Source organism: Salvelinus fontinalis, chromosome 4 (genome assembly GCF_029448725.1).
Source record: "Salvelinus fontinalis isolate EN_2023a chromosome 4, ASM2944872v1, whole genome shotgun sequence".
Lineage (NCBI taxonomy): Eukaryota > Metazoa > Chordata > Actinopteri > Salmoniformes > Salmonidae > Salvelinus > Salvelinus fontinalis.
In genome coordinates, this window is record NC_074668.1 from 56029337 (window position 1) to 56173515 (window position 144179).

Here is a 144179-nt window from a genome sequence, read left to right on the forward strand (position 1 = left end):
GGCAGCAATTATAGCCTCGAGTCTTCTTGGGTATGACACTACAAGCTTGGCAGATCCTCTTAAACTCTGTCAAGTTGGATGGGGAATGTTGCTGCACAGCTATTTTCAGGTCTCTCCAGGGATGTTCGATCGAGTTCAAGTCCGGGCTCTGGCTGGACATTCAGAGACTTGCGTTGTCTTGGTTGTGTGCTTAGGGTCATTGTCCTGTTAGAAGGTGAACCTTCACCCCAGTCTGAAGTCTTGAGCACTCTGGAGCAGGTTTTCAGCAAGGATCTCTCTGTACTTTGTTCAATTCATATTTGACTCGATCCTGACTAGTGTCCCAGTCCCTGCCGCTAAAAAACATCCCCACAGACATGATTATGCCACCACAATGCTTCACCGTACGGATGGTGTCAGGTTTCCTCCAAACATGATGCTTGGCATTCAGGCCAAAGAGTTCAATCTTTGTTTCATCAGACCAGAGAATCTTGTTTCTCATGGTCTGAGAATATGTAGGTGCCTTTTGGCAAACTCCAAGCAGGCTGTTTACTGAGGTGTGGCTTCTGTCTGGCCACTCTACCATAAAGGCCTGATTGGTGGAGTGCTGCAGAGATGGTTGTTCTTCTGGAAGGTTCTCCCATCTCCACAGGTGAACTCTAGAGCTCTGTCAGAGTGACAATCGGGTTCTTGGTCACCTCCCTGACCAAGGCCCTTCTCCACCGATTGCTCAGATTGGCAGGGTGACCAGCTGTAGGAAGAGTCTTCGTGGTTCCAAACTTCTTCTATTTAAGAATTATGGACTACACTGTGTTCTTGGGGACCTTCAATGCTGCAGAAATGTTTTGGTACCCTTCCCCAGATCTGTGCCTTGACACAATCCTTTCTCAGAGCTCTAGGGACAATTCCTTTGACTTCATGCGTAGGTTTTTGCTCTGACATCCACTGTCAACTGTAGGACCTGAAATAGACAGGTGTGTATCTTTCCAAATCATGTCCAATCAATTGAATTTACCTCAGGTGGTCTCCAATCAAGTTGTAGAAACAACAAGGATGCTCATTGGAGACAGGATGCACCTGAGGTCAATTTCGAGTCTCATAGCAAAGGATCTGAATACTTACGTAAATGAGGTAGTTCTGTTTACATTTTTAATACATTTGCAAACATTTCTACCAACCTGTTTTCGCTTTGTCATTATGGGGAATAAGGCTGTAACGTAACAAAATGTTTAAAAAATCAAGGGGTCTGAATACTTTCCGGAAGCACTATATATATATACACTGCTCAAAAAAATAAAGGGAACACTTAAACAACACAATGTAACTCCAAGTCAATCACACTTCTGTGAAATCAAACTGTCCACTTAGGAAGCAACACTGATTGACAATAAATTTCACATGCTGTTGTGCAAATGGAATAGACAAAAGGTGGAAATTATAGGCAATTAGCAAGACACCCCCCAAAACAGGAGTGATTCTGCAGGTGGTGACCACAGACCACTTCTCAGTTCCTATGCTTCCTGGCTGATGTTTTGGTCACTTTTGAATGCTGGCGGTGCTCTCACTCTAGTGGTAGCATGAGACGGAGTCTACAACCCACACAAGTGGCTCAGGTAGTGCAGGTCATCCAGGATGGCACATCAATGCGAACTGTGGCAAAAAGGTTTGCTGTGTCTGTCAGCGTAGTGTCCAGAGCATGCAGGCGCTACCAGGAGACAGGCCAGTACATCAGGAGACGTGGAGGAGGCCGTAGGAGGGCAACAACCCAGCAGCAGGACCGGTACCTCCGCCTTAGTGCAAGGAGGTGCACTGCCAGAGCCCTGCAAAATGACCTGGCAAATTAGTTCGCAATGAGCCAGGCGGCCCAAACGTTTGCATATACTCTGACTCTGCGTGCAATGAACGCAAGAGAAGTGACACAATTTCACCTGGTTAATATTGCCTGCTAACCTGGATTTCTTTTAGCTGAATATGCAGGTTTAAAAATATATACTTCTGTGTATTGATTTTAAGAAAGGCATTGATGTTTATGGTTAGGTACATGTTGGAGCAACGACAGTCCTTTTTCGCGAATGCGCACTGCATCGATTATATGCAACGCAGGACACGCTAGATAAACTAGTACTATCATTAACCATATGTAGTTATAACTAGTGATTATGATTGATTGATAGTTTTTTATGAGATAAGTTTAATGCTAGCTAGCAACTTACCCTGGCTTCTTACTGCATTTGCGTAACAGGCGGGCTCCTCGTGAGGCAGGTGGTTAGAGCGTTGGACTAGTTAACCGTAAGGTTGCAAGATTGAATCCCTGAGCTGACAAGGTAAAAATTCTGCCCCTGAACAAGGCAGTTAACCCACCTTTCCTAGGCCGTCATTGAAAATAAGAATGTGTTCTTAACTGACTTGCCCAGTTAAAATAAAGGTGTAAAAAAACATATACCGATTTCCGATTGTTATGATAACTTGAAATCGGCCCTAATTAAATCGGCCATTCCGATGAATCGGTCGACCTCTAAAATATATATATATATACACACACACACAAACATGTTACATAGGCTACATGTAACATAGGCTATATAACACAATAATAATACAGGGAATTATTATAACAACTACTAACAATATTAGACAAATAAAAACAATAACCACTAGCTACTCACTTTTCACCACACACTCCATGAACACACTGCGGTAAATCCACCTCTGATCTGCACTGGGAGGCAATGGCAGTCGAGACTTGGTCCTATTTATAGGGATGTAAGGGGTACCCATTAGACCGGTCAGACCAGTGCAGGACCAGCCTGCATAATCAGCTTATGATCAGAGTGTGGCGTGTGAGACCAGCTGATTGGCTGATATCACCTCACATGACAGCCAGGCTCAGCAGCACCAGCCGAATATTAACAAAATGCATACATAACAGCACATTGAACAACAGTGAAATAGTGCCCTCTGCAGGGGAATTCTCTACACTGTTTTTAATAGAGATGCTTTTGTTCTTAAAACAATGGCCGAAGGAGTTGCAGAATGCTTGACTTACAAGTGGTTTGATGGCACTATTGTAATGTATTTTTGTGAGATCCATGGTGACATTTACAAATGCTTACTGTAGCCTAAATCTGTAAATCATATGTTCATTTCAGATGCAATCTCAACTGACTGAGAAGACACAGAGATTCACTATAAACCCAAAGCAGGGATCCAAGTAGATCTCGGACCATATGTAAGTCTGTATACCTTTTGGCCAATAGTCACAGAACCAGGTCATGAACTGATTCGCCTCTCTAACCACGAGGCTACATGCACACCACACAGCTTGCACCCGATGTATCTTATAAAGTGTGTTTGCGCACAGAATTAACCAAACAAAATGAAATGTAATATACTGAATCAACCTTGGTCAGATGTTTTTTTACAAACCAAAAATAAGCCAACATTTTGGTTTATCGCTCAGCACTTTTAAAGGGAATCAAGGAGTTGCATTTGGCTACATTACTTATTAATATATACCCATTCTTCTTCAATCTTCAAGGTCATCATCAAAGATGACTAACAACAACTACCGAATGGATTTAAATGAATGGAAAGCACACGTGTCCATGCCTCACTATCAAAAAGCTTGTTGATGGGTTCTATGAACCCATAGATCTGTACAGAAAGACAGCATTTGAGCTTGTAAAGGAGCCAGATATGGATGCCATAAGATGTAAGTACCAATATTGTGAAATTGTCCTCAAATATTAAAATGACAGAATGCCCATTGTAAAACTGTCCTTGATACAAAGCAATGTGCCGACGCTGATACTACTGCTGAAGCATTTACTCCCAACAAATTGACCAGAATCATGGTTTTCCACATATGTTACCGACTGGCTCAAATCGGTCTTATGTAGCAGTTTGAAATGTTGTTTTTTACATTGGATAAAAGTAGAGAATATTTGTATATTATACAGTACAGTTGAGGAACAATGGGAAAGTAATTCTCCTTTGAAAGTTGATCAACTTGTAACCTCACTTTTGAGAAAATGGCCTTGAATGTTTTGGTACTACTACTTGAGAGCCCTTCCTTGTCTCCACCCATTCAGCATTGTTCACACCCTCTTAAGCTTTAGCCCCACCCATCTCTTTAAGGGTTGACCTGAGCGTTCTGCCCCTAAAAACAGCAGTCAAGCACCCAAGCTACCTGGTAACGTTGGCTAGCTTGCTAGCTACTTCCAGACACAAATGAGAGAACAGCTCACTGACCATTTTACTCGCCCTAGCAGAGCTGGTTAGGCTGTTTTTATGTTATCCAGAGGGTTGGTGACGGCAACTGTGCTACGGGCAACAATTTATGCTTTTTTGCCAAAGTTATCTGACACAGGCCATATTCAACCGGTGTTGAATGTTCGTAAATTCGTCAGTTATTCTGCGCTGTGGCACACTCAGACAAGAGTGCTCTGAAATCGGAGGAGATACTGTCTATCAACAGTTTTTGCAGGGACATCATTAACATTCTTTTGAAATGGTTACTTGTATAGTGGAGTCTTTTGTTAACTAATAACCTAAATTCAATTTCTGGTTGTGTATTAACTGCGTTAACTTGTCCTGATTTGGACATTTCTGCGACAGAGTGACAGAAAAGGATGCTGTTAACATGAGAAGCAGGAGGTTTCTAAAGCACAAAAGAGAGAAAGGTTATGGCCCAATCCAAAGGCAGCTGCCTGCTGCCTACCTTAGTAAGTTGCACTTTTCCAGTAGGTAAGTGCCATTTGGGACGGGATTTGAAAGCAGCATCACGTGACAACACATTCGACCGAGTGTGAGACATTTTTGAAATAATTATAGCCACTGTAGCAGCGTGAGCAACTAGTGCTAGCAGTTTAGTGAACAACTATCCCAAAATGGAAATATCTGACATGAATAACAAGTATCAGGATTAATCTCCTCAGTGCATGTTCATGAATTAAGTTGATTTTCCGACCAGATTAATTATCCTACGGTATAGGGTCCTTCTATCGATCGATCGAATTCTAACTGGGGTTTCAACCAGGCATGTTTTGGGCCAAAAAAATTAATTGCGTAGTAGAACTGCATAAGTGTTGCTCTCCACTTTCTGGAGGACCAAGTTTTGAAATCAGTGGAATTCGAGTATGATAGCTTAGGAGATGGAGAAACACCTGTCGCTGGATTACATCTTCAAACTATGGGCAACCATGGCATCCGTGACAGCGAGTGAAAAGAGTCCGTCCATATATACAGGTAAAATAGTCTAGCTAGCTACATTTTCAGACATTACACGTTTCTAATTTTGTCAGAAAGTAGTTTTCATTTCAAGTTAAAGTGTACTGTTAGCTAACATTAGCTGGCTGGCCCGCTAGCTAACATTACGTGTATGATCTGTGCAGTAATATTAGTCTCATCTCAGAGCCATTTGCTTTTCTAGTTAAAGCCTAATGTTAGCAAGCTAACATTGAACATGGTTGGTTAGCTACCTGCAGATTCATGCAGGGCATTAATGTCATGAGTTCGGATTATGGTTCATTGTTTAGTTAGCTACCTACATGTCTTAACCTGTCTAGGACTAGGGTGCCACTAGCGGCACACCCCCCCCACCCCCACTGAAAAGGCAGAGCCGCGAAATTCAAAAAAAATATTCTTTTTAAATATTTAACTTTCACACATTAAAGTCCAATACAGCTAATGAAAGACACAGATCTTGTGAATCCAGCCAACATGTCCGATTTTTAAAATGTTTTACAGGGAAGACACAATATGTAAAGATGTAAATCTATTACCTAAAAACACATTAGCATAATCCACCATCTTTACTTTGTCCACCAACACCAGTAGCTATCACCAATTCGGCTAAACTAAGATATTTATAGCCCCTAACCAAGAAAAAAACTCATCAGATGACAGTCTGATAACATATTTATGGTATGGGATAGGTTTTGTTAGAAAAATGTGCATATTTCAGGTAGATGGCATAGTTTACAATTGCACCCACCGTCACAAATGGACTAGAATAATTACAATGAGCAACGTGTTTACCTAACTACTAATCATCAAACATTTCGTAAAAATACACAGCATACACTAATCGAAAGACACAGATCCTGGGAATACAGACAATATTTCAGATTTTCTAAGTGTCTTACAGCGAAAACACAACAAATCGTTATATTAGCATAGCACATGTGCAAACATTACCCCAGCATTGATTCTAGCCAAAGAGAGCGATAACGTAAACATCGCCAAAATATATTATTTTTTCACTAACCTTCTCAGAATTCTTCAGATGACACCCCTGTAACATCACATTACAACATACATATACAGTTTGTTCGAAAATGTGCATATTTAGCCACCAAAATCATGGTTAGACAATGGGAAATGTAGCCCAGCTGGTGAGAAAATGTCTGTGCGCCATATTAGACAGTGATCTACTCGTATACATAAATACTCATAAACGTGACTAAAAAATATAGGGTGGACAGCGATTGATAGACAATTTAATTCTTAATACAATCGCGGAATTATATTTTTTAAATTATCCTTACTTTTCAATACAGTTTGCGCCAAGCGAAGCTACGTCAAAAAAGATGGCGTCCTAAGCCACTAACATTTTTCAACAGAAACACGATTTATCATAATAAAAATGTCCTACTTTGAGCTGTTCTTCCATCAGTATCTTGGGCAAAGGATCCTTTCTTGGGTCTAATCGTCTTTTGGTGGAAAGCTGTCCTCTTGCCATGTGGAAATGCCAACTGCGTTCGGGATGAACTGGAAGCGTGCCCAGAGATTCACAGCGTCTCAGAAATAAATGTCCCAAAATCGCACTAAACGGATATAAATTGCTATAAAACGCTTTAAATTAACTACCTTATGATGTTTTTAACTCCTATAACGAGCAGAAACATGACCTGAGAAAGATTACTCACTAAACTAATGCTTGGAACAAGTGCAGGTCGATGTCCTCCACGCGCATGACGCACCAAGAAAAAAGTTCCTAGCTACAGGGTTTTTTAATTTATAGTGCCTGTGATTGCGCAATCGACCCCATTCAAATCGTCATCACGTAAAGGCATCCAGGGGAAGACGTAAGCAGTGTCCGTATACTCATAGGAATAACATTGGCCTTAAAACTGACTCCAGAACAGTGGCCAAAATTTCTGAAATCTGACTCCATGTCAGGGAAATTGCTGTAGAATGGGTTCTGTTCCACTTAGAGACAAAATTTCAACTCCTATAGAAACTATAGACTGTTTTCTATCCAATAATAATAATAATATGCATATTGTACGATCAAGAATTTTGTAGGAAGCCGTTTCAAAAATTACACGATTACCATAAATAGTGACAACAGCGCCCCCAGCCATAACAGGTTAACATGACCGGAGAAAGATTACTCCCTACACTAATGCTTGGAACAAGTGCAGGTCGATGTCCTCCACGCGCATGACGCAGCTGGAAAAGAGTTCCTACCTACAGGGTTTTTTCATGTATAGTGCCTGTGATTACGCAATCGACACCATTCAAATCGTCATCACGTAAAGGCATCCAGGGGAAGACGTTAGCAGTGTCCGTATACTCATAGGAATAACACTGGCCTTAAAACTGACTCCAGAACAGAGGCCAAAATTTCAGAAATCTGACTCCATGTCAGGGAAATTGCTGTAGAATGACTTCTGTTCCACTTAGAGACAAAATTTCAACTCCTATAGAAACTATAGACTGTTTTCTATCCAATAATAATAATAATATGCATTTGTACGATCAAGAATTTTGTAGGAAGCCGTTTCAAAAATTACACGATTACCATAAATAGTGACAACAGCGCCCCCAGCCTTAACAGGTTAAAAAAAAATATCTTTTGAATTTCGCGCCCTGCACTTTGAGCTGGATGTTGTCATAAGTGTACCGGTGTCGGGCTGCCCCCCTAACAGGTTAAGACTCGTTATAGGAGTTAAAAACATCATAAGGTAGTTAATTTAAAGCGTTTTATAGCAATTTATATCCGTTTAGTGCGATTTTGGGACATTTATTTCTGAGACGCTGTGAATCTCTGGGCACGCTTCCAATTCATGCCGAACGCAGTTGGCATTTCCACATGGCAAGAGGACAGCTTTCCACCAAAAGACGATTAGACCCAAGAAAGGATCCTTTGCCCAAGATACTGATGGAAGAACAGCTCAAAGTAGGAACAATTTATTATGATAAATCGTGTTTCTGTCGAAAAATGTTAGTGGCTTAGGACGCCATCTTTTTTGACGTAGCTTCGCTTGGCGCAAACTGTATTGAAAAGTAAGGATAATTTAAAAAATGTAAATCATCGATTGTATTAAGAATTAAATTGTCTATCAATCGCTGTCCACCCTATATTTTTTAGTCACGTTTATGAGTATTTATGTATACGACTAGATCACTGTCTAATGTGGCGCAGGACATTTTCTGACCAGCTGAGCTACTTTTCCCATTGTCTAACCATGATTTTGGTGGCTAAATATGCACATTTTCGAACAAACTGTATATGTATGTTGTAATGTGATGTTACAGGACTGTCATCTGAAGAATTCTGAGAAGGTTAGTGAAAAAATTAATACATTTTGGCGATGTTTACGTTATCGCTCTCTTTGGCTAGAATCAATGCTGGGGTAATGTTTGCACATGTGCTATGCTAATATAACGATTTATTGTGTTTTCGCTGTAAGACACTTAGAAAATCTGAAATATTGTCTGTATTCACAGGATCTGTGTCTTTCGATTAGTGTATGCTGTGTATTTTTACGAAATGTTTGATGATTAGTAGTTAGGTAAACACGTTGCTCATTGTAATTATTCTAGTCCATTTGTGACGGTGGGTGCAATTGTAAACTATGCCATCTACCTGAAATATGCAAATTTTTCTAACAAAACCTATCCCATACCATAAATATGTTATCAGACTGTCATCTGATGAGTTTTTTTCTTGGTTAGGGGCTATCAATATCTTAGTTTAGCCGAATTGGTGATAGCTACTGTTGTTGGTGGACAAAGTAAAGATGGTGGATTATGCTAATGTGTTTTTAGCTAATAGATTTACATCTTTACATATTGTGTCTTCCCTGTAAAACATTTTAAAAATCGGACATGTTGGCTGGATTCACAAGATCTGTGTCTTTCATTAGCTGTATTGGACTTTAATGTGTGAAAGTTAAATATTTAAAAAATATTTTTTTTTTGAATTTCGCGGCTCTGCCTTTTCAGTGGAATGTGGGGGGGGTGTGCCGCTAGCGGCACCCTAGTCCTAGACAGGTTAATATTTAACTTTCACACATTAACAAGTCCAAGACACCAGATGAAAGGTGCACATCTTGTGAATCAAGCCAACATGTCCGATTTTTAAAATGTTTTACAGGGAAGACAAAATATGTAAATCTATTAGCTAACCACATTAGCAAAAGACACAACTTTTCTAACTCCATCAGTTTCTTACTCCATCAGGTGCTATCACAAATTCGACCAAATAAAGATATAAATAGCCACTAACCAAGAAACAAATTCATCAGATGACAGTCTGATAACCTATTTATTGTATAGCATATGTTTTGTTCGAAATATTTGCATATTTCATGTAAAAACCATAGTTTACATTTCAGCTACAATCCGAAATTGCACCGAAAGCAGCCATAATATTTACAGACACCAACGTCAAATAGCTAATTACTCATCATAAAACATTTCTGAAAAATACATAGTCTGCAGCAATTGAAAGACAGGCATCTTGTGATTCCAAACAATATTTCCGATTTATTAAATGTTTTACAGCGAAAACAAAATGTATCGCTATATTAGCGTAGCTACAATAGACAGACACAATTGGGCGCCCACGGCCAGTTCACATGCACGACAGATATATGAAATAACATCATAAAATGGGTCTTACTTTTGCTGATCTTTCATCAGAATGTTGAAGAAGGTGTCCTCTGTCCAGATGAGTCGTTGTTTCGATTCAGAATGGCAAATTTCCCTCTTCAATTAGCATTGGCACTAGCCGAGTGGCACAAATTTCTCCAACGTAAACACAGTCAGAGGATGGAACACGGCAAAACTCCCGAATAAAGTTTCAATAATCTGATTAAACTATATTGAAAAAACATACATTACGATGATATGGTCACATGTATCAAAAAAAATTCGAGCCGGAGACGTTAGTCCTTCGTTACCGCAGCAAAACAGAAGTCAATCCCACTTCCTTCAGAGTACCGGAAGTGGACGGTCACGTCAAAGAAATAGGTTTTTTTCCACCACAGAACAAGATGAGCACAAAAATTTCTTCTCTGACATCCTCTTTACACCAATAGGAAGGCGCATAGAGTGTCAGCAGACTCCTAACTGTCAAGGCCATGTATAGGCATCAAGTTGAAAAGAGCATCGATTTCTGACATTTCACTTCCTGATCAGGAAAAGTGCTGCAGAAGGACTTCTGTTTCACTCAGAGAAATAATTCCAACTCTTTTAGAAACTAGAACGTGTTTTCTATCCAAAAAGAATAATAATATTCATATTGTACGAGCAAGATTTGAGTAGGAGGCCGTTTGAAATGGGCACGATTTCACTGGCTACTCAACACTTTGCCTTGCAGCCATAAGAAGTTGTACAGGCCATTATAAAATAATGGAATCAACAACTCTTTCTCTCTTTTTTCTGAGCTCTCTATCCCCTTCTTACTTTCACCCGCTGTCTTGCATTCAGATGACCCTATCTAAACGTGGCAAAAAAAGAAACGTCCTTTTTGCAGGACCCTGTCTTTCAAAGGTAATTTGTAAAAATCCAAAGAACTTCACAGATCTTCATTCTAAAGGGTTTAAACACTGTTTCCCATGCTTGTTCAATGAACCATAAACAATCAATGAACACCTGTGGAACTGTCATTATTAAGACACTAACAGCTTACAGATGGTAGGCAATTAAGGTCACAGTTATGAAAACTTAGGACACTAAAGAGTGTCTACTGACTCTGAAAAACACCAAAAGAAAGCTGCCCAGGGTCCCTGCTCATCTGCGTGAGCGTGCCTTAGGCATGCTCCAAGGAGGCATGAGGACTACAGATGTGGCCAGGGCAATAAATTGCAATGTCCGTACTGTGAGACGACTAAGACAGCACTACAGGGATACAGGACGGACAGCTGATCGTCCTCGCAGTGGCAGACGTCCTCCTCCCTCATGTGGTACCCTCCCTGCAGGTTCATCCTGACATGGAGTCCCTGCTCATCTGCGTGAACGTGCCTTAGGCATGCTGCAAGGAGGCATGAGGACTGCAGATGTGGCCAGGGCAATTTAATGACATGACGAACAGCTGATTGTCCTCGCAGTGGCAGACCACGTGTAACAACACCTGCACAGGATCAGTACATCCGAACAACACACCTGCGGGACAGGTACAGAATGGCAACAACAACTGCCCGAGTTACACCAGGAACGCACAATCCCTCCATCAGTGCTCAGACCGTCCACAATAGGGTGAGAGAGGCTGGACTGAGGGCTTGTTGTAAGGCAGGCCAGTAGACATCACCGGCAACAACGTCGCCTATGAGCACAAACCCACCGTCGCTGGACCAGACAGGACTGGCAAAAAGTGCTCTTCACTGACGAGTCGCGATTTATTCTCACCAGGGGTGATGGTCGGATTCGTGTTTATCGTCGAAGGAATGAGCATTACACCGAGGCCTGTACTCTGGAGCGGGATCGATTTGGAGGTGGAAGGTCCGTCATGGTCTGGGGCGGTGTGTCACAGCATCATCGGACTGAGCTTGTTGTCATTGCAGGCAATCTCACCGCTGTGCGTTACAGGGAAGACATCTTCCTCCCTGGGTCATGTCCTCGCATTTCAAGGCTATGCTGTGACATTGATTTATTATCACTCCAAATCCCACTCAAATTACTAGTGTTGTCATCATACTGTAGGTAACCCTCATTGACTCTTGTTTTGAACAATCCCCTAGAGTTGATGTCTGAGACACCTGCATAATAAAATAATCTGCATAGAAATCTGTCAATTTTAGCAAGAGATATCAGCATCTGCAGTTAAAGGTAACAGAGCTAGAGCAGTGTTTGTCAGACCATGAGCAGTTTGGGAATTGCATTCACGAAAGAGTTGCTGCCTACATTTTGTGAGCTCGGGGATCTCATTCTTGGGAGGACTGCAGCTCTTGCAGATGAGTTTGTGTTGACACATAGAACTGCCCTCGGACAGAGCGCTCAGTGGTTAACCTTGAGCAGGGTGTGGTCCAGAGAGGTCGCCTCTTATTGCGAGGTTTTGGTCCATTTCTGCAGTGCCCAAAGATAAAGATAGGCAGATGTATCTCCTAAACAAGATGTTGGAACAGATGTGTATGACGGGTTCGTTTCTCTGCAGAGTGGCGATCCTGTTAAGCAGCCAGTGAAGGTACCGCGAGACACTGGCGCAGCCCAGTCCTTCATTTTGGAGGGTGTTTTGCACTTGTCTAACACATCGACAACTGGTTACAGGGTGTGTAAATAAGTTGCATGGAAGTCTGATCTTATTTCTGGTTCCATTATCGTTGGAGTGAGGCCTAGCCTACCGGTCAAGTGGGTCTTATTAATTTTGGGAGGCAATTTGGCTGGAAGGGAAGGTCGTGCCAGGTCCTGTAGTTTGAGCGGAACTTAGAAATAACATGTGTTATTTCTAAGAAAGACGACAGTAGCATGTCTAGTGTTGAGGAGGATTTCAGAATTCCCACCATGGTCGATCTGTCTGAGACGTTTATGGGTGATCCTGATTTCACAAAACCTCCTGAGTTGACCTCTCCTTTGAAAACCCCAAAGGTGAGCGAGGTTGTAGGACCGTTGATGGAATAGAGGGTCCCTACAGTTGACACTTTGATGTCTAGGAAGCAGCAGTATAAAGATGTAAAGATGCTAACCTCTGCCCTCTTTATGCTGAGTTACATCCAGAGGAGGAGTTTGATGAAGTTTGTGTGGGTTGGTTTGACAGAGATTGTGTTCTAATGAGGAAATGGCATTCACACAGCACTTCTGGGCAAGACTATTGGCCCAGTGTATCTCAGATTGTTGGTCCAGCTATGCTTCAACAAGAGATACTGAAGTTGGCTCACGATGGTAGTATGGAAGGCCATCTTGGGCTCAACAAAATGTATGAACATATCTTGCGTTAGCTTCTTCTGGCCTGGCCTAAAACAGGATGTTGTGGCTTACTGTAAACCCTGTCACGTTTGGCAGGGAAGGGTAAACTGAACCAAGCTGTACCTTTGCAGCCTATTCCATGGGTGAGCAGAGGAACGGGAACAGTGATGTACGCTGTACTCCACACACAGAGACGCATACAAAGCTCTCACTCACCCTCCATTTGGTAAATCTGACCACAATTCTATCCTCCTGATTCCTGCTTACAAGCAAAAATTAGCCTCTCTTGGGTAGGGGGCAGTATTTTCACATCCGGATGAAAAGCGTGACCAAAGTAAACTGCCTGTTACTCAGACACAGAAGCTAGGATATGCATATAATATTTGGTAGATTTTGATAGAAAACACTCTAAAGTTTCTAAAACTGTTACAATAATGTCTGTGAGTATAACAGAACTAATATGGCAGGCAAAACCCCGAGGACAAACCAACCCTCCCTAAAAAAATTCAGCCTACCACTATTTTCAATGGCTGTCACTTTTATTATATGGCAAAGTCCTCCCAGATTGCAGTTCCTAGGGCTTCCACTAGATGCCAGTCTTTAGAAAGAGTTTCAGGCTGTTTTTTTTTAAATGAGCCAGAAATGGTAGTTTTTCTAGGTGGCTCCCATTTTGGCTGTAGTGTTTCCTAGTACGTGAATGAGAGTGCGTTCTTTGGTATTTTTCTCTGGTAAAGACAATAATGATTCTCCGTTTTAATTTGTATTATTTATTTATGCATTAGGGTACCTAAGGTTTGATTATAAACGTTGTTTGACTTGTTTGGAAAAGTTTATTAGTAACGTTTGGGCTTTTTGTATGCATTTTGATGGAGGGAAACTGGGTGGATTATTGACTGAAGCGCGCCAGCTAAACAGTTTTTATGGATATAAAGAAGGACATTATTGAACAAAAGGACCATTTGTGATGTAAATGGAACCTTTTAGAGTGCCAACAGAAGAAGATCATCAAAGGTAAGGAATTTTTAAATCGCTATTTCTGACTTTCGTGTCGCACCTGCCTGGTTGAAATATGTTTTTCATGGTTTTGTATGCGGGGCGCTGTCCTCAGATAATCGCATGGTGTGCTCCTTTTTTTTTTTGACCATAAGAAGTTAAAGCAGGAACCAGATGAAGCAGATGCTAAACTACAAGACTGTCTTTCTAGCACAGACAGGAACATGTTCCTGTCCCTCTGCAACTGGATTCTGGACTTCCTGATGGGCCGCCCCCGGGTGGTTAGGGTAGGTAGCAACACATCCACCATGCAGATCCTCAACACTGGAGCCCTTCAGGGGTGAGTGCTCAGTCCCCTCCTGTACTCCATGTTCACCCACGACTGCACGGCCAGGCATGACTCCAACACCATCATTAAGTTTGCAGATGACAAACCAGTGGTAGGCCTGATCACCGACAATGACAAGACAGCCTATAGGGAGGAGGTCAGAGACTTGGCCGGGTGGTGCCAGAATAACAACCTATCCCTCAACATAATTAAGACAAAAGACATGATTGTGGACTAAAGGAAAAGGAGGACCGAGCACACCCCCATTCTCATCGACGGGGCTGTAGTGGAGCAGGTTGAGAGCTTCAAGTTCCTTGGTGTCCACATCACGAACAAACTAGAATGGTCCAAACACACCAAGACAGTCGTGAAGAGGGCACGACAAAGCCTATTCCCCCTCAGGAAACTAAAAAGATTTGGCATGGGTCCTCAGATCCTCAAAAGGTTCTACAGCTGCAAACATCGAGAGCATCCTGACTGGTTGCATCACTGCCTGGTACGGCAACTGCTCGGCCTCCGACTGCAAGGCACTACAGAGGGTAGTGCGTGTGGCCCAGTACATCACTGGGGCTAAGCTGCCTGCCATCCAGGATCTCTACACCAGGCGATGTCAAAGATCCCAGCCACCCCAGTCATAGAATGTTCTCTCTACTACCGCATGGCAAGCGGTACCGGAGCCAAGTTTAGGATCAAAAGGCTTCTCAACAGTTTTTACCTCCAAGACGAAAGACTTCTGAACAAGTAATCAAATGGCTACCCAGACTATTTGCATTGTCCCGCTCCCCAACCCCTCTTTTACGCTGCTGCTACTCTCTGTTTATCATATATGCATAGTCACTTTAACTATACATTCATGTACATACTACCTCAATTAGCCCGACTAAGCGGTACCTATACATAACCTTGCTACTGTTATTTTTCACTGTCATTTTACTGTTGTTTTTATTTCTTTACTTATCTATTGTTCACCTAATACCTATTTTTTACTTTAAAATCACACTGTTGTTTGGGCCTGTAAGTATGCATTTCACTCTAAGGTGTTGTATTCGGCGCACGTGACAAATAAACTTTCATTTGATTTGAGGGACAGGTGTATTCTGCGGACCGGCTCAGATGGAACGGAGACAGGTAATGGTAGTGTGGGGAGGGCTGGTGCCCGGAACCGGTACTGGAGACTGGAGGGAATGCACATTTCCCTCCAAACGCAGAATGGTTTCCAGTACACTGTCCATGGCGATGCTGAGTCTGGAGAAACAGTCCTCGTGATGCTGGACTGTCCCTACGACGTTCACCAGCTCAGCCTTTCCAGCTGTCTCCATTAGATAGGTTGATTATTCTGTCACATTGCATAATGATAGGAGGCAGGCTCAGGAATACGAATAGGGGGTTTCTCTACCCAAAATAGAGTACGTCATGAACATGATGGGGACGAAGCCCAAAACAAACACGTGTATATATATATATATATATATATATAACACAAGGCTGTAACCCAAACAAAGAGCGAGGTGTAAACCTCGAATAAATACACGGGACGAGACCCGTAAAAACAAGTGCACACTAACACGGTAACACAAAAGCTGATACAACAGAGCACAGGACATGGAACAATAATCAACAAGGACAATGGGGAACAGGGGGCACATACAGTTGAAGTCGGAAGTTTACATACACTTAGGTTGAAGTCATTAAAACTCGTTTTCAACCACTCCACAAATTTCTTGTTTACAAACTATAGTTTTGGCAAGTCGGTTAGGACATCTACTTTGTGCATGACACATGTAATTTTTTCAACAAATGTTTACAGGCAGATTATATCGGTGGCAGCTAGTAGACCGGTAACGACGACCGCCGAGCGCCACCCGAACAGGAAGGGGAGCCACCTTCGGTGATATTCGTGACAATTTTTGTGAATATTCCTTATAACCACAAACAAGCGAGGTAACGTTACTCATTTCATAACCTTTATGGTATTATATTCAATCGTGCTTATGTAGCTAGTTACATTATTCTTTGAGCTCTGTTAAACAACGCTAATTGCATCAGAGAAGTATTAGACTGTGTTTTTGAAGCTACCCTGGCCTTATGACTCCCAAGTGGCGCAGCGGTCTAAGTCACAGCATCTCAGTGCTAGAGGTATCACTACAGACACCCTGGTTCAAATCCAGGCTGTGTTTCTATCAAAGTAAGTGCCTTAATGCGTTATAATGAACTTGGCAAAAAAAGAAACGTCAACTGCGTTTATTTTCAGCAAACTTAACATGTGTAAATATTTGTATGAACATAACAAGATTGAACAACTGAGACATAAACTGAACAAGTTCCACAGACATGGGACTAATAGAAATGGAATAATGTGTCCCTGAACAAAGGGGAGGTCAAAATCTAAAGTAACAGTCATTATCTGGTGTGGCCACCAGCTGCATTAAATACTGCAGTGCATCTCTTCCTCATGGACTGCACCAGATTTGCCAGTTCTTGCTGTGAGATATTACCCCACTATTCCACCAAGGCACATGCAAGTTCCCAGACATTTCTGGGGGGAATGGCCCTAGCCCTCACCCTCCGATCCAACAGGTCCCAGAAGTGCTCAATGGGAATGAGATCCGGGCTCTTCGCTGGCCATGGCAGAACACTGACATTCCTGTCTAACAGAAAGTCACGCACATAACGAGCAGTATGGCTGGTGGCATTGTCATGCTGGAGGGTCATGTCAGGATGAACCTGCAGGGAGGGTACCACATGAGGGAGGAGGACGTCTGCCACTGCGAGGACGATCAGCTGTCCGTCCTGTATCCCTGTAGTGCTGTCTTAGTCGTCTCACAGTACGGACATTGCAATTTATTGCCCTGGCCACATCTGTAGTCCTCATGCCTCCTTGGAGCATGCCTAAGGCACGCTCACGCAGATGAGCAGGTACCCTGGGCAGCTTTCTTTTGGTGTTTTTCAGAGTCAGTAGACACTCTTTAGTGTCCTAAGTTTTCATAACTGTGACCTTAATTGCCTACCATCTGTAAGCTGTTAGTGTCTTAATGACAGTTCCACAGGTGTTCATTGATTGTTTATGGTTCATTGAACAAGCATGGGAAACAGTGTTTAAACCCTTTACAATGAAGATCTGTGAAGTTATTTGGATTTTTACGATTTATCTTTGAAGACACGGTCCTGAAAAAGGGATGCTTCTTTTTTTGCTGAATTTAGTTTCTGTATGTGATTTGTATGTGAACTGTACGTCCAATTACAATAAAGACCTTGTTCAGTAATCATCTCACCTGTTAGTTGGAGGTGAATTATGTGGCCATTGAGGACAGCAGTGTCGATCAGACGGAAAAATATCTTCTTATATCACTTGTTTTCCGAGTGCATTCCACAAACCTGTTTATCATGTCCGCCTTATCCACTGCCCCCATTTTGAGGTTATAGTCAAGCACACAATCTGGTTTGATTTTTCTCTCTCCCGTCAGGTGGTCCACCTTCCCTATGGCCGACATGGTTGCTGTATGGACAGTGGAGAGGACATGACATCTTGTTTGTCATGTCATTTTACTGCCAGCTGTTGATCATTCTCCTTGAACTCCACCTCCCCTCTCTGCATCTTCCTGCATCCGAATGCCGGAATCCCCTTCCTGTTCGACCTGACTGTGCCACAGGCCCCTGTGCTGTTGGAGAGCAGATGTTGGAAGAGTGTGGGGCTGCTGTAACAACTGTCTACATACAAGTGTGTCCCTTGCTGAGATGAGGAGCCAGAATAGCCATCACCAAAGACTCGGACACCCCAAGCCCCTCATAATGTTGGATGTCAGTGGTGGACCCTGTGTAAACTATAATATCCTGGTCAAATCCTGTCTTCACATTGCACATGACAAAGAACTTGACCCCAAACCTGTGCCTTTTGGAGGGAATATATTGACGGAACACCAGCCTACCTTTCCAGAACATCAGGGACTCATCAATGCACAGATCCTTGTTTGGCACAAAGACCTGTGCAAATGCTGATATCAGCCTGGTAAGAATATTTCTTACTTCGTGTAACGGGTCATTTAGGATGGCAGTAGCATTGATGACGAATTGCAGGCATCGCAGCAGAACTAGGAAGCATTATTGGGACAAGAGGGTGGCAAAGAAGGGAGTTGCAAACATAGGATCTGTGCTCAAGTACTCTCTTAGGGAGTTCTTCTTTACTATCCCCATGAGAAGGACTGTCACCAGGAAGGTATACAATTCACCTATTGTGGTTGTCACCCATTTTGCGAGTTTCCCCCTCATTACTGGCTCTCTCTTCTACTGTAGCTCCGAGGCATAGCGATTGGTCTCCTCTACTATGTCTCCCACCAGCTCCTCTGTCAGAAACAACTTGAGGGCACTCTGCCTCAGATGGCACTCTGCCTCAGATGGAAATAACAAGGGGAGTTGCACTCCAGACTGGGACTCAAAGCAAACAGCAGTGCCAGGAGGGGTGAAATGGCTGACGGACTTCCAGCTACCACAGAACTCCTGTACTTCCTCCACTGTCGGTCTGCCTTCATCACCACCAGCATCTTCAAAGGGACCTGGGACTTTATCAGTGGACAAGCAGTCCTCGGATTCTGGGTTCTCAATGGCTACAAGGTTGGGGGCCAGCTCCTCACTGTCAGAATCTGATTACTGACTTTCATACTCAAATCAAATCAAATGTATTTATAAAGCCCTTCTTACATCAGCTGATACCTCAAAGTGCTGTACAGAAACCCAGCCTAAAACCCCAATCAGCAAGCAATGCAGGTGTAGAAACACAGTGGTTAGGAAAATCTCCCTAAAAAGGCCAGAACCTAGCAAGAAACCTAGAGAGGAACCAGGCTATGAGGGGTGAGCAGTCCTCTTCTGGCTGTGCCGGGTGGAGATTATAACAGAACATGCCCAAGATGTTCAAATGTTCATAGGTGACCAGCATGGTCAAGTAATAATAATCACAGTGGATGTCGAGGGTGCACCAGGTCAGCACCTCAGGAGTAAATGTCAGTTGGCTTTCATAGCTGATCATCTCTACCGCTCCTGCTGTCTCTAGAGAGTTGAAAACAGCAGGTACAGGTAGCACGTCCGGTGATCAGGTGAGGATTCCATAGCCGCAGGCAGAACAGTTGAAACTGGAGCAGCAGCATGGCCAGGTGGACTGGGGACAGCAAGGGTTCATCCGACCAGATAGTCCTGAGGCATGGTCCTAGGGCTCAGGTCCTGAGAGAGAGAGGAGAGAGAGAGAACTTAAATTCACACAGGACACCGGATAATATATTTCTCCAGATATAACAGACTGGCCCTAGCCCCCCCCCCCCGCCCCCCCCCCCCCCCCCCCATAAACTACTGCAGCATAAATACTGGACGCTGAGACGGGAGTGGTCGGCAGACACTGTGGCCCCATCCGACGATACCCCCGGACAGGGCCAAACAGGCAGGATATAACCCCACCCACTTTTCCAAAGCACAGCCCCCACACCACTAGAGGGATATCTTCAACCACCAACTTACCATCCTGAGACAAGGCCGAGTATAGCCCACAAAGATCTCCGCCACAGCACAACCCAAGGGGGGGCGCCAACTCAGACAGGAAGATCACGTCAATGACTCAACCCACTCAAGTGACGCACCCCTCCCAGGGACGGCATTGTCAGAATTTTTTACATCTCCAGAATTGCGCATTTTTAGGTTGTCTACTTTTGAAAAACATTGCTAATGCTACATCTTATCTCACTAGCTACATACATAAACATACATAAACAACAACACTGAATGGTTCAGAGTGGGAGTGAGAGGTTACGTGATTGACTGCCGGAACACTCCACTTGTATCAGTAAATCACTGTCAGAAAATGTTTTCTGTGGTAATTTATATATCTACTGTTTTATTCACATGTTTTCAAGTACTATTGACAAAGCATGCATTCCGATTCTTGCATAGATTGTAATGAGATTGTACTTTTTTGAAGGTTGTACTGATTATGATGAGCTAAGCTAATTCCAGCTATGTGTGGAGCCATGTTTGTTGACATACATGTTTGTTGACATACAATGCATTCTGGGTGTCACGTAATCGTCTGTCGGACCAAAGATGTTATAACAAAATGAGGTGAGTAACGGTTCACAAATTTTCTGAGAACTTCCGGAAGTGAATGGTGGGATGTGAACGATGGTAGACGACACACCGCCTTCAACATCCATACTATAAACAGACCAAACTAATCTTGTCTTCTCTTATTATCTTTGGTTTCTGTGAGAGAAAAAAAAACATGGCGGATGATTGTGTTATGCTGTAGATATTTCTGTGAAAGTCTGAACATTGCTTCCAAAAATAAGCTGCTCACATTCTGGATATAACTTTGTAAGGACTGTGTTTGTGCAAAATGTTTCTGAATAAACAGTGTGGCCAGCTCAAATGCTGATTGTTGCGTCATTCGAAACTAGCCGTTCTAAATAAGCATTCTAAATCACACCTGTTTGATCTTATGCTTCAGGGACCACTGTGGCATGATCACACCTGTGTGTTGGCACGGGTGAAAAGGTTAATTGACTCTTAGAATCAAATTCCACCACTCCTGTTTGCCTGTTCCATTTACCATTATATATAATATTGCATCATAATTTCATCAAGCAAAATAGTATGAAATGTAGCAGTCCACAGGCATTTCTATAACTCTTTCTTTCATAATGTTAATATTGCGAAATAGAGTTTGCAGGTACAGTAAGAGTTATAGAAATGACTGTGGTCTGGTACATTTCATACTCTTTTGCTTGGGGTTGCAGTCACTTTACATGTGTTTTTCCTCTGTCTTCCCATGCAAGATAAAAGATTGAATTTCAATGTTGACAGACACAGTCCCTACTCTTATTCCTGCACCATGTTTTCTCCTCTCCTACATCTCCACTGTGATATCTGTTTACATTGGTTTGGACAGGAGAGAGCAATATGGTGGGAAACTTCATCTAAGGTTGTGAGTGAGTTACACCATACTGCTTGCACTCATTACAGATAAGGCAGAGAGGAAGCCACAGTAAAATTCCAGGAGAGGATATTGTCATTTATATAGGATGTGCGAGGGACTACTTGGCGTATAAACTTACAATAAATCATTGTAAAACCTCTGATTTAACCATCTCTGTGGTCAGAGTGGAACATAGACACACAAATAGTTTCTGTCACTATCTACTGGATGCAGGCAGGTTCAACTGTTGATTCTTCGAACACATTATTTCCCAAATGGGGGGTCAGTTGCCAGTGGTACTTCACACGCCTAAAAGCATTTTATTTTGTATTCTATTTAACCAGGCAAGTCAGTTAAGAACAAATAGATATTTACAATGACAACCTACCCTGGCCAAACCCTAACCCGGACGACGCTGAGCCAATTGTGCGCCGCACTATGGGACTCCCAGCCGGTTGTGATACAGCTTGGAATCGAACCAGGGTCTGTAGTGGCGCCTCTAGCACTGAGATGCATTGCCTTAGACCGCTGCGCAACTCGGGAGCCTAAAAGTAAAAGTGTAATTCTCAGTAAAAAAACGCTTAACAATCAAGCGTTTAAAAGAAGTGCCACATTTCTTAAAACACCAAAACAAATATACGAGAAAATATAGACCGTCACTGCCTGGCGGTCGAACACCTTAGCCTTAAGACACCCCGCTTATCCTTTGCTCCCTCCGCCAGATCTTTCCATCTATGTGGGGGAGCTTGTGCAGGCGATGCAATTCCATTTCCACAGCCAATTGTCCTCCATCAGATGCCACAGGACGTTATCAGCCTGGCCCAGGCTCATTCTCCCACAATGCTTCATTACTTTTACGCCCTCTCTTTGTCTCCCATGGTGTTCCCTAACACCTCTACCTGACTCATTACCCAGTCAGAGCTGCTGTATCTGACAGGGCCATATTTACTGAAAAGACATGCATTCCCATGGAAACACACACAAACAGACACACAACTCTGCTTCATAGCTCCACTATCATGTCTGTTCTAAGCTATCTTTCTAAGCTGTATTTCCATGTCTGTATGGGATGATTTGAATTATTTTGCCACTGAAAAGTTAGTTTACCTGACACCTCACCATGGTGGAAATGTGCAGACAGAGCTTTGTGTGGCACCAAGCACAATTGCAAGTTTTGATGATCTTCTAACATTGCAAGACAGTTGGGTGAGATATAGGCTTTCACATGACCAAAGAACATAGTCAAGTACAGTATCTGTTGGATTTGTATCAACGATAATAAAACATTACACATTCCAACATTTATGCCCGGGTTATATCCGACCGCGCATTTGGACAACATACAACACAACGTTTACTGTGAATATGGTCTCCGTGAACAGGGTAACATTGCCTTTAAAGCGTGCATTGAGGATAAAATCAATCAGATTAAATCCCAGCCTTAGAAAAAAACTATGACTTAATTGTTCTGCTATGGCACAACCTAGCTTTTCAATCACCTAAACTGTAATTGAAATTGCTTACAATGCAGTATGCTGCTAAGAATTTTGTCTGAAAAGGATTCAGTTGAAAAGGGTTGATTGATTGATGTCAGTTAGGACTAAATCTGTCTTTGTCTGACATGTTGTGATTGCTGTTAAGATCTGAGATGCCGTGGATAGTAGAGAGAAGGGGCACAGAGAGTGTATTCAAAGTCGGGGTTGGGGAGGAATTGGAGTGGGGTCGCCACATAAAACATTTTAAACATGTTTTTGATTCAGATTATTGTATGGCACAATATAGAATTTTTGGTGAAATTGATTTTTAGATTAAAAAATGTTGAGTAAAAATGTGTATTGGTTCTCCTAATTTTGATGAAGATTAATTGAAGGTTATTTATTGATGTAAAAATGACTGTTGTGTCATTCAATTTTGGGCGGGATGGGGTGAAAAATGATTGCAAAAAAAATGTGGCCCCTGCTGAAAAAGTTTGAACACCACTGACCAAATGATTAGTGGTTTATATTCAGATGGGGACAGCTTCAATCTTTGAGGTGTCTGTAGCCACTTCATACTGGGATATGATATGTCCAACATAGTTGACAGATGTGCGGCAAAACTGACACTTGTCAAGGGACAGTTTTAAGCCTTCACTTTTCAAGCGGTCTAACACCTTGAGTAACCTCTGCTCGTGTTCCTCCAGTGTCCTTCCAAACACAATTAAGTCACCGAGGTAAACAAGAACTTTGAGTAGGTTCATGTCTCCAACTGTCTTTTCCATGACACGTTGAAATGTTGCAGGTGCTCCGGACACACCCTGTGGCATCCTCTCAAATTGGTAAAATCCAACTGCACAGATAAATGCAGTCTTCTCTTTATCTGTATCGCCCATCGGAATTTGATAGTATCCGCTTCTGAGATCTAACACATTTACATTTACATTTTAGTAATTTAGCAGACGCTCTTATCCAGAGCGACTTACAGTAGAGTGCATACATTTTATTAAATTTTTTACATACTGAGAAAAGGATATCCCTACCGGACAAACCCTCCCTAACCCGGACGACGCTATGCCAATTGTGCGTCGCCCCACGGACCTCCCGGTTGCGGCCGGCTGCGACAGAGCCTGGGCGCGAACCCAGCCCAGCCTGGGCGCGAACCCAGAGACTCTGGTGGCGCAGCTAGCACTGCGATGCAGTGCCCTAGACCACTGCGCCACCCGGGAGGGTGGATTAATTGTCGGAGTAGAGGACCTTGTGCATTTCAGGTAAAATAACAACTCAATGTTTATATCCCAGCACAAATTAGCTAGCAACAGCAAGCTAGCTAAATAGGACAAATTAGCTAACAACTGCAAGCTACCTAGCTAAATTGCCATAAATGTTTAATGCTTTTTGACCTGTCCCCAAATTAATATAATTGGTTCAGAGTTTGTTTTGATATTTTAACCTGCGTGTCGTGATCGCGTTTGGTATGAGGGGAGAAAATCAATTTGTGCACGATGGCGCACGGGCGCGCGCCCAGTTTGGGCATGGTGTAATAGTTAATCGAATTCCATTGTGACGTAGAAGGGGACACTATTTGGCCGGGAGACATTATTTGGCATGACAGGCCCTAAGGCTATAAAGTGTTTGTTTACATATACTTTGTTAACAAACATTGGAGTAAAACAAGCTTATATTTTCGGTTCTGATGGGGTAAGACAGTTGAACTAAGTTCAAGTCATATTCTTCAAGACTCAATGGGTACATATTATTCATTTATAAATCCAGAGATGGATGTAGCAACTGATGATAAGCTGTTTAATGCGAATGAACAGAATGATGAACTGAAATATAACCCACCTCAAATTCCATTTGGGCTTTATAAGAAATATGATTAATATTTAAAGGTACTCAATGTCAAATGTGTTTCATTTTATTCCTGTCAGGTGTCAAATGTAGGGAGAGAATTCACAATGTGCTAGATTCATCAATATTGCTTTTAGGCTGGCCATAGAAGTTTTGTGTGCAAAGTTTGATGTTCTTCAAGGTCAGTTGACTTCATAAACTGATAAGATTAAGAACGAATGATTTCCTTGTCAGAAGTGTAGGCGTAATGGCAGCGATGTGCACAGCGTGGCCCACGTGTCTTCGCTCACTAACGTTCCAGAGAACTTAACTGATGAAAGACGAACAGGTAGACAGGCAGGGCAAGAGAGCGGGGCAGATCGCTGCGGTAAGAATGCTAAAGCTAGAATGACACTGAAAGCATAGAGGATACAAGCCCTGTTCAGAAACATCAAAAGAGCCGATCCTTATTGCCCGCTCTCGCTGATCCGACATGAGTTCGGTGAAAGCAAATGGGTGGAAATTGGGCTTCCATCCATTTGGGCTTGTGAGACAGGTGAGTTCTTCAAGGAAGTAAGGATGCATGCTGAAGTGGTTATAGTACAATATGCAATATTCACAGGTGATCATTTTCAAATAATTATAGGCCTCTTACCGTTGATTCTTGAAGAATATAACGTATAAATGCTTCATGAGTTTAGTACAGTCACATCATACCCCATTGTCGCACCCGGAGAAGTTGAGCCTTGTGCTTCAACACTGCCACCTCAATGGTGCCACCTGTCAACGATTCTAGAAGGTGGGATAATTATGTCTACACTTAAAGTATCCTGAATTACTCTTGCAGCCCATCCACTTGGTTTGCCCATGAAGACAGTACTACATTTAAAGGAATATTTTTATAGGGTAGATAACACTACCCAGCTACATTACCTCTTTTGCCAATTGGCCTGGTCCCTTTGTCTACAAGCCCCACTGATCCACCACGTCTGCCGACGTAAGACGCTTTCTGCTAGCCCCGGCCTGCTAACTTCATGAACACCGTGTCTCCCGCTTGCCTGTGTGGTAACGACTTCCCTGTTTCATCTATTGCTGTTCACTGGACCCTATGATCCCCTGGCTACATAGCTGTTGCCTGCTGGACTGTTCATTAGTCACGTTACTCCATTTTGTTTGTTCTGTTAATCTGTCGGCCCCAGCCTAGGCCCTGTGTGTAGTTAACCAACCCTCTCCCCATTCATCGCCATTTTACCTGTTGTTGTTGTCTTAGCTTATTTGCTGTTGCTGTCTTACCCGTTGTCTTAGTTAGCTCTCCCAATCAACACCACACGTATGCCTTGCTTTATGTCTCCCTCGATGTCAATATACCTTGTATACTGTTGTTTATTGTAGTTATCATTGTTTTATTTTACTGCGGAGCCCCTAGCCCCTCTCAACATGCCTCAGATACCTCCTTTGTCCCACCTCCCACACATGGGGGGACCTCACCTAGCATAACTAGTACCTCCAGAAAGAAAGCCAACCTCTCTTATCGTCACTCAATGCTTAGGTTTACCTCCACTGTACCCGCACCCTACTATACCCGCCTGTACATTATGCCCTGAATCTATTCTACCACGCCCAGAAATCTGCTCTATTTATTCTCTGTCCCCAACGCACTAGACGACCAGTTTTGATAGCCTTTAGCCGTACCCTCATCCTACTCCTCCTCTGTTCCTCGGGTGATGTGAGGGTTAACTTATCTAGGGTAGGGGGAAGCATTTTGAATTTTGGATGAAATGCATGCCCAAATTAAACTGCCTGTTTCAAGGGCCCAGAAGATATGATATGCATATAACTGGCAGATCTGGATAGAAAACACTCTAAAGTTTCCAAAACTGTTAAAATAGTGTCTGTGAGTATAACAGAACTGATTTGGCAGGCAAAAACCTGAGAAAAGTCCATTCAGGAAGTTTTTTTTTTTGTTGGTTTTGTAGTTTTCTATTCAATGCCATTACAGTATCCATTGACTTAGGACTCAAATTGCTGTTTCTATGCCTTCCACTAGATGTCAACATTCTTTAGAAAGTGTTTCAGTCTTGTATTCTGAAAAATTAGGAAGTAAGAGCAGTCTGATTGAGTGGACCCTGCCGTGTCACAGAGCTTTTTCTTGCGCACAACCGAGAGAGTGCGTTTCTTGTTTACATTTTATATTGACAACGTTATTGTCCGGTTGAAATATTATCGATTATTTAGGTTAACTTCTACTGCCTCAGAAACCCGGATCCGGGAGCACCTCCCACCTCCCCCACCAGTAAAAAGCTGAATAGCATAGCTAGCATAGCGTCACAATTAAATAGTAGCATCTAAATATCATTCAATCACAAGTCCAAGACACCAAATGAAAGATACAGATCTTGTGATTCAAGCCATCATCTCTGATTTTTAAAATGTTTTACAGGGAAGACACAATATGTAAATCTATTAGCTAACCATGTTAGCAAAAATAACCATTTTTCTTTGTCCACCATTTTTTCTCAACACCAGTAGCTATCACCAATTCGGCCAAATAAAGATATTGATAGCCACTAACCAAGAAAAAACCTCATCAGATGACAGTCTGATAACATATTTATGGTATAGGATAGGTTTTGTTAGAAAAATGTGCATATTTCAGGTAGAAATCATAGTTTACAATTGCACCCACCATCACAACTCGACTAGAATAAATACAGAGAGCAACGTGTATTACCTAATTACTAATCATAAAACATTTCTTAAAAATACACAGCGTACACTAATTGAAAGACACAGATCATGTGAATCCAGACAATATTTCAGATTTTCTAAGTGTCTTACAGCGAAAACACAATAAATCGTTATATTACCATAGCACATGTGCAAACATTACCCCAGCATTGATTCACGGCAAAAAGAACGATAGCATTATCACCACCAAAATGTATTAATTTTTTCACTAACCTTCTCAGAATTCTTCAGATGACACTCCTGTAACATCATATTACAACATACATATAGAGTTTGTTCGAAAATGTGCATATTTAGCCACCAAAATCATGGTTAGACAATGAGAAAAGTAGCCAAGCTGGTCAGAAAATGTCGGGCGCCATATTGGACAGTGATCTAGTCTTATACATAAATACTCATAAACTTGACTAAAAAATACAGGGTGGACAGCGATTGATAGACAATTTAATTCTTAATGCAATCGCTGAATTACATTTTTTTTAATTATCCTTACTTTTCAATACAGGTTGCGCCAAAGCAAAGCTACACCAAACAAAATGGCGGCATAAGCGTTTAACATTTTTCGACAGAAACACGATTTATCTTCATAAATAGTTCTTACTATGAGCTGTTCTTCCATCAGAATCTTGGGCAATGAATCCTTTCTCCGGTCTAATCGTCTTTTGGTCGAAAGATGTCCTCTTGTCCCGTCGAAATGGCCACTAACGTTCACCATGCACTCGAAAAGTGCCCAGCTCCTCGAAGTGCGTCACACAGAAATGCCATAAAATCGCCCTAAACGGATATAAATTGCTATAAAACGGTTCAAATTAACTACCTTATGATGTTTTTAACACCTATAACGAGTAAAAACATGACCGGAGAAATATTACTGGGTAAACAACAGCTTGGAAGGAGGCAAGTCCGATGTCCATCATGCGTCAGGCGCAGAGACGAAAAGAAATGTACTTCCGGTCATTGGTGTTTTATACAGGCCCTGATTGCGCAATCGACTCCATTCAAAGCGTCACCACGTACTGACATCCAGAGGAAGACGTAGGCAGTGTTTGTTTCTCCATAGCATTTACAGGGACATTACAACTGACCTGGGAACAGGGGCCAAGATTTCTGAAATCTCACTCCCTGTCATGAAAAGTGCTGTAGAAGGAGTTCTGTTTCACTCAGAGACAAAATTCCAGCGGCTATAGAAACTAGAGAGTGTTTTCTATCCAATAATAATAACAATAATATGCATATTGTACGAGCAAGAATTGAGTAGGAAGCCGTTTAATCTGGAGACCGATTTATGCTAAGTCGAAACAGCACCCCCTATATTCGCAAGAAGTTAAAAACAACCTGAGGTTTGAATATAAACATCGTTTGACATGTTTCTATGAACACTACGGATACAATTTAGATTTTTTTGTCTTCCTGTTTTGACTGCGTTTGAGCCTGTGGATTACTGAAGAAAATGCGCGAACAAACGGAGGTTTTTGGGTATAAAGAGACTTTATCGAACAAAAGGAACATTTATTGAGTAAATGAATGTCTGCTGAGTGCAACCATATGAAGATCATCAAAGGTAAGGGATTAATTGTATCTCTATTTCTAAATTGTGTAACTGTTCTATCTGGCTGGCTACTGTTTGTAATGATTTGTCTAGTGGGCTATCATAATCGTAAGGTATGCTTTCGCCGTAAAGCATTTTTTAAATCTGACACAGTGGTTGGATTCACAAAATTGACCAAATACTTATTTTCCACCATAATTTGCAAATAAATTCATAAAAAATCCTACAATGTGATTTTCTGGATTTTCTTTTTCATTTTGTCTGTCATAGTTGAAGTGTACCTATGATGAAAATTACAGGCCTCTCTCATTTTTTTAAGTGGGAGAACTTGCACAATTGGTGGCTGACTAAATACTTTTTTGCCCCACTGTATATCTCCCTCACTAACTTTAAGCATCAGCTATCTGAGCAGCTACCGATTTGCTGCAGCTGTACATAGCCCATCTGTTAATAGCCCACCCAACTACCTACCTCATCCCCACATTGTTTTAATTAACTTTTTTTCTCTTTAGCACACCAGTATTTCTACTTGCACATCATCATCTGCACGTCCATCACCTCAGTGTTAATTTGCTAAATTATAAATGCTTCGCTACTATGGCCTATTTATTGCCTTACCTCCTGACTCCATTTGCACACACTGTATATAGATTTTTCTATTGTGTTATCGACTGTACTTCGTTCTGAACTTCCAACGTGAATGGGACGGGTGTGCCTTCATGACAATGATCACGAGCAGCTGCTCCCCAATTTGACAGCTTCAACGCAGTTACACCTCAGACACAGCCAACATATCAGCTATGCAGGTTGTTGCTAGGGCTGGATATTGCTTGATCTGATTGAGAGCTCTATTCAATCTGCTTTAGCGGAGACTGCATTCACGGTAAATGCTGCATATGTCAGACTCAATCTGAAATGACCTTTACATTTCCATGATGTCATCTGTAATGCTTCAGTTTAATCTAGGCCCAACTGTTTTACCCCACCAGAACCCAAAATAGAAGTTTGTTTTACGCTATTGTTTGAAACAATGTAAACAAACACTACATGGCTTCAAAACGTGGTTGAAACTGTCATTTTGATCTCACCGATGGTCAGTCTTTACATCCATAACTCCATCTATAACTTTGAGAGGTTTCTTCAGCCCGATATCTCAGCCCCAAAAAAAAGTGGCTGGTGCTGCTTTGTTGTTGTTGAATCCCAGATTGCCCCTTTTAAGAAGACATGGGGATTTCAGTGATCCATATTCTCTGCACGTCGGAGAATGTAGTATTAAAATCACTAACATTACCACAGATGTCTTCCTTGCTTTTGAATACAAAACGACTCCTTAAGCTTTTCGGATTCCTTGACAATGGCACTGAGGATAAAAATAGCTCAATAAACATCTAAAGCATTTCTGCTTCCCCCGCTTTGCAAAACAAGTCACTTCTTTGCTGCTGACTTAATTGCTGCGCTGCATGCCAATGCAATAACATTTGTAAATTGGTTTGACGTAAATATACAAGCATATGTTATACAGTGATAAATGTGAAGCAACATGCTTGGCCTCTTGTATGGCATATAGGCAAACAGAACAACAGCACCTTGAGAAGCAATCAATCACAGTGCTAAGGGCTCTGAAATGTGTCCTTCGCATTTGAGACATTACAGATTCCGCAATAGAAATGTAAAGGTAATTTCCGATTGAGCTGATGTGCAGGGTTTACCGTGAATGCAGTCTCCACTAAAGCGGAAAAATTGCCTTTCCATTTCAATCACGCTGTAAAGCTTAACTTCAGTGATGCGGATTGTATAGAGCCGCTAATCTCCTCACCTTTGATAACTGTATTTATTTTTCTCTAAATATACATGCCTTGGTACAGCTACGCTCAAATGAGATATTTAGCATTTTTAAGTGTGAAAGTTGGAGAGGGGTGGAGAGGCAGAAGGAGAGAGAAAGAGATATAAACTTGTCCACTGGTACAGCGCCTCCATGTGGCCAGCAGTACATGCAGCAGGTGAACACAGGTAGCTCGAGTTCCATTTCTGAAATCAGCATGCCAGCTTCATTGATAGTTTCACTTCAAATTAAAATTATAATTCATGGCTGTTCTTTTCTGTCGATTTTAAACAACATATGTTGGCAGGTATATAAAATAAAATTTGAGCAATTAAGCATAATGATTTTGGATACTGGTAAATTGAATCTAAAAAAAGCCACACAACACTTCAAGTTGAAAACAATGACATTTATAGATTTATAGGTTATACATTTCATGATATAATAGCTATATATTCTTATTGGCAAAGATACTATACTCCAATTGCATTTCTATACATAAATACAAAATGTGAGGTAGGGCCTCAATGATTGATGACATTCAAAATAAATAATCAATTTCACATATAATATATATTTTTTATATCTGTCACAGAATTCAAAACATATATTTCTATTATATATCTATTCTCTATTTTCAAATCAAAGGATGGCATGGGCCGTTGGAGGCACATATCTATATCCATAGGCAGCAGTACATAGAACACACAGAAATAAATTACATTACCCAAGTAATTAGACATTTAACCTATGCATTCATAGGTCGACAACAAAGTGCCAAAAAGACACAACATACATAACAATAGGGATATATCGGTACCATATGTGACAGACAATACGTCTTCAGTTACATACAATATTCTACTATTCGAGGACAACTATAAGGCCAATGGTTACCTGAAGATGTTTTGTAACATATTGGCAAACATCAAGGATCACTAGGTGGGATATGAATGGCAGTATGTCACATTTATTTTTATTTTTATTTATTTCAGAACTCTATGTTCTGATAAAAAAAGTTATTATCCTTCTTTGGTTACCTACTGCCCAAAGTTGACCCACAGGTATAGCAATGGAAATATTATTATTTTCTATTTTTCTTTGCGAAGGAAAATACCGGGGTAAACTATAACCCTGGTTTGTCAGTGCTTTGAGGAACATAACGCACGCTCAAGGAGACATGCAGGGGGGAGAGGGGGAAGCAGATGTGAGAAGGGAGAGAGCATACATGGACACAGAAGCACAGGAACACAAACAGCACATGCTAGCTTTCTAACGTTTCCTGTTCGATCAATGCTGTTGAGAACAGAAAGCTAATCCCCATTTCCTCAAAGAAAGCATCAAATTGTCTACACTAGGACAGAGTTATTCCAACCAGAGCTCACATTTACATTTTAGTCATTTAGCAGATGCTCTTATCCAGAGTAATTTACAGGAGCAATTAGGGTTAAGTGCCTTGCATAAGGGCACATTGACAGGTTTTTCACCTAGTCAGCTCGGGGATTCGAAGCAGCGACCTTTCGGTTACTGGCCCAACGCTCTTAACCGCTAGGCTATCTGCCGCCACCTCATGAATTGCCTAGCGCAAACTTTACAATCTGTCACACCGCAAAAATGATCTCTTTCTCTCTGACTCTCTATATTTCTCTCTCTGTCATTGGAAGATAATGGATAATGTGTATACAGGAGTGTACACAGTCGTGAAACACACAAAGATGCACTCTGAGACCAAAATAATAAAAGAACCTGACTTGCTCGTTCAGTCAACCGTGCATTCAAGTGAGTGACAAACACAATTTATTTTTCCTTTTTTAAACCCCCAACAGAACCATCCCTAGCCTTTTGGGGGGCCCTAAGTGGAATTTTTGTTGGGGGCCCCCCACCTCATAGGCAAAACATTTTAGTGGCGCCTCAGTTGATGACGGGGAGAACTATCATTTGTTTTAGGGTTCATTTTCTGAAATTCTACACATTTTGCAATTGGGCTTAGAGAAAATGTTGCAGTTTTAAAGCAAGTTTGTTGCAATTCTACAGATTTTGGCATGGGGCAGAGAGATTTTTTTGCAATTGTATAACTAATATCCTGCAATTCCACTAATTTCTCCATAGGGTTGAGAGATTTTTTGCCCTTCAGATTTGAAGCTAATTTCATTCAATTCTACAGATTTTTTCCATGACTCATGCCATGTTAATATGATATATGACTGAGAGTGACTAACAAAATCAATGGGGACCTCTGGAGGTCAGGGCCCCTGGGCATGTGCCCGGTCGGTAATTCCACCATGATTACTACAAGTTTAGATAGCTGACTAGACTATCTAACCAATCTAAAACATTTTTTTAGCTGACATGGGCTAATTGAGTGATTGTAAGTGACTGACATAAGAGAAAAACTGATGCACAACCAAATTTTGAAATGGTACTCAACTGTAAATTGAGACCACGACTGAGTTCTTAAAAAAAGGGGTCAGGGGGCCCCCAAGCTTAGTGTACACACACACACACACACACACACACACACACACACACACACACACACACACACACACACACACACACACACACACACACACACACACACACACACACACACACACACACACACACACACACCAAGGGAGATAAGATGCACTACAAAACAACACAAGGCTACAACAGGCAAGCTACTTCAGAAATAGGGTTTTTGTGTTGAATGTTTTTTACACCCCTTTTAGAGACCTGTACCTTTCTAGACAATTAGCAGCCCATATTACTTTTAATTTCACAGTAATTAAACAGCATGGGCCTTGCCTAGACTCACTCGTCTGACTCGAATCTCACTGGCACGCTTGTCTTATCACTTTCCATATATCCACAGCTTCCAATTAACTACACTCGGCCCCACTCGAAGAACACACGCCTGCAGTGTTAAAAGACCCGGCCATCTAAACACAGCTGTTTTAATCAAGGCCTGTTTACATTGAACAGAAATTACACATCCAACGTCCTGTGATAGCGGGAAAAGAAATCAGGTCTAATTGCTTTTTGAAGAACGCATCCCCAGTCACGTTGGTAATTGGACAGAAAGCAAGGCAGATTGGTTGCCTGACGTGTAATATGAAAAGCAATCTCAGTGGCCAGTCAAATTGCTTACTGGCCCTCTGGATAACTTGTGGCAGGCTGGCAGGTGGTCGTGAGTTGTCACTGTTAGATTGAAGTCTTGACCCTTACACTTTCTGGATGTGTCCCAAATGGCAACCTGTTCCGTATATAGTGCACTACTTGGGACTCCTACAGTATGGGCCCTGGTCAAAAGTAGTACACTATATAGAGATAAGGTTGCCATTAGGGAAGCAGACACTGTTCCAATTTTCTTAGGGTTCTAGGTAAGACATGTAACTGTTATGGACCAATTCTGTCCATAGAGAAGAGTTTCTAACAAGATTTTAAAGGGAAATGATGTGCCAACCGTATCTCATTCAACTCCAGGGCCCTAGGGGAAGATACAGTTTGGTCAGTGCAGTGTGATTTGACCAAGACATTCCTCGATGCTCTACTGAGCTAGAATTCCTCATGATTTTATAATAGTGCGCAAAAAAAATAGAGAGAACAGGCACATTTTGAAGGATTTCGTTTTTTTTTTTCTTTCTACGTCTGCCCTATTCAAGGTAGAAATTGTGGAAGTTCTACTGTCTATTTCGTCCATGTAGAATGCTGCTGTTAATTATACATCTACAAAAGTAGGCAGACCTGGAGTCAAGTATACCTGACACCCTGTTTCATGAAGACAAAGACAATGACAAAGTACACATCTAAAAATGGCAAAGTACAAATCTCAAATGACACCCCACTCAGTGCAGTACTTTTGATCGGACATAGGACTCCCTCACATATTCAAAAGTATTGCACTTCATAGGGAATAGAGTGCCATTTGAGACAAATCCAAAGTGGCCCCCAGAGCTCTACCACATATAATAGGATAAGTACAGTTCCAGGAAAAAAGGCAATATTCTATACACCACCTATACACATATCTACAAGTTGCTCCTAACATTGTGGGGATGTGACGACACAAGCACGCACTAAGTCTACACATCTCTTTTTAAAAAGTGTACAAGATACAGCTACCCAGCCGGCAAGGAAAAAACATCTGGAGCAGTACACATTCTCTCTTGTGTATATATATATATATATATATGTTACCCTACAGAAGTTGCGTATGAGGAAAGAAGGCGATTCCATAGTTGCCATGACGAGACCACAACACATGTCTACAGCAATAAATAGTTGGTTTAATTTTTATGCACACAAAGGCCATCGGACTATTCTAAACACTGAGAAGAATCACTACAATTTCCCATGGCCGTTTTGCATATCTTAAGCTACGAAAGGAAGGATCGACTACACAACTGTATTAATGTGCTAAATTGATTACAGATAATATTTTTTGGAGATAGTAGAGACTAAAGTGTTTATAGTTAAAGTAATCAGCGATAGGCATTTCCTTATCTACTGGAGAAGGCAAAAAATTGCAGGTAACTTCATTTATTCAGATAAAGCAAAGGAGACTGCACATTAAATAGGAGTGTATATATATGTATATACACACACTCCTATTTAATGTGTATATACTTTGACAGGAACAAACATCATCTATGAAAATGAACCATACTACATAATTTCTAGGCAGTTTATTTTACTTGTATTGCCTATTTCATTAAAAAAAGAACGAATATATATCATAATGTCCCATCGGTCAGAGTCTGATGAATATCAATATTTCTCAGTCAGTCAATTAGATTTTTTGTGCCTTTTTGTTTGTGGAGGATTTTCCATTATCACTATACACATAGATACAAGAATAAAACAATCACACACACACACACGCATGCACACACACATCCACACACACCTCCATAGGGAGTAGTCCACATGTAGTGGAGTGGGTCGAGAGCTTCAAGTTCCTCTGTGTGCACATCACTAAGGAATTAACATGGTCCACATACACCCACACAGTTGTGAAGAGGGCACGACAGCGCCTCTTCCCCCTCAGGAGGCTGAAAAGATTTGGCATGGGCCCTCAGATCCTCAAAATGTTCAACAGCTGCATCTTGACTGGCTGCATCGCCGCTTGGTATGGCAACTGCAATGCGTCCGACCGCAAGGCGCTACGAGGGTGGTCAGTTTGGCCCAGTACATCACTGGGGTCGAACTCACTCCCTGCCATTCAGGACCTCTACGCCAGGCGTTGTCAGTGGAAGGATCAAAAAATGGTCAAAAACTACATCCAAACCATAGACTGTTCTCTCTGCGTCCACACGGCAAGCGGTACCAGTGCACCAAGTCTGGAACCAATGAGACCCTGAACAGCTTCTACCCCCAAGCCATTAGACTGATAAACAAGACTTCTAAATACCTAAATCAAATGGCTACCCGAACTACCTGCATTGACCCTTTTTTGCACTAACTCTATGAACACACACTGGACTCTACCCACACACTCACACATACATACACTGGCACCCCAACACACACACACACACACACACACACACACACACACACACACACACACACACACACACACACACACACACACACACACACACACACACACACACACACACACACACACACACACACACACACACACACACACACACACACACAAGCTACCTCAATACCCTCGTACCCCTGCACATCGACTCGGCTATATACAGGGAGTACCAGTACCATGTTATTTTTACTCATTATTGTTATTCATTAATCCCTGTGCATTTATTCCTTCTGTCACAATTTTTTTTTAATGCATCTTTAACTCTGCATTGTTGGAAAAGGACCCGTAAGTAAGCATTTCACTGTTAGTCTACACCTGTTGTCAACGAAGCATGTGACAAATAAAATTTGATTTGATTTTTTTGTCATGTGCAGTCGAATATTGCCATTGCATTATTGTGACACGGTACACATTTTTCTCTTGGAACAGAGATCCCCTCAGTAAGAAAGGGTTCTGGCGTAATGGCTGTGCATGGGCAGGAGGCAGAGGACAGACCATTCTCAGGTCAGGGGTTAGGGAGAGAGAGGGCAGGGTATAGCATGGGTGCCTGCCAGAGAAAGCAATGTCGGAGAGGAGGGCAGCCCCACTTTGCTATGGAGTGTAGAAGGGAGCAAGGGAGGTGAACAGGAGAACCGGGGGAAAAAGTGGACGATGTGTTGGCTTGCTTTCCTCTCGCCCACATTGAAGGGAAAGAGGAAGGAAACAGGAGAGATGAAGTGGAGTGGAGAACAGGAAAAGGAGAAGGAATAGGTGGGTGGGGGAGAGGGCAGTGACAGGCTGCTGGTCTCTCTCTCCCCTGGTGCCCCTGCTGAAGTGGTGGTGGTGGTTGTAGTGGAGGCTGCTACTGGTAGGCGCCCAGCTGGAAATCTTTGGGGGGCAGTTTGAGGCCCAGGGAGTTGGATCCATGGGGGTCCATCATGTTCTTGTAGCGCTCCCCTCTGTGCTTGGCCAGGAAGGGACCCCAATCGGGCTGAGGGGAACACACCAGCTTCAGACGCTGTGGAGGGGTGGGGAGAGTCACACAGTTGTGTTAAAATAGAATAGAATAGTATTAAGCAACTTGAGTTGCGGAAGGTCAAGGGTAGAGTTGGTTACAATAGACGACAGTAGGACTGTCCTAAGAGATATGAACATGTCAGGAATGGCAGTCGTTCGTAACACTGAAATGTCTGTAACTTTGAAATTCACATCAAACCTTTATAGTAAATATTGATTGCATATACAGCATATGTGCTTAATAATAATTTAGCCAGATACTGTAACTATCTTAAGGCTTTGACTAAGGCAATCATGCCAAAACTTACTGTATGTAAGTACAGTTGCATACACACGCACGCATACAAATCTCAGGGGAAGTCCCCTACAAATGTAGGGGACTTCAACAAGCACAGCGTGGGGGACTGCTACTTGTCTGTGTTTTCTGTGCCGATCCACCGCCAGTTATCAGAGGACCAGGGCTGATATTTCACTTTACTGCCCATAGGGCTCTGGTCAAAAGCACTGCACTATATAGGGAATAGGGTGCTATTTGGGACACACCCAGAAGTGTTTGATGTCAGAGATCCGTTTTCTAACATGCAGTCAAGTGAAATATCAGCCCTGGTCCTCTGATAACTCTCTGTCATATGTTGTACTAAAGAGCTCATTGCGCTTGTATGTTTGACGTGAAAGCACTTAGTTCACAGGGGGAAAACATACAGTGCATTCGCAAGGTATTAAGACTCAATGACTTTTTCCACATTTTGTTATGTTACAGCCTTATTCTAAAATTGATTCATTTTTAGTTGTTTTCCCTCATACAATACCCCATAATGACAAAGCAAAAACAGGTTTTTAATACATTTTTGCACAATTTGTTTTTTTTAATTAAACTGAAATGTCACATTTACATAAGTATTCAGACCCTTTACTCAGTACTTTGTTGAAGCGACTTTGGCAGCGATTACAGCCTCGAATATTTTGGGGTATGACAGTACAAGCTTGGCACACCTGCATTTGGGCAGTGTCTCCCATTCTTTTCTGCAGATCCTTTCAAGCTCTGTCAGGTTGGATGGGGAGCATCGCTGCATAGCTATTTTCAGGTCTCTCCAAAGATGTTTGATCGGGTTCAAGTCCGGGCTCCGGCTTGACACTCAAGGACATTCAGAGACTTGTCCCGAAGCCACTCCTGTGTTGTCTTGGCTGTGTGCTTATGGTCGTTGTCTTGTGTGACGTGGATGTCGATTAAGGCAGCCCCCCGCACCTCTGATTCAGAGGGGTTGAATGCATTTCAGTTGAATGCATTCAGTTGTACAACTGACTAGGTATCCACCCTTCCCCATTGGAAGATGAACCTTCGCCCCAGTCGAAGGTCCTGAGCGCTCTGGAGCAGGTTTTCATCAAGGATTTCTCTGTACTTTTCTCCTTTCATCTTTCCCTCAATCCTGACTAGTCACCCAGTACCTGCCACAGAAAAACATCCCCACAGCATGATGCTGCCACCACCATGCTTCACCATAGCAATGGTGCCAGGTTTCCTCCAGATGTGACGCTTGGCATTCAGGCCAAAGAGTTCAATCTTGGTTTCATCAGACCAGAGAATCTTGTTTTTCATGGTCTGAGACTCCTTTAGGTGCCATTTGGCAAACACCAAACGGGCTGTCGTGTGCCTTTTACTGAAGAGTGTCTATATATATTATTTTGTTATTCATTTATTTAACCATTATTTAACTAGGCACACACCTTACATAGACAGGTCCGTACCTTTCCAAATCATGTCCAATCAATTGAATTTACCACAGGTGGACTCCAAATCAAGTTGAGAAACATCTCAAGGATGATCAATGGAAACAGGATGCACCTGAGCTCAATTTTCCAGTCTCATAGCAAAGGGTCTGAATAATTATGTAAATAAAGTATTTCTGTTTGTTTTGTTTTTTTAATAAATTCGCTTTGAATTTTTGCTTTGTCATTATGTGTATTGTGTGTAGATTGATGAGATTTGTTTTAATTTAAACCATTTTAAAATAAGGCTGTAACTTAACAAAATGTGGAAAAACGGAATGGGTCTGTTTATTTTCCGAATGCACTGTAACTAGGGAGCTCAGTGCTTAGCTTATGCTTCCAACAGTCATGCTCACATAGGCAGGTAGCCAAGTGGTTAGAGTGTTGGGCCAGTAAACGAAAGGTTGCTCGATCGAATCCCCGAGCTGACAAGATAAAAATCTGTTGTTCTGCCCCTGAACAAGGCAATTAACCCACTGTTCCTAGGCCGTCATTGTAAATAAGAATTTTTTCTTAACTGACTTGCCTGTTTAAATTTAAAAAATTCATGCATACTGTGTTCCAGTAACTTACGGTGACAGGAAGTTCATAGTCACAATTATGTGGATTGTTTGTTATTGTTTGGATTATTTCTATATACGACAATACTACAATAGAACCTCAAAGATATGACCCTCAGAGTTACGTACTGTCAACAGCACAGGCAATATCAAACCGGGACATGTATTAAATACCAAAAAAATAACTTCTGTATGCTACAGACAAATCTAAATGTTGCTTACATGTGCTAAAAACACATAAGATATTTACAGTCCAAAAAACATTCCTTACCCCAGGACATTTCAATGGGTGACTATCCAGAAGAATAAAGAAAAAGGAGCAGATCTGAAAAGATCTGAAATGTATTTATGGGACATACAAACATGTGTGTGTGGTATTGTGTCCCATACATACCTCCCTAAAGCTGCCTGGGGCCAAGTGCATTTTGATGACAAACATGATTGGGATCCAGATGACAGAACACACCACCATCAGCCAGCCCATCACCATGGACCAGGTGGGGTAGGTGTAGTCCTCATAGGTCATCACCTTCCACTGGTACAGACTCAGCCCCAGGATACCCTGCAGGGAGAGAGAGGAGAAAAGAGGAGGATTAGGAGAGAGAATATAATCAAGGAGGAGAGGGGAGATGAGGTGGAGGAGGAGGACAGAAGAGAGAGAATGGGTGAGATGGGGGGGAGACGAGGAAGGGAAGGAGGAGGTGGAAGAAAGAGGATGATCAAAACCCGGAAGAGGATTAAGAGATTAAAAAAAGAGAGGATCGGGAGGGTAAGATGATGAGGGTAAGCGGCGAAGGAAGGAAAGGGGAGAAGAGGAGAAAGAAGAAGGAAGAGGAGGAGCATTTTTAGGATATTATTAGGGATGTAGCGATTCCACTACCTCTTACAGTCTCCCGTCAGAATTTAACGTTCATCCATGTTTCTCAAACGACAAAATTCGAAGTTGTTGCAAACTTCAAATTTCAAAGTGTTTAAGGTTAAGTTTAGCCATAAACTCCAAAATCTTAAGGTTAGGCATTAACTCTGGGATAGGTTTAAACCTGTTGGGGATGGGGGCGCTGTTTAGACTATTTATGCTAATTTGGTAATTTTTGAAACGGCTTCCCACAAAATCCTTGATCGTACAATATGCATATTATTATTATTATTGGATAGAAAACAGTCTATAGTTTCTATAGGAGTTGACATTTTGTCTCTAAGTGGAACAGAGCCCATTCTACAGCAATTTCCCTGACATGGATTCAGATTTCAGAAATGTTGGCCACTGTTCTGAAGTCAGTTAAAACGGCACTGATATTGCTATGACTATACGGACACTTCTTACGCCTTCCCCTGGATGCCTTTACGTGATGACGATTCCAATGGGGTCGATTGCGCGTTCACAGGCCCCACAAATGAAAAAAACGTGAAGCTAGTCATTCTTTTGGAGCTGCGTCATGCGCCTAGAGGACACCGGCCCGCTCCTGTTCCAAGCATTAGTGAAGGGGGTAATATTACTCGGGTCATGTTTCTACTCGTTATGGGAGTTAAAATCATCATAAGGTAGTTAATTTAAAGCGTTCTATAGCAATTTATATCCGTTTAGTGCGATTTTGGGACATTTATTTTTGCAACGATGTGAATAGTTGGGCACGCTTTTCAGTTCATCCCGAACGCAGTAGGCATTTCCACATGGCAAGAGGACAGCTTTCCACCAAAAGACGATTGCTCTCAAGAAAGGATCCTTTGCCCAAGATACTGATGGAAGAACAGCTCAAGGTAGGACATTTTTATTATGATAAATCGTGTTTCTGGCTTAGGACGCCATGTTTTATGACGTAGCTTCGCTAGGCGCAAACTGTATTGAAAAGTAAGGATAAATTAAAAAATGTTATTCCGCAATTGTATTAAGAATTAAATTGTCTATCAATCCCTGTCCACCCTATATTTTTTAGTCACGTTTATGAGTATTTATGTATAAGAGTAGATCACTGTCTAAGTGGCGCAAGGACTTTTTCTTTACCAGCTTGTCTACATTTCACATTGTCTAACCATGATTTTGGTGGCTAAATATAAACATTTGCGATCAAACTCTATATGGAATGTGTAATATGATGTTACAGGAGTGTCATCGGAAGAATTCTGAGAAGGTTAGTGAAAAAATTAATATCTTTTGGCGATGTTGACTTTTATCGCTCACTTTGGCTAGAATCAATGCTGGGCTGCTATGTGCTATGTGCTACGCTAATATAACGATTTATTGTGTTTTCGCTGTAAGACACTTAGAAAATCTGAAATATTGTCTGTATTCACAGGATCTGTGTCTTTCGATTCGTGTATGCTGTGTATTTTTACGAAATGTTTGATGATTAGTAAGTAGGTAAACACGTTGCTCTAAGTAGTTTTTCTATTCCATTTGTGACGGTGGGTGCAATTGTAACCTATGCCATCTACCTGAAATATGCACTTTTTTCTAACAAAACCTATCCCATACCATAAATATGTTATCAGACTGTCATCTAATGAGTTTTTTTGTTGGTTAGGGGCTATAAATATCTTAGTTTAGCCGAATTGGAGATGGCTACTGGTGTTGGTGGACAAATAAAAGATGGTGGATTATGCTAATGTGTTTTTAGGTAATAGATGTACATCTTTACATATTGTGTCTTCCCTGTAAAACATTTTAAAAATCGGACATGTTGACTGGATTCACAAGATCTGTGTCTTTCATTAGCTGTATTGGACTTTAATTTGTGAAAGTTAAATATTTAAAAAAAATATTTTTTTTGAATTTCGCGGCACTGGTTTTTCAGTGGGGGGGGGGGGGGTGTGCCGCTAGCGCCACGCTGATCCTAGACAGGTTAAAACAAAAATCCCCAAAACAACTTAATTTCACTGAATTCGAACTTGCAACCTTCGGAATTCGAGGCAGATGCTTCTGCCTATCCGCAACACCCTAGCAAAACCGAAACCTCACTGTTGCCCTTAGTGACCGGTTTCCACGTCATCTCCCGACGTCCTCGGACATGGATGGACGTTGAATACGGATTTGTGTCACGGCTGACCTGGCTAAGCGATTCACCAATATGCATCGGCCCCATTTCAAATGTTTAAGATATGAGTGGTACACAGGAACCCAAACCGATCAAAATGTAGCATGCAAGGGTCAGAAAATCGATTCAAACGTTGGTTCACAAAAATAGCTTGCTCATATTATTTTCTTCCTACCTTCCCGATAAAATACCTCACATCTTTTGTGACAACTGTCCTCTCCTTCAGTGTCGAACTAAGCACGTAGACAGTAATTAATCATGCCGAACACCCTCTAGTTAAGTCAAACTGCACACTGTTCAGCATGTTAACCAACGAGAGGTAGGAGGCCTATTTCTGATCTTCAGCATAAGTTGAGTGAAAACCAATGTAATTTGACAGCGCTTGAAAATGTAGTTTTACCGGAATAAAAGTAGCTTAACTCATCTGGCTAAAGCCTACCTGCCGATCGGGGCTTACATTAGATTTTATTTTGATTGTTCGGGTTCACCATCAGAAATTTGTTTGTTAGTTTTGCTTTAAACAACAAGTTTTTCATTTTTTTATGAGGACAGGAATCACTTTTTTGGGGAGGAGGAGCACGTCCAAATGGTCTAAATAAATTGATTTTGTGACGGGGGTGAAATACAAAACTATGTCTATGGTACAGTACTGTATATGTAGTCACCTGAGCTGAGCCATAAGGGAGACTAGTGGGCATCTACCACCCCACTTTTCAGACCACTTTTGATCTGAAATCCCCATCACCTTCTTGTCATTTTACCAGATTAAAAGAGTTTTAGCTAATATCGAATCAATATTTATCTTTAAAATGTGCTATGACATAGCCAATGAATATACTGTGCATTCAACAAGTGTTCAGACCCCTAGACTTTGTCCACATTTTGTTAAATTACAGCATTATTCTAGAATAGATTAAATTCATTTTTTCCCTCAAAAATCTACACACAATACCCATAATGACAAAGCGAAAACAGGTTTTTAAAAATTTTTCCAAATGTATTAAACATAAAAAACAGAAATACCTTATTTACATACAGTGGCAAGAAAGAGTTTGTGAACCCTTTGGAAATACCTGGATTTCTGCATAAATTGGTCATAAAATTTGATCTGATCTTCATCTAGGTCACAACAATAGACAAACACAGTCTGCTTAAACTAATAACACACAAACAATTATACGTTTTTATGTCTTTATTGAACACACCGTGTAAATATTCACAGTGCAGGGTGGGAAAAGTATGTGAACCCTTGGATTCAATAACTGGTTGACCCTCCTTTGGCAGCAATCAAATGTTTTCTGTAGTTGCGGATCAGACCTGCACAACGGTCAGGAGGAATTTTGGACCATTCCTCTTCACAAAACTGTTTCAGTTCAGCAATATTATTGGGATGTCTGGTGTGAACTGCTCTCTTGAGGTCATGCCACAGCATCTCAATCGGGTTGAGGTCAGGACTCTGACAGAGCCACTCCAGAAGGTGTATTTTCTTCTGTTGAAGCCATTTGGTTGTTGATTTACTTCTGTGTTTTGGGTCACAGTTGTGTGTTGCATCACCCAACTTCTGTTGAGCTTCAATTGGCGGACAGATAGCCATACATTCTCCTGCAAAATGTCTTGATAAACTTGGGAATTTATTTTTCCGTCGATGATAGCGAGCTATCCAGGCCCTGAGGCATCAAAGTAGCCCCAAACCATGATGCTCCCTCCACCATAATTTTGATGTTGGTGTGGTGTGCCTTTTTATCTCCACACATAGTGTTGTGTGTTCCTTCCAAACAACTCAACTGTAGTTTCATTTGTCCACCGAATACTTTGCCAGCAGCGCTGTGGAACATCCAGGTGCACTTTTGCAAACTTCAGACGTACAGCAATGTTTTTTTTGGACAGCAGGTGCTTCTTCCGTGGTGTCCTCCCATGAACAACATTTTTGTTTAGTGTTTTACGTATCGTAGACTTGTCAACAGAGATGTTGCCATGTTCCAGAGATTTCTGAAATTCTTTAGCTGACATTCTTTAGCTCACACTGATTCTTCTTAATCTCATTGAGCATTCTGCGGTGTGCTCTTGTAGTCATCTTTGCAGGATGGCCACTCCTAGGGAGAGTAGCAAAAGTGCTGAACTTTCTCCATTTAATAGACAATTTGTTTTACCGTGGACTAATGAACATCAAGGCTTTTAGAGATACTTTTGTAACCCTTTCCTGCTTTATGCAAGTCAACAATTCTTAATCTTAGGTCGTCTGAGATCATTTTTGTTTGAGGCATGGTTCACGTCAAGCAATGCTTCTTGTGAATAGCAAACTCACATTTTGTGAGTGTTTTTTATAGGGCAAGGCAGCTCTAACCAACATCTCCAATCTCATCTCATTGATTGGACTCCAGGTTAGCTGACTCCAATTAGTTTTTGGAGAAGTCATTAGCCTAGGGATTCACAAACTTTTTCCAACCTACACTGTGAAGGTATAAATTATGTATTCAATATAGACAAGAAAAATACAATAATGTGTGTGTTATTTGTTTAAGCACACAATGTTTGTCTTCTTTTGTGACTTAGATGAAGATCAGATGAAATTTGATGACCAATTTATGCAGAAATCCAGGTAATTCCAAATGGTTCACATACTTTTTCTTGCCACTGTAAGTATTCAGAACCTTTGCTATGAGACTCGAAATTGAGCTCAGGTGCATCCTGTTTCCATTGACCACCAAAAAATGTCTGCAGCAATGACAGTCCCCAAGAACACAGTGGCCTCCATCAATCTTAAATGGAAGAAGTTTGGAACCACCCAGACTCTTCCTAGAGCTGGCCGACACGGCAAACGGAGCAATAGGGGGAGAAGGGCATTGGTCAGGTAGCTGACCTAGAACCCGATGGTCACTCTGACAGAGCTCCAGAGTTCCTCTGTGGAGATGAGAGAACCTTCCAGAAGGACAACCATCACTGCAGCACTCCACCAATAAGGCCTTTATGGTAGAGTGGCCAGAAAGGAAGCCACTCCTCAGTAAAAGGCACATGACAGCCCACTTGGAGTTTGCCAAAAGGCATCTAAAGGCCTCTCAGACCATGAGAAACAAGATTCTCTGGTCTGATGAAACCAAGATTCATATTATTCCAAGATGGCATTGCAGTCGGACGTGTGTTTTGTCTTGTCCCGTCCCGTGTATATATCGTTTTCTTCGTATATATTTCGTATATATTTTAATCTCACTTTCCACCTATGGACTGAATATACTCTACTGCAACCCGCTTCACCCAATGTGGTACGAATCTGTTATTTTTATAATTTAGAACTGGAACCCCCATCAGGAGCTATCCAGCTAACTAGCTACAAGCTAGTAGTCAGTTAGCCACTGCTAGCGGTCCTCACCGTTAACTCGAACATCAGCCAGCCTCAGCCTGGTCAATTCCTGCCAGTCTGCACAGCGCGATATCAACCCAGAGCATATCGGACTGCTTTTTTTCTACCACATCTCTGGATTCATACCACAAGCACTGAAACTTTACACCGGATCATCACAGCTAGCTGGCTGCTATCCGAGTGGCCACTCCAGGCTAACGTCTCTGTCAAAAAGCAAGCACCAGTTAGCCTGCAGTGGCTAGCCAAAGACGTCCACCAGACAGTTCTTGGGCTACAATAACTCTTTTGCCAATTGGCCTGGACCCTTTACTACCGACACGGAGCCCCGCCGATCCATCACGACTGGTCTGTCGACGTAACCGTCCGACTGGTTTCAACAGGCTCTTCCGTTGCGACGTCGCCTGAGGCCCATCTGCTAGCCCCGGCCCACTAGCTGTCTGAATAGCCATGTCTCCAGCTAGCGTAGTAGCGACTACTGAATTGGCTCCCTGACTCATCTAGTGCTACTCATTGGACCCTATGATCACTTGGCTATACATGCCTCTCCCTAATGTCAATATGCCTTGTCTATTACTGTTTTGGTTAGTGATTGTCTTATTTCACTGTAGAGCCCCCAGCCCGTCCCAATATGCCTTAGATAGCCCTTTTGTTCCACCCCCCACACATGCGGTGACCTCACCTGGCTTAACTGGTGCCTCTAGAGACAAAACCTCTCTCATTGTCACTCAATGCCTAGGTTTACCTCCACTGTACTCACATCCTACCAAACCATTGTCTGTACATTATGCCTTGAATATATTCTTCCGCAACCAGAAATCGGCTCCTTTTACTCTATGTTCTGAACACACTAGACAACCAGTTCTTATAGCCTTTAGGCATACCCTTATCCTACTCCTACTCTGTTCCTCTGGTGATGTAGAGGTTAACCCAGGTCCTGCAGCCCCCAGCACCACTCCTATTCCCCAGGCGCTTTCATTTGTTGACTTCTGTAACCGTAAAAGCCTTGGTTTCATGCATGTTAACATTAGAAGCCTCCTTCCTAAGTTTTTTTATTCACTGCTTTAGCACACTCCGCCAACCCTGATGTCCTAACCATGTCTGATTCATGGATTAAGAAGGCCACCAAAAATCCAGAAATTTCCATCCCTAAAACATCTTCCGACAAGATAGAACTGCCAAAGGGGGCGGAGTTGCAATCTACTGCAGAGATAGCTTGCAGAGTTCTTTTATACTATCCATGTCTGTGCCTAAACAATCAATCGCATTGATTCATTCAATCTCTTTAAACTAAAAGTTATCGTTCGTGCATTTAGACACGTATCGAATCGTCTTAAAAGGCAAGGATGCACATTCCTAGATATTATTCGATTCAAAGTAGTTTCTTCAAACTACAGGAGATGGAGGCGGTATATTATATATTGTTTCCTTGGTGTTAGATCTTTATTTTTGTGTCGCGTAAGAGTCATCTATTTAAATTTGCCTCGCTAACTTCAATGGCAAGTAGCTAGCTAGCTACCAGAGTGCAGTATTCTCTGCTGGAATTGCTAACGACATTGTAGTGAATTTTTTGTCGACACATCAGATTCAAGCTCCTGTGGAAAAGCTGCATCAATCATGTAATGGACAAAGGTCTGCATAGTCAAACTGCGCAACACAACGAGAAGGTAAGAAGAAACAGGGATGTTCTCAAGCAGCTTATCGACAGTACTGCATTTTTGGGCATGCAAGAGTTGGCTTTTGCTTAGGGGCACGATGAGAGGGAAAGTTCCGGTAAAAAGGGCAACTACAGGGAGTTTGCAGAGGTAATTGCACATTACGATGCTTTATTTTCTGAGCATATGGAAGTTTCTACTGTCTTCTCTGGGATGTCAAAATAAATTCTGAATGAGCCTCCATCGCATTATTCATTAAAAGTGAGAACTCGCGCTCAAGTGTGCTTTCCACTTTCCTCTGGTATTTATTTAGCAAATGTGACAACACATCTTAACTCCCGATAGACACGAGCAAAAGCTCTTTACATATAGCCTAAGCTACACCTAAACATTTGTGATCTGACATGCTGTATGGAATGAAAAACTAGGCCATTTTTAAGTAGGCAACAAAAAAAAGCAAGTGCATACAGCCTATACGCCTTGTCCATCTGGTCAGGGTAAACAAATTGGTAATGTTATGTTATAGTACATTTTTGTGTCAGGAGAAAATGTGAATGTGATCAATTTTGGTTTATATTCCAACGGGCTCGCTAGGGTGCCTAGACCTTTTCAAAATAACATTATTAACTAGAATTAATTAATTAACACAATAGTGATGACACAGGCTGTGAGTAAATGTTTAATTAGGCCTACAGTTGCATAGGCCTACATGATGCAAACAAGCATCAAGCAAGCTCAGCCTGGTGAGTTCTATTGTCCATCAGCTGTCTCTGTGTAGAGGAAACCCCATCGTTTATTCTAGTCTAAAAATAATTCATATGAACAAGTACAAGTTTCCTGCAGTTTGACTGGGTTTTAATCCTCCTCAGGGCCAGGAGTTTTGACAGGATATTTTAAAACTATGTGATCTGATTAGAAAAACTGGACCCATCATAACCCATATAAAACCTTAACAGTGATTCATCACTGTCTTACCCTATAGGGTCAGGAGTTTTACCTGGTTAGGTCACCGGAAAAGGAAAAACTCTGTCTCCCAGTTTTTTTGGGGCCTCATTCAATCTCTGCTGTGATCCCATCCCAACACTGTGTAAGTAGACCTCATGTTTGGATAAATACCCTAGTAGACCAGCAACTAACACAATTGCATTATTACACATATACTGTACCTCAATGATTTAACTGCTTACTTAAATGTGTTGTGTTATTGTTTATTTCTTCCCTGTCAAATCCTGTCCTGCCCTCAGTGGAAGAGTTGAGCTCTTCTCCAACATGCATACATGATCAGCCTGTTCTGTACTGAAGCCTCTGAACACACATCTCAACTCCTGCCTCATACCCTCATTCAATCACTGCTGTGATCCCTTCCCAACACTGTGTAAGTAGCCCTCATTTACATTCCCCATAATATTTTACTGTAAATGTTTTTATTCAACGTTTTAGGTTAAATTCATTTGTCTTTGACAATTTTTTAAACACACTGTCATCTCCCTTCCTCAACTTTTCAAGTCACCAGCCTCCATTGCAACTGTTATGTCACAGTTATGACAACATTATGTAGGCTATATGAGTGCTACATTTCGAATAGCACAAACAACCTGTGTTATAACGGTGAAAAGTGAGGAAAACAATTTCCGTTTCAGTCGGGGAAAACTATTTTTGCTTTCTTCCCTTTCTTGGTAAACACTCGCTGCTGCAAATCGATGTTGGCCCCTAAATTTGAAAAGGCTGCAGTGAAAGGGGAAACACATTATGTGTGTGTGTTTGTGTGTGTATGTGTGTGTGTGTGTGTGCGCATGCATCTGTGTCTCTGTATATGTGAGTGAGTGAGTGAGTGAGTGAGTGAGTGAGTGAGTGAGTGAGTGAGTGAGTGAGTGAGTGAGTGAGTGAGTGTGCGTGCGTGCGTGCTGCTAGCGCAACTGTGAATATCTAAACCCCATTCTGTATAGTTCGGACACACACGTACAGTCAGAATGGTAGGAGTCACAAAGGCCCAGCAGATTCTCCAGAAGCGGTTTGGTTGGAAGCCAATCATCATTTCAATGTCCTCGCAGAACCTCTGCAGGCCTAGGAAGAGGAGAATAAAGACAGAAAGAGGAGGAGGGAAAAGAGGGAGAGTCAGTCAAATCGACTGCTCAGGTGAGGGGAGTAGAGACACTCTGACGCACAAAACCTCCATCCAAAATGGCACCCTATTCCCTATCTGTATACGCATCTGGTCAAAAGTAATGCACTATGTAGGGAATAGGGTACCATTTGGGATGCACACAGAGAGTGAACCAGATTCACCCAGAGCTCCAGACAAGAGAGCTCCACACTGGCCCCCTACAAGGCACATCCATTCCCAGGGAGAACTCAGGACATTTATTATCCTTCAAAACAATGTGGCTTGACAATTGTCACAATTGTTGTCAGTGTATTGACCGACACATTTAGCAAGAGATGAGTCACAAGCCACACAATAATTTCACTGGAACCACCTCTGCTGATGCTGTGACGATTTGGAGTACAGTATGTTCCATATACTCACAGGTTTACTTCAGACCTGGAAGCGAAAGAAACGTTTAGGCGAGCTGCTGGCTAGCGGAGTAGAACACTTGAAAGAGAAAAGGAGAGCCGCGCACTCTAGGAGCTCAGATGCAATAATTGAATAACCTAATAACCAACGTTTCGACAGACAAGCTGTCTTCATCAGGGTATAATGACAACCACTGCGGGTCACTAGTTTATAAAGTGTCAAAGAACACACACAGGTGTCTGTAATCATGGCCGGGTGTGGCCTGTTATCAATGGTTCATTCTCAGATATGAGAAGAACATACAAAGACATGAACGGATAGCATACAATAATAGATACAATTTGGCTACGTAGGCCTACTAACAAAACCACAATAATCACAAAAATGGCTTCAGATCAAAGTCTACGTTGAGACCGAAGCGAGAAAGGGTCTTTAAATTAAAGATCCAGGCAGCCTCTCATTTTAACAATAAATTGTTGAGGTCACCCCCTCTCCTAGGGAGGGTGACATGTTCGATGCCGATATAATGTAGTGACGAAATCGAGTAGTTCGCTTCCAAAAAATGGGCCGCAACTGGGTAAGTCGTGTTTTTGCACCTAATGGTGCTACGATGCTCTGAGATTCGTACTTTTAATTCACGCTTTGCTTCACCCACATAAGTTTAACCACAGGGACAAGTTATAAGATAAATAACTGCCTTAGTGGAGCATGTGATAACACCTTTGATTGGGATCTGTTTCCCTGTTTGGGGGTGTTTGAAGGATCTACATTTGTAAGTGCCATTGCAGTGAGCACAGCCATTACACTTGTAGTTTCAATCCGGTAGAGGCGCAAATAGATGTTGTACAGGGATATTTTGGGGTGGTAAATCAGAGTTTACCAATTGACCTGATCATTGGTCGATTAGAATGGTAACACCGACATCTAGTGGTCAGAATGAGAAGTGCTCAAGCCCCCTGTCGGAGAGGGATAAAGTTGCCCCTAGACACTGATCTGAGGTCTGTTTGGTGTTTTTAATCATAACAGTTAGGACGAGGATTTAAGGATTAAGCTGAACCTAGATCTGTGCTTAAGGGCAACCTAGGTACCTGGTCTGTAGCCTCTTATAGCCCATTTACACAGACAAAACCTGTCTTTTTTTAAAGTCTTCTTTTATATGTGAAATGGATTGTTGATAAAAACACTGTACATTTTCAACACAAAAAACCCAGATCAAGACCTACTCATTATCTTGTTTTCTCATAGACCACGTAACCAAAAAAACAGCTAATAGGTCTGTGAGAATAGAGATGTGTTCATTTGCAGGTAAACACATTAAAACTTGGAATTGTTTAACACCTCCCTCATTTGATTTGAAAACTGCCACCATGGTTTAACAACCTAAGCACCACACACTAGAAGTCCTGTTTCATACTGTACTTGTGCTTTCTGTGTATATGTTGTTTAGCCAAGACAATGTTGAATGGCTATGAGGCTTTTCTGATTCTGACGTTGATAAAGTGAGATAAGAGAAGGATGAATCCCCCCCCCCCCCCCCGAGACAATGATCAGAATGCAGTTTTGCATTATTTTTCGTAATGTTTATAATAATATGAATAATTGTATATGCCATTTAGCAGATGCTTTTATCCAAAGCGACTTAGGCATGAGTGCATACATTTTTCATATGGGTGGCCCCAGCAGGAATCAAACCCACAGCACTTGGCATTGCAAGCGCCATGCTAAACCGACTGAGCCACACAGGGACCACAGTTAGGATTTATGGAGGGTAAGCTGATCCTAGATCTGAAGAGCAACTTCGGAGCTATCAGAGAGTATAGTCAGGTAAACAACAGGTCAAAAGTAACTTTTATTCTACTACTCACCATAGAAGTACGAGATTCCGATCAGCTCACAGATGGCAATGATTACCAGGGAGTAAGAGGCAGCGTATGTGTCCACCAACTGGAGCATGTACATCCCATTCTGTTAAACACACACGGACGCAAAAATCGTACACACAAACAGACACCCACAACGTAAACCAGTGATGCATAGCCAGAGTCATCACTGGCTTACATCCCAAAATGGCACCCTATTCCCTACATTTTTACCAGGTAAAAAGTAGTGCACTATATAGGGAATAGGGTGCTATTTGGGACGCATAGTCAGTAAACTCTTGTTGCGATGTGTGTTTAGTCCTATATTTTTATTTTTAATCCCAGCCCCGTCCACGTAGGAGGCCTTTTGGTAGGCCACATTGTAAATAAGAATTTGTTCTTGCTTAGTTAAATAAAGGTTAAATAAATAAAATAAAATAAAAATACATTGTGTGTGTGTGGCTACACATACAGTGCCTAATAAAAGTCTACACACCCCTTGCAGTTTTCACCTTCTACTGCCCTAAAATTAAATTAGATGTTTTTTCCAACTTATTTAGCTACACAACCTGCTCCACATTTTCTATAATTCTCACAATTATAGACAATCTTCTCAATTAATAAAGCTAAAATAAAAACATGGCTTGATTGAGTATGTCTTCACAACCACTTTGTGGTATCAGCTTTGGCAGCAATAACAACTGTGAATCATTTTGAATACGATTGTACCAACTCTTAGGGCAACATATATAAGAAATCTCTGAATTGCTCAAAGTCAATACATTTGGTTGGGAATCATTGATGGACAGCAATATTCAAACTTTGTTGCCAAAGGTGCCTCCACCAAGTATTAACTCTGGGGTGTGAAGACATACGCGATCAATACACCTTTGTTTTATGGTGCGTGTGCCCGCATACGTGCATGCTCGTTTGTGTGTGTGCTAGCATGTATGTGTGTGTGTGTGTAAATCCCGCATGTTTGTGTGTGTGTTTGTTTGTGTGCGTGGTGCTCTGTACCTCTGTGACCATAGGGAATCCCAGCAAGAAGAAACAGGCACAACAGATGAGTGTGAACAGAGGCTTGTTCTTTCTCAGGTACTGGGGGAACTCATCTGACACCGACGTCACTATGGTCTCAATGGTGGCAAACTGTGACAAAGGAGAAGAGCGAGGCAAGAGAGGAGAGAGAGAGGAAAGAGGGAACAGAGGAGAGATAAGAGAAAAGAGGGGAGACAGCAGCAAGAGGGAGGACAGGAGAGGAAAGAAAAAAGGGAGAGGGCAGAGGAGAGATAGGGGAAAGAGAAATGTGAGAGAGGGCAGGCCGATAAGAGAGGAAAGTCAAGGAAGAGAGGCGAGACAACAGTGGAAGTCAATGACAGTGAGGGAGAGAGAGTCATTACAATCACACAACAGATACAGTATCTATGGACAAAGGGAGCCGAGAGAGGAGAAAGATAGCAGAGATAGAGAAATAATACCTGTTTAAAGGAGATGCCAATGAGACAAGAGGGGAGCAGAAGAAAGTGACAAGACGGGCCAAGAGGCCAGAGGACAAGTGCAGAGAAAAGAAAGGATGAATACCCAGATCGAGCAAAGAGAGAGAGTGGAGCCCAATGGGACTGAGCTATCTGCCACTTCACCGCTTCTCTACATCCTCATGAGCACCCCCCCCATCCTAAATTCTCATCAATACAGTATCCCCAGCCACTTACCGCCAAGCGCTGACACACACGCACGTACACACACACACCATTGACGTCACTAGAGCCCCGAACTATTTTGTATCAGCCCCGAGTCTTTTGCCCTGCTGGGATGGTGTAAAACAAACTAGGCGACACTGCATTACACACCGCAATGAATACTCCAATCATGAGCCCTGGCCTGGCCTGCCCTGACTTTTTAGTACTGCTAAAACCAGCAATTATGTGGACAGTGGCACTTTAGGAGGCGGAGTAAAGTGGTTTTCCAAAGTAATTTTTGATTTGTCCAAAGAAATTATATTTCGGCACGCTTCGGCGACCGTTCATTCTCTGAGGGAGTGCAAATATGAGAAGGGGAACTGGAGGTAAACTTTGTTAACATGTTGACTCAAAAGCTGCACTGACAGATAACGTCAAGCTACATAACTAACTAATGTTTGGGACTACCCAGTCTAGCTAGCAGTGCTGCTAACATTAGCTACCTAGCACATTTTATGAGCAGGGTTTGGATTACAGTACAGTAGCTATCTGGACACTGAATCCAACAGCTGGAGCTCTGTTCACCACCTGACAAGTATCACTAACTAGCCAATTACTGTCAGAAAGAGGGCGAGAGATGCAGCTCAGCAAACACAGACGGTTGTGGTATTTGCAGGAGTAAGTTAATTTATTTTGTGTGTGTGTGTAATTACAATACAATTATTTAGCATCAACTTTAGCAACATAGATGGGTTGGCTGACAACATCACGAAAACAATTCAGATTGTTTAATAGTCACATGTATAGAGGTTGCAGGTGTGATTGCAGTGAAAATCTTAGGCTTCGAGCTCCGACATGCAGGACAAGTGAAATTAAATAACAAAAATGGTAATAAAAACAACAGAAATAGAAATAGCACTATATACAGTTGAAGTCGGAAGTTTACATACAGCTTAGCCAAATACATTTAAACTCAGTTTATCACAATTCCTGACATTTAATCCTAGTAAAAATGCCATGTCTTAGGTCAGTCAGGATCACCATTTTATTTTAAGAATGCTTTTATTTCTTTCATCACATTCCCAGTGGGTCAGAAGTATACTCAATTAATATTTGGTAGCATTGCCTTTACATTTTTTTACTTGGGTCAAACTGTCACGATCGTGTGGCGGATTGACGGACCAAAATGCAGCTGTTGGAAAATAAGCCATCTTCTTTATTTAACAACACGAAGATGAACACGACACAAAAACACTTTACAAACTAACAAAATAACAAAACGACCGTGAAGCTACAAACGTTGTGCACATACAGACAGGCTACAAACGTTCTTACATTGACAATTACCCACACCAATGAGAGCCTATGGCTACCCTAAATAAGGCTCCCAATCAGAGACAACCGAAATCAGCTGTCTCTAATTGGGAACTCATTCAGGTAACCATAGACTCTTCTAGATCACTCACCAACATAGACAACGCTAGACATCTACACTCAACACAAAACCATATATTACACCCCATAACCCCTTTACCAAATAAACACCAAAAACCAACAAAACATAAACATTACCCATGTCACACCCTGACCTAACTAAAATAATAAAGAAAACAAAGAATAATAAGGCCAGGGCGTGACACAAACGTTTCAGGTAGCCTTCCACGAGCTTTCCACAATAAGTTGGGTGAATTTTGGCCCATTCCTCTTGACAGAGCTGGTGTAACTGAATCAGGTTTGTAGGCCTCCTTGCTCTCACACGCTTTTTCAGTTCTGCCCACAAATTTTTGACAGGATTGAGGCCAGGACTTTGTGATAGCCACTCCAATACCTTGACTTTCTTGTCCTTAAGCCATTTTGCCACAACTTTGGAAGTAACAGTTCTATTTTTGTTTCATCAGACCAGAGGACATTTCTCCAAAAAGTACGATCTTTGTCCTCATGTGCAGTTGCAAAACGGTGTTCTACAGATGGTGCTCCTGTAGAACACTGTGAGGGCCCTCGGGGACAGGCTGAATTTCTTGTTGTGTCTTCTTCACAACGGTGTCTCTGAGATGTGTACGCCAAGGAATTTGACGTTATTTACCGTCTCCACGGCGTCCCCGTTGATGAGGATGGGGGCGTGTCCAGCCTGCTTCCTCCTAAGTCCACAATGCGCCCCTTTGTTTTGCTAACGTTGAGGGAGAGGTTGTTTACCTCCTCCCTGTAGGTTGTCTCGTCATTATTGGTGATCAGGCCTACTACAGTCGTGTCTTCAGTGAACTTGAAGATGGAGTTGGAACTGTGTGAGGCTACACAGTCATGGGTATACAGAGAATGCAGGAGGGGACAGAGGACGCACCCTTGTGGGGCCCCCGGGTTGAGGATCAGTGTCGAAAAGGTAATGATGCCTACCTTCGCCACCTGTGGGCGGCCTATTGTCATCGGGTCATTGTGCTTGAATCTTGAGAAAAAGGTGTTTAGCTTGGCTTGTAGGGTGGCGTCGGTGACCGTGATGTGGCTGGCTTTCTTTTTGTAATCCAAGATTGTTAGGAGCCTTTGCCACATACGCCTTGTGTCCGACCCGCTGAATTGCTCCTCCACTTTGTCTCTATACTTGTTTTTCGCCATCTTGATCGATCTGTGTAAGTCTTATTTGTACTGTTTAACCAAATGATTGTCCCCGGTCACCTTGCCCTGTTAATAAGCAGCATCTCTCTCTTTCAGTTTTCCTACAAGGCTGCTATCAATCCACGGTTTTTGATTCGGGTAAGTTTTGAAAGATACTATCGGTATCACATCATTTGTGACTCGTTTCAGGAAACTAGGTGTATGTCGCATGTCACTACTTTACAGGAAAGCCATTTGAACGTAAACTTATTTTTTTTAATCAAAATGCATTTTTGGGGAGAAATGCCTTCTGGAACATGTGAACTTTCATGTGCCTTAATAAAAAACTTGTGTGCCATCTGTAAATATGAATAAAATTGTTAAATTACGAGCCTATTTGGTTTAGCCATGGAACAATGGAGCAACCTTCCCGCTAGCCATGATTGGCTGAGATAATGAGTGGGCTGGACATGCCGAGAGATTAGTTTGGATTGGTCTGCCATGTAGTCCACTTGTTTCTATAATATAAGCAGCTTTTTTGAAAGATATCACATAGTAGAACTGCATAAGTGTTGCTCTCCACTTTCTGGAGGACCAAGTTTTGAAATCAGTGGAATTAGAGTATGATAGCTAAGGACATGGGGAAGATTCTGCCGTTTGATTGCAAATATGCAGACGGAGTCAAAGAGAACACACACAGAAGGCTCCGGATTACATCTTCAAACTAAGGGCAACCATGGCATCTGTGACAGAGAGGGAGAAGCATCCATCCATGTGTACGGGTAATAGAGTCTACATCCGAAGAGGAGGAGTAGTGATGGAACCAAGGCGCAGCGTTGTGAAATGACATGATTTAATAAAGACACGACAAAACAACGAAGACAGAAAATGAACTATACTTGAATTAACTAACAAAATAACAAAACGAATGTGTAGACAGACCTGAATATTACGAACTTACATAAAACACGAAGAACGCACGAACAGGGAAAATAGACTACACAAAAAGAACGAGGTACAAACAAACCGAACAGTCCCGTATGGTGCGACAAACACTGACACAGGAGACAACCACCCACAACGAACACTGTGAAACAACCTACCTAAATATGACTCTCAATTAGAGGAACGCCAAACCCCTGCCTCTAATTGAGAGCCATACCAGGCAACCCTTAAACCAACATAGAAACAGACAACATAGAATGCCCACCCAAACTCACGTCCTGACCAACTAACACATATAACAAACTAACAGAAATAGGTCAGGAACGTGACAACTTTTCTAATTTTGTCCGAAAGTCGTTAACATTTCTAGTTCAAGTGTACTGTTAGCTAGCTAACGTCACATGTATGAGCAGTGTAGTAATATTATTCGTATCTCAGAGACATTTTCATTGCTAGTTATAGCCGAATGTTAGCTAACTAACATTGAACATGGTTGGTTAGCCACCGCCAGATTCATGCAGGGTAGTAAAATTATGAGTTGGGATTATGGTTCACTGTTTAGCTAGATAGCTACATGTCTAAACAAAAGACTTCACAATAAAAGTAACAATTTCAAAAGAATGTTTATGATGTCACTATGACAACTTGTAAATTCGCTCTGGCTATCTACTCTGACTTCAGAGCACTCTCGTCTGAGTGTTGCAGAGCGCAGAATACCTGACGAATTTACGAACGCTCAACACCCATTGAATATGGCCGGTGTCAGTAAACGTTGGCAAAATATATATTTTTTATTAAATTGTTGCCAGGAGCACAGTTGCAACGCTCTGGATAACATAAAAACAGCCTAACCAGCTCTGCTAGGGCGAGTAAAATGGTCAGAGTGAGTTGCTCTCTCCTTTGTGTCTTGAAGTAGCTAGCAAGCTAGCCAACGTTAGCTTGGGCAACTGCTGTTGTAAGTCAGAATTCTCGGATCAACCCTACTTTTTGGCCAGATCGTCCAGTGTGCACTCTGAATGCTTCGAGAGCAAAACGCTCTGAATTTACAAACGGCCAATCTGACAACACTTCAGAACAACTGAAGATGATTTTTTAAGAATTGATCGTGTTACTACTTGAAACCAACGAACGCCCCATAATATCTTTTCCTCTGCCCTCCCTAAATCGCTGCATTGGACGGTTCAACAGACTTTTAGCCCTCCATAACTGTCTACGAGACTATTGCAGCTCTGTGAGTGTAATATTTATTGACAATTTTGATACCTTCTAGAAGCAAAGCTTGTATTACGAGGATGGGATCCACCCAAATCATTTGGGTTCCTGGATCCACTCACTTCTGTAACGGTAGTCCTCCTCCTCTTCAACCGAAAAGGAGGAGTAGTGATGGAACCAAGGCGCAGCGGGTTGTGAATACATAATTTTAATTAACAAGACGGAAAAAACACGAAACGAAATACACTTGAATGATTAACAAAATAACAAAACGGAATAGACAGACCTGGACATGGAACTTACATAAAACACGAAGAACGCACGAACAGGGAAAATAGACTACACAAAATGACGATGTACAAAAACAAACCGAACAGTCCCGTATGGTGCGACAAACACTGACACAGGAGACAACCACCCACAACGAACACAGTGAAACAACCTACCTAAATATGACTCTCAATTAGAGGAACGCTAAAACACCTGCCTCTAATTAAGAGCCATACCAGGCAACCCTTAAACCAACATAGAAACAGAAAACATAGAATGCCCACCCAAACTCACGTCCTGACCAACTAACACATACAACAAACTAACAGAAATAGGTCAGGAACGTGACATAACCCCCCCCATAAGGTGCGATCTCCGGGCGCTCCAGCACAAAGTCTAGGGGAGGGTCTGGGTGGGCATCTGACCACGGTGGTGGCTCAGGCTCAGGGCGAGGTCCCCACCCCACCATAGTCAATCCCAGTTTACATCTCCCCCTACAAATGACCACCCTCATATTACACCCACTAAAACTTTTGGGTAACATCGACACAAGGGGCAGCACCGGGATAGAGGGATAGCTCAGGACAGAGGGATAGCTCAGGACAGAGGGATAGCTCAGGATAGAGAGGTAGCTCAAGATAGAGAGGTAGCTCAGGATAGAGGGGCAACTCCGGACTGAAAGGCAGCTCCGGACAGAGAGACAGCTCTGGACTGAGGGGCAGTTCTGGATAAATAGCCGCTCTGGGCTGAGGGACAGCTCATGACTGGCTGACGACTCTGGACGCTCATGGCTGGCTGACGGCTCTGGACGCTCATGGCTGGCTGACGGCTCTGGCCGCTCATGGCTGGCTGACGGCTCTGGACGCTCATGGCTGGCTGACGGCTCTGGCCGCTCATGGCTGGCTGACGGCTCTGGACGCTCATGGCTGGCTGACGGCTCTGGACGCTCATGGCTGGCTGACGGCTCTGGACGCTCATGGCTGGCTGACGGCTCTGGAAGCTCACGGCTGGCTGACGGCTCTGGACGCTCACGGCTGGCTGACGGCTCTGGACGCTCATGGCTGGCTGACGGCTCTGGTCGCTCATGGCTGTCTGACGGCTCTGGACGCTCATGGCTCACTGACGGCTCTGGACGCTCATGGCTCACTGACGGCTCTGGCAGATCCTGTCTGGTTGGCGGCTCTGGCAGATCCTGTCTGGTTGGCGGCTCTGGCAGATCCTGTCTGGTTGGCGGCTCTGGCAGATCCTGTCTGGTTGGCGGCTCTGGCAGATCCTGACTGACGAATGGCTCTAGCGGCTCCTTACTGACTAACGGCTCTGACGGCTCGGGACAGACGGGCGGCTCTAATGGCTCGGGACAGACGGATGGCTCAGATGGCGCTGGGGAGACGGATGGCTCAGATGGCGCTGGGGAGACGGATGGCTCAGATGGAGCTGGGGAGACGGATGGCTCAGATGGCGCTGCGGAGACGGATGGCTCAGATGGCGCTGCGGAGACGGATGGCTCAGACTGATCCTGTCTGGCGGAAGGCTTTGGCTGCTCCTGTCTGGCGGAAGGCTCTGTAGGCTCATGGCAGACGGGCAGTTCATGCGGGCGCTTGGCAGACGGACAGTTCAGGCGCCGTTGGGCAGACGGCAGACTCTGGCCGGCTGATACGCACTGTAGGCCTGGTGCGTGGTGCCAGAACTGGAGGCACCGGACTGGAGACACGCACTTCAAGCCTAGTGCGGGGAGCAGGGACAGGGCACACTGGACTCTCAAAGCGTACTATATGCCTGGTGCGTGATAACGGCACTGGTGGCACCGGGCTGAGTGTACGCACATCAGGACGAGTGCGGGGAGAAGGAACAGTGTGTACAGGGCTCTGGAGACGCACAGGTGGCTTAGTGCGTGGTGCCGGAACTGGAGGCACCGGGCTGGAGACACGCACCATAGAGAGAGTGCGTGGAGGAGGAACAGGGCTCTGGAAACGCACTGGAAGCCTGGTGCGTGGTGTAGGCACTGGTGGTACTGGGCTGGGGCGGGGAGGTAGCGCCGGAAATACCGGACCGTGCAGGCGTACTGGCTCCCTTGAGCACCGAGCCTGCCCAACCTTACCTGGTTGAATGCTCACCGTCGCCCGACCAGTGCGGGGAGGTGGAATAACCCGCACCGGGCTATGTAGGCGAACCGGGGACACCATGCGTAAGGCTGGTGCCATGTAAGCCGGCCCAAGGAGACGTACTGGTGGCCAGATATGTATAGCCGGCTTCATGGCGCTTGGCTCAATGCTCCATCTAGCCCTACCAGTGCGGGGAGGTGGAATAACCCGCACTGGGCTATGCACACGTACAGGAGACACCATGCGCTCTACTGCGTAACACGGTGTCTGCCCGTACTCCCGCTCTCCACGGTTAGCCTGGTAAGTGGGCGCAGGTCTCCTACCTGCCCTTGGCCCACTACCTCTTTGGCCCACTACCTCTTAGCCTCCCCCCCCAAGAAATGTTTGGGTGGTACTCACGGGCTTTTCAGGCTTCCGTGCTAGACGCGTCCCCTCATAACGCCGGTTCCCTTCTCCGATTGCCTCTGCTCTCCTCAGTGCCTCCAGCTGTTCCCATGGGAGGCGATCCCTTCCAGCCAGGATCTCCTCCCATGTGTAGCAACCTTTCCCGTCCAAAACATCGTCCCAAGTCCATTCCTCCTTCTTGCGCTGTCCCTTCCTCTGATTACACCGCTGCTTGATTCTGGATTGGTGGGTGGTTCTGTAACGGTAGTCCTCCTCCTCTTCAACCGAAAAGGAGGAGTAGTGATGGAACCAAGGCGCAGCGGGTTGTGAATACATAATTTTAATTAACAAGATGGAAAAAACACGAAACGAAATACACTTGAATGATTAACAAAATAACAAAACGGAATAGACAGACCTGGACATGGAACTTACATAAAACACGAAGAACGCACGAACAGGGAAAATAGACTACACAAAATGACGATGTACAAAAACAAACCGAACAGTCCCGTATGGTGCGACAAACACTGACACAGGAGACAACCACCCACAACGAACACAGTGAAACAACCTACCTAAATATGACTCTCAATTAGAGGAATGCCAAACACCTGCCTCTAATTAAGAGCCATACCAGGCAACCCTTAAACCAACATAGAAACAGAAAACATAGAATGCCCACCCAAACTCACGTCCTGACCAACTAACACATACAACAAACTAACAGAAATAGGTCAGGAACGTGACAACTGCATTGTAAGGCTGCGTTGAGACAATGACATATCATTGACCCAAGCCCAGCTCCTTTAATCCCTACCATTGTGTCGCTGAGTTGTCATTATGCTTCAGCAAATGCACATTATCCCAGCGGCGTTAGAGGACAATGTAAGTAACCACATGTATATCCCTCTTACTGCCCTGAATGTCTCTGCTGACCCTACAGCTATTGTACGCAGTCATCATATGCCTATGAACCAGAGTTATACAGTTAGCATTGAGGTGGTGTGCTCTAGCAGGAAGTCCACTGTGTGCAGCTCACCCTGCACTAACATAAATAACATGAGCATGTCTACTTCTGCTAAGCTTCCCAGTAAAGCAATGAAAACAATCAAGCATTCCAGAAAAGTGTTAAAAATAGCCCACATTAACATATGTAGATTAAAAAACAAGGTTCATGAAATCAATAATTTGCTAGTGACAGATGACATTCATATTCCGACAATCTCTGAAACTCACTTAGATAATACCTTTGATACAGTGGTAGCAATACATGGTTATAAGATACAGAAAATACAGAAATAACTAAAAGGCGGAGGTGTGGCTGTTTATATTCAGAACCACATTCCAGTAAAGCTTAGAGAGGATCTCATGTTAAAAACTGCTGAAGTAATATGGCTACAGGTTCATCTGCCTCACCTAAAGCTCATTCTGGTGGGAAGCTGCTATAGACCACCAAGTGCTAACAGTCAACATGTGAAACGCTTGGTAATGTATGTGCTATCAATAGAGAGGTATATTTTCTGGGTGATTTCAATATTGATTGGCTTTCATCAGGCTGCACACTCCAGAGAAAACTTCAAACTGTAACCTGCGAACCCTGTTCAGGTTGTCAATCAACCTACCAGGGTAGTTACAAACAGCACAGGAATGAAATCATGTATTGTATGTATGTATGTATTGATCACATATTTACTAATGCTGCAGAAATTTGTTTGAAAGCAGGAAAACCATAGCTCCAAAGGGTGGGCCTAATATAGTGTATAAGAGGTCATACAAGAAGTTTTGAAGCGATTCCAATGTTGCCGTAAAGAATATTTGTTGGTCCGTGATGTGTAATGGGAAACGGAAAGGAAAGAGGGATACCTAGTCAGTTGTACAACTGAATGCATTCATTTAACCCAACACCTCTGAATCAGAGAGGCTAACATCGACAATCAGGGTCATCGGTGCCCGGGGAACAGTGGGTTAACTGCCTGGCTCAGGGACAGAACGACAGATTTGTACCTTGTCCGCTTTCGGTTACTGGCCTAACCCTCCTACCTGCTACCCCATGAGGAGCAACCAGACGCTGCAGTTGACACATTTCTGAAATTGTTTATCCCAGTTACTAATAAGCATGCACCCATTAAGAAAATGACTGTAAAAAATGTTAAATCCCTGTGGATTGATGAAGAATTAAAACAAATTATGGTTGAGAGGGCTAAGGCAAAAGAAAAGGGAAATAGATCTGGCTGTACAACTGATTGGCAAACGTACTGCAAATTGAGAAATAGTGACTAAACTGAATAAAAAGAAGAGGAAACTAGACTATAAAACAAAGATAAATGACAAAGAATGATAGTAAAAAGCTTTGGAGCACCTTAAATGAGATTTTGGACAAAAGGGCAAACTCCGCTTCATCATTCATTGAATGAGATGTCTCGTTCATCACAAAACCCACTGATATTGCCAACTACTTTAATGATTTTTTCATTGGCAAGATTAGCAAATTTAGGCATGACATGCCAGAAACAAATGCTGACACTACACATATATATATATCCAAGTATATCTGACCAAATTATGAAAGACAAGAATTGTAATTTTCATTTCCATAAAGTAAGTGTGGAAGAGGTCTATCAACAATGACAAGCCTCTGGGGTCTGACAACTTGGATGGAAAATTACTGAGGATAATAGCGGACGATATTGCCACTCCTATTTGTCATATCTTTAATTTAAGCCTACTAGAAAGTGTGTGCCCTCAGGCCTGGAGGGAAGCAAAAGATATTCCACTATCTAAGGATAGTAAAGCCACCTTTATTAGCTCAAATAGCCGACCAATCAGCATGTTACCAACCCTTTGTAAACTTTTGAAAAAATTGTGTTTGACCAGATACAATGCTATTTTACAGTAAACAAATTGACAACAGACTTATAGGGAAGGACATTCAACAAGCACAGCACTTACACAAATGACTGATGATTGGCTGAGAAAAATGTATGATAAAAAGAATAGGGCTGCTATTTTGTTCGACTTCAGTTTGGATTTGACATTATCGATCATAGTCTGCTGCTGGAAAACCATAAGTGATATGGCTTTACACCCCCTGCTATATTGTGGATAAATAGTTACCGGTCTAACGGAACACAGAGGGTGATCTTTAATGGAAGCCTCAAACAAAATCAAGGTATAATCAGGCCCTTTGGTTTTCTCAGTCTTTACTAACAACATGCCAGTCTATGTATGCGGATGACACAACACTATAAACGTCAGCTACCACAGCGTCTGAAATGACAGCAACACTTAACAAAGAGCTGCAGTTAGTTTCAGTATGGGTGGCAAGGAATAAGTTAGTCCTAAATATTTCAAAAACTAAAAGCACTGTATTTAGGACAAATCATTCACTAAACCTCGACTAAATCTTGTAATCAATAATGTGGTAATTGAGCAAGTTGAGGAGACTAAACTGCTTGGAGAAACCCTGCATTGTAAACTGTCACGGTCAAAACATATTGATACAACAGTAGCTAGGATGGGGAGAAGTCTGTCCATAATAAAGTGCTACTCTGCCTTCTTAACAGCACTATCAACAAGGCAGGTCCTACAGGCCTTAGCTTTGTCGCACCTGGACTACTGTTCAGTCGTGTGGTCAGGTACCACAAAGAGGGACTTAGGAAAATTGCAATTGGCTCAGAACAGGGCAGCACGGCTGGCCCTTGAATGTACACAGAGAGCTAACATGAATAATATGTATTTCAATCTCTCTTGGCTCAAAGTGAAGGAGAGATTGACTTCATCACTACTTGTATTTGTGAATGTACCGAACTGTCTGTTTGAACTACTGGCACACAGCTCAGACAACCATGCATACCCCACAAGACATGCCACCAGAGGTCTCTTCACAGTCCGCAAGTCCAGAACAGACTGTGGGAGGTGCACAGTACTACACAGTGCCATGACTACTGATGCAAGCAGTAAAATTAGATATAAAAAACAGATCAAAATACACCTTATGGAACAGCGGGGACACATGCATACAAACACACGATAACATACGCACTATACACACACGTACACATGGATTTTGTATTGTAGATATGTGGTAGTAGAGTAGGGGCCTGAGGGCTCAAACTTAATATGTTGTGAAATCTGTTGTGAATGCATTGTAATGTTTTTTTTAAAGGAATAACTGCCTTGGCAGCAGCTAATGGGGATCCATAATAAATACAATAAAAATAAATCACCACAATCACACACAAAGTGAAACCGCATGTGCCACAGATCCCTCTAATTAGAGCTTTAACACCCCGCAGAGGCAGTTGTTGATGAGGTCAGAAGTGGATCCCCTTCTCCCTTCTCTTCTTCTTCCCCGCCTCTTTTTTGCTTTATTCGTCTCTCCGCTCCCCCTCTTGCATCTTTCTTCTCTCTCTCCCCTTTGCCGCTCCCCTCTCTTTTTCTTCCACTCATCCTCTCTCCGTATTCCCCTCTCCACCGGTACTCTTGTTCTCTCTCTATTTCCCTCTTCCTTCTTTCTTCTCTCTCCCCTTCTCCCTTTCCCTCTCTCTCTCTCCCTCTCTCAAAACAGTCATATAGGGCTACATACAGTTGAAGTCGGAAGTTTACATGCGCCTTAGCCAGATACATTTAAACTCAGTTTTTCACAATTCCTGACAGTTAATCCTCGTAAAAATGCCCTGCCTTAGGTCAATTAGGATCTCCACTTTATTTTAAGAATGTGAAATGCCAGAATAATAGTAGAGAGAATGATTTATTTAAACTTTTATTTCTTTCATCACATTCCCAGTGGGTCATAAGTATACATACACTCAATTAGTATTTGGTAGCATTGCCTTTAAATTGTTTAACTTGGGTCAAACGTTTCGGGTAGCCTTCCACAAGCTTCCCACAATAAGTTGGGTGAATTTTGGCCCATTCCTCCTGACAGAGCTGGTGTAACTGAGTCAGGTTTGTAGGCCTCCTTGCTCGCACATGCTTTTTGAGTTCTGCCCACACATTTTCTATGGGATTGAGGTCAGGGCGTTGTGATGGCCACTCCAATACCTTGACTTTCTTGTCCTTAATCCATTTTGCCACAACTTTGGAAGTATGCTTGGGGTCATTGTCCATTTGGAAGACCCATTTGCGACCAAGCTTTAACTTCCTGACTGACGTTTTGAGATGTTGCTTCAATATATCCACATCATTTTCCATCCTCATGATTCCATCTATTTTGTGAAGTGCACCAGTCCCTCCTGCAACAAAGCACCCCCACAACATGAGGCTGCCACCCCCGTGCTTCATGGTTGGGATGGTGTTCTTCGGCTTGCAAGCGTTCCCCTTTTTCCTCCAAGCATAATGATGGTCATTATGGCCAAACAGTTATATTTTTGTTTCATCAGACCAGGGGACATTTCTCAAAAAAATATGATCTTTGTCCCAATGTGCAGTTGCAAACCGTAGTCTGTTTTTTTTAATGGCGGTTTTGGAGCAGTGGCTTCTTCCTTGCTGAGCGGCCTTTCAGGCTATGTCGATATAGGACTTGTTTTACTGTGGATATATGTAGTTTTGTACCTGTTTCCTCCAGCATCTTCACAATGTCCTTTGCTGTTGTTCTGGGATTGATTTGCACTTTTTGCACCAAAGTACGTTCATCTCTAGGAGACAGAACGCGTCTCCTTCCTGAGCGGTATGATGGTTGCGTGGTCCCATGCTGTTTATACTTGAGTACTTGTCACGTTCTGACCTTAGTTATTTTGTATTTTCTTTGTTTTAGAATGTTCAGGGCGTGAGTTGGGTGGGTTATCTATGTTTTGTGTTTCTATGTTGGGTTTTTCGTTTGGCCTGATATGGTTCTCAATCAGAGGCAGGTGTTAGTCTTTGTCTCTGATTGGGAACCATATTTAGGTAGCCTGTTTTCTGTTGTGTTTTGTGGGTGGTTGTCTTCCGTGTCAGTGTTTGTTCATGTTACGGGACTGTTTCGGTTTTCTTATCTATGCACTTTGTTATTTTTGTATTGTTGTCGTGTTCAGTATTATTAAATAATATGGACACTTACCACGCTGCGCATTGGTCTGACATGTCTTACTCCTCGTCAGATGAGGAGGACAAATTCCGTTACAGTACTATTGTTTATACAGATGAAAGTAGTACCTTCAGGCATTTGAAATTGCTCCCAAGGATGAACCAGACTTGTGGAGGTCTAAAAACAAAATCTGAGGTCTTGGCTGATTTCTTTTGATTTTCCCATGATGTCAAGCAAACAGGCACTGAGTTTGAAGGTAGGCCTTGAAATATATCCACAGGTATATTGACTCCAATTGACTCAAATTATGTCAAATTATGTCAATTAGTCTATCAGAAGCTTCTAAAGCCATGACATCATTTTCTGGAATTTTCCAAGTTGTTTAAAGGCACAGTCAACTTAGTGTATGTAAACCTCTGACCCACTGGAATTGTGATACAGTGAATTATAAGTTAAATAATCTGTCTGTAAACAATTGTTGGAAAAATGACTTGTGTCATGCAGGAAGTAGATGTCCTAACTGACTTGCCAAAACTATAGTTGTTAACAAGATATTTGTGGAGTGCTTGAGAAACGAGTTTTATTGACTCGACCTAAGTGTGTGTGTAAACTTCCGACTTCAACTGTATGTGCACCCTGTTCCCCATTGTCCTTGTTGATTATTGTTCCATTTCCTGTCCTCTGTTGTATCAGCTTTCGTGTTACCGTGTTAGTGTGCACTTGTTTTTACGGGTCTCGTCCCGTGTATTTATTCGAGGTTTACACTTCGCTCTTTGTTTGGGTTACAGCCCTGTGTTATATATATATATACACGTGTTTGTTTTGGGCTTCGTTCCCATTATGTTCATGACATACTTATTTTGGGTAGAGAAATTAAACCCCCTATTCGTATTCCTGAGCCTGCCTCCTATCATTATACAATGTGACAGAATAATCGACCTTTCTAATGGAGACAGAAATCTGTGGAGTGGTTGAGAAACGAGTTTTAATGACTCCAACCTAAGGGTATGTAAACTTCCGACTTCAACTGTATATACAAATAATAATGGATTGGATTCATGGGGCATTTAAATATAGCAAATATGTAAATTGTTTGTCACCAGTTCACAGCAAGTTTCACACTAGAGAGCAGTTACGTCACCTCCTCCACCACCCATAACCAAAATGTATGAAACATGGAATCCCCTACCTAGGCAGTCCTCTACCTTGCTCTGTTGCCCCCAACCTAAAAAAGTTTGGCTTCTATTGGTTTCGATTGACAATATTGGTGCCAGAGGGCCTGGTGTTGCTTCGTGGCCTGCGTGGGAGAAACTTGGGAGAAGACTGGTAAACACAACAACACACCCAAGGCCCTATAAAATCAACGATGCGGAGGACGAGGATGGGAATCACGTATTTCAGACGTTAAAACGGAATTCAACAATGTAAAAAAAAACAATTTGAACTTAGGAGGAAATCAACTAAATGTATTGAAGTTATTCGAGAATTATTTCATTTACCCAAGATTATCATAAGACGTGAACAAAATGCATCAGTGATTCGTATTTCCCTTAAACTTTCTGAAGAGGCAACGCTGGAATGACCCTGTCTGTGTGTGCGTTTATTTAACACTTTGTGTAGACGTTAGCGTTGATGCTAATAATGATAACAGTCTTCTGGGTAGATGGAAAGGCTTTCCCAAAAACCTTCTCAATTAAATGTGAACTACAAAGTAGCCTAGCTGGCTGAGTGATATCATGACTATTTGTATCAATCCAGTGGTGATTTGTTTAGCAAACTCTGCAATCATGTGTGCTACAGAAACACTGCTAACCAGACAAGGCTCTTGCTTTGCACACATGTAGCTACACCCAAAAATAAAAATTCCCCAGAGTTATTCCAGCCCTAAAAAGTGGTTGCCTGATGTGGTTTAAGCATTCTTGTGGATAAAAAAAATCGTATTTTGTTGTTTTTCTATGAATGAATTTGAGAGCGAAAACCTGACCAAACAGGGGAAAAAACTGAAACCTTCACAAACAAAACAGAGAAAATGTAATTTGGGGGAAAAAAATAAACAGAATTAGACAGAAAAACACAACAGATTTTAAAGGGCCCTACAAACACACACAGTGAGGCTTGGTTACCATGGTATCCAGTCCGAGGGTCAGCAGCATGAGGAAGAAGATGATGGCCCAGAACGGAGAGAGTGGGAGTCTGGTCAGAGCCTCTGGGTACACCACGAACGCTATGCCTGGACCTGAGAGTGTGAAATCAGATTGATAATCAGAGGCAAAAGTGCCAATAAATACTGAACAAAAGAAACTATCTACTCCGACTTGTGTTGTGTGCATATCGAAACAGTACTATTACACTTCAGAATTGGCCAAGCCACTCTCTATCTCTGTAGATATCTGTCTATCTGTCTATTGTCATACACGATCTGATCCTACCAGACCTAGTTTACAAATCATTTCAAATACTGTATTTCGTATTTTGATTTTTTCAAGCACTTGAACCCAGGTCTGGATGCTTCATGATCCCTACATGAATGTGTCGTTTACCTTCATCAGCCACCTTCTCAATGGGCACCTTCAGTTCGTGGGCCATGAATCCAATGACGGAGAAGATGACGAACCCAGCGAATATACTGGTGGCACTGTTAACTATGCACACTATGATGGTGTCCCTAAACAAGAGGAGAGGGACGAGAAAGGGATGTACATGTTACGGGGGCTGTAACACTTACAGTATCGGAGAACTTAGAACGTATTTGGAGCGTTATCACACTCAAGTGAGTGGCTATATGTTGGTAATTGTTATGTGTCAAAATGTCAAAACATTATAATAACATGACCTAAGGATGTTCTAAGTGTTTCGCGGGAGTTAGTAGCTGTTTTTGTTCAAATAATGTCTTCTTTTACATATCTATCGACGATCGCCAGGCGTGATATCGAATAAATGTATGAACAAATAAATGAATTTTCTTCTGTGCAGTCTTATCCAAATGCATAACATTTGTGGAGTGGTTCAACAGTTCCCTCTAGTGAGAAAACTATGGCCTCATACCAAAGGAGAGAGTATACTGTGCCAGTCTCTGCTAATAGCAGTTTTACTTCTTGTTTCTATGTGGTGATATTGTCACGGTACTCAGTATCACGACACTCAAATTATCATGGCAAGAAACAAAACATGAAGCAGATGTAACGGCTTTCTTCCTGGGGTGAAAGAGAGGACCAAAATGCAGCGTAGCCAGTGCTCAACATGTTTAATAAAATAACAAGTGAACACTACAAACAACAAACAAAATAACAAACCGTGAAAACCGAGACAGTCCTATCTGGTGCAGAACAAACACAGAGACAGGAAACAAACACCCACAAAATCCCAACACAAAACAAGCCTCCTATATATGAGTCTCAATCAGAGACAACGACTACCATCTGTCTCTGATTGAGAACCCACACTAGGCTGACATAGAAACAGACAAACTAGACACACAACATAGAATTCCCACCTAGCTCACGTCCTGACCAACTAAACACATACAAAACAACAGAAAACAGGTCAGGAACGTGACAGCAGATTTTCATGATGACAATCGTATGTTGGAAATAAACAAATGGCTAGCAGCGTGCATGCCCCGCCCACCTCAGGATTCCCCCTTTTCCAGCCATTATATCCCTGTTTTTGTGAGGTGTAAATTCACCTGTCACAGAATTGTTGCTGGATTGATTAATTTAAAAAGAAAATCAATGTACACTACCGTTCAAAAGTTTACCGGCATTTTTCATAACTTATTTTGTACATAACGTTGCTGCTACCATCTCTTATGACCCGAAAAGAGCTTCTGGACACCAGAACAGCAATTACTCACCTCGAACTGGACAAAGAATTTTTTTCTTCAATGAGTCCGATGCGAAGAATATACTGCTTCCCGGAGACTAGGCCCTCATCCCCGTCATTAGTGTGAAGAAAAGACGCAAATACAGGGGGCGGAGGTATGGGTGCCTTGTGAGAATTTGTCAGAGTGAGTAAACCACCACTACCTTCGGTATTATTGGCCAACGTGCAATCATTGGAAAACAAACTGGACTATCTGCGATTAAGAATCTCCTACCAACGGGACCTTAAAAATGGTAATATCTTATGTTTCACCACAGACTTGGCTGAACGACGACACAGATTATAAAGAGTTGGCTGGCTTCTCCATTTTTTCGGCAGGACAGAGCAGCTACGTCTGGTAAGACGTAGGCGGGGGTGTGTCTATTTGTCAATAACTGCTGGTGTGCAATGTCTAATATTAAATAAGTCTCGAGGTATTGCTCACCTGAGATAGAATACCTCATGATAGCTGTAGACCACACTATCTAAAAAGAGAGTATATCTATATTATTCGTAGCCGTCTATTTACCACCACAAACCGATGCTGGCACTAAGACCGCACTCAACAAGCTGTATAAGGCCATAAGCAAACAAGAAAATTCTCATTCAGAAGCGGCGCTCCTAGTGGTCGGAGACTTTAATGCAGGCAAACTTAAATCCATTTTACTTCTATTCTACAAGCCTGTCACATGTGCAACCATTGAAAAAAAACACAAGACCACCTTTACTCCACACACAGAGACGCATACAAAGCTCAATACACTCAGTACAGAAGTGGTCAGATGACGCAGATGCTATGCTACAGGACTGTTTTGCTAGCACAGACTAGAATATGTTCCGGGATTCATCCAATGGCTATGAGGAGTATACCACCTCAGTCACCGGCTTCATCAATAAGTGCATCAACAACGTCGTCCCCACAGTGACCGTACGTACATTTCCCAACCAGAAGCAATGGATTACAGGTGTCATGACGTTGTCCTGGGGGTAGGTTTATGACAGTCATAAATACCTCTTTCCCCCTTTTTCCCTCTCCCTACTACACTGATGTGACATAAGAAAACCCCTTGGTTAACATAGAGATTCTGGGAACATCAGAAGTTGGGGGGGAAATGAACTATATTCTGGTAATCCGACCAACTGAACATATGCGGTGGTACTTAAGGTATATTATGTCAGTTCGGTTGCCCTCTGACACATTCTCATCAATGATAGAATGACATAAACTCTACTGTGGAAAGTCTAAACATCAGAGGTATCGGATTCACATGGAATTGCTGTTTAATTCAAATGTTTGAATATGAAATTATTTGTGAAGAGATGAAATGTCATTTTAGCTTCCAAATGAGAGATTTGGGTTTTCATAAATTTGGGCCTCTGCTCAACCAGTGGCCCGCCCCTGTGAAGAGACATGGGTTACAAACTTTTCAGACACACCCCTCTCCCTCCACTATATAAAGCCATTGACAAAAATATAACCTTCTGTTCCGAGGAGATGAGGGTGACGATCCCATGTCAGAATGGTTCAGATAATAACTACAGAACTAAGCCAACATCAGCATGAACTTTGGTTGTGAATGGTATGAACTTTGAACTCGTATTCACTACAGAAGTGATACCTCCTAGCCGTTGAGTTAGCAACAGCTGCTACAAACGCAGGTTAGGAAGGACAGTCAGAGTATCCCGTCTACTACACAACGACGTTACTACAACGTATCCAGTGACCACCAGAGACATTCTTCAAAGGACAGAGGACTCGGTTTGGCAACACGGTCTTCCATCTACCACCAACCTACTGAAGCGCAGCTCAGAGTAAATATTTATTGCATTTTTCTTTTTCAAATGGGCGGTAATTTAGAATGCATAAGATACTGTATTTACGATAGCACAGCTTCGCCTCTGTTCCAGTCTCCCGCTCTTTCAATTAAAACCCAGCCCCCTTTCCTTTGTGTAACAAGCTGTCATATCTGTTCCGCCCGCTAGGGACGTTTTCCTTTATGACTGCAATTTGTAATCAAGTTATGATTTAATTGTGTATGTGTGATTCTGTGTGATTACTTAGGTATTTAGTAAATACATAATTAAACCCAATTTTGTATTGCTGATTCAACTTGTTAGCCAGGATTCTTGCAGATAACCAAGAATTTACAAAATTCTGAAATGTACAACTTTTCAACTTCCTGACTGAAGTAAGATGACGATGGATGTTGACTGCTATTGATGTAAAATATTACTAAATCATTAAGAGTTTATTCGGAAGATAACAGCTCTATAAATATTATTTTGTGGTGCCCGACTCTCTAGTTAATTACATTTACCCGATTAGCTCAATCAGGTGATATTAATTACGGAGAAAGTATTTTATAGAATAGCATGTCATAGAAATTAATCCGGCATAGCCAAAGACACGACACAGGCAACATCCGCACAGAGTTAAAGGCTAGAGCTTCCGCTTTCAAGGAGCTGGACATTAATCCGGATACTTGTAAAAAAATCCTGCTATGCCCTCAGACGAGCCATCAAACAGGCAAAGCGTCAATTCAGAACTAAGATTGAATCCTACTACACCGGCTCTCTACCAGATGAGCTAAATGCCTTTTATGCTCGCTTTGAGGCAAGAAACACTGAGGCATGCATGAGAGCACCAGCTGTTCCGGACGACTGTGTCATCGCTCTCTCCGTAGCCAATGTGAGCAAGACCTTTAAACAGGTCAACATTTACAAAGCCATGGGGCCAGACAGATTACCAGGACGTGTACTCAAAGCATGTGCGGACCAACTGGCAAGTGTCTTCACTGACATTTTCAACCTCTCGCTGGCTGAGTCTGTAATACCAACATGTTTCAAACAGACCACCATAGTCCCTGTGCCCAAGATAGCGAAGATAACCTGCCTAAATGATTACCGCCTGTAGCACTCATGTTGGTAGCCATGAAATGCTTTTCAAGGCTGGTCATGGCTCACATCAACACCATCATGCCAGAAACCCTAGACCCAACCCAATTCACAAACCACCCCAACAAATCCACAGATGACCCAATCTCAATCTCAACCACACTGCCCTTTCCCACCTGGACAAAAGGAACACATTTGTGAGAATGCTGTTTATTGACTACAGCTCAGAATTCAACACCATAGAGCCCTCAAAGCTCATCACTAAGCTAAGGACCCTGGGACTAAACACCTCCCTTTGCAACTGTATCCTGGACTTCCTGACGGGCCGCCCCCCAGGTGGTAAGGGTAGGCAACAATACAACAGAGGTAGGCCTGATCACCGACAATGATGAGACATTCTATAGGTAGGAGGTCAAAGACCTGGCAGTGTGGTGCCAGGACAACAACCTCTCTCTCAATGTGAGCAAGACCCCCATTAACAGGCCCCCATTAACATCGACGGGACTGAATTGGAGCGGGTTGAGAGTTTCAAGTTCCTTGATGTCCACATCACCAACAAACTACTATGGTCCAAACACACCAAGACAGTTGTGAAGAGGGCAGGACAACACATTTTCCACCTCAGGAGAGATTTGGCATGGGTCCCCAGATCATATTAAAAGTTCTACAGCTGCACCATCAAGAGCATCCTGATCGGTTGCATTACCACTTGGTATGGTAACTGCTCAGCATCTGACCAGAAGGTGCTACACAGGGTAGTGCGTACGGCCCAGTACATCACTGGGGCCAAGTTTACTGATATCCAGGACCTATATACTAGGCGGTGTCAGACGAAGGCCCCAAAAATTGTCAACCCAAGTCATAGACTGTTCTCTCTGCTACTGCACGGCAAGCGTTACCGGAGCGCCAAGTCTAGGACCAAAAGGCTCCTTAACAGCTTCTACCCCCAAGCCATAAGACTGCTGAACAACTAAATTAATCAAATGGCCACCCGGACTATTTACATTGAACCCCCCCATTTTGTTTGTACACTGCTGCTACTCTCTCTTTATTATCGATGCATAGTCACTTTACAAATTACCTTGATTAACCTGTACCCCCCCACATTGACTTGGTACCGGTACCCCCTGTATATAGCCTCGTTATTGTGATGTACATTTATTGTGTTACCTTGTGATTGATTAGATTTTTTTTAAACTTTAGTTTATTTAGTCAATATTTTATTAACTCTATTTCTTGAACTGCATTGTTGATTAAGGACTTGTAAGTAACCATTTCACGGTAAGGTGTACACCTGTTGTATTCAGCGCATGTGACAAATAAAATGTGATTTAGTGAAACATTCATTATTGGTTCCGGGTGTGTTAGGCCACGGCCAGAGTGACAACCCACATGATAGCAGACCCCCAGGGCCAGGACTGAACAGCCCAGCAGCTAGGGATTGCCTAAATAGATTTCTCCCCTGACATGGGTATGTTTTCAGTACAGGCTCCTTTTGTCGTACTGCATACCATATAAGGCATCCAGACCTTATGAAAGTTGCCAAGTATATACCCTTAATCTGGTTTAAAAAAATCTATGCTAGTGATACATAACTTGACATTGTGGGAGGATAACCAACCTTCCAATTAATGGCAATGCATTTCTTAACCGCTATAAATGCTTGGTTACACAGTTATTTCAGTCTCCAGTATAAATCATTACCTTGGTTTACATTTATACATTATTTCATCCAAGAATAGAATCAATGGTTCAATAATTGAAATTACCATTATTCCCAGATCCCAGACTGTAGCTTTAAACTTAATCTGCTGTCCTGTAGTTTAAGTTTATTGCGGCACGGTCTGCGGGAGCGTGCGGTCAAACAGACTTTGGGATGAAAATATTGTCTTTTTGTTGTCCCACAGATTATTTGGAAACGGTCTGTTTTGTATGTGTTAGCCAACCTATTGTATTAAAACCACATATGTTTCTAATTATTTACACAGAATTCGCTTCGTCAACCTCAGTAGCCTACCTCTCATAGTTGGGCGTGAGAGTTCAAGAGCGCCTAGCATGTGTAGCCTCATTGAAATAGAGTAGGCTGCCTACATGGGCGGAGAATCTCGTGGCAGTTAACTTAAATATGAAATTCACTTAAATATGATTCAACTGTAGTTTACTACAGTGTCTGGAAATAAATATTGAGAATGGAAAGAAGTGGAGGGCGCTCAACCAACGTGAGTCGAAGTGCAATCAAAAATGGCATCTTCATTGAAAAAGGCACAACGCGCACATAGGTCAGACTACTATGGAGAGCCAGCGTTGCGCCTTTTCATTTTCAATGAGTATTGATCACCCATGTATTTGTCTCTGCCTGCAAATCGTCCTCCTAAAAGGTAGGCTATATCCTATAAGGCTATGCAAAACGTAGCTTGTGTCGCTGTCATCATTCTTGCTGCTTCAAGTTCAGTAGCCATACCTGCGCGATCGGGTGCGTGTGTGGTGTCAATTAAATAGAGTAGGCAAAAGTCTATGCATGGACCGGACAAGCACGGGGCAGTTATCTTTCCAGGAAAATGTACTTCCTAAATAGGCCTATTATTAGGCTATAGTTCACTACATTGCCTAGAAAGGTCTAAATATTGATCACCCATATTAATCAGTCTGAAAATCTTCCCACTCCTTAAGTAGGCTATAAAAATAGCTCAAGAGAAAGTGAAAGTCTCTCCAACTCTGCTCTCTTAAAATTACATCTAGCATATTAGCTGATCTGGCCCAGTAATACAGATAGCCTAATATAAGGGCAATGTGAGAATCTCTGGTAATTTAACCTATTTCCTTAATTTATTTTGGGGCATTTGATATTGCCATTAGGACGCAAAATTGCTGGGACCATAGCTGGGACCATGGCTGGCAAGTGAGCTGTGTCACATAAGCCTAAAATAACATTGCGGGACTGCAGTTGGGTTTGGGACCAGTTCTTGCAGTAGCGGGTGGGAGTCGGGCAGAAAGCCAGCGGTGCAGTATGAAAAGCTGAGGGTGCAGGCAGGAGTGGAACGAAAAAAATCGGTCTGGCGCAGACCTCTACTGTGCACCATGACAGTGAAGCCTGTAATGTTAGAGCTGTTTATTACTGCGTCAGTGTTAAAAGTAGGGAATTAGCTGGGGAAACTGACAGATCAATATTGTGACATTACCAATCTGACGAATAAAAACTCAAGCACTGAAAAAAAGGGTTACAATATCAATCTTCAATTGTTTGACTGATTGTTTGATTGAGGCAAAAAAAGAAGAGTTAACATTTGCCAACTTTTGGCCAACTCTCTCTCTAACTTTACATCAACTGGCAAAAGCTAGCCAAGTTCATTGACTTCTGTTGAAACGTGACTAAAACAAAGGCTATAAAACATGTCCATACAAACAACACCTGTTAGATAGTAATAACAGCCTGGCTGTGGTAGCTACTAGCTAACGTAGCTAATTAATTCACCTCAGTCGAGAGGGCCTGAAACATTAGCTAACATTATACGTCAGTTACAATACTAGCTCAGCACTGCGGATAAACAGTAGTTCCAAAAAAATTCTGTTAAGTTAAACAGCAGTTACCTTGCTGTCACGTTCCTGACCTATTTCTGTTAGTTTGTTGTATGTGTTAGTTGGTCAGGACGTGAGTTTGGGTGGGCATTCTATGTTTTCTGTTTCTATGTTGGTTTAAGGGTTGCCTGGTATGGCTCTTAATTAGAGGCAGGTGTTTTGCGTTTTCCTCTAATTGAGAGTCATATTTAGGTAGGTTGTTTCACAGTGTTCGTTGTGGGTGGTTGTCTCCTGTGTCAGTGTTTGTCGCACCATACGGGACTGTTCGATATGTTTGTACATCGTCATTTTTGTGTAGTCTATTTTTCCCTGTTCATGCGTTCTTCGTGTTTTATTGTAAGTTCGTATGTCTAGGTTTGTCTACACATTCATTTTGTTAGTTAATTCAAGTCTAGTTCGTTTTCTGTCTTAATTTTGTCGTATCTTAATTAAATCATGTCATTTCACAACGCTGCGCCTTGGTTCAATCACTACTCCTCCTCTTCGGATGAAGAGGAAGAGGATTACCGTTACACTTGCCAGCTACATCAGTCAACTAAAGAGTAGTCAGTTTCTGCTCTGATTGCTTTTAAAACATGGTGAAAGAGCGCAACACATACACACTGAACTATGCTTAATTCTCCCATGCTGGTCCAGCCACCCTTCCAGAAGCTTTCACACAGCCTGTCTGTCCTAAATCCAGCCATCTGAACACTCCAAACAGCCTACCTGACACTCTGAGGCGTCCGCATGGTACTAAAGCGCACCGTTGCCGCTTTTGCATCACATCTAAATGATAAATCTGAGGGACAAAAATGCAATTTCAGAATGTAGGGGAGACATGACCCCCCCCCCCTCCCCCCAGTGAAAGTTGCACCCCTCGAAGTTTCTATGTAATGCACCTCAATAGGTAGTGCTTTTACACAATGTAGAAACCTAATATTACACAAATGACTGTAATTTCAATATCCGTTTTTGTATCAACATTTGAGCTTTTATAATAAAAAAAAATCTTTACAGAGTTAAATATTACGTTCTAGAGCACGTGTGCTTCAAAAGTAGCTAGAATTCCTATAGGCCCAATAACCTATAGCAAAATACATATACTGTAAATACACAGTACCAGTCAATAATTTGGACACACCTACCGATTCAAGGGTTTTTCTTTATTTTTACTATTTTCTACATTGTAGAATAATAGTGAAGACATCAAAACTATGAAATAACACATTTGAAATCATGTCGTAACCAAAAGAGTAAAAAAAAAAAAAAGTAAATATATTTTAGATTTTAGATTTTTCAAATTAGGCACTCTTTACCTTGAAGAGAGCTTTGCACACTCTTGGCATTCTCTCAACCAGCTTCACGAGGTAGTCTCCTGGAATGCATTTAAATTAACAGGTGTGCCTTGTTAAAAGTTAATTTGTGGAATTTTGTTCCCTCTTAATGTGTTTGAGGAAATCAGTTCTGTTGTGACAAGGTAGAAGTGGTTCTTGCCACTTCTACCTTGATAGCCCTATTTGATTGATAGCCCTATTTGAAGATAGCCCTATTTGGTAAAAGACGAAGTCCATATTATGGCAAGAACAGCTTAATAAATAAGCAAAGAGAAACGACAGTCCATCATTACTTTAAGACATGAAGGTCAGTCAATCCGTAAAATGTCAAGAACTTTGAAAGTTTCTTCAAGTGCAGTCGCAAAAACCATCAAGTGCTTTGATGAAACTGGAGGACCGCCACAGGAAAGGAAGACCCAGAGTTACCTCTGCTGCAGAGAATAAGTTCATTAGAGTTAACTGCAGCTTATATTGCAGCCCAAAATGAATGTTTCACAGAGCACAAGTAACAGACACATCTCAACATCAACTGTTTACAGAATACTGAGTGAATCAGGCCTTCATAGTCGATTTGCTGCAAAGAAACCACTACTAAAGGACACCAATAATAAGAAGAAACTTGCTTGGGTCAAGAAACACGAGCAATAGACATTAGACAGGTGGAAATCTGTCCTTTGGTCTGATGAGTCCAAATTTGAGAGTTTTGGTTCCAACCGCCATGTCTTTGTGAGACGCAGAATAGGTGAACGGATGATCTCCGTATGTGTGGTTCCCATCGTGAAGCATGGAGGAGAAGGTGTGATGGTGTGGGGGTGCTTTGCTGGTGACACTGTAGGTGATTTATTTAGAATTCAAGGCACACTTAACCTGCATGGCTACCACAGCATTCTGCAGCGATACGCCATCCAATCTGGTTTGCGCTTAGTGGGACTATGTTTTTCAACAGGACAATAACCCAAAACAAACCTCCAGTCTGTGTAAGGGCTATTTGACCAAGAAGGAGAGTGATGGAGTGCTGCATCAGATGACCTGGCCTCCACAATCACCCGACCTCAACCCAATTGAGATGGTTTGGGATGAATTGGACCGCAGAGAGAAGGAAAAGCAGTCAACAAGTGCTCAGCATATGTGGGAACTCCTTCAAGACTGTTGGAAAATAATTCCTCATGAAGCTGGTTGAGAGAATGCCAAGAGTGTGCAAAGCTGTCACCAAGGCAAAGGGTGGCTACTTTGAAGGAACTAAAACATAACATATATTTTGATTTGTTTAACACTTTTTTGATTACATATGTGTTATTTCATAGTTTTGATGTCTCCACTATTATTCTACAATGTAGAAAATAGTAAAAGAATTAAGATAAAACCTTGAATGAGTAGGTGTGTCCAAACTTTTGACTGGTACTGTATGGTATATATTTATACATTATATATATTATCATTGTGATGTAATTATATAATGGTTTATGTGCTGTCAACATTTGATAGATTTTCAAAATCCAAAATATACAGCTGTTACATTTATCAGAACTGTATTTTTGACCTTTTATACATTTTGACGACCCTTGCTAAAACAACCGTATGTTGTCATAGAGTCACGTGTTCACTTTCAAAGCTACATAACACAGTATGTTACATAAAGCAGGTTGCTGTGACGACAGCAATTTTTAGTCTGCGTCATGTTTTATTTTTGCCATGGAAGATGTACTAGTGTGAACATCGTGATACCACTTCTTATTTACCCGTATGTAACGGATTCGGATTGGTGACTTCACCCCTCCGTTTGAAATTCCTCGACCCGTACCATCGAGTTGCTAGCTTTCCGGTGGCGCAGCTGGCTAAGATGTTGTCAACGGGGCAGTCACGTGTGATTGCGAGACAGAGGATTCGGGCGGTCACATATGGAAGGAAGCAAAAGCTGTTAAACAGCACAGTGAGAAGTGCTTACCTGTAGCAGTTGTTGTGGAACTTGTTGTAAGAAGACAATGTGATGAGGCCTCCCCAGGCTGCTGACAGAGAGAAGAAGATCTGGGTGGCAGCATCCTTCCACACCTGGAGGAACACACACAAATTCACAGTCACTTTTAGAGACAGAGGGATGGGCGGAGAAATGTGTGTGTGTGAACGCATGTGTGCGTGAGTCTATCTGTTTGCCCGCGCGTCGAAGTCGGAAGTTTACACACACTTAGGTTGGAGTCATTGAAACTCGTATTTAAACCACTACACAAATGTTTTGTTAACAAACTATGGTTTTGGCAAGTCGGTTAGGACATCTGCTTTGTGCATGACACAAGTAATTTTTCCAACAATTGTTTACAGACAGATTATTTCACTTATAATTCACTGTATCACAATTCCAGTGGGTCAGAAGTTTAGATTCACTGAGTTGACTGTGCCTTTAAACAGGTAGAAAAATTTCAGAAATTATGTTATGGCTTTAGAAGCTTCTGATAGGCTAATTGACATAATTTGAGTCAATTGGAGGTGTACCTGTGAATGTATTTCAAGGCCTACCTTAAAAGTCAGTGCCTCTTTGCTTGACATCATGGGAAAATCTAAATAAATCAGCCAAGACCTCAGAAAAAAATGTAGACCTCCACAAGTCTGGGTTTCCTTGGGAGCAATTTCCAAACGCCTGAAGGTACCACGTTCATCTGTACAAACAATAGTAAGCAAGTATAAACACCATGGGACCACGCAGCCGTCAAACCGCTCAGGAAGGAGACGCGTTCTGTCCCCTAGAGATGAACGTACTTTGGTGCGAAAAGTGCAAATCAATCCCAGAACAACAGCAAAAGACCTTGTGAAGATGCTGGAGGAAACTGGTACAAAAGTATCTATATCCACAGTAAAACAAGTCCTATATCGACATAACCTGAAAGGCCGCTCAGCAAGGAAGAAGCCACTGCTCCAAAACAGCCATAAAAAAGCCAGACTACAGTTTGCAACTGCACATTGGGACAAAGAGCATACTTTTTGGAGAGATGTCCTGTGGTCTAATGAAACAAAAATAGAACTGTTTGGCCATAATGACCATTGTTATGTTTGGAGGATAAAGGGGGAGGCTTGCAAGCCGAAGAACACCATCCCAACCGTGAAGCACAGGGGTGGCAGCCTCATGTTGTGGGGGTGCTTTGCTGCAGGAGTGACTGGTGCACTTCACAAAACAGATGTGGATGATATGAAAATGATGTGGATACATTGAAGCAACATCTCAAGACATCAGTCAGGAAGTTAAAGCTTGGTCGTAAATGGGTCTTCCAATTGGACAATGATCCCAAGCAAATTTCCAAAGTTGTGGCAAAATGGATTAAGGACAAGAAAAACAAGGTATTGGAGTGCCCATCACAAGCCCTGACCTCAATCCTGTAGAAATTGTGTGGGCAGAACTGAAAAAGCATGTGCGAGCAAGGAGGCCTACAAACCTGACTCAGTTACACCAGCTCTGTCAGGAGGAAGGGGCCAAAATTCACCCACCTTATTGTGGGAAGCTTGTGGGAGGCTTCCCAAAACGTTTGACCCAAGTTAAACAATTTAAAGGCAATGCTACCAAATACTAATTGAGTGTATGTAAACTTCTGATCCACTGGGAATGTGATGAAAGAAATAAAAGCTGAAATAAATCATTCTCTCTCTACTATTATTCTGACATTTCACATTCTTAAAATAAAGTGGTGATCCTAACTGACCTAAGACAGGGAATTTTTACTAGTATTAAATGTCAGGAATTGTGAAAAACTGAGTTTAAATGTATTTGGCTAAGGTGTATGTAAACGTCCGACTTCAACTGTACGTGTGTGTTTGTATACCTTAGCATCATTGAGTTTCTCCCACTTGGGTGTGATGAAGTAGAGGATGCCATCACCAGCCCCTGGGAGGGTCACTCCTCTGAACAACAGAATGACCAGAACCACATAGGGGAACGTAGCTGTGAAATACACCACCTCGGAGAGGGGAGAGGAAGAACGATACGAAGGGAAAGTTAGCAGGTTTTGTGATAAGTGCACTGATTCAACACTTTTAGTTCAAGAACAAACCCTCTAGAGGGCAACATTACATAATAATTCACAGAACTACAAACTTTATTTGATGGTTCTGGGATTTCACAGGGGGAAATTATTCAAATCCAAAGGAGGTACCACATGAGCAGAGAGTGAGAGATTTCTCTTACTTTCCCTGATGACTTGATTCCTTTGGCCAGGGAGAGGTAGACTATCAACCAGGCCAGCAACAGGCAGCCTGCGAGGGGCCAGCGGATGTCTCCAGGGTACTCTATCCCTTTGGAAATGTGCAAGACATTGTACCTATGGGACGCACGCACACACACACACACACACACACAGAGAGAGACAAAGAGAGAGCCAGAGAGAGAGAGAGAGAGTCAGAGAGAGAGAGAGAGTCAGAGAGAGAGAGAGCCAAAGAGAGAGCCAGAGAGAGAGAGTCAGAGAGAGAGAGAGCCAGAGAGAGAGAGAGAGAGAGAGAGAGAGAGAGAGACAAATAGAGAGACAGCCAGAGAGAGAGAGAGAGAGAGAGAGAGAGAGAGAGAGAGAGAGAGAGAGAGAGACATAGAGAGAGAAAGAGCCAGATAGAGAGAGAGTGAGAGACATAGAGAGACATAGAGAGAGAAAGAGCCAGAGAGAGAGAGAGTGAGAGACATAGAGAGAGAGCCAGAGAGAGAAATATAAACAGTTATTTCAGATCTGACATGTATTATTCCTTCATATCAATCAATAGTGGGAAACAATTGTGTCTATATAGCCCACTAACTGTGGCCTAATTATGTTAGAAAGGAAACCAACATTTACAGTATAGTATGAGAAATCACAAGTATCCTCAGCCAGCAGGCCTACTTCAAACATAGAACCTCTCTGTAACTCTGATGCAAGTTATTATTTTTATTACATTTTTTGGACTATATTTTCATTTAATACTTTTTTAGCTGTTTATTGTTTGCGAGGAGAGCTTGCAAGTATGCCTTTAATTATACGGTGTACACTACACTGTATCCTGTGCATATGACAAATAAACTTTGATTTGACTTACTTGAAGTACTCCTCGCTGGGGCTGACGTACGTTTTGTTATCCGGAGAGGTCATGTTGACCAGTTTGGTCAGGTTTCCAATGGCTTGAGCCGACAGACAGAACGAGCTGTTCTTTACAGAGGTGATGTTTTTATCATGGAGGATACACGTGTCTGTCACAACCAGAAACCAACACGTGTCAACCAGGACAGACAAGACAGATTTACAATTGGGTTTAAAAAACTGTATCAACTTTCAGTTTTCTCAGGTGGGATGGTATAATGTCGAATAGATACTTGCCCAGCACACTGGTTCATACACCCAAAACAGTGATCTCTGCCATGCTTTACATATTACTGTTCTTTACATACTGTACTTGATACCCATTAAAGGAAATGTCCTCTATTCTCAGATGAAAGCCATTCATCCACTGTATGAATGAAGCATGTTTATTTATTTATCTATATATGTAATGGTTATTTGTCAATTAACAGAACTGTAAATACAAATTGTGCTTATTATGAAATAACCTTTTTCCCCAATATTTTTTTAAGGTTATATCAAATGTAGCCTAGACTTAGAATACACATAGAAACGTTCAGCATGTTTGACAGAGTAGATCTAGTTTCGCTTTGTATGATGATCATAAGTTTGTTGTATTACCAATGAAAGCTACGGGTTGACACAAGCATCAATGCTATTCAAGGATACAGAGAGAGACCAGGGAGACGACAGTTACTGTAACTCTTACTATGACCAAGAGAGGGCAGTCTGGCGCACACTGCGGCACTGCAGCAACTCCACTACTTGTAAATGTGTCAAGCAAGCAACTTTTGTGCTGAATTCACTGAAATGCAATAGACAAAAATTGCATTTTCTTAATAAAATTTCGATTCCCCCCCCCCCCCTATCCGGTCATACTGCGAGCCTTCTTTTATCAATTTATCTTATTTTTTTAATGAATTGTAACCCAATGTAACCTAAAAACAATTACTCATTAATTGCACAAATGCAAAAACGAATTTGTCTACTGAGCCTACACCTTAATCTTTAAAATACACATTTTGCATAACTGCTTTTTGCTCATGATATAGATTAGATTACAATAAAGATTACAAAAATATCACACATTTGTAGCCTACACACAGTTGAAAAAAGAACTTGAGACCCACAGAATAAATATAAAAATCAATACAATAAACTTAGTAAGCAAAAGTAGCACTTTTGGATGTATATGAAACTAAAAAACAATGCTTAAAATAACCCGCCACTCTACACATTAGGGCAGGTTACAGGCAGAGACCTTAGCTGAGGAGTGCGTTGCGCATTGCGCAATGGTGAGGGGGTGCTTAGGTGTATATGTGTGTGCGCATGCATGAGAGTGTGTGTGTGCGTTCTGGCGCATTGTGGTCTTACCTAAGAGAAGCATGTCTTTGTCCTTACAGTCCAACGTGTTCCACTCGTTCTTACAGTTAGCCCATGGCAGTGAGCCCTTCAACGAAGCGAACAGGTAGTACAGTGTCCAGCACATAATAATGTTATAGTATATGGCTATCAAGACAGATATTATCAACATGGCAATCCCGCAACCTAAAATAAATAAATGAGACGAAATATGTAAATTACTCTTAAGCAGGCAGAGGAGCTTGATCAAAAGTAATTATATCATAATAAGTAGTTGTCATTTTTTTTCTTGAAGTTAGTGTATGTTACTAGTTTTAAATACGTGACTTTATGAGTTTGGATCGCAGGCTGTATATGCGTAGTTTACCTTGTAGAGCCGGGATGGCTTTCCACACGGACACGGGGCCCTGGCTGGCAAACTGACCCAGGGAAACCTCCAATAAAAAGATAGGGATCCCGGCGAGGCACAACATTATAAGGTAGGGGATCAAAAAAGCACCTGTATACACAGGGAAACGGGGAAGCATTTCAAAGTAGCGCACAGGTACAAGTGAAAAGAGATTACTCAAACTTGGCTCACGTGATTTAAAAAGAAGGCTATAACAGACTTAATTCGACTGCCTTTCTCGTGGAATAAAGAGATGATGTATGGCAGGTAATAATGAAATAAATGTGACATATCTAAATGGGTTATACTTATTTGCTTCCCTTACATCTAGCCTAATTAGTTGTATAAGGTAGCTAGAATAGAATAATGCATAATGTAGACCAAACTAGATTGAAATGAAGATAGGCCTAGTAATAATAAAAAATGATATAAATAATATTTTGTTTACAGAAGTTATTAACAATCATAAACCCTAAATAATTTAACTAAAATCCACGAAAAAGAGTAGGCTAGACGCTGAAAAATTAGATGCTGAAAAATAACGCTAGCTAGACGCTTTCTATAACTGTTTGGAAAACGTGTCATAATAAAAAGTCGCCTATTCCTTTAGAGAAGAAAAGGCAGTCATAAAGTTAAGTGAAGGATGTGTTTTTTCCGACACTAAATTAAACTCCAATGATATAGCCTAGCAAGTGAATGAATTAAAGTGATGTATTTTCGTTTGATAATGTTAAAACACATTAAGCATACTGGTGTTAAAACAATGGCAAAACAACAATACAAATCATCCAGGATAAAAACACAATTAAGTCCACTTACACCCATTTTGTTCCTCGAATTTTAATGACATCGTCAATTTCGTTCATATCAATTATGCGTGATGTCAAACATATACATCTATCATTGTGGAGCAATGGAATATCTCATTAAAATAACATCAGTTTTGGAATCAGCGTTATTTCTTTTCCGCATTTAGGTGCTTTTGCATTTACAACTTTAGTGACATTTGCAGTGCAGGTACATTCTCAACTCAACACTCTCCTTACCTCCACCATTTTGGAAGGCAAGGTATGGAAACCTCCACACGTTTCCCAGTCCCACGGCATAGCCAACCATGGACAGGATGAAATCCAATTTATTAGTCCAGTTACCCCTGGCCTTATTCTCATCTCCACTCTCGTCATCGTCTTCCTCCTGGGAAAATCAGTGGATTTTAATGCTAGGTTTCATGTACATTAAGTAACCATATAGGACTTACATTTAGTATAGCCAATCATTAAAACGTCTCAGATCCCAAACCTCCTGCCTTACTGGGCGAAGGATTCGTTTCTTTATTCGATCTATCAAATTAGCCACAAGTATAGGCTATTTGCAACAGTCAGAACATACGAATTACAACCCGCTTCAACACACATAATAATCTCGGGAACAACACTCTTTGATTGATGTGAGCATTTTAAAACGTGACAGGACAAATTTATATGAATATTCATAAATACAGATAATTCCAATTTCCTTTTTTTCTGATTCCCCGCCAATAGGGGTAGAGGGAGAATGGACCAAGCTTATCAATGGAACACTGTCAGGCTGGCGCGCGGGGGGAAGAGGAGAGTGAGAGGAGAGAGAAGAGGAGAGTGGCGAGGAATGCCCTCGCGGGGATTGTAACAATGGGCAGAATCCGCAGCCTTATGTAACCCATTACCAAGCGCTGTCATGGGTTTACCGAGACCAATCCCGAGAGAGCATGACGCGGGGTTTCTATCCCTCTTTCTATCTATACCTGACACACCGAGCAGCGTAGTGCGGGGGATATACCATTACTGTATGCTGATACACAAACAGCCATCTTACAGTAGGCCTATTCCTTTATCTCACTGCAGTGGGAAGATTCCGTCCATTCAGCACTTTCACGACGCCGTTGTAGACCAACTTTTGTTGACAGAATTTAATCAAATAGGTAGCCTACTCTAGCCAAATGCAGAGGGTCAGAACATCGAAATAGATAGCCTACTTTTTTCCGTTCTATATTTTGATCATTTGCCACAATAACTGGGAATTCTTCTAAACTATTATATTGGTGAATTCTAACCCTTATTCATAGACAATTGTAACCTCTGGTCACTGCATCTGGCCATTGCAAATGGAAACTCACTTGAATAGGCTATATAGCTCATATTCTCTCAAATCACCCCTCAGCAGCAGTCTCCAGTGCCGGACTAATCTCAGAAGGAGTCCCATGGGACCGTAATTACAACTTCTCCTCAGCCGCAGCATGTCACCCCCACCTCGGCTTCCTTATCCGTGAACGACCCGATAACACCACAGCCAATTCCCTATCCTAATAGGCAATACAGGTTGCATGTCAGATAGATCACCACTCACTCCAAACCACGGTTCGTCTTGTAGTCCACCCCACCCCCTAAGCTCTCCTGACCCCGGTTGTTTGGACGATCCTCCCCGTATCGAAACAATTCGTTTGAGCCCACTTACCCCCGTCACGGCGCCGGGCTGAACAGACGTGTTTCCATCTGCGCCCAGAATGATGGTGGTCTGGCTCATGGTGGTCCAGTTGCCCGATGCATTGTTTTGATCCCCGGTGGCCCTAAGCGGGTCCCCGTACTGGACAGGGATATCCCGGGCAGCCGAGTTCGCAGCCACGGATCCAGGCACCGGCAGAGCGGCGTTTTTAAACGTCCCATAGACTTTGACTTCTCCCGATTCTCCTGGTTTATTTTCCGTGGGACAGAAAGTTTTGCTCTCGTTGGATTGTGATGGCTGGGGGGCCGGGTATGCTGCGGACGGTTGGTTAAAGGCATTATCCGGTTTGTTTGCTGAAACTCCCCCCGGCTGGTGCAACGGGTTAAAACCGGTAGGAGCATTGGCCGGCTGTTTGGCCATCTCTTTCTGGTCGGAGAAATCCTGCAACATGTAATTTACAGATGAAGCTCATCACACAAGACAAGGGTAAAAAAAATCATATAAAAGGCAATACAAACAGAAGCACTTAAGATACATTTGCCAGCTCAGTGTTAGCACTAATAGGCTATGAATTGAGAATTAGATTATTTTAGCGCTATAATTTTCAAAATAAAAAAATAGGGGCTAATCACCTACAATAAAAATGCAGCAGCGTTGGGTGTTTCTGCAGTATTTTAAAAGCCCTTTGTTGCATGTTTTGGCTCCGCAGCTCTGGGCTTCAGATCACAGTCTGCGGGGGTTTGCCTCTCCTGTTCGCTGTTACTGCGAGATTCTTTAATTTTACGCCCCATTTCCCCCATGTCATTCAGCTCCACACAGCCACTGATTTTTATGGGCAATAGACAAGCTGCCGGGCTCTTGACAGCTCCCCTCTCCCTGGCAGGCATGTATGATCACCGGCATCGGGCTACATCTCTGAGAGGACCCGGGCGTGCAGAAATACAAATTACTATCTCCGCATATATATCCTAACCAAGAGGAAACAAAGCAATGTAAGAGAGCGCGGGATTTCTAAACACAAACATGTTACATTTAGGTTGAAGTAAAAAAAAAAAAAAAAAAGGGGGTAAAAAAAGATCGTTTCTGCGTGTTTTGTCTACCACCTTGCAAATAGTCTATAAAAAGGACATTATCTGATTTCGTTTTTCTTAAACTGAAAACAAATCCATTCAATACAAATAGCCCTACTTGAATGGAAAAGATCGAACGAAACAAGAGTTTTTTTGTTGATTGAACTGAATGCATCTTTTGCTCAGAGATTGCCATGTGAATGCGAGTTGTGAAAAGTTTCTGTGTGTGGAGCGCAGCGCTTTGCAGCTCGATTTCAGTACCATGGACAGCGCACAACTCGGCTACTCAATACAACCCATTATCCAGCATGCAGTTTGAATAAATGCAAATATTTCCACAAAACGAAGTAAGGCTGGCTTCAACCATTTAGATAAATAAGATAACTTGTATGACAAATGTAATGTAGAATGAAGAAAACAAACAAAGTATGTAGCCTACTCACCATTTGTGGAGGCTTTTAAGACGTGCTGAAGCTGAAAGGCTGAAAAACAGCTGTAAAGAGAACTGGAAGGTGTAGTAGTGTATTTGGCCGTGCTTAGTGCAAAGCTTTCTATACCTCACTGGGAAATATTGGGTTTGCGTCAGTGCGGAGCAAGGTGCCCTTCGCTTGACATTTTCTTGATAATAAGAGTTTGATAAATCATTGGCCTTGGAATCTTATTTTTAAAGCTACACCGGGCGAAGACGCGCGGGAACGTGCGCATGGTTGTTGACGCACATGTCGCTCAGTGTGTGCGTGCTTGGACTGACTCATTCACCAGCTGATTAATAATACACTTTTCTCGAGGGGATGTGTAAGGACACACGAGCTAGGGAGGATTTGCATGTAGGCCTAGATGACATTTTGGGGGATGAGAACGCATGCAGCACGTCAATTCGTGAGAGAACATGTACCATTTGCGGGAGAGAAGATTACATTGATTGGGAAACTATTTCGTTAGATGGTTAGTATGGTTTCTATTGTGTTGTAAGTATGCCTACTTTGCGTAAATGCTGTTGAACATTTCTTAAGAAAGTAATATGTTGAAAACACTGAAAACGTAACTTAACATCTAGCATCATATATGACTTATTTCGTCTATATTTTAATATAAGGATCACATATAATTATATAGACTACGACATATGATTATCAATTTTAAAAGCAGATATTTCGTTTCCATAAAGCCTGTGTCAGTAAATGTTTTGCACAGACTATACAGTTTGGGCTATACTTTACATTTATAAAATATTATAAATATCCACCATAACAATTATTTACACCATTTTCCTTGTACAAATATTTGTGAAGTGTGTCATGACAAAAACTGCAGACTGCTGCAAAGTCTTTTTTTTTTAAGCCTCCAGGCTATATATAGACTTTACTACGCTTCAAGGAATTTAAGCACACATGCGATATACGGCTATACGTTTCTGTGTGCGTCACCGAAACAAGCACTGATCAAGTGTAGAAAAAAAGTGGGCGAGGTCTTCATGAAACGACTGAAGCTACTCATTTGTTAACCTCTTACGCAAGAAGGACACTTAAAAAAAAACACGTGGTCATTGGAGGCTTTGGAACTTTCCCAGTACCACAAATAGCCTGCCCTAAAATACTGCATTGCGCACGGCATTGTTCAGCTTTCTCAAATGTCCCTCTAATTCAAAATTGGTTCATTCTCGTGGGCAAACAATCCCATGAGCATCCTATTTTGTTGTTATTTAGGCAACCGTTATGCAACCAACCCAAACCCTTAAGAAAGATACAGAAATAATCCGAATAACACAACTCCGCAGAAACCGTCCAGCGACCTCGCAGTGTCTTTAAACGAGCTCGTCACTGTAGCCCGCGTACCTTATTAAATGTGCGATAAACACCTGCAATGCTTACTGCGCCCGTGTGACCCGCGCCCCTCGTAAATCTGGGCCTCTACAGATAAGGGCCTCGCGCTGCTAAATTAGCTGGCTGCTCCAAGGTTTAATTACTTTGTCAACAGAGAATAATTGTAATTGATTTCTGCCCCTCTTTTCCTTGTACTTCTCACACCTTCCGCAAGACACAGAATGGGAGAGGGCAGGAGACAGACTACTCTTAGAAGAAAAGGTTATTCGAGGATCCTTTTGAGTTGCCACTGTGGGGGAACCTTTTTTGAAATGCAGGGTTCCCCGAGGAACCTTTTTGAAAATGTTCTTTGAAGAACCTTTTTGAAAACGTCCTTCAAGGAACCTCTTTAGGAGGCATGTTTTTTATTTATTTTTTAACCCTTTAATTATTAACGCTATTTAGCAATACTAATAATAGCCTAATAACAATAATCTATAAGCACACAACATCCATGGGTAATTTAAGATTTGTCAAAACTATATACATATGTTATTGACATTTTAATTAGGTATATTAAACATGAAACAACAATAATACATATGAAAACAATAAATCCAAAACAAAACAACAAGCTTCTACTTTGGAGTAAACACTTTTTTAAATGAATGGACATTATCCATATATTCCATAGATATTACATTTTGAAAGCTTAAGCTATTGAAGTGGGCATGGCCTTACTTTAATGCTACACCACACACATGGAAAGATTTGATTCGTGCTCATCCATTATTTACCCTACTCCACACAAGAACACACATACATTTGCACAGGAGGTGTGACAGCAAAGTATGCTAAAGTCAAAGCTCAGATTTAAACCAATTACATAACCGTTGGTTACCAACCACCACAGACAGATGAAGGCATGGAGTTCCATAGTCTGGGTGGTGCCCTGGAGAACACCCTGTTGCCAAAATGTTGGGTTGGATTTGGGGATGGTGATATCAGAGGAGGCTGGTGGTGGGAGGAGCTATAGGAGGAGGTGCTCATTTCTGGCCTCCGCTGAAGGCCCAGCGCTCTTTCTTGCCTTATCTTTTGGCTGAAACATTTGGTGAACAATGTCTGTAAGAAAACATTGTTTGAAGTAGTGACCTTTCAGATAAACTGTAAGCAAGACAAGTCATAGAAATCAAGTGGTGTTTGCATGTATTTGCGCTATTGTTAAAGTTTTGTTGGTGACCTGGTATGCAGAAATCACTGAGCGGAGCTATAATTTTATAATGCAACATACAGTGCCTTCAGAAAGTATTCACACCCCTTAACTTTTTCCCCATTTTGTCGTGTTACAGCCTGAATTTAAAATTGATTAAATTGTGATGTTGTGTCACTGATCTACACACAATACCCCATAAGTTTTATTTGTAGAACATTTTAGAAATTAATAAAAAATGTAAAGTGTAAATGTCTAGTCATTAAGTATTCAACCTGTTTCTGCTTAACAAATTGCATAATACGTTGCATGGACTCATTCCATGTTCAACAATAGTGGTTAACATTATTTTTTAATGACTATCCCATCTCTGTACCCTACACATACAAATAAAGGTCCCTCAATCAAGTAGTGAATTCCAAGCACAGATTTCAACCACAAAGACCAGGGAGGCGTTTCAATGCCTCGCAAAGAAAGGCAACGATTTGTAAATGTGTCAACAAAAAAAAAAAAAGCTGATGCTGAATAATATCCCTTTGAGCATGGTGAAGTTATTAATTAGGCTTTGGATGGTGTATCAATACACCCAGTCACTACAAAGATACAGGTGTCCTTCCTTACTCAGTTGCCAGAGAGGAAGGAAACTGCTCAGGGATTTCACAATGAGGCCAATGGTGATTTTAAAACAGTTAGAGTTTAATCGTTGTGATATGAGAACTGAGGACGGATCAACAACACTGTAGTTACTCCACAATACTAACCTAAAAAACTTAGTGAAAAGAAGGAAGCCGGTACAGAATAAAAATAAACAAACATATTGTTTGCAACAAGGCACTTAAGTAATACTGCAAAAAATGTGGCAAAGAAATGAACTTTTTGTCCTGAATACAAAGCGTTAAGTTTGGGGCAAATCCAACACAACACATCATATTTTCAAGCATGGTGATGGCTGCATGTTATCAGTATGCTTGTCATCGGCAAGGAATAGGGAGTTTTTAGGATAAAAAGAAAGAATACAGCTATAAACACAGGCAAAATCCTAGAGGAAAACCTGGTTCAGTCTGCTTTTCAACAGACACTGTTTCAGCAGGACGACATTGAATGTTCCCGAGTGGCCTAGTTACAGTTTTGACTTAAATCATCTAGTTACAGTTTTGACTTAAATCATCTTGAAAATCTAGAAAATGGCTGTCTGGCAACTTGAAGAATTGAAAAAAAAATAATTATGGACACAATCCAAGTGTGCAAAGCTCTTAGAATGATCCAAAAAGAGTCACAGCTGTAATCGCCGCCAAAGGTGCCTCTACAATGTATCGACTCAGGGGTGTGAACACTTACGCAAATTAGATATTTATGTATTTCATTTCCAATAAATTTGCAAGCATTTCTAAAAACACTTTTTCACTTTGTCATTATGGGGTATTGTGTGTAGATGGGTGAGATAAAAAATAATCTATGCAATACATTTTGAATTCAGGCTGTAACACAACAAAATGTGGACTAAGTCAAGGGGTGTGAATACTTACTGAAGGCACTGTACAACCTGTGGAAGTTGTGCTTAGAAAGAAATCCACTCACCCATGGCTCTTCACCCTTGTGCTTTAAGCATCGATGTCTTGCAAGTATCTTTCTGCCGATGGCTCTATACTCCTTGCTGTCCTCTATCTTTGGGAATTTTGAAATGTAGACATGGACTGTCTCCTCTACTAGTTTACTCCACACAGCATCTATTTCTTCTGTTGTCTATCACTCCACACTCACTCACACGCATGCATGCATGCATGCACACACAAACATTAATTCAACAGATATCAAAATCGTCTCGGTTCTTGTAGCCCTAGTGTCATATGGTGCCATATGGTGCCATTTAGTGGTGTAGTGTGGCCGACTTTGAATGCAGCAACTAATCATTGTCAAATCCATTAGAGGCTAATTCATTGTTTGAATCTATATACTACATCTGGAGTCAATCTGACTTATGGTTCATGAGAAGATTAGCATATGTGCTAACGTGCATCTATAGGTACAGTGCGGCCATATTTAAATGCAGCAACCATTTTTTCTTAGAACCATTAAAGACGGATGTAATGAGACTAAATACAAAATCTGGAGTGAACCTGACGTATGGTTCACGAGGAGAAGATGATTGCAGGTGATTTTGAGCGTTAGCGTTACATTTGTTCTTTTATTTGTTCTTTCTTTGGGGGGGGGGGGGTATCAATACCAAATTCAGTGTGGTTCATCATAGAGATGCCCATGATTGACAAGTTTGAAGTTGATAGGCCACTGTGGAGTGGATTTACACTGGTTTAAATGGACATGTCTGAGTTTTGATTTGTCAATAACTCTTCCATCTTTAGACCAATCCCTTATCTTTCAAATTAGAACAAAAAGTCACCAATCTATGCTTGAGTTATTTAACCATGTAAAAAAAAAAAAAAAATACAATAATAATATGTCTTCACAGCTTTGCGGTGAACCCTTAATAAGACCATTTATTCATGGCACAAGTATTGAAAGACGCGGAACACTCAGAAGTGGAAAAATAGCTTTATTAAGCAAAACCAAAGCGGCGACAGTCGCCACCTGATTACAAACCAGCTAGCCTTTATTTTTCAGAACTTATGATCTAAGGAAGAGAGTGGAAAAGCATTCTGTTGTCAGCAGAGCTCAATGGAGTATGCCGAGGGGGAGTTTTTGTCAGATTTTTTTTAGAGCAGAAATAAAACTCACTATGATTGTGTCCCAAATGGCACAGTATTCCCTACATAGTGTACTACTTTTGACCAGAGCTTTATGCCATTTTGGATGCAGCCTATATGCTGCTAGTAGTAGACCTGCCAATCTGGAAAAAGTGCTTGTTTTTTCTTGTTAAAGGCTGTCATCTGTGCTAGATCAAACAGTGATAGGGTGACACAAAATTATGCAAAAAACACGCTACATTTAGTTTTATTAGGCAAATTTCAATGGGTTAAAGGTCAAACCTGGTGAAAATGGGCACAATGGAAATGAAAAATCAATGTCCTCTCACTGTAACGGGTGTCGTAATCCTCCTCCTCAAACGAGGAGAGGAGAGAAGGATCGAAAGACCAAAATGCAGCGGGTTGTGAATACATAATGAATTTTAATAAACAAGACGAAACTAAACACACGAAGAACACTTGATACTTTACAAAACAACAAAACGAAGTAAACAGACCTGGACACGAACTTACATACAACGTGAAGAATGCACGAACAGGAACAGACTACAAATACCTAACGACAATGAAACAGTCCCGTATGGTGCGCACATACACTGACACGGAAGACAATCACCCACAAACAAACAGTGAGAACACCCTACCTTAATATGACTCTCAATTAGAGGAAAACGCAAAACACCTGCCTCTAATCAAGAGCCATACCAGGCAACCCAAAACCAACATAGAAACGGAAAACACCCAAAACTCACGCCCTGACCATCACACACATAAAAAACAACAGAAAACAGGTCAGGAACGTGACACTCACTGGCAACTGCGTTTATTTTCAGCAAACTTAACATGTGTAAATATTTGTATTAATATAACAATATTCAACAACTGAGACAAACTGAACAAGTTCCACAGACATGTGACTAACAGAAATTGAATAATGTGTCCCTGAACAAAGGGTGGGGGGGGGGGGGTCAAAATCAAAAGTAACAGTCAGTATCTGGTGAGGCCACCAGTTGCATTAAGTACTGCAGTGCATCTCCTCCTCATGGACAACACCAGTTTTGCCAGTTCTTGCTGTGAGATGTTACCCCACTCTTCCACCAAGGCACTTGCAAGTTCCCGGACATTTCTGGGGGGAATGACCCTAGCACTCACCCTCCGATCCAACAGGTCCCAGACGTGCTCAATGGGATTGAGATCCGGGCTCTTCGCTGGCCATGGCAGAACACTGACATTCCTGTCTTGCAGGAAATCACGCACAGTTCGAGCAGTATGGCTGGTGGCATTGTCATGCTGGAGGGTCATGTCAGGATGAGCCTGCAGGAAGGGTACCACATGAGGGAGGAAGTCTTCCCTGTAACGTACAGCGTTGAGATTGCCTGCAATGGCAACAAGCTCAGTCCGATGATGCTGTGACACACTGCCCCAGACCATGACGGACCTTGTGGGTTTGTGCCCATAGGCAACATTGTTGCCGGTGATGTCTGGTAAGGACCTGCCTTACAACAGGCCTACAAGCCCCCAGTCCAGCCTCTCTCAGCCGATTGTGAACAGTCTGAGCACTGATGGAGGGATTGTGCGTTCCTGGTGTAACTCGGGCAGTTGTTGTTGCCATCCTGTACCTGTCCCGCAGGTGTGATGTTTGGATGTACCGATCCTGTGCTGGTGTTGTTACACGTGGTCTCCCACGGCGAGGATGATCAGCTGTCCACCTTGTCTCCCTGTAGCGCTGTCTTAGGCATCTCCCAGTATGGACATTGCATTTTATTGCCCTGGCTACATCTGCAGTCCTCATGCCTCCTTGCAGCATGCCTAAGGCACGTTCACTCAGATGAACAGGGGCATCTTTCTTTTGGTGTTTTTCAGTCAGTAGAAAGGCCTCTTTAGTGTCCTAAGTTGTCATAACTGTGACCTTAATTGCCTACCATCTGTAAGCTGTTAGTGTCTTAACGACAGTTCTACAGGTGGTATCATCACCTCAAAAATGTCAACTTCAAATGCACTTGCACTTGCCCCCTTAGTTCCAATATCTCCACCACAGAATGTCAGATCCTTATTGTTCAGAAGTGTCTTTCCGTGTAGTTTGAAGGGCTCTACACTGTCTGAGAAAGTTCTTTTTGTTCGCTAATGCCCAAGTTTGTCCAAAATGATGGAAAATGTACTTTTTCTTTGTATATGCATGACTTAAAGCATAATCATTATGACAAAAGTAACAAACATGTTAATTCCATAATCTAAGTATGTACTGTATGTACGCAAATAGTCAGTTTATATTGTCATAGTATGTTCAGCGTAGTTTGGTCAACATTTGTGACTATCCCATTTGGCTGCTTGTACATTGTATCCCTTAAAAACGACATAATAGTTTCAATATCTCTGGCCCAGAAAGTCACATCCTTACGAGGTGAAGTTCTTCTGGTTGAGTGGGGTCTCCTGCAGTTTTCGAAAAAGGGTCTACATCCGTGCTCTACAACCCTGTTCCTGGAGAACTACCATCATGTAGGTTTTCATTCCAACCCTAATCTAGCACACCGGATTGTAATATTTAGCTGGTTTACAAGAGGAATCGGGTTAGTTACAACTGCGGTTGGAGTGAAACCCTACAGGAGGAAAGTTCCCCAAGGACAGAGTTGGAGAGCCCTGGCCTACATCATTTGAGAAGGGTAATTGACGGTGCTACAGACCATAATTGTATCTGAAAACATCCGAATGTTCAACCTTTCTGTATATTTGCATGTCTTAATGCATACAACTGTATGAAAAGTAACTATTAATGTATCCATTCCATAGTCTAAGTGCTTATGTTTGATAATCCACTAAGTTTAGTTGATCATATCAGGATATTTGACCTAAATCTATTACTATTTCCATTATGCCCATATTTACCAGATTTGACCATTAACTGATTGACTGCCTTAAAAATCCAAAAATGTATGTTTTATCCAGCCTAACTTTGTGTATCAGGAAAAAATGGGAACGTCACAGGAAAGTGTTGACCCTGTGCAAAAGTGAAAAATGTTTCCACAGCCAAGTAGAAACATTTTTGAGAAATGGCGCTTGCCAAGAAATCAACTCAGATTCTGTATGAGGGAATGTGTTTATTAACAGGTATGGCATTAAAATGCAGTGAACTCCACACCTTGTTGTTCAAGCACACTTCATACTCTCCTTGTCTCACTACTCTGTCAGTCTACCTTTTAATTTTTAAAAATTAATCCCTACATTTACTGCTCCATATGAAGATAAGTTGTTTCTGATTCCATAAGTGTTAAACATTTCATAATAACAACCATAATAATACTAATTGTTCTGGAAAAGTCTGGGGAATATTTCAGTTCAGCCACACTATTGATGATGTCATCGTAGTCATGTGATCAGTGAACTCACTGCAGGCTGTAGGTCTGCTTCATGTCGTGGAGGTCAAAGGTGATGAACAGCGAGCGGGGGTCCTTTTTGTTTTTGCGTACGGTGATCCGTCCCTGAAGCTCCTCCCCTAAAGAGGAAAACCACCAATAAAAGTGAGAGGCTGAGCACCGACCTTTGACTTCTGTTCACCTGTATTGGAGTGCTGCAGGGTGAAGTTCCCCTAGGAACAGATCTAGGATCAGCTTCCCCTCCCCCAATCCTACACTCGACCATTAATGGTAATATGCTACACTGAATCTAGAGGCAGAACCTCTCCGAGGCAGTAGAGAGTAGGGCTATTTAGTTATAGTCCCGGAGTGCCACATCAACATCAGCACATTGAATATACTCTCAGGCTAATAATTCAAAATCAATACATAATAAATAAATACATTAATTGAGTAAAAAGAGTCAAATGTATTAAATGCAGGTACTCCAAAGCGCCAATGTGTATGTGTGAGAGAGAGAGAGCGAGCGAGAGTGAGTGACTGTGTGAGAGAGAGAGAGAGAGAGAGAGAAAGAGAGAGAGAGAGAGAGAGAAAGAGAGAGAGGAGGATTTGATGCATGTAGAAGAGTGGATGTGTGTGGGGACATACAGTGAGCTCCAAAAGTATTGGGACAGTGACACAATTTTGTTGTTTTTGCTCCAGCACTTCTACATTAATGTGGATGCTACCATGATTACGGATAATCCTCAGTGAATCGTGAATAATGATGAGTGAGAATACTGATCAGTGATAAAGTTAAAGATGCACAAACAGCATTACCCCCCCCCAAAAAACATCTTGGGGGTATGATATTTGTGCATCTAACTATCTCACTCATAATTATTCACGATTCATTCAGGATTATCCGTAATCATGGTAGCATCCACGTTAATGTAGAAGTGTTTAAAAAAACATATTCTTATTTACAGTAAAATTGACTCCAAATTGACACAATACATTATTTACCATTCATTTCTATTGAGCACCATAGATTATTATCTGAAACGCATTCAAAACAAATAGCAAATGCATCCAACACATGTGTAGAGTCACAAGCTTGATGTAGTCAGTGTGTGCTGTGAATATGGGACAAAATGCTTAACTTTTTACTACTTTAATACGCAAGTGAATTTGTCCCAATAGTTTTTTTGGGGGGGGGGACTATGTAATGGTTCAATCTCAAATTAAACTTTTCACTTTAACCACATAGTCAATGCATAATTTCAAATCCAAAGTGCTGAAGCAGAGAGCCAAAGCAACAACAAATGTCCCTGTACTTTTGGAACTCACTGTATATGTGCTTTGGTATGTGCCTATGAATGAGAGCGACAGAGCACTTGTGCGTGTGAGTGAGAGAAAGTGTGTGCGAGTGTGCGTCAGTGAGAGAGAGAGGGTGTGTGTGTGTGCATAGCCAGATGGTGTGGCGAACCTCACGTGTTTCAGTATGATTGCACACCACAGCGTGTTGGAAATACACGGGGGCCAGGAGGAGAAGGTGATAATTACAACATATAATCCCTTTGATTAACTTCACGTGTGTCTGCCGGGGGTACATTAATGTTTACCCAATCGGCAAACAAGTCCTCCTCTATGCCAGGCATTCCCTATTGATGGAGGTTAGAGGAGGACATGGAGAGAGGGGGGGACAAAAACGCTGACGGTGGCGTTTTCCTGAGCGAAGCTGCTGCTGCTGATGACTGTCTCATCTGAACTGTCACTGTGGCGACACTGTCAACGTAGCAAAGTCTCTGGGCGCCACGCTCCGAGGCTGTCACTCCATTACAGAGGAGTGATGTACACACTGGAGCAGAGGAAGCGGAGGAGAGAGAGTGTGTGTGGGTGGGGGGTGGGTGGGTATAAGAGTTAATAGTGTATCAGTTTGTGTATTACTACGTGTGTGTGTGTGTGTTTTTGGCATGGGGTATGAGAGTGAATATGTGTGTATCAGTTTCTCTGTGTATTAATAACAGGGTCGTTCTTGAATTGTGGTGGCATTTGGGCATGGCATTTTGGAAATTAACTCTTCCCATCCTAAATCAACTAATATGACTTTAATGACTTTAAATAATTGTTACCAGTATTATAACATTGTGCCACTGCAACCAGTTGGGGAGTAACACCAATGACAGTAACACTAATGACACATTTTAGGTAATTGAGGATTTTCTTAAAGTAATAATGTATTGAAAAGCTCACTTTTAGAAGTAAATATTCTGTTAAAGGGATACAATGCAAAAGGGTTTTCTAATGATCAATTAGCCTTGTAAAATTATAAACTTGGATTAGCTAACGTGCCATTGGAACACAGGGGTGATGGTTGCTGATAATGGGCCTCTGTACGCCTATGTAGATATTCCATTAAAAATCAGCCGTTTCCAGTTACAATAGTAATTTACAACCTTAACAATGTCTACACTGTGTTTCTGATCAATTTGATGTTATTTCAATGGACAGAAAATTTGCTTTTCTTTCAAAAACAAGGACATTTCTAAGTGACCTCAAACTTTCGAACGGAAGTACACACACACACACACACACACACACACACACACACACACACACACACACACACACACACACACACACACACACACACACACACACACACACACACAACCAGTCAAAAGATTGGACACACCTACTCATTCAAGGGTTTTTCTGTATTTTTACTACTTAATAGTGAAGACATCAAAACTATGCCAAGTGTGGAAAGCTTTCATCAAGGCAAAGGGGGGCTACTTTAAAAAATCTAAAATATATTTTGATTTGTTTAACACTTTTTTGGTTACTACATTATTCCATATGTGTTATTTTCAGTTTTGATGTCTTCACTATTATTCTACAATGTAGAACACACTACAAATAAAGACCCTTGAATGAGTAGGTATGCCCAAACTTTTGACTGGTACTGTGTGTGTGTGTGTGTGTGTGTGTGTGTGTGTGTGTGTGTGTGTGTGTGTATGTATACATACATACATACATACATACATACATACATACATACATACATACATACATACATACATACATACATACAGTCATGGCCAAAAGTTTTGAGAATGACAAGTGTTAATTTTCACAAAGTCTGGTGCCTCAGTTTGTATGATGGCAATTTGCATTGACTCCAGAATGGTAAGATTGCACCTAAATCAACCATTTATCGGATCATCAAGAACTTCAAGGAGAGTGGTTCAATTGTTGTGAAGAAGGCTTCAGGGCGCCCAAGAAAGTCCAGCAAGCGCCAGGACCGTCTCCTAAAGTTGATTCAGCTGCGGGATCGGGGCACCACCAGTACAGAGCTTTCTCAGGTGAGGCACGCACAGTGAGGCGAAGACTTTTGGAGGATGGCCTGGTGTCAAGAAGGGCAGCAAAGAAGCCAATTCTCTTCAGGAAAAACATCAGGGACAGACTGATATTCTGCAAAAGGTACAGGGATTGGAATGCTGAGGACTTGGGTAAAGTCATTTTCTCTGATGAATCCCCTTTCCGATTGTTTGGGGCATCCGGAAAAAAGCTTGTCCGGATAAGACAAGGTGAGCGCTACCATCAGTCCTGTGTCATGCCAACAGTAAAGCATCCTGAGACCATTCATGTGTGGGGTTGCTTCTCAGCCAAGTGAGTGGGCTCACTCACAATTTTGCCTAAGAACACAGCCATGAATAAAGAATGGTACCAACACATCCTCTGAGAGCAACTTCTCCCAACCATCCAGGAACAGTTTGGTGACGAACAATGCCTTTTCCAGCATGATGGAGCACCTTGCCATAAGGCAAAAGTGATAACTAAGTGGCCAGCTCCATGGCCATGGTCCATGGCCAGGAAACTGCCCAGACCTTAATCCCATTGAGAACTTGTGGTCAATTCTCAAGAGGCGGGTGGACAAACAAAAACCCACAAATTCTGACAAACTCCAAGCATTGATTATGCAAGAATGGGCTGCCATCAGTCAGGATGCGGCCCAGATGATAATTGACAGCATGCCAGGGCGGATTGCAGAGGTCTTGAAAAAGAAGGGTCAACACTGCAAATATAGACTCTGCATCAACCTCATGTAATTGTCAATAAAAGCCTTTGACAATTATGAAATGCTTGTAATTATACTTCAGTATTCCATAATAACATCTGACAAGAATATCTAAAGACACTGAAGCAGCAAACTTTGTGGAAATTAATATTTGTGTCATTCTCAAAACTTTTGGCCACGAATGTGTGTGTGTGTGTATATATATATAACAACTTAGCTAGTCCGTTTGAATGGCCATAATTTACACTAGTTTGACAGCTGGCTGAGGAAGTTGTAATTAATTAACACTTTTAATTAAAGAAAACCATGCAGATGAGGGCTGTCAGAAGACAATGCTGATTCCTCAGTCAATGGTAGTGTCCCAAATGGCACCCTATTCCCTAAATGGTGCACTACTTTTGACTAGGGCCCTATGTGTCCTGGTCAAAAGCACTATATAGGGAATAGGGTGCCTTTTGGGACACACGCAACGTGAATGTGAATCTATTCCTTGTCTACGTGAAAATCATTATATTTCTCCTCTTCTCCGTCACAAACCCAATGAGCTGGGTCCTATCCAGAGCACACAGTAGAAAAACATTTTTTGAAAAATTATTTTACTGTCTAGACTAATGCATGTTGGCTGGGCTCACCGCTTGTGCCATCAAACCCCTTCAACTTATCCAGAATGCCGCATCCCGTTGGTGTTCAACCTTTCAAAGTTCTCCTAGGTCTGCTCAAGTGTGCACCATCCCTCATTGTTGGTTCAATAAATAACGCATCATTTAACATTGCTATCAGGAAATATTACTAAAGTGTGGTGCTGCCACTACATAAGGGAGGTGACTGTTGTGATCTTGACAACTATCGTCCCATATCAAGGCTTTCTTGAATCGTTGGTGAACGGCCAACTTCGTCGTTTTTAAAAATCTGTATTTGGAATGTACATCAATCAGGGTTACGACCAGTACTATTACTGCAACCACATCAGTTGTACATTATATTGTCAACGCTTTGTATGCTAAGATGAATTGTGCTGCCCTACTTATAGATTTGTCAAATGCTTTCGATACAGTCGATCATTCTATCTTATTAAGTAAGTTGTCTGTGTTAGGTACTGATGCCTGTTTGTAGTTTCAGAAGACGGGGTTAAATCTGAATTTCTTGAAGTACTTAAAGGAGTACCCCAGGGTTCAATTTTCTGGCCATTGTTGTTCACGTTGTATATAAATGACATTGGAAATACTGTAAACACCTGTAACATTCATCGCTATTGTAACGGTCCTGACCTGTTTTATGTTGTTTTTGTATGTGTTTATGGTCAGGGCGTGTGTTTTGGGTGGGCAGTCTATGTTTTGTATTTCTAGGTTGGTTTTTGTGTTCGGCCTGGTATGATTCTCAATTAGAGACAGGTGTGTATCGTTTGTCTCTAATTGAGAGTCATACTAAGGCAGCCAGGGTTTCACTGGGGTTTTGTGGGTGTTTGTTCCTGTGTCCTCACAGGACGGTTGAAGGTTAGTCACATTTGTTGTTTTGTAGTTTTGTATTGTCTTGTTTGCTGTTGTCATTAAAAGATGGCTTATTTCCCTCAATCCGCATCTTGGTCCTATCCATGCTCCTTCTCGTCTAAGGGGGAGAACAACATTGACTGCCTTTACAGAAACACCCACCATAACAGGACCAAGCGGATTGAGGAGAGAGAAAAGGAACTAAGGCACTGGACACAGGAGGAATGGTCTTGGGAGATCATGGACGGAAAGGGACCCTGGGGAAGGGTTGGAGAGAATCGCCGCTCTCGGGAGGAGAGGAAGGCAGCCACAGCCCAGGAGCGGTGGATTGAGGAGGCAGCACGTATGAGAGGCTGGAAGCCCGAGAGGCTCACCCAAAAATTTCTTGGGGGGGGCCTAAAGGGGAGTGTGGCGAAGCCGGGTTGGATACCTGAGCCAACTCCCCGGGCTTGCCTTGGAGTAAGAGGGCGTCGTACTGGTCAGACACCGTGTTATGCGGTAAAGCGCACGGTGTCCCCAGTACGCATGTTTAGCCCAGTGCGGGCTATTCCACCTTGCCGCACTGGGAGGGCTAGGTTGGGCATCGAGCCGAGTGCCATGAAGCCGGCCCAACGTATCTGGTCTCCAGTACGTCTCCTCGGGCCGGCGTACATGGCACCAGCCTTACAGGTGGTGTCCCCGGTTCGCCTGCATAGCCCAGTGCGGGGTATTCCACCTCGCCGCACTGGCAGGGCTACGGGGACCATTCAACCTGGTAAGGTTGGGGAGGCTCGGTGCTCAAGAGCACGTGTCCTCCTTCCCGGTCCGGTATATCCGGCGCCACCTTCCCACCCCAGCTCAGTACCACCAGTGCCTACACCACGCACCAGGCTTCCAGTGCATCTCCAGAGCCCTGTTCCTCTTCCACGCACTCTCCCTATGGTGCGTGTCTCCAGCCCGGTACCTCCAGTTCCGGTACCACGCACCAGGCCTAGAGTGCGCCACGAGAGTCCAGTGTGCCCAGTTCCTGTTCCCCGCACTCGCCCTGAGGTGCGTGCCCTCAGCCCGGTACCTCCAGTTCCGGTGCCACGCACCAGGCCTATAGTGCGTCTCAGCCGGCCAGAGTCTGCCGTCTGCCTAGCGCCAGAGCCGTCCTGCCGTGACCAGCCAGAGCCGTCCTGCCGTGACCAGCCAGAGCCGTCCTGCCGTGACCAGCCAGAGCCGTCCTGCCGTGACCTGCCAGAGCCGTCCTGCCGTGACCTGCCAGAGCCGTCCTGCCGTGACCTGCCAGAGCCGTCCTGCCGTGACCTGCCAGAGCCGTCCTGCCGTGACCTGCCAGAGCCGTCCAGCCAGGACCTGCCAGAGCCGTCCAGCCAGGACCTGCCAGAGCCGTCCAGCCAGGACCTGCCAGAGCCGTCCAGCCAGGACCTGCCAGAGCCGTCCAGCCAGGACCTGCCAGAGCCGTTAAGCCAGGACCTGCCGGAGTCCCTCAGCCAGGACCTGCCGGAGTCCCTCAGCCAGGACCTGCCGGAGTCCCTCAGCCAGGACCTGCCGGAGTCCCTCAGCCAGGACCTGCCGGAGTCCCTCAGCCAGGACCTGCCGGAGTCCCTCAGCCAGGACCTGCCGGAGTCCCTCAGCCAGGACCTGCCGGAGTCCCTCAGCCAGGACCTGCCCGGAGTCCCTCAGCCAGGACCTGCCGCCCCTTGTCCCGATGCTGCCCCTTGTCCCGGTGCTGCCCCTTGTCCCGGTGCTGCCCCTTGTCCCGGTGCTGCCCCTTGTCCCGGTGCTGCCCCTTGTCCCGGTGCTGCCCCTTCTCCCGGTGCTGGCCGTTAATTTAGGGGATGTTGGTTTTAGGGTGGTCATGGGGAGGGGAAGACCGAAGCGGGGAGTGACTATGGTGGTGTGGGGACAGCGTCCAGAGCCGGAGCCACCACCGTGGTCAACTGCCCACCCAGACCCTCCCCTGGACTTTGTGCTGGTGCGCCCGGCGTTCGCACCTTGAGGGGGGGGGGTTCTGTAACGGTCCTGACCTGTTTTATGTTGTTTTTGTATGTGTTTATGGTCAGGGCGTGTGTTTTGGGTGGGCAGTCTATGTTTTGTATTTCTAGGTTGGTTTTTGTGTTCGGCCTGGTATGATTCTCAATTAGAGACAGGTGTGTATCGTTTGTCTCTAATTGAGAGTCATACTAAGGCAGCCAGGGTTTCACTGGGGTTTTGTGGGTGTTTGTTCCTGTGTCCTCACAGGACGGTTGAAGGTTAGTCACATTTGTTGTTTTGTAGTTTTGTAGTGTCTTGTTTGCTGTTGTCATTAAAAGATGGCTTATTTCCCTCAATCCGCATCTTGGTCCTATCCATGCTCCTTCTCGTCTAAGGGGGAGAACAACATTGACTGCCTTTACAGCTATACAGAAGACACAGTTATTTATTCTTGTGCCTCTTCAGTGCAGCCGGCCATTCGTGACCTTCAGCATGATTTTGACTCATCCAAAAATCACTTACTGATCGTAAACTAGTGTTGAACGCAAATAAAACCACGTTTATTCTCTTCTCTGAGTCGCGTAATGTTGAACCTGAGGACTTGCACTCCAAATGGAGAAAGTCTCTCACTATAAGTACTTGGGTATGTGGATTGATGACAAGTTGTCTTTTGAAACACACATTGAAAGCTTGATAAAGAAGCTGAGATCTGTGTTTGTTTTTTTTATATACAAATAAATCCTGCCACAGTTCTGAAAATAGAAGGAAGATAGTTTTAAAAAAAAACGCTTCTCCCTGCAATAGACATTTATATGCACGCGGCAGCCTCTGTTTTGAAACCATTGGACTCTATTCCATTCAGCAATACATTTTTATCACTGGGGACGGTTTTAGGACACGTCGTTGTATTCTTTATGTGGGATGGGCCTCTCTGTCTAAGAAGAGCTGCATTCTCTTTTAACGAGTACAAACAGGTGCAGTTAATACAGGTAATGAGTACAAACAGGTGCAGTTAATACAGGTAACGAGTGGAGAACAGGAGGGCTTCTTAAAGAAAAACTAACAGGTCTGTGAGAGCCGGAAAACTTACTGGTTGGTAGGTGATCAAATACTTATGTCATGCAAATAAAACGCTAATTAATTACTTAAAAATCATACAATGTGATTTTCTGGATTTTTGTTGTAGATTCCGTCTCTCACGGTTGAAGTGTACCTAGGATAAAAAATTACAGACCTCTACATGCTTTGTAAGTAGGAAAACCTGCAAAATCGTCAGTGTATCAAATACTGGTTCTCCCCACTGTATACATTTTTAGCAGACATCGAATAGAAGTTGTAAATGTTGCATGCACACAAAACACAGTATGTTTTTGAGGACCACACTGAAAAATGGTTGTTCAAAGTCTTCATGCGTCATCATACGCACTTTTAAACTGTACATTTTCTGTACATAAAAATAAAATCAAGCACGCATGCACACACACCTCCCTTTCCAACTTCCCCCAAGGCAGAACAACTTCCATCTATTCCCCCCAGCACTGCAGCGATGTGCACAGCAGCAGCATTTCAATCTAGTCTTCCCATCTCCCCCTTTCCACATAACTCTCTCTCTCTCTCTCTCTCACCCTCCTCTCTTTCTGTCTGAGAAAAGGGGGATAGCTAGAGGCGTAGTCAGGCAGTGTCAGGGGGTCGTATATCTTGAGCACCTGTCTGAGCAGTACATAAAGCAGGCCTGGGGAATTACACCCTGCTGTCTGCCTGATGCAGCTCAGCTCCTCAAGGACCTTCAGCACTAAAACACAGGGGGGAGAAAGAAAGTGAGTTGGAGAGAAAGTGAAAGAGAGAGAATTCCATGAGTAAGAGGCACAAGAAGAAGACAGCGGAGTTACGGCAGGACAAAGGGCACAGAGAGGACACTAGAGTTAAAAGGATGGAAGAAGGTGAATCGCCGGCCTCTCGAAACCTGCAGCAAACTCCCACCCAAGTTGCAGGTCCTCTGGTTGGTCCGAGACACAGATAACCAGGCCATGGTTTCATCTGTAAGATCACGGTACATCCTCGCACAAAGTACGACCTCGTTTCTTGAACAAACAACCAAAGTAGGCAACTGAAAAAATGTATATTGAAAAAAAATTCCCTAACCCTACCAAAATCCCACCTCATCCATTTCCTAGTCATACAGAACAGAGGAGCATGACAAATGATGCTGCGTTTAATTCATTAACCTGCCAGCTCCGAGTAGTTCTCAGAGATGTTTTGTTCCGGCCCACTGCGTGCTGTTTTTCTCTCTCTAAACACCAACATCTCTGTGTGTGTGTGTGTGTGTGTGTGTGTGTGTGTGTGTGTGTGTGTGTGTGTGTGTGTGTGTGTGTGTGTGTGTGTGTGTGTGTGTGTGTGTGTGGACTCTCAGCCTCCTGTGGTTAATTACTGCACTCATACAAACACATCTCATACGCTTCCGTCTCGCCACAGATGAATCACCGGATGCACGGAGCGAAGAGACATTGGCGTTGCTGCAGGTCAGGTTGTGTTTCTCAGCCTTTCTCACCCTTAAATCAGGTGTTTTAAATCTCTTTGACAACACTCTGTAAAATAAATAAGGATGGAAGTGTGCGAAGGAAGGAAATGTGGAAGTCTGTGTGTCTTCAGGGTGAAAGATGTTTGCCCTCATTGCACGGGACCACAGGGGAAAGGCTGGTGTGTGTGCACACGCTGAGATGCATACACGTGTGTGTGTGTGAGTGTATTAGTTATAAAGCAGGTCATAGAGGTGTCATGCAGCCAGTTAATGTTGTTAAAATCTCAAGTTTGATTTTAACATCCCGAAAGGAGGACTGGGACTGCCCGGGTGGAGCGAACGAGTTTCACCACTACACCAATAACCTCCCCCTCTCTCTTTTAAACTCTTTCTATTTCTTAATTCCCTCTCACTTCCCAAAGTCTCTATTATACTCTCTCCATCCTCACGTCTTAACTCTTCTTAAATCAGGTTCACTCTTACACTTAAACTCCTCCACCCGCTTCTCTTCCTCCACCCGCTTCTCTTCCTCCACCCGCTTCTCTTCCTCCACCCGCTTCTCTTTCTACGAGGCTGCTTCTCTTTCACTCTATCCTCACAACTTTCTCTTCACTCTTTCATATTCTTTTTAACTCTCACCTTTTTACTCTCTTTTACCCTCTTAAAAACGAAACTGTTCTTTCACCCTGGATGCATCCTAAATGGCACCCTAATTCCCTATATAATAGTGCCTTGTACAGTGTATTTGGAAAAGTATTCAGAACCGTTGACTTTTTCCACATTTTGTTACGTTACAGCCTTATTCTAAAATGTTTTAAATATTATTATTTTCCTCATCAATCCACACACAATACCCCGTAATGACAAAGCGAAAACATGTTTTCTGAATTTTTGCAAATGTATTAAAAATAAAAAACAGGGGGCCTCCCGGGTGGCACAGTGGTCTAGGGCACTGCATCGCAGTGCTAGCTGCGCCACCAGAGTCTCTGGGTTCGCGCCCAGGCTCTGTCGCAGCCGGCCGCGACCGGGAGGTCCATGGGGTGACGCACAATTGGGCTAGCGTCGTCCGGGTTAGGGAGGGTTTGGCCGGTAGGGATGTCCTTGTCTCATCGCGCTCCAGCGACTCCTGTGGCGGGCCGGGCGCAGTGCGCGCTAACCAAGGGGGCCAGGTGCACGGTGTTTCCTCCGACACATTGGTGCGGCTGGCTTCCGGGTTGGAGGCGCGCTGTGTTAAGAAGCAGTGCGGCTTATTTGGGTTGTGCTTCGGAGGACGCGTGGCTTTCGACCTTCGTCTCTCCCGAGCCCGTACGGGAGTTGTTGCGATGAGACAAGATAGTAATTACTAGCGATTGGATACCACGAAAATTGGGGAGAAAAGGGGTTAAAATTATTTTTTTTTAAATAAAAAAAAACCAGAAATCCCTTATTTAAATAAGTGCTCAGACCCTTTGCTATGAGGCTCGAAATTGAGCTCAGGTGCATCCTGTTTCCATTGATCATCCTTGAGATGTTTCTACAACTTGATTGGAGTCCAACTGTTGTAAATTCAATTGATTGGACATGATTTGGAAAGGCACACACCTGTCTATATAAGGTCCAACAGTTGACAGTGCATGTCAGAACAAAAACCAAGCCATGGGGTCGAAGGAATTGTCCGTGGAGCTCCAAGACATGATTGTGTCGAGGCACAGCTCTGGGGAAGGGTACCAAAAAATGTCTGCTGCATTGAAGGTCCCCAAGAACACAGTGGCAATTCTTAAATGGAAGCAGTTTGGAACCACCAAGACTCTTCCTAGAGCTGGCCGCCCCCGGCCAAACTGAGCAATCGGGAGAAGGGCCTTGGTCAGGCAGGTGACCAAGAACCCGATGGACACTCAACAGAGCTCCAGAGTTCCTCTGTGGAGATGGGAGAACCTTCCAGAAAGACAACCATCTCTGCAGCATTCTACCAATCAGGCCTTTATGGTAGAGTGGCCAAACGGAAGCCATGAGAAATAAGATTCTCTGGTCTGATGAAACCAAAATTGAACTCTGGCCTGAATGCCAAGCCACCCATCTGGAGGAAACCTGGCACCATCCCTACGGTGAAGCATGGTGGTGGCAGCATCATGCTGTGGGGATGTTTTTCAGCGGCGGGAACTGGGAGACTAGTCAGGATCGAGGGAAAGATGAACAGAGCAAAGCACAGAGAGATCCTTGATGAAAATCTGCTCCAGAGCACTCAGCACCTCATACTGAGGTGAAGGTTCGCCTTCCAACAAGACAACGACCCTAAGCCCACAGCCAAGACAAAGCAGGAATGGCTTCGGGACAAGTCTCTGAATGTTCTTGAGTGGCCCAGCCAGAGTCCGAACTTGAACCCGATCGAACATCTCTGGAGAGACCTGAAAATAGCAGTGCAATGACGCTCTCCATCCAACCTGACAGAGCTTGAGAGGATCTGCAGGAAAGAATGGGAGAAACTCCCCAAATACAGGTGTGCCAAGCTCATAGCGTCATAACTCGAGAGGACTCGAGGCTGTAATCACAGGTGCGTCAACAAATTATTGAGTAAAGGTTCTGAATACTTAAGTAAATGTAATATAATTTTTTTTTTAATTGCAAAAATGTATAAAAAACTGTTTTTGCTTTGTCATTAAGGGGTATTGTGTGTAGTTTGATGAGGGCAAAAAAACTATTTAAAGGTTGGAACGTGACAAAATTTGGAAAAAGTCAAGGGGTCTGAATACTTTTCGGATTGCTCTGTATAGGGGAATAGGATGCCACTTGGGACGAAAGCCATCTCTCTTTCTACGAGGGGGGGGGGGGGGGGAATAAATGTTAACGTTAAAACAATAAGAAAAATGTATAAAATTCAAAGTGAACTTACAATGTAGCTGCCCTGCTGAAAGAAATGGTTTAAGTGTCATGGTGCGTCCCTTCCAGAAGGTTAAGCATTGCTCCTGTACTACCAATACTGTACCTCAAATCCACCTAATTTCATTTCTCAAAGTATTGCCATACAGGAATTCCTTCATATTGTCGCTCGCCTTTCCCTGCCATTTTCCCAACTGTTAACAAAGATGAGTCGACCTCCTTGCACAATTTATCCCTCGACTTCTTGCACGCCAAGATTAGATTCCACTAGGAAGATTCTGTATTTTTGTAATGGAGGAGACTGATTAGTGGCCATACTTCCGAGAACACAAACACTTGCATCTTTCATATAGAGCTAGCGAGGGAGGGATAGTGGGGGGGGGCACAGTATAGGCAGGTTGGCCACCAGGCAGACAGAGTCAGAACCATGCACCAGGCCTATCTATCGGTAATCAAAAACTGTATCTCGCAATGGAATGCTGTATGTAGAGAGAGAAAGAGAGATAATCCCACCACCATTGATGTGAACCTGGCTTGTAGTCAAATGGCACTTTTTTCTAGCCATACCATTCTATTCCTTTTTCTATGCTCTGAGCTGATAGAGGAAAGGGAGGACGAACGTATTTCCTGCCGCTTCCACTCTCTGTCCGCGTGCCAAACGTCACCCTAATTCCGTACAAAAGATTTACAATCTCAGACTTTTGCTAATATGTCTCCCAAAAAAGCTTGTCAAAGCCACGAGGCCTTTTATTTGCTTTATTTCTCCAATATGCCAATATGTAGATGTTTGCTTTTTGGAGTATGCCTTCCCCAATGGGGTACTATGGACACACACCTCAAACATTTCATTTATGTTTTGTCTGTCCATTCTGTGAGATATTTAACTTGTGATTTTGTTTGTAATGTCACATCCATAACGCTGTAATTACCCACGTACACAACATATTTCCAGGTGAGTAGTTCTGTTTTGAGGGTGTTTAGTATGCAGGGCAGTGCCCATTCCACCAGTTGTGAGTAATGACAGAGGCAGGTGTGTGAGTGTGTAGCCCATTTCAGCAGTAGTGAGTGTTGTGATAATAGTGAGCTATGTGTGTGCACGTGTTAGTGTGTGAGGGGGGGGGGCATTCCAGCAGTAGTGAGTGATCACAGCCTAACTTGGGGATCTCATCACTCTGTTCACTGATGCCTAAGGAGAGCGGGTAAGTCAGCTAGCGCGAAATACAGAGAGCATTGAGCTAATTTACCTTAGGGCTGGAAGGCATTTGTGGGTGTCTGCTTGTTTGAAGAATGAAATGTGCATGCATGAGGCCAGCAGGGCGTGTGTGTGTGTGTATCCAGAGCGTTGATGGATAGAGAAGCACTACCGGAGCACTGTAGATTGTACCAAACTGGTTTACTCTTCAATAAGATTAAATTAAGAAAAAAAAAATAGAACAGTCACTACAAATCCCTTTCTCACTCACTCACCCACCCACCCACTCACACACAGTGTGCACATGGCAGCGGCTGCTGTTATGAGTCGGGCCAGACTGTCAGCAGATGCTAGTCGACCTTTCTACACACTCTGCAGCGTTTTAACCCATTTGAACACTGCAGAGTCTTAACCCATTTTAACACTGCAGAGTCTTAACCCATTTGAACACTGCAGAGTCTTAACCCATTTGAACACTGCAGAGTCTTAACCCATTTGAACACTGCAGAGTCTTAACCCATTTTAACACTGCAGAGTCTTAACCCATTTGAACACTGCAGAGTCTTAACCCATTTGAACACTGCAGAGTCTTAACCCATTTGAACACTGAGGTGTCTCAAGACTAGGGATGGGTATCATTAAGATTTTAATGGTATTGCTACTCTTACCGATACTGCTTATCGATCCGGTACTTAAACGGTATTCTTTTCGGTTCTTGTTATTTTTTACGAGAAAAAAAAACCCTAAACAAATTAAGAACAGAATTAACATTGCTTTATTTTCTGAAATGTAAAATAAATAAAATAAACATTTAATTACAGCAAAAGAAACAACAATGTTTCGAACAAATCACTATTATACTCTCATGTTGTGATGATGGAAATGTAAAACAAATTAAATTATCAATGTTTTCCTGCAAAAGAAAATGCAGTGGTATAGATCAACACGGGTGGGGCACACAGGTAGGCCGCAAAAGTTCTTAGCAGTTCCTCTGGAGAAAGATCAGGAGGAGGCTTGAGCACAAAGGTAGCTTGTTGCAATGTTTGCGAGGAGGGGCAGAGTAGCTCTCTTCTCCCACCACCACATCACAGGATTTTCAGCCATGGGGATGGGAGTCAGGCCTTTGTAGAGCTCGACGTCTAGGTCAACACGCTCGCCAAGGGTGAGGGACGAGGTGTCCCTGTCCTCCTCTGAGAACAGCTCCTCCAAGGCACGCCTTGTTTTTGGTACAATGGAGGGACTTTCTCCTCCATTTCCTCTCCTTCAGACTCCTCCTCCTGTTGCAGGTGCTCTGTGTCTGTCTGCTCCGGCTCCTCTGACAGCCCTGGTGTTGCTCCCGTCACATTGGCCTTAACAGTTGCCTTCCTCAGCCTGTCCCAGGTGGCGTCACTCACCGGCCTCCCTTTAAATCTGGGATCCATTGCTGTGGCCTCACGCAGGAAGGCTTGAATGTCCTCATCCTGATAACTCTCGGAGAGGTTCTCCCACACCTTCTCTTTGATGGTTGCCACCAACGTTGTATCTTCATGATTCACAGTGAAGTGCTCTTCCAGTTTTTGGAGGATGGGTATGATCTGTCCACAGGTGGCATTCTTTTCACATGACACCCACAGTGTGGATGTATAGAGGATTCTCAGGAGCTGGACAAACTCCTCAGCCTTATGGAAGTCCTCGTCCTTCAGACGGTCCAGGTAGTCCTTGGTCATTGCTTTTCGCAGTCATGGGTCCAAGGCTGCTGCTTGGATCACTGGATACTGCTCAATGAATCTGGTCTTGATATCAAGGATGACTGAGTGCTGCGGAAGGCCTGAAATAACAACAAAAATCAACAAACAATTAACGACCGCACACTTGAATACAGAATTAAATTGTTAAAAGTGGGAATTTCAAAAGAATTATTTAATAGATTGAACTGGCTTCTTACCAAGGAGCTGCTGCTTTTCCTTCAAGACTGTTTTGGATACCGAGGATATCTTGACCCCTGCTCTGATTCGGGCTGCCCATTTATCAATGGGAAGTCATTTTGTAGATTTTCTGCGCTGCCAGATTCAATGTGGGCAAAGCATCCTGTTTTTAGGATGTGTAGCCTCCTGATGGCAACATCCATATCGCCAGCATTATCAACAGTCACAGCTACAATCTTGCTCGGCTCCATCTCAAGCTCTTCCAGAATGTCGGAGATCTCCTCTGCCACTACTTCGCCAGTTTGCGATTTGTACACTGCCATGGTGTGGATGACCTTCTGTTTTACACTGCCCTGGCTTGTGTAGTCCACTGTAACAGTGAGATAGTGGTCCTGACAGAGGCTGGTTCACCTGTCTGACGTGATGGCCTTTTCTACACCATACCTGGTAGGAATGAATGTGTCACTGAGGTAACTCCTGGAGGGGTATATTTGGGGTAAATTTACCATCTCCCTATGGTAAAACAAGATAATCCATGTGTTGAATTATCATTATTGAATTATTGTGTTGTTGTGTATTGTATTGTGGAGTGATGGGACTAACATACAACCCTTTTATACTACTATATCCTAAAAATGAATACAACTCAACAGACTGTTACCTAAAGCCCTTGGACTCCACTGTTGCAAAGGGGTGTAGGCCTTTTCACTAGGTGGCACTCATTCACCCTCTCCTTAGTCACCCTCCCACTAGCTGCCAGCGTGAAGGTGCTTTGGGCTTGTCTTTGGCTTGGACCAGCAGTATTAGAGGGAGGAGTGGGTTGGTCCATTGTAGCTGCAACTTTAACAAAAAAGTTGCAAAATCTTTAAATGGTTGATTGAATTTATGAACGCACCCATAGCTAAACAATCAGCTGGCTAATGGTTCCTTTTGATCATGAACCCATGTTCTCATAATTTCGTTAACTCCGTGTGTGGGCTCTAGGCTGCTAGCATACATACCTAACGTAGATCGGGCAACGAGAGATGAACTACGAGCCTGGCAGTCGAAAACTGTGCATTTCTCTGCCTGTACATGATCACTTTCAAATGATGTTTGGACAGATTGCTCGTGTTTCCGCCCTTACAAGCAAAAGTCTTGTTGCACTTGTCAGCATCGACTCTGGTGAAGTGTAACCACACTTTTGAACGTTTAGTTCTCTCTGCCATCGTCACCAATTAAGAGCAGGGTCTTTCTTGTGTGTGTGTGCACTGTAGCGTGTGAGAGAGACAGGCTCCGTGCGAGAGAGATCTCTCTTCTGGATTGGGAAAAGCGAAAATGCATCATAAACGAATGTCTTAATCTTATTGCAAATTAGAAACGGTTGGTGAGATAAAATGTGCAAGATAATGTAGCAATAATAAATAGGAAATGTATTTTCTTAATTTCTCCAGTACTGAATGCAGACCCGATAACGTCGGAGCTTATCGATACTACGGTCTTTCATAGTTTAGCCCCAGGGCCCGTTTAATACCGGGTTTTGGTACCCATCCCTACTCAAGACATTTCAACACCATGCAGTGTCTTAACCATTTACAATCATGGGAATTGGCCGTGAGAGAACGCATTTTAACACACGGCAGTATCATAACCCATTTTAACACTACAGTGCCTCAACACATCTGGCCATTTCTGGCAATGTTTTAATGTGTCTGCTTTTACACCGGCTAACGGACACACTGCTGCTTCGCACCGTCATAACACATTTCAACACTGCAGTGTCTCAACACATTCGACAGCAGGACTGGCACTTAACTGACGGACGCAATGTGAACGTTGCGTTAATGTTATGGGAGCGTCAGTGGGATGACAGTCATCGTGGCTGTGGATCTGGCCAGGGCTGAGTGGTGCTTTACTTGGGGACAGTGGATGTCCAGTCCCCATAGAGGCCATTCATTACACTAGCCTCCTATCTGATGGTAGTGGGGGAAGACTGGACAGCACGGAGCTATGCTCTCATCCATCCCAACATCACTGGACACATCCCTGATTCCCATTACGATAACGCACACAGGCCATCACATACAACACACACACCATCGTTCACGAAGTATAGTACTATACATACACAAACACACGTTCCTTGAAGTACTGTACACACACGCGCGCACACACACAATCATTCAAAACATACTGTACATACTCACACCATTGTTCACAATGTAATGTAATGTACGTGCACACACACCACAATTCACATCATACACTTACATTCACTGCATACACACAGCTTCATACATAAATTATATTTTATTTGGCTTAGTTATAAAACGTTTTTCTTTATATGTTCTGTTCAGTTATAAACGTTCTGTGTATTAGTACGCGCTTGCTTGAGGTAAGCTATGTCGTGACTTGACTTTAACATTAATCTGAAGACTTATTAGTCTAATTAACTATGTTTAATTGTTCCCCGGTTAAATTAATCATGTAACAATTAACTCACTATGATCTGCGGCACCACGAGAGCGGTTCTTTAAAGAGTTACCATCTCCAGAACGAAACTCAAAAAGGTATTTACCTATCGCATCTATAAACAGTCAACTTATTTGTTAAAGAAACGATAGAGAGGGGAACAGAGACACTAAACATTGGTACATTCAGAAACGACTCTCACTTACAATAACCATGTACTTTGCACACAAACTGCCACCCACTTTGAGTAAGAAATCATGAATGTATTTACGTGAAATGCCTGGGTTCACCGGGGATCTCTCGGTGGACAAGGTAGCCTTGGGAAGGGGGTTGGGCCTTTTCGCGGCACGCTTGTAAGGCTTTGATTGTCCAAAATGGTTCCAACAAGTCTTCTACTGTTGTCTTCCTTTGTAGTTGTCCGGTATCCGGTGAATTGCCGTGTTGTCCTGAACAGAACTACAGAGTTGGGTTTTCCTTAGATTCGCTCTTGAAGATGCTTCTTTGAAGATAGGCTAGCCAGCCGTGTCGATGGTTCCCCAGTGGGGTGATGAGAGTAGCATAATACATTGGTTTGAGCAGAGTAACAGAATGGTCCCACTTAAATTCCCTTTTGAAGATACTTTAATTAGGACAGCTAATCAGCCTTACGAGTGATTGTCCGGGAGGTGATTTTATCGTCTCCACCTCGTGTTGAGATTCAAAGTTCAAACCACTTTAAAGGTGCAGCTGCAGCTTCACGTCTTTCTGGTTTGATTTTTTTCTTTTCTTAACCCATTATTTATACAGTTTGCTCAAAAGGGGCAGATCCGGCAGGCTGGCACACTCCCTGACCTTACTCCGGGCCGTAGCTACTCAGTGTGCAAAGTTATAAAAACAATTATCTCTTATGGCTTCTCAAATCACATGTCTCTCTTAACAAAAACACTTTCATCATTGTTCATATTACATGCACAACTCAGAGTATGTAAACTTCATACATGTAGTGGGTATACTTTCCAAGTTACAGAATTTCCATTTTAACGTCATCTTAAAATAATGAACAAAGTGACATTAGTGTTCTATAGATCGCCTCGCACCTTCCCCATGTTCTATGTTAGAAATATTGTTCCAGTACTCGCTTTTGAAAGTGTTAGAGTTTTAGCGGGAAAAAGTCTGTTGAATCGAAGTACATTCCTTTGGTGAATCTTGAGAGTGCAGACCTGAATCGTCTCCCTTGATTTACAACAGGGCGTGAGTTGTTAACCGCCCTAGTTCTTTCCTTCACCCCTCTAGGGTGAGAGGGGTCTGATTGAAGTTATTTCTTGCAAACCTGATCTATTTGGATTCTCGTGGACAGTCATGACAGCTATCAGATAAAGTTTTACATGGTGTTTTTGATGACTGACTGATTCGTTTTGATCTCACCCTGTCTCTCTACAGGTGACAGATAGCTAGTGTTGCACACCCTGACTACATCAGCACCACTGACAGATTACCTGGCTCTCAGTATGATGTTCGAGGAAGATCGGCGTGTAAAAAAAAAAAATAACATCACAGGTGACAGCTGGGTGTGCGTGCAGTGCACCCACAATAGACACAGAGACATGTCCATACACACACGCACACACACACACGCACACGCACACACACACACGCACACACACACACACACACACACACACACACACACACACACACACACACACACACACACACACACACACACAGGAAACCAGTGCTGTATGGGAAACTGACCTGCTTGTACAGGGATGGGATTTTCTAGCAGGAATACTGTCTGCTTCCAATGCGTCTTGGTGACCTGTGGCCCCGTGGAGAACATCACCTGTGATTCAAAAGCAGAACATGTTATTTAGTCTTGGGCAACAGCAATCAACATGAACTTACAACAGTGAGGAATAAGGATAACAACTCATTCCATTGTGACACTTCTATTTCTGTGGCTCATCTAAAACTTCCACAACTGTAGTAGAACATTAACCGGTCTCACACTCTTAAACCTACTAAACCCATCTTGTACATCTTGTACTTCTATCCTACTCATAGTCTTCTAAAGACTAGATGCATTTCATTCACACGTTTAAAACCTTAGTTCCCATTACACGTGGTGTAGCGTTACATCTCAGCAGTTATGCTCACATTGTAGGTAAAATAGGACGTGCAATTAAAAGACTTGCCGGCACGTCCCCTGTGGAGCCTGGCATTGGCTGTTCCGAGTGGCCAGCTCCGGTGGGTGCTTACATCAGCAATCAGGAAATGCCCCGGTGTCGATTGCCTCCCAAGGATGTGGGGAACGCCAAATCGTGAATGTAATTGGGTGGCTGTTAAAAACGCAAGGGCCGCCGCATGCTGCTTACCTTGTTGCCGCAGTCTCTGTCGAAGAAAATGTCAAAGTAGCCCACGATGGCCTGGAAATGAAATATGAGAGGGTTGTTAGAATGTGATATTACAACACCACCAGGGCTGGATTTGTTTGGATAACCTGGGGCCTGTCCCAAATGGCACTCTATTCCCTACATAGTGCAATACTTTAGACCTAAGATGCCTAGGGGCCCTGGTCAAAAGTAGTGCATTATGTGGGTCATTCTACAGAAGTGGTTAAAATGGTTTGAAAACAAAATATGTCTCCAAGCTTAGGACAATTATTTACATCATGATATATTCTAATTCATTTTAAGACAATAACAAACATATTGTTAAATTAAGATATTCTAAAATCTTTGTTCAGATACACATTCGTATTGAGAGTCAAAAATGTAACACTATTATTTTAATAGAAAATCTTGAACTAGTTAGTCGTTTTTGTTAAATTATTTGTTTCTCTGAAAGTATTGTCCCCACTTTGGATGTTATTAGCGAAACACACATTAAAAGACTGAAGAATGAATGTGCCTTAAGCCACACACCTCAAATCAAATCCACTTTAATTGGTCACATACACATGTTTAGCAGATGTTATTGCGGGTGTAGCAAAATGCTTGTTTCGATAAAATTATAACCAGGAAATGGGATGCACCCCTTTCCATCATGGCCATATAGTGAGTGGTCTGTCTCCCAACACTTCGAAGAAAATAAGTGAAATGTAAAATTTACATCCTCAAAAATATATATTGTAGTCCCAAAACCATACATAAAGATTTACTAACCTTTTCACTTATTTTCTTCAAAGTGTTGGGAGCTAGCTAGCCATACGCTAGCTATGGGGATACAGTAATGTCCAAAATAATTCTAAATTGTCAAAACCAAAACGGTCACAACCATTTCTTTTTAGCTTTATTTCGGTTATTAACATTACTGTTTTGTTTACTGATTGTTAATCCACTGAATTTCTTTACATTTATTGAAGAAAAAAACCTCTCTTTTACTTTTCCCTGGAAGTCAGAGTAATGGCACAGCATTGGACAAAACCTCTCTTTTGGCCTCAAATGGAAAATGCTATACATTGGACAAGGTCCTGACCTTAATCTCTCCCCCCACAAAGGTTACACAGCGACACAGTGTACGACAGAGTGCGCGAGAAGCTTGGTCTGTGAATACAGGGAAATTTGGCCATGGGTCAGAGCCTGATGGTAAAATGCTGAAAAGACTCTTACACAACAAATGATCATCGCACTAAGCCCACTTTGGGCTCCCGCGTGGCGCAGTGGTCTAAGGCACTGAATCTCAGTGCAAGAGGCGTCACTACAGTCCCTGGTTCGAATACAGGCTGTATCACATCCAGCCGTGATTGGGAGTCCCATAGGGTGGCGCACAATTGGCCCAGCGTTGTCCGGGTTAGGCCGGGGTAGGCTGTCATTGTAAATAATAATTTGTCCTTAACTGACTTGCCTAGTTAAATAAAGGTGAAATAAAATAAATAAGCACAAACCAGATGGGATGGCGTATCACTGTGGTAGCCATGCTGGTTAAGTATGCCTTGAATTGCCATAATATGGACTTGGTTGTAACGGCGGTCCTCCTCCTCTTCGACCGAAAAGGAGGAGTATTGAGGGAACCAAGGCGCAGCGAAGTTTGAACACATATTTATTTAACAAAGACACGAACTTGTATAAACTAACAAAACAACAAAACGGTGAAGACAGACCTATACGACGAACTTACATAAAACAAGAAGAACGCACGAATAGGACAATTAGACTACACAAACCGAACAAACCGTAACCGTCCCGTATGGTGCAAACAATTACACAGACACGGAAGACAATCACCCACAACGAACACTGTGACAACGCCTACCTAAATATGACTCTTAATTAGAGGAACGCCAAACACCTGCCTCTAATTAAGAGCCATACCAGGCAACCCAAAACCAACACAGAAACAGAAAACATAGAATGCCCACCCAACCTCACGTCCTGACCAACTAACACACATAACATAAATAGGTCAGGAACGTGACATAACCCCCCCCATAAGGTGCGAACTCCGGGCGCACCAGCACAAAGTCTAGGGGAGGGTCTGGGTGGGCATCTGACCACGGTGGTGGCTCAGGCTCCGGGCGAGGTCCCCACCCCACCATAGTCAATCCCAACCTCCATCTACCCCTAAAAATGTCCACCCATATCCCACAAAATCCTCTTTGTAAAATCCATGACAGGGACAGCACCGGGACAGAGGAATAAATCAAGACAGAGGGATAGATAAGAATAAAGAGGTAGATCAAGATAGAGAGGGAGATCATAATAGAGGGGCAACTCCGGACTGAAAGGCAGCTCCGGACAGAGAGACAGCTCTGGACTGAGGGGCAGTTCTGGGTATATAGCCGTTTCAGGCTGAAGGGCAGCTCCTGGCTGACTGACGAATCTGGACGCTCATGGCAGGCTGACGGCTCTCGACGCTCATGGCAGGCTGACGGCTCTCGACGCTCATGGCAGGCTGACGGCTCTCGACGCTCATGGCAGGCTGACGGCTCTCGACGCTCATGGCAGGCTGACGGCTCTCGACGCTCATGGCAGGCTGACGGCTCTCGACGCTCATGGCAGGCTGACGGCTCTCGACGCTCATGGCAGGCTGACGGCTCTCGACGCTCATGGCTGGCTGGCGGCTCTCGACGCTCATGGCAGGCTGACGGCTCTCGACGCTCATGGCTGGCTGGCGGCTCTGGCAGATCCTGTCTGGTTGGCGGCTCTGGCAGATCCTGTCTGGTTGGCGGCTCTGGCAGATCCTGTCTGGTTGGCGGCTCTGGCAGATCCTGTCTGGTTGGCGGCTCTGGCAGATCCTGTCTGGTTGGCGGCTCTGGCAGATCCTGTCTGACGGGCGGCTCTAGCGGCTCCTGTCTGGCGGGCGGCTCTAGCGGCTCCTGTCTGGCGGACGGCTCTGTAGGCTCATGGCAGACGGGCGGCTTTGCAGGCTCATGGCAGACGGGCGGCTTTGCAGGCTCATTGCAGGCGGCTGGCTCAGACGGCGCTGGGGAGACGGATGGCTCAGATGGCGCTGGGGAGACGGATGGCTCAGATGGCGCTGGTGAGACGGATGGCTCTGGCCGGATAAGGCACACTGTAGACCTGGTGCGTGGTGCCGGAACTGGAGGCACCGGGCTAAGGACACGCACCTTCATACTAGTGCGGGGAGCAGGGACAGGGCACACTGTACTCTCAAAGCCCACTCTATACCTGGTGCGTGGTACCGGCACTGGTGACACCGGGCTGAGGACAAGCACATCAGGATTAGTAGGGGGAGAAGAAACAGTGTGTACAGGGCTCTGGAGACGCACAGGAGGCTTATGGGGTGGTGCCGGAACTGGAGGCACCGAACTGGATACACGCACTACAGGGAGAGTGCGTGGAGGAGGAACTGGGCTCAGGAGACGCACTGGTAGCCTAGTGCGTAGTGTAGGCACTGTAGGTACTAGGCTGAGGCGGGGAGGTGGCGCCGGAAATACCGGACCGTGGAGGCGTACTGGCACTCTTGAGCATTGAGCCTGCCCAACCTTACCTGGTTGAATACTCCCGGTTGCCCGACCAGTGCGGGGAGGTGGAATAACCCGCACCGGCCTATGTAGGCGAACCGGGGAAACCATGCGTAAGGCAGGTGCCATGTATGCCGGCCCGAGGAGACGCACTGGAGACCAGACGCGTTGAGCCGGCCTCATGACACCTGGCTCAATACCCAATCTAGCCCTACCAGTGCGGGGAGGTGGAATAACCCGCACTGGGCTATGCACTCGTACAGGAGACACCGTGCGCTCTACTGCGTAACACGGCGCCTGCCCGTACTCCCGCTCTCCACGGTAAGCCTGGAAAGTGGGCGCAGGTCTCCTACCTGCCCTTGGCCCACTACCTCTTATCCCCCCCCAAGAAATTTTTGGGTGTTAGTCACGGGCTTTTTGGGCTTCCGTGCCAGACGCGTTCCCTCATAACTCCGGTTCCTCTCTCCGGTAGCCTCTGCTCTCCTCAGTGCCTCCAGCTGTTCCCATGGGAGGCGATCCCTACCAGCCAGGATCTCCTCCCATGTGTAGCAACCTTTCCCGTCCAATATATCGTCCCAAGTCCATTCCTCCTTCTTTTCCTGTCCCTTACTCCGTTTACTCCGCTGCTTGGCTCTGGATTGGTGGGTGATTCTGTAACGGCGGTCCTCCTCCTCTTCGACCGAAAAGGAGGAGTATTGAGGGAACCAAGGCGCAGCGAAGTTTGAACACATATTTATTTAACAAAGACACGAACTTGTATAAACTAACAAAACAACAAAACGGTGAAGACAGACCTATACGACGAACTTACATAAAACAAGAAGAACGCACGAATAGGACAATTAGACTACACAAACCGAACAAACCGTAACAGTCCCGTATGGTGCAAACAATTACACAGACACGGAAGACAATCACCCACAACGAACACTGTGACAACGCCTACCTAAATATGACTCTTAATTAGAGGAACGCCAAACACATGCCTCTAATTAAGAGCCATACCAGGCAACCCAAAACCAACACAGAAACAGAAAACATAGAATGCCCACCCAACCTCACGTCCTGACCAACTAACACACATAACATAAATAGGTCAGGAACGTGACATTGGTCTTTTACCAAATAAGGCTATTTTCTGTATACCCCCCCCTACCTTGTCACAACACAACTGATTGGCTCAAACGCATTAAGGAAAGAAATTCCACAAATGTACTTTTAACAAGGCACACCTATTCATTGAAATGCATTCCAGTTGACTACCTCATGAAGCTGGTTGAGAGAATGCCAAGAGTGTGCAAAGCTGTCATCAAGGCAAAGGGTGGCTATTTGAAGAATCTCAAATAACACTTTTTGGGTTACTACCTGATTCCATACGTATTATTTCATAGTTTTGATGTGTTCACTATTACTCTACAATATAGAAAATAGTAAAAAATAAAGAAAAACTCTTGAATGAGTAGGTGTTCTAAAATATATTTGACCGGTAGTGTATATCTATCTACATGTCACAGGATATGGACACAAAGGTAAACCAAAATACATGATTTCTTGAGTGGGTGCTAAACCTTTGGCATCATCCCACAGCTACTGTGTGGGCAGTCGTGGCTCGCTGTGGAGGGGCAGTACTCAATAGAACCAAGGGTCCCCTCTCCGCAACCTCCCACCTAAGAACAACATGGAGCCACGGTCCCATGTGGTACACCTCCCCTCGTCTCAGAGGCCTGTCGCTTCACAAAATAAATAAATTACTTTTTGGCCGTCCCTGACAATACTGGGCATATTTTGCTGACCGGCTGAAACCGGTGTGTTACACAAAATAAGCAATGTCGGCTTTTCAATGTGGTGGCTACTAGGTCTAAATCAGACACAGCCCGTGTATTGTAAAGTGAGAGTCATTTCATGATGAATATAAACCCTTGTGTTTGTGCATGTCTTATTGTTTGTATTGCTCTTAAAGGGTAGGCCTGTGTGTGTATGTAATGCCGTGGGTATTCTTGAATGGTATGTGTGTACAGTATAGATGTATATTGCACAGCCATTTGTGAATAGATCATCATTTTGTAATTACACTATTTCTATGAATTCATGGTGGGTGTTCATTTCAGACTCCAAATACATGACTGAGCCTTAAGCTATAAACAAACACTTGAGTGAAAAACAATTCACATAACTAAGCAAATTGAAATCTGTCTCTCACACACACTCACACACACACACACACACACACACACACACACACACACACACACCCACCCACCCACCCACCCACCCACCCACCCACCCTGGAGGTGACTGTTCTCTTTAGATGTGTGAGTTAAAAACGACCCCCTCAGGCCAGTTTTCCTCTTGTTTCTCCCCCAACTGAAGGAAGAGAGTCACTCTATCAATCTCTAGAGCGCACTTGTAGTGGCAATGATGCGGAACTAATAGCTTTTAATCCTGCCGCAGCTGACAATTTGGATGCCGGTCCTCGCAGACAAAGAGGACCAGAATCAATGCAAGGGGAGAGAAAGAGCGAGCAATGGGAGGGAGTTTTAGACACGGAAAAGAGCATGGCAGAGAAGGAAAAGAGAGAGGGAAATAGAGAGACAGTGAGTGTGAAATAGTGAAGGAGTCATGATAGCTTACTTCTGAGAGGGTGGTGGTTGAACTTGGTGGGCCATGAAGCTAAAATATCCCTCAGGCACAGCAATCCTTGAAATGAGCGAGACCTTATCCTTAGTATTTACACCACACATTAGTATTAAAGGTGCGGTTCAACACACCCCGCTCAGGAACTTCATAGCAAGTGTGAATGTGTGCCCCGAGAAAAGGAGGTTGGACACACACACAAACAAACAAACCGGGGGTCCATACTTCATAATCACTGGGCCGTCATCGACTCCCATGTTCCACACACTCAACGCCACGTTCTACAATCAGCCTTTATTGATTCAGACAGGCAGGGGCGGGAACCTAGCACTAGCACCGAGCCAGACTGGGAGAAACGTCCCAAAGTGGGAAAAAGGAGCATGTCAACCCAACGCAATTATGGCTTTTAATGAACGCCAAAGGAACGCTCAGTCGCGAGGTAATTGGGAAATTAGGCCTAATTGCTTGTCAGGCCGAGTGGATTCACCTCTCGCTCGTTTCTTTGAGGTAGAGATCACCCTCGGCTCTCGTCGCCGTTGACAATGCCTCATAAGCGGGATTGATTGTCACCTCTGCGTTGTTTTCAACTTTTTCGACGGGAGAGAGCGAGAGGAAGTCCATTAGAAACAGTCAAAGAAATGAAACTTACAAACATCTCATATTTTGTTCTATGTTTGGAAATGTCTGGTGAGTTGAGGGTTCAACGTTATAAAGCGCGAGATCACAGGTTGCATTGGCAGCACTGCTCTTACCTGAACCCAAGTCTCTAGAACGCTTAACTTTCATAATCCTCACAAATACACTCTGCCTGAACAAAACAAAATCAGCAGCCTCTTAATACAGACAACTAAACCTTAGACCTGATAAATATACTGTCTAAAACTACTCATGACGAATTGCTCAACACAAACTACTAAAAGTAAACCTCATTTTGTTAACAATGACTGCCTTATTCCAGACCATTGGTTGGCCTTCATTCGACTGGATAAGAGGACTGTTGAAATTGAGCAGTGATTTAGACTAGGCAGGATAGTCGCAGTGAAGCTCTGGAGCTCCGTAAGAGAGAAACAATCATCTCGACAACTAAAATTGACTTTATGATCCATATATAAAAAAAAAAAAAAAAAAATTAAAAACACTAGAAGGAATCAACGACCTTCAGCTCTGGAAGGGACTGAAAAAGAATGACTTACTCAGAATACGATTACAAAAAAACATATGATACTGTTTCAATTCTATTTTAAAAAATCCTACAGATACTGTATTTCTGAAAAATGTAATGGCATGTCAGAACAGAATGTAAAATGGAAGAATGAAAAAGTGAAAAGGAAACGCTTCCAAACTGGGATAAATAGGCTTAATTCCAGCTTAGAAACACCAAAGACTGAAGCAGAGTACGGGCTTAGTTAACCATGGTGGGTAGCCAAAAATAAGACCCCCACAATTCTACAGCCCACCCACCTCTGCATAGGTTAGGGAGAGAGAGAGGGAGGGAGAGAAAGAGAAGGTGGAAGAGGCCAGGAGGGAGTGAGAAAGGGGGACGTTGAAGGAGAGAGGAGGACTTACGGGGGGGGGGGGGGGGACACAAACTGCAAAAACGGGACAAATCAAATGAGCGCTTTTTATTTTCATCAGCGTTTAGCCTTCGGCCCGGGATCTGTCGGGGATAAGTGATGACAGCGGGCTTTCCGGCGGCCCGCTCTGGAATGCCGCCACATTCCGGACCCCCGTTCCCAGGGAAGAGGGGGAGAAAATTAAGAATTATCATCACGGATAACACCAACAGGGAGCAATTCATCATCGCTCCCCTTTTGCCCGACTGCGTGTCGGCACGCCACGTGGCTCGACCAGATACTATTATACAGCAGGGGGAGGAGAAGTGTGAAAGGGGGGGACGGGGGGAGTGGAAGGGGGGGGGAGGGAGGGAGGGCTAATACGCTTTTGATGGGGTTTATCCAGGCGTGGAGGCCTCCTCCACAGCTAACTCACGGGAGGGTTAGTGTGAATGTGCCCCTCCTCCTATCCACCCCTCTCTCCAGGCCCCAGTCAGTGCACTGCTTGGTGTGTAGTGCAGAGCACAGCGCACCTACCTCCCTACTCTACTCAGGCCTGCTCCCTTCTCCCACTGTTCCGCCGCAGTGCCTGCACACATACACACACACATTGGGTAGAGAGCAGGAAATGTGTGATTCCAGCGGCTCGCACACATGCTGAAGTGAGTATTTAGGAGAATGAGCAGTTTCTACTAGATTCATTCTTGGACCAACAATGTCAAATTACTTAGTGATGTGTGCATAACCAAAATGAAAATGTCTACTCTACTCCACCATTTTAACAAGATGCACATTAAGTTATGTTATTTTTCAGTTGTCCTTTCAGTTATTCCCCATACTTGTTTCAACTATTTAACACCGTACTTCATTATTCTAATGACAGGTGTGTATAACGTGGGTGTTCATGGTGGCCAAACAAATACATTTACATGTTTACATTTTTGTCAATTAGCAGACGCTCTTATCCAGAGCGACTTACAGGACCAACTAGGGTTAAGTGCCTTGCTGAAGGGCACATCAACATATGTTTCACTTAGTCGGCTCATGGATTCAAACCAGCAATCTGTCGGTTGATGGCCCAACGCTTTTAACCGCTAACCTAACCTCCGCCCATCAAATGATACAATAACTTCATGGAACGTAAAGGGGGTCACATTTGAAGGGTTTTCAGATTTTACGTTTCTACACGAGACTCAGTTGAGAACATGTGACCACTTTAGGATTCGCAAAAACTGGGTTGGTCAGGTGTTCCACTAGTAAATCAAGAGGGGCTGACATTTTTGGGCGATATTTTGTTTTAGCTGCTATATGCAATTTATTGCATTGCCACTCACCAATTTTTGTTCTTGACAGATCATTACGAATAACACATTTTCTTCAGAAATACAGCCCATTCGGAAAGCATTCAGACCCATTTACTTTTTCCAGATTTGTTACGTTTTTTAGTTTTCACCTGAAAATCTGAAGCAGGTTTTCATCAAGGATCTCTCTGCTCTGTTCATCTTTCCCTCGATCCTGACCAGTCTCCCAGTCCCCGCCGCTGAAAAACATCCCCACAGCATGATGTTGCCACCACCATGCTTCACCGTAGGAATGGTGCCAGGTTTCCTCCAGATGGGTGGCTTGGCATTCAGGCCAGAGTTCAATCTTGGTTTCATCAGACCAGAGAATTTTATTTCTCATGGCTTCCGTTTGGCCACTCTACCATAAAGGCCTGATTGGTAGATTGCTGCAGAGATGGTTGTCCTCCTGGAAGGTTCTCCCATCTGCACAGAGGAACTCCCTTCTCCCCCGATTGCTTCGTTTTGGCCGGGTGGCCAGCTCTAGGAAGAGTCTTGGTGGATCCAAACTTCAAGTTTATTTTTATATAGCCCTTCGTACATCAGCTAATATCTCGAAGTGCTGTACAGAAACCCAGCCTAAAACCCCAAACAGCAAGCAATGCAGGTGTAGAAGCACGGTGGCTAGGAAAAACTCCCAAGAAAGGCCAAAACCTAGGAAGAAACCTAGAGAGGAACCAGGCAACTTCCTCCATTTAAGAATGATTGAGGTCACTGTGTTCTTGGGGACCTTCAATACTGTAGAATTTGTTTGATACCCTTCCCCCAGACCTGTACCTCGACACAATCCTGTCTAGGAGTTCTACGGACAATTCCTTTGACCTCATGGCTTGGTTTTTGCTTTGACATGCACTGTCAACCTTATATAGACAGGTGTGTTGCTGTTCAAAATCATGTCCAATCAATTGAATGTACCACAGTTGGACTCCAAGTTGTAGAAACATCATGGATGATCATGAAAACAGGATGCACCTGAGCTCAATTTTGCGTCCCATAGCAAAAGGTCTGAATACTTAGTAAATAAGGGACCGTTTAAATTTTTAATTTTTTTATACATTTGCAAACATTTCTAAAAACCTGTTTTTGCTTTGTCATTGTGGGGTATTGTCTGTAGATTGATGAGGGCAATGTTTTTTAAATCCATTTTAGAATAAGGTTGTAATGTAACAAAATGTGGAAAAGGGAAGGGGTGTGAATACTTTCCGAATGCACTGTATGCTATGTGTGAGGCATGGCGTTTCCTACACCATACAGACATGCAAAAAATTATCCCGAAACCCCAAAAGTGTATTTAATACAGATGTAGCGATGGTTGAGGCCTAAAAGTTTAGATGACCTTGAATAAATTCAACAAAGTTGTTAATAGTGACCCTCAAATCACAGGGAAAGATGAATTATGACCAGTGCCTTCCGTTTGAATATTCAAAAAAGGTGTTGATGTAATTAAAATAAAAACGAGGGAAAGCTAACTCTTAGTGACTTTTTCCACATTTTGTTGTGTTACAGCCTGAATTTAAAATTGATTAAATTGAGATTGTGTCACTGGCCTACACACAATACTCCATAATGTCAAAGTGGAATATTTTTTTAAAAGACATTTTTACAAATTAATAAAACATTTAAAGCCGAAATGTCTTGACTCAGTAAGTATTTAAACCATTTGTTTTGGCAAGCCTAAATAAATTCAGGAGTAAAATACATTGCATGGACTCACTCTGTGTGCAATAATAGTGGTTAACATGATTTTAAAACGACCATGTCATCTCTGTACCTTACATATACAATTATCTGTCAGGTCCCTCAGTCAAGCAGACTTATACACAAAGCCTACAGACCGCAATACCTTGCTATGTACGGATAGTATGCATCCCCTTCCCCTCAAGAATGGTCTACCACATAGCCAGTTATGCAAGGTTAAACCAATCTGTGGCCACCAGACAGATTCTGACAGCAATGCACAAAAAAATGACAGATACATTCTAAATGAGAGGCTACAAGGACATAATATTGATGCTGCAATGATGAAAATATCTCAAATATCTCAAAAACCAAGAGAGGAATTACTAAAAACTCAACCAAAGAAAAACAACGCAACCGTTCGGAGAAAATGAAAGCCACCCTGAAAAAGCACTGGCATATTCTGCAATCAGACAACAACAACAAAAAATTGCACACCTCTTCAAGGAGCCCCCACTGGTGGTCTATAAGCGTGGTCACAATATTGGAGATAGCTTGGTGAGATCCGACATACCCCCTGAGCCCACTCAGACACTCTTTACACTCATTCCAAAAGGGAACTACAAATGTGGGTCATGCGCACAGTGCAATAGCACTATGAAAACATCCTTCAGACACCCCACATACAGGTTGAAAAATCCCCGTTAGGGATATCAACTCAATGAAAGAGCAACGGAGTAATCTATCTCATCACCTGTTCATGTGGAAAAGACACATGGGACAAACAAAAAGACAATTAAAACCACGCATAGCTGAACACCGCAGCTCAATCAGGTGTCAGAACATTGACTATCCAGTAGCAGCTCGCCACCCAATCTCCTCCCTCAAATTGAGGATCCTGCTCTACCAAGGAGAGGAGGTAACATCGAGATCCTACTACTACAAAGGGAGGCCTACTGGATATCCTATCCAAAAATATTGACCCCTGGTGGTCTGAATATTGACTTTGATCTCAGGCCTTTCTTATGAACATGACTTATAAATTGACATATTCTTTCTACAGCTTATTAGGGTACACCTAATACGTTCCCCAGGTTGATGATTCTTATTATGCATTAAGGTTGAACCAAAAGATTACATGTAACAAATAAAAATGAAATAGGAAACAATTAAATATGTGAAAGTGAATTAAACAATAATGTATGCTGATGCTAATATTGTGTACAATATTCAATTATGTTTGCATATGATAACAATAGCCTAATATATTTCATATACCATAAACTATTGTTATTGAACAGTTTCACTCAATTCATTCTAATTAACTGAATCATTATGACACACCCCTCACTATTGTCATTGGTTGCACTAATTGCACCGTTTGTCTACATAACCTGGTTCAAGAATTCATGACATCACCCTGAAAGAGGCACAAAAATTACTGGATGTTTATATATGGAGTGTGCGGGTACATTTTTTATAGTTCAATAGCAATGAATTTCAAACACAGATTCAACCACAAAGACCAGGGTCTGGACTCACAAAATACTAATTACAAAAAATAAAAATAAGTTTAAGGAAAAAAATTGGAAGTTCCAAAAATGCAAATCCTCAAAATGTTCTACGGGATTCATAGTTTTTAGGAACATCTTTCTTTTGAACTTAGTAAATATCTTATGTTGCATTGACATTAGTGATGTGCTTGAAACCAATGGGATGATAGGATTTGGCCCATTTTATCATATTTATTTTTTTGCTTTATGTCTCAAGAATAAAACATTTTTAGTTGGCTCGCAAACACTTTACACACACACAAAAAACTATATTTTTCACAAATTATAGCCATCAGACAAGCTACAGCGAAACCAAAAATGGATAGCCAAGGAAAGCGCAATAAAAGCTAAAGCAAACAAGAGCACGAAGTGATGGTGGAGGAAATAGCAGCCAGGAAAAGGTTGCTGTTGGGGAGACTTGATAATGGCGGGGTCACTGCAGAGACCAAAAAGAGAGGAAGGGCGAGAATGGCTGAGTCGGTCTATGCCGTCGGGTTTTTCCATTTTTTATTTAACGAGGCAAGTCAGTTAAGAACAAAATCTTATTTACAATGACGGCCTACCAAAAGGCCTCCTGCGGGGCTGGGAGTACATTTTTTTTGATTATAAAAAAAAAAATAGGACAAAACGCACATCACGACAAGAGAGATCACCACAACACTACATAAAGAGAGACCTTAATCAACAACATCGTATGGCAGCAACACATGACAACACAACATGGTAGCAGCACAAAACATCGTACAAACATTATTGTGCATAGACAACAGCAAAGGGCAAGAAGGTAGAGAGAACAATACATCACCCAAAGCAGCCACAACCGTCAGTAAGAGTGTTCATGATTGAGTCTTTGAATGAAGAGATTGAGATAACTGTCCAGTTTGAGTGTTTTTTGCAGCTCGTTCCAGTCGCAATCTGCAGCGAACTGAAAAGAAGAGCGACCCAGGGATGTGTGCCCTTTGGGGACCTTTAATAGAATGTAACTGGCAGAACGGGTGTAGTATGTGGAGGATGAGGGCTGCAGTAAGTATCTCAGATGGGGGTAGAGGGGTCTAGGAGGGTTTTATAAATAAGCATCAACCAGTGGGTCTTGCGACGGGTATACAGAGATGACCAGTTTACAGAGGAGCATAGAGTGGCCGAATGGTAAAGAACATCTAGCTGCTCGAGAGCACCCTTACCTGACAATTTATAAATTATGTTTCCATAATCTAGCATGGGTAGGATGCTGATCTGAATCAGGGTTAGTTTGGCAGCTGGGGTGAAAGAGGAGCCATTACGATAGAGGAAACCAAGTCCAGATCTCACCTGCAGCTTTGATATGTGCTGAGAGAAGGACAGTGTACCATCTTGCCATACTCCCAAGTATTTGTATGAGGTGACTACCTCAAGCTGTAAACCCTTAGAGGTAGTAAGCACACTGGTGGGGAGAGGGGCATTCTTCTTGCTAAACCACATGACCTTTGTTTTGGAGGTGTCAGAACAAGGTTAAGGGGAGAGAAAGCTTGTTGAACACCAAGAAAGCTTTGTTGTAGAGCGTTTAAACACAAAATCCGGGGAGGGGCCAGCTGAGTATAAGACTATCATCTGCATACAAATGGATGAGAGAGCTTCCTAATGCCTGAGCTATGTAGTTGGTGTAAATTGAGAAGAGCGTGGGACCTAGGATCGAGCATTGGGGTACTCCCTTGGTGACAGGTAGTGGCAGCACATGTTCTGACTTAATGCAGTTCACTCTTTGAGAGAAGTAGTTAGCAAACTAGGCCAAAGACCCCTCAGAGACACCAATACTCCTTAGCCGGCCCACAAGAATGGAATGGTCGACTGTATCAACAGCTTTGGCCAAGTCAATAAAATAGCAGCACAACATTGCTTATAATCAAGGGAAAAGGTGACATAATTTAAGACCTTTAAGGTTGCAGTGACAAATCCATAACCTGAGCAGAAACCAGATTGCATACCAGAGAGAATACTATAGACAAAAACAAAGTCAGTCAGTTGGTTATTAACAAGTGTTTCCAACACTTTTGATAAACACGGCAAAATATAAATTGGCTTGTTAGGTTCAGCATGGCAGGGGACAGGGACGCCGTAAAAAAGAAGTCAGCTGCTAAGAAGAAGGGAGCTGAAAGAAGCAGGGAGTTGAAGAAGACTGGAGGTGGGTATCGACCATTCATGTGGACCAGCTCAGGAGAAGGTGTTGTCCATGATAGGAGAGACGGTAGTACAGGGACTTTTGGGGTGTGGCATCCTGTGTTGTTTGCAGATGTTGTGCAAGATACATGCTAAGCTTATGATTTTGCATGTTTTTCCTGGGCTGTATAAAATAACTCCCCAAGAGCGGTCAACGCATCTGAATTTGGATTTTAGGACTCCGATAGAGCTCTCTACTAAACTCCTTGTTGTCATCTGAGCATGGTTGTAGTTCTCCTCTGCATCGTTGTTAGTGTGCAGGACAGGTGTCATGAGCCATGTTTTTTGTCCATAGCCACTATCACCTAAAATCCCCCTCCTGTACTCCCTGTTCACCCATGACTGCGTGGCCGTGCACGCCTCCAACTCAATCATCAAGTTTGCAGACCACAACAGTAGTAGGCTTGATCACCAACAACGACGAGACAGCCTATAAGGAGGAGGTGAGGGCACTTGGAGTGTTGTGTGAGGAAAACAACCTCTCACTCAACAAAACAAAGGAGATGATCGTGGACTTCAGAAAACAGCAGAGGGAGCACCCCCCTATCCACATCGACGGGACAGCAGTGGAGAAGGAAGAACGTTTTAAGTTCCTCGGCGTACACATCACGGACAAACTAAAATGGTCTACCCACACAGACAGTGTGCTGAAGAAGGCGCAACAGCGGCTCTACTACCTCAGGAGGCTGAAGAAATTTGGCTTGTCACCTAAAACCCTCAAACTTTTACAGATGCACAATTGAGAGCATCCTGTCGGGCTGTATCACCACCTGGTACAGCAACTGCACCGCCCACAACCGAAAGGCTCTCCAGAGGGTAGTGCGTCTGCACAACGCATCACCGGGGGCAAACTACCTGCCCTCCAGGACACCTACAGCACCCGATGTCACAGGAAGGCCAAAAAGATCATCAGGGACAACAACCACCCGAGCCACTGCCTGTTCACCCCGCTATCATCCAGAAGACGAGGTCAGTACAGGTGCATCAAAGCTGGGACCGAGAGACTGAAAAACAGCTTCTATCGCAAGGCCATCAGACTGCTAAACAGCAATCCCCTAACTCAGAGTTAGGGCTATCGATGTCACGCCCTGGCCTTAGTATTCTTTGTTTTCTTAATTATTTTATTTAGGTCAGGGTGTGACATGGGGAATGTTTGTGTTTTTTGTAGTGTCTAGGGTGGTTGTAAAGTTTAGGGGGTTTATTAGAGTAGTTGGGTTTATGTTTAGTATAGAAGTCTAGCTGTGTCTATGGTTGAGTGTAGGTATCTAGGAAAGTATGGTTGCCTGAATTGGGTCTCAATTAGAGACAGCTGGTTATTGTTGTCTCTGATTGGGAGCCATATTTAAGGCAACCATAGGCTTTAGCTGTTTGTGGGGAATTGTCTATGTCGAAGTGTTTTGTGTCAGCACTTATGTTTGATAGCTTCACGGTCGTCTGTTTTGTTTGTTGTTTTGTTTTTCCCTTCTTTAAATAAAAGGAAGATGTACTATCCACCCGCTGCGCCTTGGTCCTCTCTCAGTCCCTTTGACGATCGTGACAGAATTCCCCACCACCAAAGGATCAAGCAGCGGTGTAAGGGGAGAGAGAGACAGCGCACGAAGGAGGAATGGACATGGGAGGATGTTTTGAACGGCAAGGGTTGCTACACATGGGAGGAGATCCTGGCTGGAAAGGATCGCCTCCCATGGGAACAGCTGGAGGCAGCTCGGAGAGTGGAGGAAACCGGAGAGAAGAACCGGCGTTATGAGGGAACGTGTCTAGCACGGAAGCCTGTGAGTAAACCCCAAAAATTTCTTGGGGGGGGGGGCTAGAAGGGAGAGAGGCGAAGTCAGGTAGGAGACCTGCGCCCACTCCCTGTACTTACCGTGGAGAGCGAGAGTACGGGCAGACACCGTGTTACGCAGTAGAGCGCATGGTGTCTCCTGTATGTGTACATAGCCCGGTGCGGGTTATTCCACCTCCCCGCACTGGCAGGGCTAGATTGAGTATTGAGCCGGATGTCATGAAGCCGGCCTTACATATCTGGCCACCAGTACATCTCCTCGGGCCGGTTTACATGGCACCAGCCTTACGCATGGTGTCCCCGGTTCGCCTACATAGCCCGGTGCGGGTTATTCCACCTCCCCGCACTGGTCAGGCGACGGGGAGCATACAACCAGGTAAGGTTGGGCAGGCTCAATGCTCAAGGGAGCCAGTACGCCTACACGGTCCGGTATTTCCGGCGCCACCTCCCCGCCCCAGCCCAGTACCACCAGTGCCTACACCACGCACCAGGCTTCCAGTGCGTTTCCAGAGCCCTGTTCCTCCTCCACGCACTCTCCCTATGGTGCGTGTCTCCAGCCCAGTGCCTCCAGTTCCGGCACCACGCACTAAGCCACCTGTGCGTCTCCAGAGCCCTGTACGCACTGTTCCTTCTCCCCGCACTCGCCCTGAGATGCGTGTCCCCAGCCCGGTACCACCAGTTCCGGCACCACGCACTAGGCCTAATGTGCGTCCCCAGTGTCCAGTATGCCCTGTTCCTTCTCCCCGCACTAGCTTGAGGGTGCGTGTCCTTAGCCCGGTGCCTCCAGTTCCGGCACCACGCACCAGGTCTACAGTGCGCCTCATCCAGCCAGAGCCATCCGTCTCCCCAGCGCCGTCTGAGCCATCCGTCTCCCCAGCGCCGTCTGAGCCATCCGTCTCCCCAGCGCCGTCTGAGCCATCCGTCTCCCCAGCGCCGTCTGAGCCATCCGTCTCCCCAGCGCCGTCTGAGCCATCCGTCTGCCCAGCGCCGTTAGAGCCGTTAGTCAGTCAGGAGCCGCTAGAGCCATTTGTCAGTCAGGATCTGCCAGAGCCGCCAACCAGACAGGATCTGCCAGAGCCGCCAACCAGACAGGGTCTGCCAGAGCCGCCAACCAGACAGGGTCTGCCAGAGCCGCCAACCAGACAGGATCTGCCAGAGCCGCCAACCAGACAGGATCTGCCAGAGCCGCCAACCAGACAGGATCTGCCAGAGCCGCCAGCGAGCCATGAGCGTCCAGAGCCGTCAGCCAGCCATGAGCGTCCAGAGCCGTCAGCCAGCCATGAGCGTCCAGAGCCGTCAGCCAGCCATGAGCGTCCAGAGCCGTCAACCAGCCATGAGCGTCCAGAGCCGTCAGCCAGCCATGAGCATCCAGAGCCGTCAGCCAGCCATGAGCTGCCCCTCAGCCCAGAGCGGCCATTAATCCAGAACTGCCCCTCAGTCCAGAGCTGTCTCTCTGTCCGGAGCTGACTTCAGTCCGGAGTTGCCCCTCTATCCTGACCTACCTCTCTGTCCTTAGCTATATCTCTGTCCTGAGCTACCTTATCCCGGTACTGCCCCTTAGTCCGGTGCTGCCCCTTAGTCCGGTGCTGCGCCTTAGTCCGGTGCTGCGCCTTAGTCCGGTGCTGCCCCTTAGTCCGGTGCTGCCCCTTAGTTCGGTGCTGCGCCTTAGTCCGGTGCTGCGCCTTAGTCCGGTGCTGCCCCTTAGTCCGGTGCTGCCCCTTAGTCCGGTGCTGCCCCTTAGTCCGGTGCTGCCCCTTAGTCCGGTGCTGCGCCTTAGTCCGGTGCTGCGCCTTAGTCCGGTGCTGCGCCTTAGTCCGGTGCTGCGCCTTAGTCCGGTGCTGCGCCTTAGTCCGGTGCTGCGCCTTAGTCCGGTGCTGCGCCTTAGTCCGGTGCTGCGCCTTAGTCCGGTGCTGCGCCTTAGTCCGGTGCTGCGCCTTAGTCCGGTGCTGCGCCTTAGTCCGGTGCTGCCCCTTAGTCCGGTGCTGCGCCTTAGTCCGGTGCTGCGCCTTAGTCCGGTGCTGCGCCTTAGTCCGGTGCTGCGCCTTAGTCCGGTGCTGCCCCTTAGTCCGGTGCTGCCCCTTAGTCCGGTGCTGCCCCTTAGTCCGGTGCTGCCCCTTAGTCCGGTGCTGCGCCTTAGTCCGGTGCTGCGCCTTAGTCCGGTGCTGCGCCTTAGTCCGGTGCTGCCCCTTAGTCCGGTGCTGCGCCTTAGTCCGGTGCTGTGCCTTAGTCCGGTGCTGCGCCTTAGTCCGGTGCTGCGCCTTAGTCCGGTGCTGCGCCTTAGTCCGGTGCTGCCCCTTAGTTCGGTGCTGCCCCTTAGTCCGGTGCTGCCCCTTAATCCAGTGGGGTTAAGGTGGAGGGTGGCCATTTGGAGGAGGCTACGTAAGCGGGTAGTGACTATGGTGGGGTGGGGACCACGACCAGTGCCGGAGCCGTGGACGGACGCCCACCCAGACCCTCCCCTAGACTATGTGCTGGTGCGCCCGGAGTTCGCACCTTAAGGGGGGGGGGGGTTATGTCACGCCCTGGCCTTAGTATTCTTTGTTTTCTTTATTATTTTAGTTAGGTCAGGGTGTGACATGGGGAATGTTTGTGTTTTGTCGGTTTTGGGTGGTTATATGGTAAAGGGGTGTTGGGTGTAGTGTATGGGTTTGTGTTGAGTGAATGTGTCTAGCTGTGTCTATGGTTGAGTGTAGGTTCTAGGAAAGTCTATGGTTGCCTGAATTGGGTCTCAATTAGAGACAGCTGGTTATTGTTGTCTCTGATTGGGAGCCATATTTAAGGCAACCATAGGCTTTAGCTGTTTGTGGGGAATTGTCTATGTCGATGTTCTATGTTGCATGTATGCACTTAGTTCTTGCTTAGCTTCACGTTCGTCTGTTTGTTGTTTTTGTTTCGTTTTTTTCCTTCTTCTAATAAAGAGAAGATGTACTTTCCACGCGCTGCGCCTTGGTCCTCTCTCAGTCCCTTTGACGATCGTGACAATCGACCCCAAAAATATATAGCTTTTCTATCGATCTTCAAAAATAACTAATTGGAACACAAAATCACTAATTCAACATGGTGGAGATAAAAACACAGCAGACAGAAGGCACAGTATGTGTGATTGTATTGAGATGGATGGTGTGGTGTGTGATTTTTGGTGTTTGAGAAAGTGTGGCGTTGAGTGAGAATGGAAATGGTTGCATATCCCAGATGTATGTCTGTGAACAGGGGTTGTGAGAGCTTTCAATTTTGTGCAGATGAGGGATATACATTTTATATTGAATTTTACATCTTATTTATTGTCCTATCATGGTGGAACTACATTTTTAAAATAAATTATACATCTAATGTATTTATTTATGGTCCTACATATACTGATGGAACAGTCCACAACCCAACACCAGCTTTTCTTTAGTATGGGTCGCGACCCAAAGTGGGTCTCGGACCTTTTAATGGTGGGTTGCGACGTGTCAGAGTAAATGTATAATTATTTCATTCATTACTGGAATTGATTTGGCCAAGTGCATCTGTGCTCTCTGTTCAGTGCGCTCTCTGCTTAGCAGCGGTCTCTGCTCAGTTTGGCAGCTACGCGAGTGGGAGAGGGAGATGCCTGTGTGCTTCACGGATCAACTGATCATTTTCCCTACAGTTTTCTTGAAGATCGCTCCGCGACATACGATGCAGCGCTGTCGTTCAGCAGCAGATGATGCACTGTCAGCCAATGACTTGTCCTTCCCACTCGCCATCACTCACCCCTGTCATCAAACGGACTCATGCTAGCCACAAGTTCTGACTGGGATGGGTTTCTCTCTCTTTCACACAAACTTTGAGAAATAACGTGGAGCGCTCACAAATTAATAAAACGATACGTCCTGACAAAACATCCGCAGCATGATGGTAAACCCAGGGAGTTAGTTCCGAACAGGGCAGAATGCTTCAGGAAACAGTGCCTCGACAGCGGAAAAGTAAGTCAACTAGCAAGGCGTTGTTGTCCTTTTATAACAGGTGAAGATCAGCAGAAATAAGGGAGTACTATCTCTCATAGTAGTAGATGTGAGTTTCGCTTTCAAACAATCCCCCGGCCTTGTACACAGCTAATAGCTAACATTAGCCAAAAAAGCTAGCTTGTTACTGATGGTGCAACCCTTAGTAAAAGCACAGATGAAGATGAAAAATGATCAGCCCTGCTGTACATCTTCCCGTAGAAATTATTATTGAAACTGAGTCTAAGTTGGAACTTGCTGTTAAAATACAAGTAATAATTAGTATTCTGAACTGGAATAAACTGATTGAAGCAAGATGTTTTTTGAGGCAAACACTCACACAGTTCTGGGTTGCTCATCTACAGCAGGAAGCGGCCTCCTGCCCGACTGAGAAAGCAGTAGGTGTTCTGATCCAGTTGGACACCACATACCTATGCAATTCAGGGGTCTCCACTCTGACATACTTTTCAAAAACAAGTACAGAAACAGTCTCATCGCGGAGTATGACCTTCGCGTCGCACTGTCAAAAACTGAGCCCAGAATAGACGTGCTCTTTGAAAACTTCAACCAGCCACACACCTCCCATTAGGACTGTTTGTGTGTGTTTTCTGGTCTACATCTGTGTGATGTGATCAATCAGTTTATTCTAGTTCAGAATAAAAAAATATGCATTGTATTTAACAGCAACAGTTCCAACCTAGATTTCTGTGTAACAATAATTTATACAGTAAGATCTACAGTAGGCCTGTTCATTTTTCATCTGTACTGTTACTTGGGGTTGCACTATCAAAAAGCCTGTGTGTGTGTCATGTTATTCATCTGTGTGATGCGATCAATCAGTTTATTCCTGTTCAGAATGAAAATGATCTATTGTAACAGTTCCAACCGAGACAGATATGTAAGAGTGTTTTTAATGGCGGAAAATAAACATGAATATATATTTATAAGACTTTCTTAAATTATTATTTGTTTTTGTCTATATTGCATTTGTTTTAGGCATAAGGGCAATGAGATGTACCAATATTTATGTATAGTTGCATATTTTCCTATACTTGGGTCCCAGGAAAACACAACATTTCTAATTTGGGTCCCAGGCTGAAAAAGTTGAACAACCCCTGCCCTAGACACACACCTGAACGACCCAGATACTAAGTAGAAGTCCCTATCTGTTTTATGGGTCTGCTGTAAGCGGCCTGTATGCAGCCAAAATACGGTCAGAGACCTTCTAGAGCAGCACCGCCCCCTCAAGATTCTGAACCTGCCTGGCAGGGTTGGTCCTGCAAAGTCAGAGCCCCCTGATAGGAGAGCATAATATACAAGGAAATTCTCAAAGCTGCTAATGAGAACCTTGACGAAAATGTATCTAGCCGGTGGGGACTCTGGTGGGGTGCCCCCACCCAGGCAGTGGCAATGCTGGCAACACTAGCTGCAGTAAGCCATAAAAAATATGCATTGTATTTAACAGCAACAGTCACACTCGGACATTCAGAGAGGGGGCATATTATTGTGGCACAAAATCAAAGGTCTGGCTGCACAGAGATGCTTGGGAATATGGCCACTACGGGGGACCATGTTGTGGGTGTTTCAGGAGAAAGGGGGTATATCTGACCTCCGTCACCTAGGACGTGACAATGGTTAATCAAATCTCCCCAGTTCTGGCCATTTTTAAAATCAGTTTTGCAGGCCTTCTCAAACAGCTGCAACTGTATACGTATTCGTAAATCAAGACCTTTCTTGACCTGTGCTCTGGGATAGGGCAACTGTTGACAATCTGAGTCTATGGTTGATGTGGGGAAAAGGGGTTGAGTGTGTGTGAGTGTGTATCCCACAACTGTTGCGAGGGAGTAAAATATGTTAGGGACAATATAAGATGAATCACAATAATTGTTTGCTAAAACAATAATTGCTTGCCACAATGTAATTTTGGTAATGGCGAGACTGGTGAGAGGTAGAAATCCTTTGCATAAACTGCCTACATTACTACAAATATGAATGGCTAATTATGGAAAATAAGATAAACAGGATTTAAAAAAAATATATATATATATCTATATATATTAATGCCTATATATAATACAAATCGAGGTGAGGGCGATGGAAATGCATTTGGCGGTTGATCTGCTTCTGTTCTGTGGGTGGCACTGTGTACTCTTTTCGAAGGATGGGTCCCGGTCTTTCCAGGGCCATGGGATCCGGGGGGGTCGGTGGTGGTCTGCCGGGCATTGGGGTGACAACCCAAATCGGGATGAGGAGTTTTAGCGGGTGGAATAGTGAGGACCAATTGGAGGTTTACTTAGTAGCAAAGCAAATATCATGGTACAGCTACAGTTGAAGTCGGAAGTTTACATACACTTAGGTTGGAGTTATTAAAACTCGTTTTTCAACCACTCCACAAATTTCTTGTTAACAAACTATAGTTTTGGCAAGTCGGTTAGGACATCTACTTTGTGCATGAAACAAGTAATTTTTCCAACAATTGTTTACAGACAGATTATTTCACTTATAATTCACTGTATCACAATTCCAGTGGAGGATAAGTTTACATTAAGTTGACTGTGCCTTTAAACAACTTGGAAAATTCCAGAAAATTATGTCATGGCTTTAGAAGCTTCTGATAGGCTAATTGACATAATTTGAGTCAATTGGAGGTGTACCTGTGGATGTATTTCAAGGCCTACCTTCAAACTCAGTGCCTCTTTGCTTGTCATCATGGGAAAATCAAAAGAAATCAGCCAAGACCTCAGAAAAAACATTGTAGACCTCCACAAGTCTGCTTCATTCTTGGGAGCAATTTCCAAATGCCTGAAGGTACCACGTTCATCTGTACAAACAATAGTACACAAGTATAAACACCATGGGTCCACGCAGCAATCATACCGCTCAGGAAGGAGACACGTTCTGTCTCCTAGAGATGAACATACTTTGGTGCGAAAAGTGCAAATCAATCCCGGAACAACAGCACAGGAAATTGTGAAGATGCTGGAGGAAACAGGTAGAAAAGTATCTATATCTACAGTAAACGAGTCCTATATCGACATAACCTGAAAGGCCGCTCAGCAAGGAAGAAGCCATTGCTCCAAAACCGCCATAAAAAAGCCATACACGGTTCGCAACTGCACATGCGGACAAAGATCGTACTTTTTGGAGAAATTTCCTCTGGTCTGATGAAACAAAAATATAACTGTTTGGCCATAATGACCATCGTTATGTTTGGAGGAAAAAGGGGGAGGCCTGCAAGCTGAAGAACACCATCCCAACCATAAAGCACGGGGGTGGCAGCATCATGTTGTGGGGGTACTTTGCTGCAGGAGGGACTGGTGCACTTCACAAAATATATGACATCATGAGGATGGAAAACTATGTCGATATATTGAAGCAGCATCTCAAGACATCAGTCAGGAAGTTAAAGCTTGGTCGCAAATGGGTCTTCCAAATGGACAATGACCCCAAGCATAATTCCAAAGTTGTGGCAAAATGGCTTAAGGACAAGAAAGTCAAGGTATTGGAGTATCCATCACAAAGCCCTGACCTCAATCCTATAGAAAATTTGGGGCAGAACTGAAAAACCGTGTGTGAGCAAGGAGGCCTACAAACCTGACTGTAACGGCTTTCCTCCTCCTCTTCATCAGAAGAGGAGGAGCAGGGATTGAACCAATATGCAGCGGAGTTTGAAGACATATTTATTAAAGAAAACACGAACTCGATTATACACTAACAAAACAACAAACGACGTAGACGCACCTGAACATAAGAACTTACATATAACGAAGAACGCATGAAACAGGTACAGACTACATAAACCGAAAAACAAACAAACCGAAAACAGTCCCGTGTGGCGCAACGACATACACAGATACAGGAGACAACCACCCACAACGAACACTGTGAAAACACCTACCTAAATATGACTCTTAATTAGAGGAACGCCAAACACCTGCCTCTAATTAAGAGCCATACCAGGCAACCCATAAACCAACATAGAAACAGAAAACATAGAATGCCCACCCAAACTCACGTCCTGACCAACTAACACATACAACAAACTAACAGAAATAGGTCAGGAACGTGACACTGACTCAGTTACACCAGCTCTGTCAGGAGGAATGGGCCAAAATTCACCCAACATATTGTGGGAAGCTTATGGAAGGCTACCCGAAACATTTGACCCAAGTTAAACAATTTAAAGGCAATGCTACCAAATACTAATTGAGTGTATGTAAACTTCTGACCCACTGGGAATGTGATGAAAGAAATAAAACCTGAAATAAATCATTCTCTACTATTATTCTGACATTTCACATTCTTAAAATGAAGTGGAGATCATAACTGACCTAAGACAGGGAATTTTTACTAGGATTAAATGTCAGGAATTGTGAAAAACTGAGTTTAAATGTAATTGTCTAAGGTGTATGTAAACTTCCAACTTCAACTGTAGGTGTTCCTTTTGTCCAGGTCGGAAAGGGCAGTGTGGAGTGCAATAGAGATTGCATCATCTGTGGATCTGTTGGGGCAGTATGCAAATTGGAGTGGGTCTAGGGTTTCTGGGATAATGGTGTTGATGTGAGCCATGACCAGCCTTTCAAAGAACTTCATGGCTACAGACGTGAGTGCTACGGGTCTGTAGTCATTTAGGCAGGCTACCTTCGCTATCTTGGGCACAAGTGGTCTGCTTGAAACATGTTGGTATTATAGACCCTGAAAATGTCAGTGAAGACACTTGTCAGTTGGTCAGCACAATGCTCGGAGTACACGTTCTGGTAATCCATCTGGCCCTGCGGCCTTGTGAATGTTGACCTGTTTAAAGGT

The 144179-nt window shown here is 43.3% G+C and overlaps 2 protein-coding genes across 3 annotated transcripts in view; both read right to left on the reverse strand.

Moving 5' to 3' along the window:
• Positions 1 to 31207: 31207 nt before the first annotated feature.
• Positions 31208 to 89992, reverse strand: LOC129854019 (sodium- and chloride-dependent glycine transporter 2-like). Of its 2 annotated transcripts, XM_055920619.1 has the most exons (16): positions 89723 to 89992; positions 88222 to 88650; positions 86778 to 86925; positions 85711 to 85842; positions 85356 to 85529; positions 83962 to 84112; positions 83090 to 83222; positions 82728 to 82862; positions 80867 to 80970; positions 69814 to 69938; positions 69397 to 69509; positions 53106 to 53237; positions 52095 to 52194; positions 49678 to 49778; positions 40067 to 40234; positions 31208 to 37346 (listed from the first exon to the last, which is right to left on the reverse strand). In XM_055920619.1, the coding sequence occupies exons 1-16, from the start codon at positions 89723 to 89725 to the stop codon at positions 37191 to 37193; spliced, it is 2304 nt and encodes a 767-aa protein (XP_055776594.1). In that variant the 5' UTR covers positions 89726 to 89992; the 3' UTR covers positions 31208 to 37190. The 2 variants fall into 2 exon arrangements, with proteins under 2 accessions (XP_055776594.1, XP_055776593.1); XM_055920618.1 differs by lacking the exon at positions 89723 to 89992 and having other exon boundaries at positions 88222 to 88659.
• A 4833-nt stretch (positions 89993 to 94825) lies between these two features.
• prmt3 (protein arginine methyltransferase 3) overlaps positions 94826 to 144179 on the reverse strand; it is a 107761-nt gene continuing 58407 nt past the window's right edge. The window contains exons 14-16 of the mRNA XM_055920620.1: positions 119125 to 119175; positions 118505 to 118592; positions 94826 to 98483 (exon numbers count right to left, since the gene is read on the reverse strand). Coding sequence (XP_055776595.1) covers positions 98374 to 98483; positions 118505 to 118592; positions 119125 to 119175 — 249 coding nt within the window. The 3' untranslated portion in view covers positions 94826 to 98373. The remainder of the gene's footprint in view (positions 98484 to 118504; positions 118593 to 119124; positions 119176 to 144179) is intronic.

Coding starts and splice junctions, on each gene's coding strand:
- LOC129854019 (XM_055920618.1), bottom strand. CDS start 88,659: ATGTTGCAGGATTTCTCCGACCAGAAAGAGATGGCCAAACAGCCGGCC. Junction 85,530..85,710: donor AGCCATCCCGGCTCTACAAG/GTAAACTACGCA, acceptor TATTTATTTTAG/GTTGCGGGATTGCCATGTTG. Junction 83,223..83,961: donor CCCAGCGAGGAGTACTTCAA/GTAAGTCAAATC, acceptor TGCGTCCCATAG/GTACAATGTCTTGCACATTT.